Genomic DNA, 144,179 nt, shown 5'->3' with positions numbered 1-144,179 from the left:
AAGTACTCAACCTCTACTGTATTTAACTATGAGTGAACACAACACTCTAACTTACCATGTTTAGATAATAAAGTACTCAACCTCTACTTGTCTACTGATGTTAGCTCAGTAGTGCTCAATCAATCAATCAATCAATCAATCATGTACCTCGGCGCAGCTGAATAACAGTAGGAGTGATCGCCTGCTGCGTCCATCACGTGTGCGTGATTAATATGAACCAAAGCATATGTGATTAATATGAACCAAAGCGTGATTATGAACCACCTCGGCGCAGCTGAATAACAGTAGGAGTGATCGCCTGCTGCGTCCATCACGTGTGCGTGATTAATATGAACCAAAGCATATGTGATTAATATGAACCAAAGCGTGATTATGAACCAAAGCGTGTTAATATGTGTCGAACCAAGCGGGGATCCCATGCGCATGCGCGCGCGAGCGCGGCGCGGGCACCTCGCGAGCACGCCGGTGCACCTGGGCGAAGGAAAAGGAAAGGCGCATTACCGTACTGGCGTGCGGTGACGAATGCGGAAGCATTTTTGCACTCTTCCGCTGTCAATAAGCAACACGCCGCCCTGACGCCCCCCGGGGGATTCAGCCCGGCCAACGTGTAGCAGAGGGCAATGCCCTCGCACAACCAATGGGACAGGCGTTGTTCGATAGTGCCTTACCGGCCTGAGAACCACCGTAACAGACAAAAAGCTGATCGGTGACCCCGAGGTCCTGAGTACGGCTGAGGTAATTCCCAAGCACGGACCGGACATGACAGGTGAAGGCCCGCATCTAACTCACTAGCGTGAGGAGGCGGATGAAAACGCCTGAACCACAATATCCCTGGAGCGGAAAAGAACTCCGGATATTTACAGGCACGAAAGCAGGATTAGGCCGCAGAGTGGCACCGCAATCGGAACGAAAGACAGGCACTCTGGTCGTACCGAGAGAGCACAAAGCACACCCACGCGTTCAGCGGAGGTGACGGCCAGCAAGAACGCAGTCTTGAACGACAGCTGTTCCAACGGCGCTTGCTCAAGAGGCTCAAACGGGGCCAAGGACAACCGACCGAGGACCAATTGAAGATCCCAACTCGGAGCCAAAAAGCGTTGCACCAGCTTAACGCGTCGAGCGCCAAGCTGGAAACGCTCCACAAGAGGGTGGCTGAACAAGACATTCCCCTCAAATCCCTCATGATAGGAGGATATAGCTGCTGCATATACCCTCACCGTCGAAGCCGACAGTCTATCAAGGAGAGACTGGGAACCACACAGCTGCGCCCCGGTCCGGCGCCATCAGGATCAAGAACCTGCGCTCCTCAGCGTACCCGTCCCAACAACTGACCTAACAGATGTATGGGGAAGAATCCCAGGCGGCACGGCATCGGTCCCAGACCTGCCTGGCTATGTCCGGACGTAATCCCCACCCGTCAGGATGAGGACCGCCCCGCGACAGTACACCTGTACCCACATTCACCCTGCCGGGGATGTGGGGAGCCCTCAGGCCGCGCAGATGGAGGACGCCCATAGCCAGCCGCCCGCCGCCTGGTGCAGACGGGGGGAGCGTACTCCTCCCTGTCTGTCGATATACGACACTGATGTCGTATTGTCCGTCCTGATCAACACTGTTTGAGGACCAGAAGGACCGCTTTCAATACCAACACATTGAACGTAGCGCAGACCGGGCAGCATGGTTTGCCAGCTGCCCCCTACTGCGTTGGCCCGACGCGTCACCAGCGAGGGAGGCGTCGGTGAAAAACGTGACGTGAGACAGCGCCGTAACCGTCAGGTCGGTTGGGTGACGCCGGTACGGCGGAAACAGGAAGTATCGGGGGAAGCGTGAGCCTCCCACGCGTTACTCCTCGCCACTGAGAGTTCGAGCTGCTGCGGTGAAAAGATGCGACAGGCTGCCTCCTCGTGTACCGGAGGGGACACATGATGCAAGGCTTCTATCCTCACTACAGCCGACCAGTGGGAGGCATAGTCTAGCAACGTTCAAGACAGGAGAGGGAAAAATTGGAAAATACGAAATTGGGATTGGAGAAAAATAGAAAATGGGGAGAAAAAGTAGATACATTTTTTTTTGATGAGACTTAAAAGTGGCTGGAGGTGGTAGATCTCTCTAGCCTTGGAAAAGGGAAAAGTAGACCTCATGCCTGAAAAAGTTGTCCACCCCTGGTCTATAATGAGACCGAACACTGTGCTAGTTTAACCAGAGACAGTCTATGTAATGAGACAGAACACTGTGCTAGTTTAACCAGAGACAGTCTATGTCAGTGGTTCTCAAACTTTTTACACCAAGTACTGAGAACGTAGCTGGCTCTCCAAGTACCACCATATGACCGGCGTTAAAATACAGTCTATTCAGCTATGCACAGTTCACACAGGAGGCAAATGTATTCCTAATACCATTATTTATTGTTAACTTTTGTCAGACACAGCCACAATGTACAAAGGGATAGCACTAGCACTAGCAAACGCTTCCACACAACTCATAGAATGCAAGGGGCATTGAGAACATAATAACTAACATTCTCACATAGCAAGTGAGAAAATTTAAGAACAACTGTATTTCAGCAAATGTACTTAATTCTCTCTCTCTCTCTCTGTTCTCTCTCTCTCTCTCTCTCTCTCTCTCACACAGCAAGCAATTGTCCGTCATTCTCTCTCACACACACACACACACACACACACACACACACACACACACACACACACACACACACACACACACACACACACACACACACACACACACACACACACACACACACACACACACACACACACACACACACACACACACACACACACACACACACACACACACACACACACACACACACACACACACACACACACACACACACACACACACACACACTCTGTCACAGTGATCTCCTGGTTGTTCCCCACTTAGGTTATCTAACTATCGCGCCACCGCAACCAGAAACACTGGCCTGGCCTGCTTCTAAATTCAGTGGCCTGACTGCAATTTTTTTTTTTTTTTTTTTTTGCTTTTTTGTACATGTTTTCAAGTACCACCAGCAGTACCACCAAGTACCACTAGTGGTACGCGTACCACAGTTTGAGAACCACTGGTCTATGTAATGAGACAGATCACTGTGTTAGTTTAACCAGAGACAGTCTATATAATGAGACAGAACACTGTTAGTTTAACCAGAGACAGTCTATATAATGAGACAGAACACTGTTAGTTTAACCAGAGACAGTCTATATAATGAGACAGAACACTGTTAGTTTAACCAGAGACAGTCTATGTAATGAGACAGATCACTGTGTTAGTTTAACCAGAGACAGTCTATGTAATGAGACAGATCACTGTGTTAGTTTAACCAGAGACAGTCTATATAATGAGACAGATCACTGTGTTAGTTTAACCAGAGACAGTCTATATAATGAGCAGTGGTGCGTTATTGAAATCAACTGGGATTGCACGCACCTAATGGCGCCGCGTGCGCGCGCTCCCGAGAATGCGCATTTAATGTCCCCTCGCTTGAGCACAGACTACAGAGAGTGCCAAATTGCCTCTACGAATGGAATGTAACACATGTCATTCACAACAAGTTAGGTGTGAATGTATCTGAGAACGTATTTAACACACCTGACGACCGGCGCTATTGATATGCAAATAGCGAGTACTTATCTGGGCTTGCACGTAGTGCACCCCCGTCCCATGAAGAACGCATGCCTGATAATGAGACAGATCACTGTGTTAGTTTAACCAGAGACAGTCTATATAATGAGACAGATCACTGTGTTAGTTTAACCAGAGACAGTCTATATAATGAGACAGATCACTGTGTTAGTTTAACCAGAGACAGTCTATGTAATGAGACAGAACAATGTGTTAGTTTAACCAGAGACAGTCTATATAATGAGACAGAACATTGTGTTAGTTTAACCAGAGACAGTCTATATAATGAGACAGAACACTGTGAGTTTAACCAGAGACAGTCTATATAATGAGACAGAACACTGTGTTAGTTTAACCAGAGATAGTCTATATAATGAGACAGAACACTGTTAGTTTAACCAGAGACAGTCTATATAATGAGACAGATCACTATTGGTTTAACCAGAGACAGTCTATATAATGAGATGGACCACTGTGGTAGTTTAACCAGAGAGTCTATATAATGAGACAGATCACTATTGGTTTAACCAGAGACAGTCTATATAATTAGACAGATCACTGTGTTAGTTTAACCAGAGACAGTCTATATAATGAGACAGAACACTGTGTTAGTTTAACCAGAGACAGTCTATATAATGAGACAGAACACTGTGTTAGTTTAACCAGAGACAGTCTATGTAATGAGACAGAGCATGGTGAGAGTTTAACTGTTAGGGAGACAAGAAAAGCACAACAGATATTGTAACTGTGGCCATTATATGGTTTTCATAATTTATATGTTCTTTAAGTTTTGTAAAGTCTAGTGTAATATTTGAGAATGTATTTATGTTGCATTTCTTATTTCTTTGTTATTTAATTTGCTACAATTTATAGTACATTCATTTTGATGTCTTGTTATATATAGTGTCCCTTTGGGATGCTCTTGCGTGTATTTTTTGGACTAATTGCGACACCTGCGAGCAAGCAGCAGGGATGGTCAGAATTATGCTCCGGTACAAGTTAATCCTTTTAACTAATAGACTGTTAACAAGAACAGAATAATGAAGATTTTCCCCATTTTGTAGCATGCAGCCAACGAGGTATTTAGTGTTTGTTTGTATTTTGCTTTGTTAACGTGTTGTTTTTCATGCTGTGCATATTATTATTTTGTGTCGAACTAACGTGGCTTATGTTTCTCTTTAAGTTTTCACAGTGGATTGGAGGAACAAGGTTTCAATAAACCTGTAGCAAGAAACCCACTTGTGTCTGCCTGTGCTTGGAGGGAATTACAGATATAGACAGACTAATTAACAACATGGGACACAGGAGGACTAATTACCAAACAAGGCACACATGGGGGGAGAAACAACCTGACAGAATACTAACACAAGACAAGGCCAAACACACTGGGGACAAAACGGTAGGTTATGTAGATAACCTAGTTATATTAGTATTGGCTGAGCGTTCCGCTCTGCGCCGTATGAGATATACTATCTCCTATGATACCTAATGTATCTCCCTACGAACAAGAAATACATGCACCCCACCTGTATGGGGCTCCGCCCCCATGGTGGCACCGCCCATATAGCAGTGACGCTAGTCACCACACACCCTTCCTCGCCAAAAACCCGTCCCAGGAAAAGATTCCTCAAGAGGGAACTCAGGGCCGCGCAGAGCGGAACGCTCAGCCAATACTAATATAACTAGGTTATCTACATAACCTACCGTTATATGCCGTATTTGCTATCGCGTTCCGCTCTGAGCCGTATGAGATATGGGGAAGAGCGGACGCGAAGCCCGACAAATGTACCCCCTGAGGACCCGTAAGCCCACATCAAGGGGTGCGGGGAGCCCTGTCACCCCATCCTCCCTAACGAAGGGGGGGCGCAGTCAACTCCACCTGAATGCGAACAAGAGGGAAACTAGAACCCCTTGAACACACCGTACAGGCGGAACCACGTGTGACTCAACACACTGTGGCCCATACCCATACACTCCTGCTACCCGACCAAAGGACGGGAAGCAGGAAAGGCCACAGACCCCAGAACCGCCTGGGAGACAGAACCCCCGGTCATGTCCATGAGGAAAAACCTTACAAAGGAGCCCGGGGAGGACCATGAAGCTGCAGCACAGATGGCCTCCACCGAGGCCCCACCCAGGAGAGCGGCAGAGGCAGCCACCCCACGAGTGGAGTGCGCCCTGACGCCCCCAGGGGGATCCTGCCCAGCCAACGTGTAGCAGAGGGTAACACCCTCGCACAACCAATGGGACAGGCGCTGCTCCGACAGTGCCTTACCAGCACGAGCCCCACCGTAACAGACAAAAAGCTGGTCGGTAACCCTGAAATCCTGAGTATGGCTGAGGTAAATCCCCAAGCACGGACTGGACATGACAGGTGAAGGCCCGCATCTAACTCACTAGTGTGAGGAGGAGGACGAAACGCCTGAACCACAATATCCCGGAAGCGGAAGGAACTCCGGATATTCTTAGGCACGAAAGCAGGATTAGGTCGCAGAGTGACACCGCAATCGGTCCGAAAAGACAGGCACTCTGGACGTACCGAGAGAGCACAGAGCTCACCTACGCGTTTAGCGGAAGTGACAGCCAGAAGGAACGCGGTCTTGAAGGACAGCTGTCCCAACGGCGCCTGCTCGAGCGGCTCAAACGGGGCCAAGGACAACCGACCGAGGACCAATTGAAGATCCCAAGTCGGAGCCAAGGAGCGTTGCACCGGCTTAACGCGTCGATCGCCAAGCAGGAAACGCTTCACAAGAGGGTGGCTGAACAAGACATCCCCTCAAACCCCTCATGATAGGAGGATATAGCTGCTGCATATACCCTCACCGTCGAAGCCGACAGTCTATCAAGGCGAGACTGGAGGTAACTAAGGACAGCATCCAGGGGGCAGGAGACTGAGTCCCGGCCCCCCGCCTTACACCACACTTGGAACATACGTCATCTGCCCGCGTAAGCGGAGCGCCAAGCAGGAAACGCTTCACAAGAGGGTGGCTGAACAAGACATCCCCTCAAACCCCTCATGATAGGAGGATATAGCTGCTGCATATACCCTCACCGTCGAAGCCGACAGTCTATCAAGGAGAGACTGGAGGTAACTAAGGACAGCATCCAGGGGGCAGGAGACTGAGTCCCGGCCCCCCGCCTTACACCACACTTGGAACATACGTCATCTGCCCGCGTAAGCGCGACAGTGGAGGGAGCATGCGCATTCCAGATGGTAACACCATCAGGATCAAGAACCTGCGCCCCTCAACGTACCCGTCCCAACAACTGACCTAACAGATGTATGGGGAAGAATCCCTGGCGGCACGGCATCGGTCCCAGACCTGCCTGGCCATGTCCAGACGCAATCCTCACCCGTCAGGATGAGGGCCGCCCCGCAACAGTACACCTGCACCCACATTCTCCCTGCCAGGGATGTGGGGAGCCCTCAGGCCGCGCAGATGGAGGACACCCATAGCCAGCCGCCCGCCGCCTGGTGCAGACAGGGGGAGCGTACTCCTCCCTGTCTGTCGATACACGACACTGACGTCGTATCGTCCGTCCTGATCAACACCATTTGTGAACCAGAAGGACCGCTTTCAACACCAACACATCGAACGTAGCGCAGACCGGGCAGCATGGTTTGCCAGCTGCCCCCTACTGCGTTGGCCCGACGCATCACCAGCGAGGGAGGCGTCGGTGAAAACGCGACGTGAGACAGCGCCGTAACCGTCCTAGGACGGAACCTCCCGAGCGTGTTGACAACACGCTCTGAGATGGATGCCCATAGCCCTCCAACCGTTGACTGGGAAGAGGAATACTCTACATCCAGTCTACAGCAACCCCAGGCTGGTAGAGACTTGCCTGGTACGAGACCTGACGATCCACCTTGACCGCGAAGGACCAGAACGTCATCAGGGCAGAACACTCCGTAACCCCGGACGACGCAGAGGCCCCAGTGCGGCCTCCACGCACTTGGTGAAGATGCGGGGAGCCAGAGAAAACCGAATGGCAGCCTCTGGTACTCATACGCTAACCCTGCAAAGGAAGCGTAGGTAAGCCCTAGGATGGAAGATCGGGGATGCGCATACGCATCCTACAGGTCTATGGAGGAGAACCAGACCCCCACCTGACAGTGTTCAACAGGTAGGAGACGATCCAAAAAATGCTGAACCTTCCCATGGGACAGGTCCAGCCTGGGTCTTACACCCCTCCCTCCCGACTTCTCGGGCAGAGAACACCGGGAGGAGAACGCCACGACGATGGCTTGCTTCGTCCACAGAGATTGGATCTCGTTGACCAGAGCTGTCACAGCTGGAGACCCCGACAATAGGGTCTGTACCAAACCTGAAAACGGGTGGGGTTGTGTAAACACAAGTCCCCGCCTCAGCGTTCTCTCCATCCACCTCGACATATGATACTGCCGTAGTCATATGTGACGACACTCCCAACGCACCCGCCGTCACGTGGCGCAGGTCCGCTAGGAACCGTAGATAGTTGGCCCGGTCCCCCCGCTGTGCGTAGCCAAACCTGGAACCGTGCGAGGAGCGCGTTCCGTGTCGGAACACCTGACCCTGACACCACCCACAAGGCAATCGCACCCAAGGGGGAACCCCGACAGAAAGGGCCGGTCTGATACGGGGGGCTTCCGATGAAAAAAGCCCCCCCACTGAACACCCCTCCAGAACATGCTGAAGGAGTTGTTCTGCAGCCGGACATGCAAGGTGTAAGGCCCCCATGGGTTCCTACACACCGTAGCCCTGCAGTGATATTACTACCACCCCAAATCATGTGAGCTGCGACCACCTGCCAATATTTCAGGAGTGGGAGGCACCAACATGATACCAGGCCTGGCGAAGGCGAGGCCGGGGAAGCCCGCACTGTGTGCCTCAAAAGGTTTCGAGCCCCCCTGCTGACAACACTTAAGTTGACAGACGTAACACCAGGCTCAACCAACACAGATCAAGGTGTGGGAGCCGCTTGACAGCACAACATTCTCACGGACAGACCCAGGCTCAGCCATAAACTGGGTGTCAGCCCCTGTCCCCATGAGAAGCAAAAAGGGGGGCCGCCCGCGCATCAACGAAGGCACGTGGCCCGCAGCCAAAGGAAACAATCAGAGCCCACTTCTTCCGCTGGTGTTGGGGAAGGGAGCGATCGGAGAGCGGGCTGCTCGCGGCAAGACGGTGACGGCTTGTTTGTTCAAGCCGAACCCATCCTACATGGCCGATCCCTCGGCCGCCAAGGCTGTCGGCCTTGTGGACACCTGTCGAATCGACGCCCAGGATACCTCTGGCGGGGGAAAAACATGGCCGCCTGTCGAGGGCCCCGTCATCGCCGCTGACGAGGCCGTGCTCTCTCTTCTCCTGGCTGTGCGGTGTGAGGCGGTGTAGGGCCTAGGACAATACCGCCCGCGCTCCAGCAGAAGACCAAAATCCCCTGCGGAGAGGGAAACCCTGAGCGGTTATAGCTTGCGGCTGGGTCAAAGCTAATAACGTCAACAACCTCGCGCGATGTGTCGACGTCGGCTGGCCCTCAAGGCCCCTCCACCAGACACCATTTTTCGAATAGAAAAAAACAGCAATTCGAACACAGTTCTAATCGTTGCCAATTCCATACCGTGGCGGTACAAGCCTTAACAGCCCACCAGCCACTCGCCAGGCCGACCCACCCATGGTGTCGGCCGGGCGGGGCATTGTTTCAATATATCAAAAACAAAGGACTGATGTTAACACGGAGCCACAGTGGTGATTGCAAACAGCACCCTCCACTGTGGTGTGCACCATGAAAGGGTTAAATGAATAAAAGAGCTAAACCACAAAATACTGTAGAATGAGCAAACCCATATACACAAAGTTAAGGGGAGACGGACCAGTCCCGCCTTCATTCAAAATATTCACAACAGGACACCAGCCCTAGTTTAGCCCATTTACCAAAAAAGGTAAACAAAGCCCCCCCCCCGCACTACTCCCCCAGTATACCGATTGACCGTCAGTATGAATGGTTGAGAAGAGAGAAAACTGTAGCAAGACAGACCTTCTCATAGCAGAGTGACAAAACGAAACAATAGCCCCCTACACAGGGCCGCCCCAGGAGGTGGGGGGCCTCGCGTCTAAAAACGCACAGGGCCTCACATTTCTCCCAGGCGGCCCTGCCCTTATACTACTGCAGCCTAGCGCCAGGCGATGTGGGACCCAAGACAACAATTGCCTGTGCACAGACACGCAACATGTTTACCATGTCGGCTGGACCCATAGCCCCACTACCCGACGCCAACCCAGATGGGAACACCGTTCAACAAACCCCGCCGGAACACAAGGTAAAATACCTGGCTAAGCAACCTAGCCACGGCCTACCCTGTTGTCAACCCATTTACCCGAAAAAGGTAAATAGAACTCAGCAAAAAAAAACCACAACAGCTACCGACTGACCTTCATTGATGAACCGGGCAAGAGGAGGGAGAGTGACAACATCTCACGGCGGAGACATTAAAACAGCATAGCAATTAGCAGTAGTAATAGCATGCGGCATTAGCGATAGCATGTAGCATAGCATTAGATGTTTTAGCAGCACGCCCAAGACAGCTTGGAAACCGTTCCCTGCAGAGAACGTTCACCAAACCATCCTGCCCCCGGCGCCAACACACAACATGGTTGTGTTAACAAAACAAACCAGCATTACTAACACTAATACCCATGCCTGAAGACACAGGGCCTACCTGAGTACAAGCTGGCCCGACAGCCAGTCTTGTACAGCTGAACCTCGATGTGCTGTCATCAAACGAGGAACATCAACACAGGCCCGTCGTGTCGCCGAAAACATGCGTCGAAGATGCCAGGGGCCAGCAACCTCCGGTAAGCTTCCAACATTATGATTCTGATCTTTTCATCCTACTAGTTATCGTACGGTGCACGCATCCGAGTACGCTGGGACGAAAATAGAGGAAGGGTGTGTGGTGACTAGCGTCACTGCTATATGGGCGGTGCCACCATGGGGGCGGAGCCCCATACAGGTGGGGTGCATGTATTTCTTGTTCGTAGGGAGATACATTAGGTATCATAGGAGATAGTATATCTCATACGGCGCAGAGCGGAACGCGATAGCAAATACGGCATATAACACTAAAGACAAGAATAACACCTAACACAAGCAAGGGAGCACAAAGGGTAACAGACACACAGGGAGAGATAACAATAGGGAACTGACACAGAGGGACAAAGAATATCTAACCAGGGATAGGTGTACAAGGAAGCCAAGGAGTAGTGATGGTAACTGTCCAGCAGAGGGAGGTAGAAGTCTGTGCAAAGGTGGGGGCGAGTGAGGAACAGGGGGATGAATATGGGCAGGAAACGGTGGACCGTAACATTAACCAGAGACAGTCTATATAATGAGACAGAGCATGGTGAGAGTTTGACCAGAGACAGTCTATATAATGAGACAGATCACTGTGGTAGTTTAACCAGAGACAGTCTATATAATGAGATGGATCACTGTGGTAGTTTAACCAGAGACAGTCTATATAATGAGACAGAGCACTGTTGTAGTTTAACCAGAGACAGTATATATAATGAGACAGCACTGTGTTAGTTTAACTGTGTTAGACAGTCTACATATATAATGAGATGGATCACTGTGGTAATTTACCCAGAGACAGTCCATATAATGAGATGGATCACTGTGGTAGTTTAACCAGAGACAGTCTATATAATGAGACAGATCACTGTGTTAGTTTAACCAGAGACAGTCTACATAATGAGATGGATCACTGTGGTAGTTTAACCAGAGACAGTCTATATAATGAGATGGATCATTGGTAGTTTAACCAGAGACAGTCTATATAATGAGATGGACCACTGTGGTCATTTAACCAAAGACAGTCTTTATGATGAGGAGACAGAGCACTGTGGTAGTTTAACCAGAGACAGTCTATATAATGAGACAGATCACTGTGTTAGTTTAACCAGAGACAGTCTATATAATGAGATGGATCACTGTGGTAGTTTAACCAAAGAGTCTATATAATGAGAAAGATCACTGTGTTAGTTTAACAAGAGACAGTCTACATAATGAGACAGAGCACTGTGGTAGTTTAACCAGAGACAGTCTATATAATGAGGAGACAGAGCACTGTGGGCGTTTAACCAGAGACAGTCTATATAATGAGATGGATCACTGTAGTAGTTTAACCAGAGACAGTCTATATAATGAGATGGATCACTGTGGTAGTTTAACCAGAGACGGTCTATATAATGAGGTGGATCACTGTGGTAGTTTAACCAGAGACAGTCTATATAATGAGATGGGTCACTGTGGTAATTTAACCAGAGACCGTCTATATATGGAGGAGACAGAACACTGTGGCAGGTTTGAAAGGAGAAATCCATAACACCAAAGGTGGCAGCAACAAAGAAAATACTCACTACAAAACAAACATATTCAGAGAAAATATTTAAATGTGATGTTATGTTGAGCAAAACTATAATCTACATAATCTTGAGGTTAAATGTGACTTTTAAAGATGTTTAAAATGAATTATGATCGCTGCCAAATGACTGGGAATTATGAAATTAGTGGCTTCCATGGTACTTAAAGGAACACGCCAACTTTTTGGGAAATTCGCTTATTTGCCATCTACCCTGGAGCTAGACAAGCAGATACATACCCTTTTCTTCTCTGTGCATGCATTACTTAGGGAACAGCCGCACCGTTAGCCTAGCTTAGCGTCATTCGCTGGAAGTAGGTGCCAGTGTAGCCTAGTTCCCAACAGTCACGAAATACACTCCAAATACAACTTTGTGTATTTACCACAAAAAAAAGAATTAGACATCTTCATTTTCTAAGCAGATATATACTGGGCGCAGTGATTTCATCACCTCAAAAACCCTGTTGTTTAAAAAAAAATTGCTAACGGTGCGGCTGTTCCCTAAGCCTAATGCATGCACAGAGAAGAAAAGTATGTATCTGCTTGTCTAACTCCAGGGTAGATGGCAAATAAGCAAATTTCCCAAAAAGTAAAAAAGTAAAAAAAAAACCTGTATACTAAATGTAAGCAAAAACCAATCCATTGCATTATTAAAGGGTTAAAGGCTAGACATGCACCTAAGAAAATTATTCACAACTTTCATCCCTGATGTTTCCCGTGTCACAGACCTCGTACCACACTGGGATCATATGAAATTCTGACGCATACAGCGAGTGAATCCAATTTAGCATGTGGGACAATAGCCTGCAAGCTTGACATCTTAACTTGTGTGCTCAGATCAACTGTCAGCCTGTTAGCACCTCTGTGGACAGCACTGAAGCGGCGTGCAGAATCGCTCTCAGGTTTCTCCGAGACCGGGCTAAAGACAGGTGGCTCGCCCCAACACTCAGGTTACAGAGGGGCTTAAATATTTAATACATACTCAGGATACACGGTAATCATTTGAAACACTGGAAGGGAGAGGAGGAGAAGGCAGATAGGAGACCAGATCATATGAAAGGCGACGCGTGTCTCTCTGCATGAGTTATTATCAGGGATCAACCTTCAGCCAGAAAATGGTTAAAGGGGCACACATTCATTTAGGTTGACAGTTATTGAGTACATGAGTTTGAATAATGACCACCAGGTAAATTTGAAGTCGGTTCGATTCCCGGGTTCGATTCCCACTACTCCTGGGCAGCGTGTCGAAGTGTCCTTGAGCAAGACATTGTTCCGGATGAGCAGGTTGGCACCTTGCATGGTTGCCTCCGCCGTCGGTGTGTGAATGTGTGAGTGAATGGGTGAATGTGAGGAACAAAATGGATAAAAGCGCTATATAAATGCACCATTTACCATTTATATTTACTTGTTTTCACCTACTATTTCCAAGGACAATGAGTCTCAGGTTAAAAACAAATATATTGTATCATTTCTCTTTTAGTAAATATTGAAAACAGGTCCCACAGACCGGAACACCACACAAGGGTTAAAGGTGGGGTAGGCAATTTTCAGAGAAATGAGGAAGAGTGATCTTCCCCGTCCAGCAGGAACAGAGCGGTGAAAGTGTTTAACAGTGTTTCTAGCCTTTAATCCTTTCTCTCACTCGTCACCTGTGGCTCTGTGACTGGCCTCCGCGTTGTGTCATTTTACTTGGATATCTCATTAGCTGTCTCACACTGTATCAACCCCTGCTAGTACATCCGTAGTCAGAAGAAACAACACTGCAACGTGATCTCTTTCCTGATGTTTATTTTCATAAGCATAGCTTCGTACGAGATGTAACCCATTCTGTAATGTCCTTGAACCGTCTTTGAAGGAAAACTAAATTCATTATTCCCCACCGTCGCTTCTCTCATTAGTCCAATGGTTCTGAGGCCTCGTCGTAGCCAACAACCATTCCCTGTTAGCCGAAGCTAGCGATGACGTGGCACTCCATTCTTGCCCCCCCCCCCTCGTGGGAGGAGGGATCCTCTCAAAGTCTCTGTGGTGTCTCAATCTAACTTACCCCGGAAGGAAGCCACCTCTCCTAACGTTCTCCCCCTAGCAACGGGCCCCGCATTTTCCAGTCAACATTGTCGTAGCAGATTGTTTTTTTATCGCTTCATTTTCGTTTTCTAGCATTTTGAAAATCATTCGATTTCACGGAAAAAATAAGACATTCCATGATAATCGCCCTTTACTGGAATATTCTAGAACGTTGTCATTTTTCGGCCTATTTATGAATCGTTTTAAAATAAACGCTAGATTATCGATAGTATATGTGTGCGCATGCACGCTCGTGCCGCGAGCTGAAAATCGATTCTCCTAGTTACTGACCGCTCGCACAGCCAAACAGCCATATCACGTAATCACATAAAAGCTTATATCTCTGTGAAAACGGATCTGATTATCCTAAGCCTGGTAACATAGATTCCTTACCTGAGATCAGATGGTATCCAAATGGATTATTCTAATTCCTGATCGCCATTCGAAAAAATCGATAATTTTATTGATCCACCGAGTATAGTGTAAAAACACATAATCCCCGCTGCTCTGAAGCTCCAGAGTGAAACTGGTCGACGGCGGTTGCATGTGTGAGAAGTAAAACGTCGATTCCGTTTTTTTTTTCTCATTCATTTTCATTGAGTTCAATCCAAAAGGGTGAATTACCATTTGGGAGACGATAGGGGGCGCTTTTTTCCACATCTGAGCGCCTGGAGTGGTTGATTTTCCAACGGTAGACTTGGTTGATGAAATATGATTTCAGATCGCTAATAAAAAAAAAACACAGCGGGGGGTAAACCCGAGGAAACTCGTGATGGGCAGTCAAAGTGTTAAAAGGTTTCTTTACCTACCCTACCTTTAACCCTTTCAGGTTTATGATCTCAGAGACAAACAGACATTTAAACTAACATAGCTCCAATCCCACTTCCTGCTGTGGCAGTACCATTTCCTGCTGTGGCAGTACCACGTCCTGCTGTGGCAGTACCACTTCCTGCTGTGGCAGTACCATTTCCTGCTGTGGCAGTACCACTTCCTGCTGTGGCTGTACCACTTCCTGCTGTGGCAGTACCCCTTCCTGCTGTGGCTGTACCACTTCCTGGTGGCTGTACCACCTCCTGCTGTGGCTGTACCACTTCCTGCTGTGGCTCTACCACTTCCTGCTGTGGCTCTACCATTTCCTGTCAACAACAGAGCAGTTTCCAGGGGGTCAATCCCTAAATCCACTGACTTGTTGGTTGGAAATGGACAGTTCTCTCCGGGGTCGAGGTCAGTTAAAGGGGCACTTCACTAAAAAACAATGCTGATCTATTTTGCACATAGTCACACACATCCAAAAACTCTAAACAGTTTTGCACACATATCACTTCATTTGACAATTATTGGGAGTTTGAATATGACCACCAGTGATTGATTTGATTAATTGTGTTGTGTTAATTACAGCACACTGAAATGACAAGGTAGCAGTCCCTATAAGACAAGCTGTTGCTATTATTTCATCTACATCATATCATGGTGTTGATGCATGCCGTATCTCTTGACTCTTAATAATAAACACTGCACAGCAGTGTAGTGGTTAACACTGCTGCCACACAGCCTGGGTTCGATTTCCGCTTGGGGACTAGGTTGCCAGGGACATTTACATTTTACATTTTGTCAACTAGCTGATGCTTTTATCCAAAGCGAGTTCTCTATGACAAGTCAGCAGGAAGGGTACAATCTTTCAGCTGAGTAACAATGTTCATCAAAGTGTTGCGTGCTGCAGTGTTGAGTCCATAGTAGTACTCATGTACCCAGGTGGGGTATCTTCCGGGCCTTTCTGTGTGGAGTTTGCATGTTCTCCCCATGTTCGCAAGGGTTTCCCCCCCAAAAAGAGATAAACCCAATGGAAAAACATGCAGAACAGATTGCTAATGCTGTCGCGTCCCTGACGAAGATAGGAGAACTTGGTTTGCCCATCTTACATGTGTGTGTTGCTGGATGACAAATAAAGACTTCTTCTCTCAATGATCACTGATTCTTAAAGCAGAGATTCTATCACACTTATTTGAAAAGATGAAATCGAGTAAGGTGGACCTACAGCTATTTTCTTTTTTAGGTCTAGTGGGTTCAGTAATCAGCTGAGACTGGTTTAGACGCATTACTTAACCAAGAGAGATTAAAGTCACCTAATACAATAATTTCAACATCAGGATACTGAGAGAATAACCCTGATCTGTTGTCTATAGAACTAGTGTCAGCAGAATCAGGGTCTATGAATCCCAGTCACATGGAATGGGTTTTTAGGTCTCAAATCAATCTTTACTAGTGTAAGGAACTCAAAGCATTTGGGAAACGTGATAACATTCAAAACAGTCACAGAAGCAGACTTCTTATATTCAAGTGGATCAGACCCAGACCCTTCTTTCTTTAAAGGTTTATGGATTATTTAGGTGGATTGGGGTGGGTTTTAAGATGGCATAGCGGTAGAATGAGTAGGAGGTTGTAAGGTGATATGAACAAGACTATTCCCATTAGGCCTAGACCTATGATGAGGCAGGTGGGCTGAGCATGGACTGATGACAGCAGTGTTGTATGGAGTACGATGAATACTACATTCATTTCAATTCATAATCAATTGCCCGCCCCGGGCCTGAGCTGGGGGAGATTTGAGTGGCAGAGGGGCATCAACAAGAAGGCTTGGACTTAGGTGACATCGATTTGTGTCTCCCACATGAGTATATCTGTATATCTCTAATCGGATGAATCCCATCCCCATTGAACAAGTGATATCTGTCACAAAATAGAGTAAAGTTATCTCTGTATGGAATGCAGTGGCATCAGCCCCCCCCCCCCCGCTATGATACCTGAACTTCCCCAAGGAAATTAATAAAGGATTTGACGTGTCACAGCAAGGTAAAAACCTATAGAAGAAAAACTAGAAAAGGGAGCTTCCACTACCCAAAATGAATTCATTAGAGCTATGTCAAACTGGAACAAACTGCCATTACATCTTAAGACCATATTACCAGTAAGACAAGTTTAAAAAAGAAATTGAGAACAGCGATTTTACAGAAAGAAATCATTTTATGATATACTTTTTTTTATTATCCAAATTAGGGCATTTGTGTGGTGGTAGGGGAGAGTTGGGACCTCTGTCACCTGTCCACTTCTGTGGAGCTTCATTCATGTAGACAGACAAATTACTATCTTTACTGTCATTATTCTTTGTTTTGGTGTTGTACAATGTGCATGTGTAGACACGTGAATATGTCCAACCGTAATTCAATGTGTCTAACTCTAACTCCTTGTATTCTACTGTGTTCACGATAACGTTGTGTAACTGAACTGTCGCCAGGGGGAGCTGGTGCGACGTTGGGCTGGTGGTGACAACAGGTGAGGAAGAGGTTGGTAGGAAGGAGGAGCTGGCTACACTGGACTTTCTCTTCGTCATTTTCCATTGAAGCAAGCAGACGTGTGGACCAAGAGCTCCCGATACTAAAGACACGCGGAATACGACTCCTGCCACGGTGTGGGATAGTAATGTCGTATGCGAAAGTTTAGCTTCCCAGTATAGTGCTTAGGGTACGTTTGAACCAAGAAGAAGACGTTTGACTGCCGGACTGTACTGTCGATATGCCACGCGCTGCGTTTAGGAATGTATAGGCGAAAGACTAGGGGGTCTGGTTAGCTCCACGCGTCGCCACGCCGTTTCCAGCCCTCGAAGCAGACGCCTCCGCCCGACGACACAGGGCTCTACTCACCTGCAGCCTGAACCTGTTTACCATCAGCCCAGCCAGCTCTCCTGTGTATCACGCGGGGCCGTTTGACGGCCAACCCACGCCCCAAACAATCGTTGTGGGGACGGAACAGCACTCGGTTGGTACACTCACACCAGGTACTGTTAGCGCTCCCAGCGCTCTGGAACATTATTGGCGAACATTCTCCTTTTCGAGAGCATGCCCTCTAAGGGCGAAGAGAATAAATACTTTGAGCTGGCACGTACACCAGTGACTAGGGGCGCCCCAACGTTTGTTGTTTTAAGTAATGCCAGCTTAGATAGGCTTTTTGTTTCAACTGTGGGCCCACTTAATTTTCTGTTTACATGTGTTGTGTGATTAAGTTGTGCAGACAGCACTAAGGTATATTGAAAAATGTTCCCATTGAATAGCTCACGGAGCTGGCCATTACCCTCTCTCTCCCTACGGGTGAATGAAAATAATATTAACCCTTGCGGGGACCTGTTTCATTACCGTGGAGTGTAAGATCCAAGTGCCATGCATTGTGCCGTGTATTGAATGCATGCCCGCTTTAAGTAAAAGGAGAGGCGTTTAAATGGGACCACTGTGTGTGTGTGAATTACTGTGCCTTATTGTTTAAACCTTTTCTTCCCATTAATGTGCATTATCGTTTATCCCCTCCTTCCCTACGGTCTATGTGCAATTGGGGCAGGTGCTCTGTACAGGTCTGCACCAGTCAACAAGGAAAGGTACTGCTTTGGGGAGAAATTGTATTATCTACCATCACTGCCACCGGGTGTGAGACCTATTAAGGGTAGTGTGGGTGTTGGAGGAAATACTACGGTCGCCCTGGAGGGCAAGAAGGACCAGCGTAGAACCCCTAGGTTAGTAAACCCTAGGCCCCATCTGCCCCGCTGCTAAATCCCAATTCTAATACTCTTACACTACAGTCAGGGGCTCAGCCGGACCCAGATCTGCTGTGTTCCCACTACCTGGTGACAGTTCATATCCACTCTCATAAAGTAGGGATAATCCACCCTTCTACACATGGAAGTATTGTTTTATTCCGTTTGTACAATGATTTTATGTTTGAATGTGTTATGTTATTTTGAGAGGACCCCAGTAAGAGTAGTTGTTACTGAGGTAAAGACTAAGGGGGATCCTAAATAAACTAAACAGGCTGCTCTTCTCTCTCCTCTCCTAGTGTCTGTCCATCTAACTCACTGCTGGCTCCATTTCATGAAGTCTGCTCCAGTGAGTATCTCAGGTTGCAGCTAACAGCATCCTCTTACTCTGTACAATGCATGCACGCACACGCACACACACACACACACACACACAGTAGAGGGTTCTAGATTTGAGATACCCTACCTACCTGTTGTTGGTACTGTAGATCTGTAGAGAGAGAGCATGTGTCTGGGTAGCAAGTAATGATTAATATATCAGAATAACAATACTTAACAACTAAAGAATAGTTTATATACTTGTTCTTCATACTGCTACAGAGAGACAGACACAGACTGCTAAAGAGAGATAGACACGGATACATACAGCTACAGACAGACACATACTGCTACAGACAGAGAAAGACAGACTGCTACAGACAGACACAGGCTGCTACAGACAGACAGACAGACAGACACATACTGCTACAGACAGACAGACAGACAGACAGACAGACAGACAGACACATACTGCTACAGACAGACAGACAGACAGACAGACAGACAGACAGACAGACACATACTGCTACAGACAGACAGACAGACAGACAGACAGACAGACAGACAGACAGACAGATACTGCTACAGACAGAGACAGACATAGACTGCTACAGGCAGACAGACACATACTGCTACAGACAGAGAAAGACAGACTGCTACAGACAGACAGACACATACTGCTACAGACAGACAGACAGACAGACAGACAGACAGACAGACAGACAGACAGACACAGACAGACAGACAGACATATACTGCTACAGAGAGATACAGACATAGACTGCTACAGACAGACAGACATACTGCTACAGAGAGATACAGACATAGACTGCTACAGACAAGACACAGACTGCTTCAGACAGAGAGACTGATACAGAGACATGAGAGCTATGAAAGGAGAGAAAAGCAGTATTTAGTGGCCTCTTGGCAGGTGATGTAGAGGAATTAACAGACTCTCTCTGGCATCTTAGTTCTGCTTTAAAGATAAAGGTTTCTCTGCATTCAGTTTCTGTGAGGAATGACATCACCTTCATATGCATATATCAGAACCTGGAAGACAGTCATTCAAATTAATGAGCCAAAATAGTTGGGACTGGCTCTTGTACACACACATACTGGTATGTGCACATGAACGCGTGCACGCACACACACACCATAACACTTGTGTGGTGTTCGCACTTTTGTTACTCACCCAGTGTTCATCTGGTGGACGGTGGACCCACAACATGATTGGGATTTTAAAACAATAAAGCTATAACTATTCATGTAAAAATACTTAACAGATGTTAAGTATGTGAAGATTACCAGATGTTAAGTTGATCTCAATTACAAGCCATGTAGACAGCACATATATGGTTAATATCTTTCCTTACCTCTGCTCTATCACATTTATCAATACGTTTTATTTTTATTAAATCTATTATAATCAAGACATGAATGGATTAAATCATATTCATCTTCAATAAATATAAATGAAACAAGATGGGGGCAGACGGTGAAGGAACACACAGTGAACCTTTTATGTTTCATATTTACCATGTTTACTTGTTTTCACCTAGTTTCCAGTGGACCAGAACTCCACGTATGTCATTTAAATGTGTAGAACAATGAAAATGTGTTCTTTTACACGTTCTTCACAGAAAATTTGCCAAAGGCCAATGAGTCTCAAAATAAGTGATTGTATCATTTCTCTTTTAGTAAACATTGAAAACAGGTCCCACAAGGGTTAAGATCCTCCACAGCTGCATAACATGTGGGTAGACTCAATTCTTAACTCCATTAGGTGAAGATAAGTCAAACACCAATATATGTTTAATAAAACCCATTGTCATGCGAGTGATTCTAATTAAAAGTTGATTCTACCTACTAGTTTACTATGACATTTATTTTTTTAACACATTCGGGCCAGACCCAAGATATCCCAGGTTAACTCGCCATGCGCTGGGTGCCAAACCCGAGAAAAGTCGGATTTTCATCGTTATTTCTTTTATTCGCTATATCCATTAATAATTTATCCATCCAGCCTGATGTTATCATTGGGAATGGGTCTGAGATCGCAAACGGCCAATACCGCCGACTAACGCCTTGCGGCCACTTTTGCGCACCATTTGAAACTATGTGGTTTGTTTTCTGGGCCGAGCTGCGGCGTGCGTGCGGGGTCTAAATACTCCGGCAAGACAAACGCTTATAGGGATGGCATCGACGAGGGTCCCCGCCCCCCCCGTTCATGTTCAATGCTGGATTACGTTGGACACACAATGGCGATCCGTATTTGGAATGGCGTTCAGATAATTGGATTATTCTTTTTGCAGTACATCATAGACAAGGTAAGGACTATATGTTATACATTTTGCGGTGATCCGATAATTTTTTCCCCACGATCGATTGGCTTTTACACTTAACCTGTTCCACCCGATGGGACCGGTACCGGTCCCGAAATGACATCTGGTCATAAATCTATATATTTTTTGACTGTTGTATAAAAGTGGCGATTTTTATTTAAAACTTATTCAAGTATTAACATCACTAACATGTCACAACAGCATGTAGAATGTATATTATCATCAATACGTTAGTTTAGCAATAGGTTAAAAGTGTCATTAGATAGATTTAACTTTTCGATTTGGACAAGTCTAGTCGCGAGGGCGACCATTTTGGATATTTTTTAACCATGGGAATTGTAGTCTTTTTGCGACCATTTTGTAATAGACATCACTTGCTGTCGATCAGCGTTGGCATTTTTCAGAACTACACTTCCTGGAAGATTCTATAGGGGTTCAAGGTTCAGAGTTCTGTATGAATTATATCAATAACTGTTATTATTCGGGATAATAAGCCACAAAAGGTAACGTTTTTGACAAATTTGAAAACGCAGTTAGTTTCTCTTCCCTATTGTTAGCATTCAGCAACAATTAGATTTGAAAATAGTTTCAAAATGGTGCCACCCTGATACAAATAAAAAAGCTACTGTACATTACAGTAGATTTCATTATCTGTTCTCATGCACGCCTGGTGATACTAAATCCAAATTGAACTCGGGCATTTGAAAGATAATATATGTATATAAATGTGTGAATTGGCTATAATAAGGTAATTTATAAGCCTCCTATTCTATAATAATATTTCAAATTGCATTGGTCCGGATGGGAGAATTCAGTACTGTATCTACAGAACCTTCTGTTTAATCATCTTCCCTTTATTAATTTCCTTAGATTTTTTTAATGTTTGGTCATTATTAGCATGGTGTTATTCACTGTCAAAGATGTAAAGAAAAATCATAATTCATATTCTCCTTTGTTTCATCACAATTTAAGCAAGCCTAGTAATATACACAATATTTCTGACACTGAATACATTCCCTGAGGTCCATAGATGTCCCTAGATACCAAGAATATGCAAATAGCCTTGTAGAAGTGGAGCAATATTCCATTTACCTAGGTATATATTTTAGGCGGATTTTCACCACGGGTGGAAGAGGTTAAGGTTGCTAGAGTTTGTACTGAATTAAGAAAATCAGCTTTTAGCTTCTGTGCCTTTAAATCTCAATTAATTAGTATCTCTTGGTCAGTTAAATCTTAAATAGCAAACCACTTCATCACAGTCTGCAGTTGTTTTGAATTATTTTAAATGTTTAATTCATTGAGTTTCTTTTTTCTAAATAGTTTCTTTTTTTGTATTTATTATGCGTTGTATTTCCCGACATCATTGTAAATGATCCTTCCTTAGAGATTAAAGAAAGATCGACTGTATTGCACACTGTTCATATTTTTTTTGTTTTTTAATAAGTTTAGTAATTTATTATACTGTGAATTTCTCCAGACTCATCACATGAACATACACACAAAAGCAGCTTAAGTGACTTACACACCACACAAGCACACTTATTACTACTATATTGTAGAATCCTCTTTTTTTATCTGCTGTTTTACCTTGTAAAAAACATATACCTTGTTAGACCTTAGTTTGTATAGATTGTTGTTTAGATTGTTTACAAATCAAAGGCGCCGGGAAAAACAAGCATCTCACGTTTTTTTCTGAATGTACCGTATGTACATTTAAAAAATGCTGTGACAATAAAATAATCAGAATCAGAATCAGTAGCAACCGTGCCCCCATATCCCCACTCAACTCCAACCCCACACACCAAGACCAAAACTAAAATAAACCTAAACAAAGTGCAGTACCAAGTGGGGCTCTTTTGCCTAGAGGTCGCAACATCACAGATTCTACCTTTTTAAAAGGAATCAAAAATCGTTCACACTTTTCTTCAGACATCAAAATCAATATTTATTAATATTACTATATTATACACAGTGCAGTCTAAATACATTATATGAGTAGTAGGGTAAAAGTGCACATAATTAATACATACCAACATGTGTCTTTCCTGGTATGACTACGATCTACAAGTTATTTTCCCCTTAAAATAAGCTCTAGTATTGTTGTTATAATGATGTAGTGTTGGTGACAATGGGAAAATAAACTGTATTCATATATAAAAGCGGTACGTTTTGTTTCAAAAAGAGATTGCTTCATTTTCGCCTCGTTAACAGTCAAGAGATCAAGAACGCAAATCACTTCCGAGGGAAAACAAAATGACTTTGACAGAATGCATCAGGGGTTAATCTGGTCACATTTCAGGGTTTAAAATATCACGTCGTCATGCTCCGTGTTATAAATCAGCTTCATCAGTAAGGCACTTAGCAAATACAACATACTATAGATGCTATTGTAACATTAAAGAGTATTCTCTTAAAAACGACACATCAAAGGAACTCACCAACATTGCGGGGGAAACACGCTCGCCGTCTTCTCCAGAGAGAGGCAAGAAGATAAGATACCAATTTCCTCGCGTTTAGTAGAAAGCTATCCAGCTGCAAGCTAGCCTAGCTTAGCACAAATTAATGGAAGTGGATACGGACCACCAACCTAGCTTGCTGCCTGACTCTGGAGAAGACAGTAAGCTCATTTCCCACAATGTTGGCAGGTTCCTTTAAGGTCCTACAACACGCATACCAGTGTTCTCCCTATTCACCTTAGGTCTCATCGCTTGGAATGACGCTTGTATTTCTATTTTTTTTTTTTCAGTAAAATCTGTAGGTAGAGGGCCAGTGGGGTGAAGGACATGGCTAGATTTATAAAGTTATGACTTTGCAGCTTGGTCAAACACTTCCAGATCACAATCAATGTCCTTCCCAGCGATGGGATCTAGATATTACGGAGGAAAAAAATGAATAATGGCACACTTAGCAAGTAACTAGATTTTGTATTCAGACTTTAACCAAGATGATATTTTTTTTTTGATCCACTTTTTCTCCCATTTTCTATATTTTCTCCCATCCCAATTTCGTATCATCCAATTCAACCCTCCCCTGTCACGAACGCTGTTTCTTGCCTCCCACAAGCCGGCTGCAATGTGGACTAAGTTATAGCACAAGTCCCCTCCGGTACTTGAGGTAACAGCAATCGCATATTTTCACCTGCGCAGCTCGATCTCTCAGTGGCGAGGAGTAACGCGTGGGAGGCTCACGCTGCCCCCGACACTTCCTGATTCTACTGCGCAGGCGCACCAACCGACCTGTAGGAGTCGCTGTCCACAACGCCTGATCCCCACCCATCAGTTTCCCACCCCCTAATACGGCCAATGTGTATTAGTATGAACGACCAGCTAAACTGAAAGCAATGTGGAGCGCTGGGCTCGAACAGGCGAGCCCAGCGTCTCCGCATTCGTGGCGAGCGCCTTGCCCACTACGCCACGTAGCCGCCCCAACCAAGATGATATTTTAAAGGAACACTTATTTGTCATTTCCCCAGAGTCAGACAAGAAGATTGATATCAGTTTCATCCCTGTGTCCAGTAGCCCCAGAGAGAGAGGTGCACGCTAGCCTAGCTTAGCACAATGACAGAAAGCAGTAGGGAGCAGCTAGCCTAGCTTAGCACAATGACAGGACGCAGTAGGGAGCAGCTAGCCTAGCTTAGCACAATGACAGGAAACAGTAGGAAGCAGCTAGCCTAGCTTAGCACAATGACAGGACGCAGTAGGGAGCAGCTAGCCTAGCTTAGCACAATGACAGGAAGCAGTAGGGAGCAGCTACTGTAGCCTAGCTCCGTCACAAGTGAAGAAATACAACTTCCAACAACTCCAAAACTGACACCTGAAGTAAATCTTCTTTTTGTTCAGCCATATTTTCAGTTGAATTTAGCTTGTTTCCAGAAACTAAAAGTAGTGTACTAATGTAAAGATAAGGCCCCGTGTTTGCAGGACTAGCATACACGTCTCCAGAACATGACACTCTGCTGGCGCAGTCAGACATCTTGACATCATCTATGAATGAATGAATGAAAACTTTATTTAACAGATTGCAGAATGGGTACAATACAGTACGGCTCAATACATACAATTGTTAAGGGGATGCAGACCTGAGAAAGACGTTTGTCTTGTTTCCATCAGGGTCCCCCATTTTCAATTCATATAGAATCCAATCCATCAAATCATCTGAATCCAAAACAAAGCACTTGCTTCAGATTGTCCTTGTTTGCAGGTTAAACACCATCACAGAGACTGTGTCCTCTGTTTATACGTGTCTATAATGAGTCTGTACCAGAGAGGACCAACAACAGCCCTGGACATCAACACACACAGGTGTCTATAATGAGTCTGTACCAGAGAGGAACAAACAACAGCACTTGACATCAACACACACAGGTGTCTATAATGTGTTTGTCTCAGAGAGGACCAACAACAGCCCTGGACATCAACACACACAGGTGTCAATAATGTGTCTGTCCCAGAGAGGAACCAACAGCCCTGGACATCAACACACACAGGTGTCTATAATGTGTCTGTCCCAGAGAGGAACCAACAGCCCTGGACATCAACACAGGCATCTGATATTGCAGTGGTTCTCAGCCCGTTTCATGTCAAGGACCCCAAAACTGTTACGGACACAGACCCCCCATTTCATGAGACGTTTGTCTCAGGGCCTCCTGTCTGTTAAGATAGTTGTTGTTACATAATATGACTACGTCCAGAGTTTTACAGCTGTGGGGGAACTGAAACATAGCATCGGAATAGTCACTCTTTTAAAGATTCCCTCATAGTTCTAACTTTTGTGAACGAAATAGTGAAATTAAACTAAAATGTCTCCGAGGATCCCCTGGAACCACTGTGCTATTGTGTCTTTGCAGCTCAGTTTGGTTTGGTTGCTGTGTATCCACGGGAGAATGGAGGTGTCTGGTGAGAGCCCATCCCTTATGGAGTTAATGTTAAGAGTTAATGTTAAGAGTTAATGTTGATGCAGGATTTTCATAACCTGACCCGCCAGATGGTTCGTTACACAGATCCATCTGGGAAGTCGTCCTTCTGAAACTGTTTGGAACAGGGTGGCACATGAATGCCTGACAGAGTATCTTATGAGTATCTTTGCTCGTAGATGTCAGTAGTCCCTAAAAATGACGCAGATTGGTCAGAACCACTGCGGCACTTGCCGCCTGACAAGATCTCTATCGCGGCGACAAGGTTCGCACCTTGCATGGCTGCCTCTGCCGTGAATGTGAGTGAATGAGCGCTTATATAAATGCAGTCCCATTTACCATGCCATGCAAGGTTAGGATTTTTGTCCTGGACTTCTATTGTTTCAATGGGATAGTTTGTGACGTCTTGCTTGGTGGTGTGTTCTGGAAAAAAAACATTTATAAACCAAGTCCAATCCCTCATGTACTTGGCAAACGATGGTGATTCTGGTAACAGGGGGACTACTTAGGCTCAAATGTCCATTTAACCACAGCACCAAATAGGACGTCTCACATAAAAACCTTGTCCTGCGATTTAAACCACAGCACCAAATAGGACGTCTCACATAAAACCTTGTCCTGTGATTTAAACCACAGCACCAAATAGGACGTCTCACATAAAACCTTGTCCTGTGATTTAAACCACAGCACCAAATAGGACGTCTCACATAAAACCTTGTCGTGTGATTTAAACCACAGCACCAAATAGGACGTCTCACACAAAACCTTGTTGTGTGACGGAGAAACAACTCTCACGGTTTGTTTGTCTCCTTTGTAGAGACTTTGACGCCTAATTAGTTGGAAGGATTCTGCTGGAGATCCGATAGCGTCTCCAGCCTGGAGGAGACTGAGCCTTGAACCCAGACCACACACACACATTTAGTTTTTCAGGCACTTGAGAGAGAGAAGATAAACTCAACATTGTTCACATCCTGCCTTTCCCCAAGGAAACTATAAAAGAAGGAAGGATTGTCCCATCACGGTTGTAGCGCATGAACGCACATTGGTGCCAAGTGTGGAAACTTTCAGTTCGGGCCAACATTGAGTTGAATGGGATCAGCCATCTCTTTGTTCATGTTATTCGTACAGGTTATTACCTCGGATGTCAGAATCATCAGCAATTTGTTGCATTATTAACTAGCCAACGTTTGATTTCCTCAGATAGCTGGTATATCTGTTGTATTATCTCCCATAGGCTTCAATAGAACTGGCACCAAAGTCTGGCACCAAGCAGAGCATAGAACGCTGGTATTCTGACGTGATGACCCTTCCTTCTTTTATAGTTGTTAAAAAACACCTTGTCTCACAGAAAATACCTACTACAGTAACCAGTTTTGGGAGAGTCAAAGAAATTAACAAATTACTAAGGTAATTTAAGGTAAGGTATATTTTCATTAAATGAAAGTCCCTTGAGCGCGGACACTAGGAAGCTACCTGAAAACCTACCGTTTCACTGCTCTTTACAAAGGCATGGCCTGCAATTCCGCTTACAAACATATTCTAGGCTTACATTTGGTTCACAGTGCCTTAAAATTATTCAATTTTGATTTATAATGACACAACAGAGAATAATTGTATAAGAATTACATGTATAGCAAATATGGTTTGCAAACTACAGTAACTGCAGGGTCTGCAAATATAAACAAACCCAACTCCCCTGAAACTGCGTAGTTTACCTTTAATAAGGAAGAAGATTCTGTCTCTGCCTAGAGGCTCTACCGCCCTCTGATGGCTGATCCGAGATTAGCACCTAAAACACCACTTGTCAGGACAACACAGCAACGGAGTGATGCAAAAAAAAAAAAAAAAAAAAGATTTGCAATCATGTACTAAGCCTCATCAAGCTAATTTAAAAAAAATTCTAGTCCAACTTTCTCACTGCAAGACGATCCGCCAGCACAATAAGAAAACTTTTACCGGACATATCTAGAGACAAGCACAGTGAGGTTTAATACAAGATAAACTCCCTTACTAAGATGGAGCCGGATTATGACTTTGTCAGAAATGAAGAAAAAAATACTGAAATCCTGAAGGAATAAAAACAAAATAAAAACAGAAAAACGTCATCCCTGTTCTCTGTGGCCGAGAGCTCAGTATCACAGATGTGAATGAATGGTTTGTCTCACGACGACATCGTTTCAGTAATCTCTCTCCTGAACACAGAGGAGGAGCGCAGGGAGGATTAGTCCGTTAAAAACAGCTCCAACCAAACCAGGAAAACAGGATGAAATGAGGTGGATGGTGATGTCTTTTTGGAGACAGGAAACAGTCTCACATTCTGTGTATTAGTATGAGTGTGTGCGTGTGCGTGTGTGTGTGTGTGTGTACAGTATATAGATGTGCGTATACTAAGGTATGGCGTCCAGTACCACAGTGACAGACCACCAGACGTGGGATTCAGAGGTCTAGAGGCTCCTCCCACTTCCATCCGGCCCACCAGTGTCAGACAATCCCACCGCAAATAAATTCCTCTTCCGAACCGATAATGTCTGAGCAGCGCTTCTTCTCCAAGTCTGTCTCTGTCTCTGTCCAGTCTCCCAGGCTGCCCGGCACCACAAAGCAGCACCCGTGAGAGAGACACAGATAAAGAGAGTGTACAGTATATGCACATGTGCGTAATAACGTCCGTGGTCTTCATCAAAACCGCCGACAAGAGGAAGAGGCCTGGACTGTGGCTCAGATGAAGCATCTATCCCAGGAGCACCCTCTGCAGGCGGGCGGCTGGCACGCTGCTCTCGTCCTCCGAGTCTGCGTCGCTCTGGGGGTTGGAGCTGCAGGGGGAGCTGCACTCCGGGGAACACAGGTAGTGCATGAGGGGCAGACGGTACTTCCCACAGAAATCTACAAACTTGATGTGGCGCACACAAGAGTCAAAGTACACACCTGGAGAGAGAGAGAGAGGGGGAGAGAGAGAGGGGAGAGGGAGAGAGGGGGGGGGGAGAGAGATGGGAGTGGGAGAGGGAGGGGAGAGCGAGGGGAGGGAGTGGACAAGAGAGCAGGAGAGAGGGATGGGGGAGGAGGAGAGGGAGAATAAATGGAGAGGGAGTGGAGAGAGGGAGGGAGGGGAGAGGGTGAGAAGGAGGGAGGGGAGAGGGACAGGGTTAACATAGTCAGAAGAATTTCTGTAAATTAATTGGTTTGAAGGCAATATTTTAGATATTTTTTAATATTTAATATTGCATGTTTATTTAGGCTGATGTTTGCACTTGCTACGGTACAGTAGAAACATAACTAACATTAGTGAACTTAAAAACGTCTCAACACTTTGGGTGCCAATCACATGTTAACACGTTTCTGGGTCGTTTTTCCTTTTTTCCGATATTTTGATTCATTATCCATCCAGGGAGCCTGGGCCCTCATTTATCAACAATTCTTAGAAAGTGTTCTATCTTTGTTCTTAACACAATCCCGCCCAACAATGTATATCTCAGTGTTTCGATTCCACCCGTTGTGGACAGAAGCACGGATATATCCGTGGCAAGTTGTTTTGGCTTTTATTCCATTTTAATAACCTATTCAAGGTCGCCAAGCTGCACTGCAGATATACCCTACTCTTTGAATTAGAGAAAGTGCAATACCGGCCAGATCCTCTTAGGGGCGCTATCATGATAATGCAGTGTGCCCTGTGGCAGAAATTGTCTTTTTTTTTGGATCTCTAATGTAGTTTTCTACTCATCTGAAGCGATAGCTATTGTCTGTTCCACGGAATACCTTTTGGAGCGCGGATTTCACTATGCAATAAGGGGATTTATCATCAGCCAATGGACATATCGATCTACCAGATGGCGATCGATAACGGGGAAATGCTCTGGGGGATCCAACCGGTTCATGGTAAGATCTTTTTCACGTAAATTACAGCCCGATCGAGCCTTGTTATGATACGATACGATACGATCTGCCTATGTGGCTACTTAGACGAACACGGTTATTGGTAATCAATAATAAGAAACGACGTCTCCCGCCCCCCCCCCCCCCCCCCTTTCATGCATACATGCTTGAGGATCGTGCCGATCATATGCAGTTTGAGTTTTAACTGTAGCATCTGTATAACGGAAATACCATTAGATATAACGTTAGTAACTATTAGCCCTTTATCTCGCCTTCCAGGAAATATACTAGACCAAATCCCGTATAGCGCTTATATTCACTGCGCTATAAAATGAGAACGTATTGATGAAAAAAATATTTCTTTAAGCCATTTTGAAGGGACGGTTTATGGTCTCAATTGACAATGAGAATGGACAGATAGCAATACTATAAAGTATAGATTTAGCTCTACAAACAGCCCCACGTCTGTTTACATTTGCCGGTCCTCTAGAGATTTATTAGACGCATCCCAATGGCCCCGAATGTGTTAAGCACAGAATTTAGAATGTGTGTACGCACAGAAAAATCAGGATTCATCACACATGCGTACATGGGTCGTACGCACACTCCGTCTTGAAAAATACCATTAAGTTCTACGCTCCACGCTCATGCACGATTTTAAGTATTTGCATATAGCACCGCCCGTAATTAACCATATACGGTAATGGAACACCCCCATGAAATGTGGAAAAATGGACTAAGCCGAGCAAAGCGTGTTATGGGAGAAATACGTGACAGGCTGACAGACATGTACACGTACGGTGATGTTGGATATGATATCTATTAACTTAAAGACCATATTAACTAATAAAGACCGTGCTGGAATATGACTGCCTTTTTCCGTTTCGTTCGATTAATACCCAGGGATTAAAGTTCTCCTCAATTTTATTCCAAATCGCAACAGATTTTCCGTAAATGTTCTACCTGCTGCATATGATTTGTAGAGGCATACAATCTATTTTGATGTCGGTATTGGGTAGCCTATATAAACAATAATACGAGAGCATATACAAGAACAATTAATCTCACTGCCATGTATGATGTTGTAGCCTATACGCCATGTGTAGCCTGCCTATTATGTGATCAATACAAACTTGAACTTGAATTCCATCATGTCTGTGTGCGGGTCTGCGGGAGCAATGTAAATAAGAACGTGCACTGAAAAGTTACAGTATGTAGTTGGTTGATTATTTGTATGACAGTAAGTAAACCCTTGCAAAAAGTATCCGTTTTATTTAATGAATTGAAAACATGCAGCATGCCTTTCCTCCCGGCATGCAGCAATGACATGTATCGGGCAAATGCGCATCACTGAGTGGAATCCCTTTCTATTCACATAACTGCATTTGTGATGGAGCTTTGACAGCTACAGTAACAGTCTATTGCTCGATCCATCTCCAATATCACGATGGGCCGTGCCATGTAGCCTATGTATAGCCTGCCTATGTGATCAATAAAAACGCGAACTTGAATCCTATCATCATCATATTTATATGTTGCGTCTGTCCACTATGTTTGTTACCTTGTTATTCCCCCCCCCCCCCCATATCTATGTAAAGCGACCTTGGGTCTCTTGAAAGGCGCTATATAAAATGAAGCTATTATTATTATTATTGTTATTATTATCACGTCTGTGCGCGGAGCTCACAAAAAAAATATTGTTTTTTTAATTGTTTTAGTCTCAGTGAAGTTTCAACGGAGGTAATCTATTCTAACCAACAAATTGAAGTAGAAAGCATTTCGTTGTGGCCAATCTTATTTGGAAACATGACACAAAATAATAGTATTTCGCTTTTTATTTGAAACAATATTTAATCGCGTTTGGAGGTGGGTGTTCTGCGTCTGCCCCCCCCTGTGCCAAACAAGCAGGCCAACCTCTTGTTCGCGCATGAGCCCGTTATAATTACACTACTGTCGCTATTTTACAATGAACTATAATGAATTAAGGGTCATACAGAAGTTGAACACGCCAGTGTTGAAACTAATGCACGGAAGCTTATTTCCGCGTTGCAGACTGCAATATTAAAATTCTACCACCGGGCGCCAGGTACGCATGCCCTGAGCTGTGCGTAGATATATGCACAAAGTCAAGCACACGTTCAAATTGATAAGTCACACACTTTGCTTAGAAACGATCGTACGCACGGGTTACGCACATATCTGTGCGTAAGCAACGTTGATAAATGAGGGCCCTGGTGTTACATAGGGAGTCTGAGGTCGCCAAAGTGCAATACCGGCCGCATCCAGCTAGACAGCGGTATCGAGCACCCTTTGAAACCTTGTATCTTGGCCTGTGCGTCGATCTAATGTCTCCGGGTAATTTTTTTCGTCCGCAAGGGTTGCGGTTATAACGGTTGGATTGAGAAGAATCAAATGCTCCCGATGCATGATGTGTGGTGGATTATGTTGGCGACACGATGGACATCAATACTTGGAATCGCGATCAGATAATTGGAATATTATTTTTGGGGTACATCCTAGTCAAGGTAAGGGCTATATGATATCAATCTTGCGTTGATCCAAGCATGTCTTCACCTCGATCCGAACGTGTGTGTGTGTAACGTTAGTCCACAACGTATGTCGTTGGTGGCGATCAACGCATCAACCCCCCCCCCCTTCATGCATTCATGATGAAACATAATACCTATGATATAGATTTGATTTGAGAATAATAGCGGGTCCAGGCAAGAAACGGCAACGGTTATAGTATAATACAAGCATAAGGCTATTCCTCAGCATTTCAGGAATTACCCCAGACCGATCTAAAAACATACTTATATTCACCACGGTATAACGTGCAAATGTATGCATGGGAAAATTATCTATTTTTTGTATCTTTTAGCACTCAGTGATTTGTCTTTATTGCTTTAGCAACTTCAGAATGTTACCTTTCAAAAGAGACCAGACCCATGCATGTGCTATAAGTATACATCTAAGCTTTGCAAAAAAGGTATGTAGTCATCAAAAACGAAAGGCCCCGTTTTTGCCTGATGCTTAAGAGCATCACAACTAACATCAGTGAATTTAAGTTTAGTCGTTTTCTAGTCTCATTTGTAGTAGTCTCATTTGTAGTAGTCTAATTTGTAGTGGTCTCATTTGTAGTAGTCTCATTTGTAGTAGTCTCATTTGTAGTAGTCTCATTTGTAGTAGTCTCATTTGTAGTGGTCTCATTTGTAGTGGTCTCATTTGTAGTGGTCTCATTTGTAGTAGTCTCATTTGTAGTGGTCTCATTTGTAGTGGTCTAATTTGTAGTGGTCTCATTTGTAGTGGTCTCATTTGTAGTAGTCTCATTTGTAGTGGTCTCATTTGTAGTGGTCTCATTTGTAGTGGTCTAATTTGTAGTGGTCTCATTTGTAGTAGTCTCATTTGTAGTAGTCTCATTTGTAGTGGTCTCATTTGTAGTGGTCTCATTTGTAGTGGTCTCATTTGCTATAATTGCTGTGTTTTTCAGATGCAAAAGAAAATCGTCCATCAGCTGCCCTGCTCTCTAAATGTCGTTGTCGGCTTGGCCATGTAGAAACCATGCCAGTCGACCCCTAATCATATTATTATGACAAACATAATGTTGTCCTGATAATGTTATCCATTTGATACAATGAGAACACATCTTACAGTACTATAAACATGATTCATGTGTATTATCACTGTTCTAACCAGGGATGGGATTATTAGGACATCAACACACAACATAACATGTCCTACCAGCACACTTGGGGTTGGGACACTTGCTGGCCAGGTCCAGGTAGTGTGTGAGGTTGGAGGGCAGGTCACAGGGCGAGTACGGAACGTTCCGGCTCTTGACGGTACGACCCGCCAGTTCCAGCAGCGACGGGGGGTCATAGGTCATGTCCTTGACGAAGCGCACGACCAGCGGGTTGCCACGAAGACTAAGCTCGTCTAGATGTACCAGACTGAGGATCTCTCTGGGCAGATAGGTCAGCAGGTTGTTATGGAGACTGAGAGAACGTATCGAGTGGAGCCTGAAGAGAGAGGGATGTCTGATCAGAACCTTGTACCTTCAAAACGTCCATAGGTTAAGAATAGAACAACACTGGTTATTTTCCTATACTGTTCCCACATTGTGTGTATAAGTCAGCTTTGTATTATTAGCTTGTCTCACTGGAATGCTGTTGCTAGGGCCCCAAGTTCATTTCCTGTCAGCTATTGTATTGGCAAACCCTGCAACAGGAAGTAAAGAAACTAGAACAGCGGTTCTCAAACTACGGGTCGCGACCCAAAGTGGGGTCGTGGGTAGGTCATTTTAGATTTTGTTTATGTTCTGGCAACATATCTGGCCTAAATATGCTTCGTTTTATAAATGTGTATTTAATGATAACATAGTGCTATAATTCTAATAAATATGCATGATCAAGTTCAACAACATGTGCTTTTATTTTGATATTCCTTAATTCCACATTGAAATTACGCGATACATTAAGTGTGGGGTCACCAAAAAATATCCTAAATAAAATGGGGTTGTGGTATAAAAAGGTTTGAGAACCCCTGATCTAGAAGCATTGCAAGCCATCGATACAAAGAGTTCAACTGGAAAGGATCAATTAAAAAATAATTCCTTCTAAAACTGAGCACCATAATTATCACAGCGCAATTAACGCATATATTTAATCTTTCCATCTCAATGGGCAGATTTCCTAATGTTTGAAAATGGCCCATGTGATTCCTTTACATAAAGGAGATGATTTAATAATTACCGGCCAATCTTCAAATTACCATGCTTAGTCCTGGCATCTTTGGTGAACTATCAACGTTTTACCATTACATTAGTTACAAATGCTACAATATCTGCATTAGACAGGAATAAACACAGTGCTGCAGATTTGTGTAGATCTATCTACATCATCATCATCATCATCATCTTCGTTTTATGTCCTTTTTTCCCACTACAGTGAGGTTGGGCAGGGCGATGACTCCACGCCACTGGGCACGGTTTTGCATTTGATACAGTTGATCATCCTCTGCTCGTACAAAGATGATCTAGTATTGGTTTGGATAGAAAGGCATGTGATTGGTTTCAGAATTATTTGTTTGAGAGTGTGTGTGTAAAGTCAAGAAATGCCCAGTATGAATTTTTGTCAATAACAAAAGGTGTGCCACACAAGGTTACATTTTGGGTCCCATCCTCTTCACCATTTATATCAATGAATTGTCCCTTACTTTAATGGTCGTCTAATGTCAAGTGTGTGTGTGTGTGTGTGTGTGTGTGTGAATACAATTTAGGGATGCCACCTATCAATTAGTGAGTTGGGTTCTTAGTGGACCAAGGTTTTGTTAGTTGATTATTAGTCTATATGTTGTATGCTTTTTTCCATGGTGAATGAGTAATTTCCTGAAAAATGATAGGCACATCTTGGATAAGACCTCGATTTAAAAGAGGTCCCTCTGCATGATTGCATAGGGGAAACATCATTTTACAGATTAAAATCAAAGAATCTAAATTGGAGAAGAGAAGGCGCGTTGCGACGGTCGTACCTGGTGAGTTGTGGCGGGACGCTTTGGATGCGGTTGTCACACAGCACCAGGTAGCTGAGGTAGGGAAGGTTTGCCAACTCTGGAGGGATCGCCGTGATGAGGTTCCCTCCCAGGTATAACAGCTCCAGACTGAGAGACAGAGAAACAACATGGTGTCAGTCACCGTGACATCAGACAGCATATTCAACCACCGTAGAGCCATATGAAATCCGTTTAATTTTTTTCCAAATTCCATTAAATTTTTTTCCAAATTCCTTTTTTTTCCCCCGTTTTATAATTTAGGCACCTTTCGTTTAGTTTATTTAGTTGAATGAATGAATGAATGAAAACTTTATTTAACAGATTGCAGAATGGGTACAATACAGTACGGCTCAATACATACAATTGTTAAGGGGATGCAGACCTGAGAAAGACGTTTGTCTTGTTTCCATCAGGGTCCCCCATTTTCAATTCATATAGACATATATAGTCAAGTTAGACCGCGCTCACAAGTACTCACACTGGGTGCTGTAATCCCATAAAGTTCAGTATAACAAAGCAGGATAGCCGGACCAGCACTCACAGGTTCAATGTTTTTTTAATTGGCAGCCTGAATCAAAGCAGACATGTTTCGGACTAATGTCCTTCTTCAGTGGTATGGCTAGCACTGGAAATGAATTCAAGGTGATGATTAAATACACCTGGCAGGTAAATGACACGGCAGGAAATGACATCACAACGCAGGTGTGCCTATGCAATATGACTAAATGAATGACCTATCAAAATAGAGTACAATCATAATTTATACATATGTATAGATATATCTATATCTATCATCAATAAATATTTATAAACAATACAATACAAAACGAAACAAAATTACCAGAAACTTGATAACATATAACATGCCCTTTCATTTATAGGGCTAATTGAGCCACTTTACTTGAATTGAATTAATTAATTTCAAATTATCCATAGGGCATCTAGTTTGGCAACAAACAACATCTTAAATCAGACCAGAAATAACAATGTGGGAGTAAGGAGGTTAAAGGAAACAGGTTAAGACGTTCTCTTCATTCATACCTTTAGGTTCGATACAATTAAACAGGTGGATATAATAACATTCACGTTGCAGCAGCAGCTTGTGTCTGTCTCCACCTCGCGCTGGCCTGAGTACTAGCTCTAGTCCCATATATTTGAGGTCGTTGACGGTATGCTTACACTTAGAGAAATGCCGAGCTACCGATGACTTGACATCTAAATTCCTCACAGCACATTTGTGTTCACTTATTCTTGATTTAAAGGCTCTCGTTGTTTTGCCCACATAGGAAAAATTACAAGGACATTTTAGCAAATACACCAGATTGGACGAATTACACGTTATCCGAGTCAAAGGACGGATAACGTGTAATTCTATATAGGTATGAATGAAGAGAACGTCTTAACCTGTTTCCTTTAACCTCCTTACTCCCACATTGTTATTTCTGGTCTGATTTAAGATGTTGTTTGTTGCCAAACTAGATGCCCTATGGATAATTTGAAATTAATTAATTCAATTCAAGTAAAGTGGCTCAATTAGCCCTATAAATGAAAGGGCATGTTATATGTTATCAAGTTTCTGGTAATTTTGTTTCGTTTTGTATTGTATTGTTTATAAATATTTATTGATGATAGATATAGATATATCTATACATATGTATAAATTATGATTGTACTCTATTTTGATAGGTCATTCATTTAGTCATATTGCATAGGCACACCTGCGTTGTGATGTCATTTCCTGCCGTGTCATTTACCTGCCAGGTGTATTTAATCATCACCTTGAATTCATTTCCAGTGCTAGCCATACCACTGAAGAAGGACATTAGTCCGAAACATGTCTGCTTTGATTCAGGCTGCCAATTAAAAAAACATTGAACCTGTGAGTGCTGGTCCGGCTATCCTGCTTTGTTATATAGACATATATGACATACATGACATACAGATAGTCAGTACTGCTACATCTATACATTTATGACATACCAGATTTGCAAATACAGTACTGTTTGTGATACAGAAGGAGTCAAGAAAAGGGAGTATATACATTTGACGTAGAAACTGTACATTGGAGGAGGTTGGGTGGGGGGGGTTGGGTACATTGGGATATTGACAACCATACTGGGTAATTTACATTGGAGGTGGTTGGGGGGGGGGGGGGGCCGGGGGGCACACTGTATAAACAAGTAACACTGTACATTGAGGGGGGGGGGGGGGGGAGACACTGTACAAACAAACACAATTGTACATTGAACTATTGACAAAACCATACTAGGTAAATGACTGTACATTGGAGGGGGTTGGGTTAGGATATTTACAGGGGCCAGTGTTGAATTGCAGTCTCCCGTAGGTGTCCCTTGAGAGAGGTTTTGAAAGTGGGTAGTGATCCACATTCCTTTACAGCTTTGGGTAGGGCGTTCCACATTGATGTGGCATAATTGCGAAACGTGTTTAGTCCCTTATTTGAGCCGAATCTGGGTTTAACATGATTTGTGGAGCTCCCTCTGGTGTTGTGATCGTGGTATTCACTGACCTTTGGGAAGTATTTTGACATGTACATGGGTACCTTGGTCGTGTAGTGTATCTTGTAGACCAGGCCCATTGCAAGTTGTTGTACTCTGTCGTCTACTCTAAGCCATCCTAGGTTGTCAAAGTGGGCAGGGGTGAGGTGGGTTCTAGGAGTAAGGTCAAGCAGTAGTCTGACCAGTTTGTTTTGAGATGTTTGTAATTTTGTTTTTAGCGCCTTTGAGGTGCTTTGGTACCATGAGGTGCAAGCATAGTCGTAGTACCCCTGAATGAGTGCTCCTGCCAGAGTCTTCAGGGTGTTCTTGTTTACCAGAGAGGAGATCCGGTACAAGAATAGAGTTCGTTGGTTGACTTTTTTTATTACATTGGATGCCATTTTGTCACAGGAGAGATTAGCCTCTAGGATGGAACCCAGGTAGGTAATTTCATCTTTCCTTGTTTATAAAGGACTGTGTGTACCGACAATAATTTGCATTAAACAAACAGATTTAGCAAGAAGCTATCATTTCTAGTCCTATGTACTGCAACGTTACATAGCTATTTCATCACAATAGTGTCAGTGATTAGCCTCGCCCTCTAGCTGTATCTATTGTGATCACCAGGGATCATCGTTAGAGAGCTGGTGTGTTGCGGCACTGCAGATATACCCTACTCGTGTGTTTTGAAGCAGTGTTTTTCCGTGTTCCTGACATGGCTTTTGGAGAGTGATCTTCGCACGTGTTTTGCGGGTCCAGTCCACGGTATGTTGACAGAATTAGCAAAACACCTTATCGCCGGTCATATACAAGTCATTAGGATACTGCGCTGCTCTGAATTTAGGGCTTAGTGTGGAATTTCTTCCGACGTTAACGTTAACACCGAAGCAGCCAGACACTTCGAAATTGCTGCGTGTTGTGTGTAACACGCTGTAGCGTCCCCGACAGGGGAGGAAATTAGGCCACTTTACTCGCCAAATGCGAGTATTTTTTACGTTTGGCGAGTGATTCATGAAGACCACTCGCCAGTCTGGCGAGTATACAAAAAAAATAAAACATTCTGCAATCACTGCACTGGCAAACGGTGCGCGTCTTCTGAGTGCTCGCTTTAGTTGACAGTGCCACGAGAGCACTGCACAAGACCACCCGCGGACATATAATGTTTAATAAACGTTTGCGCAGTACTGGCCAACCCGCGGACATATAATAATAATAAAAGTCCCGCGGTACTACTAGGCTAGCCATCAGGAGCACTCGCAAACAGATAACGTTAAACACAGCAGAATATGGAAAACAGACAGACTGACCAACGGGGAACTGCATCCAACCCTAGTACAACCATCGAGTATAAGTTACTAAGGACACATTTAAATCAAAGGTGTAATGTTGTCTACTGGAACTGTATACAGTGGTTAGCTTCTAGTTAGCGTTTTAGCTATAGCTGCTTGCTAGCTAACGTTAGCCCCGTGTGCTCAAAGCAGCCAGCTAGGTGTATATCTGTTATGACTATAATGTTTCCAAAAAAGCACCGGACTACGACGTAAGGTTAGACATTTTATTTCATGCTCAAAAGCCCCTGGCTTGCACATCGCAGTCACGAAAGGGGCTAGCTCAACCAGTGCACTGCACAACGTCAACAGCACACCAACCCAACTGACGTTACCACAACACTTCACAGCACTGTCGTAAGACCACCGTGCTGTCTTAAAGGCACAGTGTGCCTACCCAGATGCATACACAACATTGACGCGGCTTGACATACAAAGAAGTAATTATCACAATTAGCGATTTTTTTTGTCTGGTAAAAAATCTGTTTGGCTGGGGAAAAAAAAATCAGATACTCGCCAGTTGGCTGGTAAGCCAAAAAGTTAGTTTCCTCCCCTGGTCCCCGGTCGCGTTTGCTTTGCACCAAACGTTCCATGTTCTCCCGAACACGGGATTTCAGTGCAAATTAGGGCAAATTCTGCAATATTACATGTTTACAGTTGATTCCATTTTTATTGGTCAATTCCGCGATTCCGTGAACGCGGATTTCATATGGCTCTACCACTGTGACATCAGACAGCATATTCAACCACCGTGACATCAGACAGCATATTCAACCACCGTGATATCAGACGGCATATTCAACCACCGTGACATCAGACAGCAGCATGAGAGGTTGTATTCAACCACTGTGACATCAGACAGCAGCATGTATGAGAGGTCGTATTCAACCACTGTGACATCAGACAGCAGCATGTATGAGAGGTCGTATTCAACCACTGTGACATCAGACAGCAGCATGTATGAGAGGTCGTATTCAACCACTGTGACATCAGACAGCAGCATGTATGAGAGGTCGTATTCAAGCACTGTGACATCAGACAGCAGCATGTATGAGAGGTCGTATTCAACCACTGTGACATCAGACAGCAGCATGTATGAGAGGTCGTATATATTCAACCACTGTGACATCAGACAGCAGCATGTATGAGAGGTCGTATTCAAGCACTGTGACATCAGACAGCAGCATGTATGAGAGGTCGTATTCAAGCACTGTGACATCAGACGGCAGCATGTATGAGAGGTCGTATATATTCAACCACTGTGACATCAGACAGCAGCATGTATGAGAGGTCGTATATATTCATCCACTGTGACATCAGACAGCAGCATGTATGAGAGGTCGTATTCAAGCACTGTGACATCAGACAGCATATTCAAGCACCGTAACATCAGACAGCAGCATGTACGAGACGTCGTATTCAAGCACCATTCCAAACAATCAGCTGAATATTGCAACTTCGTGCCATCGGGTCTAATAACAAAGCCAACAAAGTACCTTGTTACATGACGTTGAGCCTAATTGGCGATCGTTTGTATCCCTGGCCTGAGGACTTTTCACCCAGCGAGGTGAAAGGGGAACCTTGTCCTGGGGCCACGATGACACATGTTTCAACCACAGATGTATAAATGACATGTATAAAATAAGTGTTACTATATAGCAGGTACAGTAGCTAATGCTTCAACACATGGGTACCATTCGCCTTCCATGGACTATATTTATACACTGGCATTCATGTATTAACCATCTGAGCAAGGCACCAAAGACACGGTAGCCATGTTGATGCAGTGTGTAGTGTGGGCGGAGGCTGTAACAGGTAACTGTAGTAGAGCTGATTGATCATCTATAGACATATCGGTATCACTGTGTATGTTGGTCGATATGAAAACTCAGTGGACAGTAATCAGTAGACGTAGTCAGTGGACAGTAGCCACTAGTCAGTAGTCAGTGGACAGTAATCAGTGGACAGTAGTCAGTACAGTAGTCACTAGACAGTAGTGAGTGGTCAGTAGTCATTAGACAGCAGACAGCCAGACAGTAGAGACAGTAGTCAGTAGTTAGTGGACAGACAGTAGACAGTCTACAACTGTCTTACACTGTACTCGTACCTACTTTCATTATACCACTATATCCAACCTATAGTGTATCCATATAACACTGTACAATAACACTGTACATACTGTATGTGTATATATATATATATATATATATATATATATATATATATATATATATATATATATATATATATATATATATATATATTAAACTAAATAAGACTCGTGCACATCTGGTTGGACCCCGACTGGAGGTGCAGGTCAGCGCAAGAGAGATATATAAACTAAAAGGAGAATACCTTCAAGGGAAAGAAGGGACCGCACACTCCACAGGACTGGTTTTTGCTTTTTTATTGTTGCACAACGCATTTCGCTATCGCTATGGCATAGCACCTGAGGAAGCGATAGCGAAACGCGTTGTGCAACAATAAAAAAGCAAAAACCAGTCCTGTGGAGTGTGCGGTCCCTTCTTTCCCTTGAAGGTATTCTCCTTTTAGTTTATATATATATATATATATATATATATATATATATATATATATATATATATATATATATATATATACACAGCATATACTCATATTAGTTAAACCACTGGCTAGTATGGTTTATTATCAGTGTATGAATCATACTTGTACCACTGACTGTATACATAATACTGTTGTACATACATTCGCTTAGCATATTTACTCCATATAGTTTTGTCATATATACTCCACATATCTACATGTTATACTGTATATACTGCAATGTACTTTTTGCACAGTTGTACTTGACAATAAAGATAAGACAATAAATTGAATCTGATCTAATATGAATCCCTGAATCTCTGCAGGGACCAGGAAAACAGGATGTAATGAACAGGCATGTTTAGTCAGCCGTGTCCCCGAAAACACACCTCTGACAAGAACTGAACACTAAATACACAGTGGAATGGAGAGGATATCTGACAAACAACTCAGATCACTACGGTTACAGATTATTACAGAGAAAACCGTTTAGAAGGACAGAACGATGACATGTCAGTAGGTTAGTATCAGTGCGGTTTAGAAGGCACAGTGGTTTGCACCGTTGCCTCACAGCAAGAAGGTCCTGGGTTCAACACCCTGTGTGCATGTTGTCCCCTGAGTTTGCGTGGGTTTCCTCCGGGTACTCCAGTTTATGCCAAATCAAAAGACATGCATGCTAGGTACATACTGGCAGTGCCCTTGAGCAAGGTACTGGCATTACTACTGGGGTTGGTCCCAGAGCGCCGCACTGAACCACTGCTCCTAAATATAGTTAGGATGGGTCCAATACAGAGGACACATGTCCACAGGAGGATTAATAAAGGTACATACATACCTACAGTAGGGACACAGAGACAGCAGGGACGGAGAGAGACACAGCAGGGACAGAGAGAGACAGCAGGGACGGAGAGAGACAGCAGGGATGGAGAGAGACACAGCAGGGACAGAGAGAGACAGCAGGGACGGAGAGAGACACAGCAGGGACAGAGAGAGACACAGCAGGGACAGAGAGACACAGCAGGGACAGAGAGAGACACAGCAGGGACGGAGAGAGACAGCAGGGACAGAGAGAGAGAGAGAGAGAGAGAGAGAGAGAGAGAGAGAGAGAGAGAGAGAGAGAGAGAGAGAGACAGACAGCAGGGACAGATAGAGACAGCAGAGAGAGAGAGACAGCAGAGAGAGAGAGAGAGAGAGAGAGAGAGAGAGAGAGAGAGAGAGAGAGACAGCAGGGACAGATAGAGACAGCAGGGACAGATAGAGACAGCAGGGACAGAGAGAGACAGCAGGGACAGAGAGAGAGACAGCAGGGACAGAGAGAGAGACAGCAGGAACAGAGAGAGAGAGACAGCAGGGACAGATAGAGAGAGAGACAGCAGGAACAGAGAGAGAGACAGCAGGGACAGATAGAGAGACAGCAGGGACAGAGAGAGAGAGACAGCAGGAACAGATAGAGAGAGACAGCAGGGACAGAGGGAGAGAGACAGCAGGGACAGATAGAGAGAGAGACAGCAGGAACAGAGAGAGAGACAGCAGGAACAGATAGAGAGAGAGAGCAGGGACAGATAGAGAGACAGCAGGGACAGATAGAGAGACAGCAGGAACAGAGAGAGAGAGCAGGGACAGATAGAGAGAGACAGCAGGAACAGAGAGAGAGAGAGCAGGGACAGATAGAGAGAGACAGCAGGAACAGATAGAGAGAGACAGAGGGAGCAGAGAGAGAGAGAGCAGGGACAGATAGAGAGACAGAGAGACATTTCGGGAAGTGAAATGCCTGCTCTTTGCAGATGACCTGGTTGTGTTGTCCCCCACAGCAGACGGCCTACAGCAGAGCCTGGACCTGCTAGCAGCTAGTAGAGCATTACTGTCAGACCTGGGCCCTGGCAGTAAACCCCAAAAAGACCAAAATAATGGTATTCCAAAAAAGATCCAGATCTCAGGACGTCCTACCAAAATTCTCAATTGGTACAAAACATGTAGAGTACTGCACACATTACACATATTTAGGCCTAAAACTAAGGCCTAAACAATGATCTCCTGATGTCTGCTGACTCTGGTGAATGCTCTGTTCTGGTCCTGTTAGACCTGAGCGCAGCGTTTGACACGGTCAACCACAACATCCTTTTGGACAGGCTCAGGGAGTGGGTGGGCATCTCTGGGAGCGCTCTAAACTGGTTCGCCTCTTATCTGAGGGAGAGAACGTTCTCGGTGGCTGTGGGTCCTTTTAAATCTGACCCCACCCCTCTCTCATGTGGGGTACTACAGGGATCGGTGCTAGGACCACTCCTCTTTGCCATTTATATGCTTCCCCTAGGCCTCCTCATCAATAAAATCACCGGCATTAAATATCACTGCTACGCAGACGACATACAACTACTCTGCTCTTTTAAACAAGACAACCTGGAGAAACTCAGCCTTCTCCAGGAGTGCCTGCTAGGCATTGAGAGCTGGATGGGGAGTAACTTCCTCCAGTTAAATGCAAATAAAACGGAGGTGCTGATCGTAGCAGCTGAAAAGACTGCAGCTAGAGTGGCCACTCACTTGGGGTCCCTTAAAGACAACATACGTCCCCACCTGAGAAACCTGGGTGTTGTCTTTGACCAGGCCATGAACCTAGACAAACATGTCAAAACACTCACACGCACCTGCTTCTTTCACCTCAGAAACATTGCAAAACTGCGCACCATCATATCTCACTCTGAACTAGAACTATCCGTGCATGCTTTTATTTCCTCTAGGCTTGACTACTGCAACTCACTTTTCACCTGTCTCACCAAATCATCCACAGATAAACTACAAATGGTCCAAAATGCTGCAGCCAGGCTACTCACAAGGTCAAAAAAATCATGTCACATCACTCCCATTTTGGTATCCCTGCACTGGCTCCCGGTACACTATAGAATTCACTTCAAAGTCCTCACTTTCACTTTCAGAGCACTCCACCGTCAGGCCCCCATCTACATCACGGAACTCATCCATCCCTACACCAACACCCGCTCACTCAGATCTGCCGATCAGCACCTCCTAGTGATCCCCAGGACCAGGCTAAAAACAAGGGGTGATCGAGCCTTCGAGGTGACAGCACCAAGGCTCTGGAACGCTCTCCCCCTGGACCTGCGAACTGCCCCCTCTGAGAACTCTTTTAAAAAACAACTAAAAACACATTTGTTCAGGCAGGCTTTTGATCACACATAGGCGCCTTTTTCTTGTCCTCACTGTTCTATAGTGTTGTTTTAATTACTGACTCATGATTTTATCCAAATTCTTTTATTCTACTTTTTCTATCTGGTTTCACTGTTTTTAACTGCTGTTTGTCTATTGTCATTTATTTCTGATTTTGTTTTTATTGTGTTTTTTATATTAACCTGTAGTGTAAAGCACCCTGTGCATTCGTGCTGTGAAGGGTGCTATATAAATAAAGGTCATTCATTCATTCATTCAAGTTCAACTGGACATTTTAAGGAAGCAGTCAATGAGCTGAGAGGGAAAGCACGCCGGGCTTTCTATGCCATAAAAAGAAATATCCAAACAGAAATACCAATTTGAATCTGGTTAAAATTAATTTAATGTGTTATTGAACCAATTGCACTCTATGGCAGTGAGGTGTGGGGTCCAATTACAAAACAAGACTTTACCCAATGGGACAAAGACCCCATTGAGACCCTGCATGCAGAGTTCTGTAAGATTCTCCTACATGTCCAGAGGAAAACTACAAACAATGCATGCAGGGCAGAATTAGGCCGTTACCCACTAATACTAAAAATACAAAAAAGAGCAATTAACTTTTGGACACACCTAAAACGAAGTGACCCCCTCTCGTACCATTATCAAGCCCTGCAGTGCCAAGAGCTGAGGAGCATCAGGAACCCCCTTACCCAGCTGGTCCTGAGGCTGAGTCCACAAACTTGCTCTCTTAACACACCTCAGGAACAGAACACATCACCAATCAGAATAAATCAAATTACTACACAGCTAAAACAAAACTACATCACCTATTGGAAAACACAAACAAAAGCACAGAGCAAAATGCAGTGCTATCTGGCTCTAAATCACACACATCAGTACACCATAGCAGATTACTTGAGCATGGTGACTGATCAACAACTAAAAAGAACCTTGACAAAATACAGACTGAGTGAGCACAGCCTCGCTGTTGAAAAGGGGAGGCACAGGAAAACCTGGCTCCCTGCAGAGCAAAGGCTATGCTGTCATTGCATCCTCAGTGAGCCTGAAACTGAGTGGCACTTCCTCACCAAATGTGAAAAATATAAAGATATTAGAGAAACGCATTTTAAAAAATTTGAACTAATAACAAAAGGTTTTCTTGCACTACCAGATACAGACAAACTACCAGTCCTACTAGGGGAGGACTCAACAAGCTGTGAGCTAGCAGCAGCCTATGTTGCTGCCTGCCATAGACTGAGGGACAGTGAGTGACAGTCACCTGACATGTTTATGCCGTAATATTTTATGTTCTATTTTATGATGAAAATGTTTGTATATACTATGACATTAATATGTGTTTTGTAATCCATGCTTATGTTATCAACCATTTGCTTTGGCAACATGTACAAGCTGCGTCATGCCAATAAAGCCACTTGAATTGAATTGACAGCAGGAACAGAGAGAGAGACAGCAAGAACAGATAGAGAGACAGCAGGAACAGAGAGAGAGAGAGAGCAGGAACAGAGAGAGAGACAGCAGGGACAGAGAGAGAGACAGCAAGAACAGAGAGAGAGACAGCAAGAACAGAGAGAGAGACAGCAGGAACAGAGAGAGAGACAGCAGGAACAGATAGAGAGACAGCAGGAACAGAGAGAGAGAGAGAGCAGGAACAGAGAGAGAGACAGCAGGGACAGAGAGAGAGAGACAGCAGGAACAGAGAGAGAGACAGCAAGAACAGATAGAGAGACAGCAGGAACAGAGAGAGAGAGACAGCAGGAACAGAGAGAGAGACAGCAGGAACAGAGAGAGAGACAGCAAGAACAGAGAGAGAGACAGCAGGAACAGAGAGAGAGACAGCAGGAACAGAGAGAGAGACAGCAGGAACAGATAGAGAGACAGCAGGAACAGAGAGAGAGACAGCAGGAACAGAGAGAGAGACAGCAAGAACAGATAGAGAGACAGCAGGAACAGAGAGAGAGAGAGACAGCAGGAACAGAGAGAGAGACAGCAGGAACAGAGAGAGAGACAGCAGGAACAGATAGAGAGAGACAGCAGGAACAGAGAGAGAGAGACAGCAGGAACAGAGAGAGAGACAGCAGGGACAGAGAGAGAGACAGCAGGAACAGAGAGAGAGACAGCAGGAACAGATAGAGAGACAGCAGGGACAGAGAGAGAGACAGCAGGGACAGAGAGAGAGACAGCAGGAACAGAGAGAGAGAGAGAGCAGGAACAGAGAGAGAGACAGCAGGGACAGAGAGAGAGAGACAGCAGGAACAGAGAGAGAGACAGCAAGAACAGATAGAGAGACAGCAGGAACAGAGAGAGAGACAGCAGGAACAGAGAGAGAGACAGCAGGAACAGAGAGAGAGACAGCAAGAACAGAGAGAGAGACAGCAGGAACAGAGAGAGAGACAGCAGGAACAGAGAGAGAGACAGCAGGAACAGATAGAGAGACAGCAGGAACAGAGAGAGAGACAGCAGGAACAGAGAGAGAGACAGCAAGAACAGATAGAGAGACAGCAGGAACAGAGAGAGAGAGAGACAGCAGGAACAGAGAGAGAGAGAGACAGCAGGAACAGAGAGAGAGACAGCAGGAACAGATAGAGAGAGACAGCAGGAACAGAGAGAGAGAGACAGCAGGAACAGAGAGAGAGACAGCAGGGACAGAGAGAGAGACAGCAGGAACAGAGAGAGAGACAGCAGGAACAGATAGAGAGACAGCAGGGACAGAGAGAGAGACAGCAGGGACAGAGAGAGAGACAGCAGGAACAGAGAGAGAGACAGCAGGGACAGAGAGAGAGACAGCAGGAACAGAGAGAGAGACAGCAGGAACAGAGAGAGAGACAGCAGGGACAGAGAGAGAGACAGCAGGAACAGAGAGAGAGACAGCAGGAACAGAGAGAGAGACAGCAGGAACAGATAGAGAGACAGCAGGAACAGAGAGAGAGACAGCAGGAACAGAGAGAGAGACAGCAGGAACAGAGAGAGAGACAGCAGGGACAGATAGAGAGACAGCAGGGACAGATAGAGAGACAGCAGGAACAGAGAGAGAGACAGCAGGAACAGAGAGAGAGACAGCAGGGACAGATAGAGAGACAGCAGGAACAGAGAGAGAGACAGCAGGAACAGATAGAGAGACAGCAGGAACAGAGAGAGAGACAGCAGGAACAGAGAGAGAGAGACAGCAGGAACAGAGAGAGAGACAGCAGGAACAGAGAGAGAGACAGCAGGAACAGAGAGAGAGACAGCAGGAACAGAGAGAGAGAGACAGCAGGGACAGATAGAGAGACAGCAGGGACAGATAGAGAGACAGCAGGAACAGAGAGAGAGACAGCAGGGACAGATAGAGAGACAGCAGGAACAGAGAGAGAGACAGCAGGAACAGATAGAGAGACAGCAGGAACAGAGAGAGAGACAGCAGGAACAGAGAGAGAGAGACAGCAGGAACAGAGAGAGAGACAGCAGGAACAGAGAGAGAGACAGCAGGAACAGAGAGAGAGACAGCAGGAACAGAGAGAGAGAGACAGCAGGGACAGATAGAGAGACAGCAGGAACAGATAGAGAGACAGCAGGAACAGAGAGAGAGACAGCAGGAACAGATAGAGAGACAGCAGGAACAGAGAGAGAGACAGCAGGAACAGAGAGAGAGACAGCAGGAACAGAGAGAGAGACAGCAGGAACAGAGAGAGAGACAGCAAGAACAGAGAGAGAGAGACAGCAAGAACAGAGAGAGAGAGACAGCAGGAACAGAGAGAGAGACAGCAGGAACAGAGAGAGAGAGAGCAGGAACAGATAGAGAGACAGCAGGAACAGAGAGAGAGAGACAGCAGGAACAGAGAGAGAGACAGCAGGAACAGAGAGAGAGACAGCAGGAACAGAGAGAGAGACAGCAGGGACAGAGGGAGAGAGACAGCAGGGACAGATAGAGAGACAGCAGGAACAGATAAGAGAGACAGCCGGGACAGAGAGAGAGAGAGCAGGAACAGATAAGAGAGACAGCCGGGACAGAGAGAGAGACAGCAGGGACAGATAGAGAGAGACAGCAGGGACAGAGAGAGAGAGACAGCAGGGACAGATAGAGAGACAGCAGGGACAGATAGAGAGACAGCAGGGACAGAGAGAGAGACAGCAGGGACAGATAGAGAGACAGCAGGGACAGAGAGAGAGACAGCAGGAACAGAGAGAGAGACAGCAGGGACAGATAGAGAGACAGCAGGGACAGATAGAGAGACAGCAGGGACAGATAGAGAGACAGCAGGGACAGATAGAGAGACAGCAGGGACAGATAGAGAGAGACAGCAGGGACAGATAGAGAGAGACAGCAGGAACAGAGAGAGAGAGAGACAGCAGGGACAGATAGAGAGACAGCAGGAACAGAGAGAGAGAGAGACAGCAGGGACAGATAGAGAGACAGCAGGAACAGAGAGATAGAGAGACAGCAGGGACAGAGAGAGACAGCAGGGACAGATAGAGAGACAGCAGGGACAGAGAGAGAGAGCAGGGACAGATAGAGAGACAGCAGGGACAGAGAGAGAGAGCAGGGACAGAGAGAGAGACAGCAGGGACAGAGAGAGAGAGAGAGAGAGAGAGAGAGAGAGAGAGAGAGAGAGAGAGAGAGAGAGAGAGAGAGAGAGAGACAGCAGGACAGAGAGAGAGACAGCAGGAACAGAGAGAGACAGCAGGGACAGAGAGAGAGAGAGAGACAGCAGGGACAGAGAGAGAGACAGCAGGGACAGAGAGAGAGACAGCAGGGACAGAGAGAGAGAGAGACAGCAGGGACAGAGAGAGAGAGAGCAGGGACAGATGGAGAGACAGCAGGGACAGAGAGAGAGAGAGACAGCAGGGACAGAGAGAGAGACAGCAGGGACAGAGAGAGCAGGGACAGATGGAGAGACAGCAGGGACAGAGAGAGAGACAGCAGGGACAGATAGAGAGACACATCAGGGACAGAGAGAGAGGCACAGCAGGGATGGAGAGAGAGAGACAGCAGGGACAGAGAGAGAGACAGCAGGGACAGAGGGAGAGACAGCAGGGACAGAGAGAGAGAGAGAGAGAGAGAGAGAGAGAAAGAGACAGCAGGGACAGAGAGAGAGAGAGACAGCAGGGATGGAGAGAGAGAGAGAGAGAGAGAGAGAGAGAGAGAGAGAGAGAGAGAGAGAGAGAGAGAGAGAGAGAGAGAGAGAGAGAGGGCAGGGACAGAGAGAGAGAGAGACAGCAGGGACAAAGAGAGACAGCAGGGACAGAGAAAGACAGCAGGGATGGAGAGAGAGAGAGAGAGAGAGAGAGAGAGAGAGAGAGAGCAGGGACAGAGAGAGAGAGAGACAGCAGGGACAAAGAGAGACAGCAGGGACAGCGAGAGACAGCAGGGATGGAGAGAGACAGCAGGGACAGAGAGAGAGACAGCAGGGATGGAGAGAGAGAGAGAGAGACAGCAGGGACAGAGAGAGAGACAGCAGGGACAGAGAGAGAGAGAGACAGCAGGGACAGAGAGAGACATCGATGGAGGGACAAAGAGAGACAGCAGGGACAGAGAGAAAGACAGCAGGGACAGAGAGAGAGAGAGAGAGAGAGAGAGAGAGAGAGAGAGAGACAGCAGGGACAGAGAGAGACAGCATGGACAGAGAGAGACAGCAGGGACAGAGAGAGAGACAGCGATGGAGGGACAGTTATCAGAGACAAAGAGAGAGACAGCTAGGGAGGGACAAAGAGAGAGACAGCTAGGGAGGGACGAAGAGAGAGACAGCTAGGGAGGGACAAAGAGAGAGACATCTAGGGAGGGACACAGAGAGAGACAGCAGGGACAGAGAGACAGCAGGAACAGAGAGAGAGCAGGGACAGAGAGAGAGAGACAGCAGGGACAGAGAGAGAGAGAGAGAGAGAGAGAGAGAGAGAGAGAGAGAGAGAGAGAGAGAGAGAGAGAGAGAGAGAGAGAGAGAGAGAGAGAGAGAGACAGCAGGGACAGAGAGAGAGACAGCAGGAACAGAGAGAGACAGCAGGGACAGAGAGAGAGAGAGACAGCAGGGACAGAGAGAGAGACAGCAGGGACAGAGAGAGAGAGAGACAGCAGGGACAGAGAGAGAGAGAGAGACAGCAGGGACAGAGATAGAGAGAGACAGCAGGGACAGAGATAGAGACAGCAGGGACAGAGAGAGCAGGGACAGATGGAGAGACAGCAGGGACAGAGAGAGACAGCAGGGACAGATAGAGAGACACATCAGGGACAGAGAGAGAGGCACAGCAGGGATGGAGAGAGAGAGACAGCAGGGACAGAGAGAGACAGCAGGGACAGAGGGAGAGACAGCAGGGACAGAGAGAGAGAGAGAGAGAGAGAGAGAGAGAGAGAGAGAGAGAGAGAGAGAGAAAGAGACAGCAGGGACAGAGAGAGAGAGAGACAGCAGGGATGGAGAGAGAGAGAGAGAGAGAGAGAGAGGGCAGGGACAGAGAGAGAGAGAGACAGCAGGGACAAAGAGAGACAGCAGGGACAGAGAAAGACAGCAGGGATGGAGAGAGAGAGAGAGAGAGAGAGCAGGGACAGAGAGAGAGAGAGACAGCAGGGACAAAGAGAGACAGCAGGGACAGAGAGAGACAGCAGGGATGGAGAGAGACAGCAGGGACAGAGAGAGAGACAGCAGGGATGGAGAGAGAGAGAGAGAGACAGCAGGGACAGAGAGAGAGACAGCAGGGACAGAGAGAGAGAGAGACAGCAGGGACAGAGAGAGACATCGATGGAGGGACAAAGAGAGACAGCAGGGACAGAGAGAAAGACAGCAGGGACAGAGAGAGAGAGAGAGAGAGAGAGAGAGAGAGAGAGAGAGAGAGACAGCAGGGACAGAGAGAGACAGCATGGACAGAGAGAGACAGCAGGGACAGAGAGAGAGACAGCGATGGAGGGACAGTTATCAGAGACAAAGAGAGAGACAGCTAGGGAGGGACAAAGAGAGACAGCTAGGGAGGGACGAAGAGAGAGACAGCTAGGGAGGGACAAAGAGAGACAGCTAGGGAGGGACAAAGAGAGAGACAGCTAGGGAGGGACAAAGAGAGAGACAGCTAGGGAGGGACAAAGAGAGAGACAGCTAGGGACGGATAAAGAGAGAGACAGCTAGGGAGGGACAGAGAGAGAGACATCTAGGGAGGAACAAAGAGAGACAGATAGGGAGGGACAAAGAGAGAGACAGCTAGGGAGGGACGAAGAGAGAGACAGCTAGGGAGGGACAAAGAGAGAGACAGATAGGGAGGGACAAAGAGAGAGACAGCTAGGGAGGAACAAAGAGAGAGACAGATAGGGAGGGACAAAGAGAGAGACAGCTAGGGAGGGACAAAGAGAGAGACAGCTAGGGAGGGACAAAGAGAGAGACAGCTAGGGAGGGACAAAGAGAAAGACATCTAGGGAGGGACAAAGAGAGAGACAGCTAGGGAGGGACAAAGAGAGAGACAGCTAGGGAGGGACAAAGAGAAAGACATCTAGGGAGGGAGAAAGAGAGAGACAGCTAGGGAGGGACAAAGAGAGAGACAGCTAGGGAGGGACAAAGAGAGAGACAGCTAGGGAGGGACGAAGAGAGAGACATCTAGGGAGGGAGAAAGAGAGAGACAGCTAGGGAGGGACAAAGAGAGAGGCAGCTAGGGAAAGACAAAGAGAGAGACAGCTAGGGAGGGACAAAGAGACATCTAGGGAGGGACAAAGAGAGAGACATCTAGGGAGGGAGAAAGAGACAGCTAGGGAGGGACAAAGAGAGAGACAGCTAGTGAGGGACAAAGAGAGAGACAGCTAGGGAGGGACAAAGAGAAAGACATCTAGGGAGGGACGAAGAGAGAGACATCTAGGGAGGAACAGAGAGAGAGACAGCTAGGGAGGGACAAAGAGAGAGACAGATAGGGAGGGACGAAGAGAGAGACATCTAGGGAGGGAGAAAGAGAGAGACAGCTAGGTAGGGACAAAGAGAGAGACAGCTAGGGAGGGAGAAAGAGAGAGACAGCTAGGGAGGGACAAAGAGAGAGACAGCTAGGGAGGGACAAAGAGAGACAGCTAGGGAGGGAGAAAGAGAGAGACAGCTAGGTAGGGACAAAGAGAGAGACAGCTAGGGAGGGAGAAAGAGAGAGACAGCTAGGGAGGGACAAAGAGAGACAGCTAGGGAGGGACAAAGAGAGACAGCTAGGGAGGGACAAAGAGAGAGACATCTAGGGAGGGACAAAGAGAGAGACAGCTAGGGAGGGACAAAGAGAGAGACAGCTAGGGAGGAGCAAAGAGACATCTAGGGAGGGACAAAGAGAGAGACATATAGGGAAGGACGAAGAGAGAGACATCTAGGGAGGGACAAAGAGAGACAGCAGGGACAGAGAAAGACAGCAGGGATGGAGAGAGAGAGAGCAGGGACAGAGAGAGAGAGAGACAGCAGGGACAAAGAGAGACAGCAGGGACAGAGAGAGACAGCAGGGATGGAGAGAGACAGCAGGGACAGAGAGAGAGACAGCAGGGATGGAGAGAGAGAGAGAGAGACAGCAGGGACAGAGAGAGAGACAGCAGGGACAGAGAGAGAGAGAGACAGCAGGGACAGAGAGAGACATCGATGGAGGGACAAAGAGAGACAGCAGGGACAGAGAGAAAGACAGCAGGGACAGAGAGAGAGAGAGAGAGAGAGAGAGAGATAGAGAGACAGCAGGGACAGAGAGAGACAGCATGGACAGAGAGAGACAGCAGGGACAGAGAGAGAGACAGCGATGGAGGGACAGTTATCAGAGACAAAGAGAGAGACAGCTAGGGAGGGACAAAGAGAGACAGCTAGGGAGGGACAAAGAGAGAGACAGCTAGGGAGGGACAAAGAGAGAGACAGCAGGGACAGAGAGAGAGACAGCTAGGGAGGGACAAAGAGAGAGACAGCTAGGGAGGGACAAAGAGAGAGACAGCTAGGGAGGGACAAAGAGAGAGACAGCTAGGGACGGATAAAGAGAGAGACAGCTAGGGAGGGACAAAGAGAGAGACAGCTAGGGAGGAACAAAGAGAGACAGATAGGGAGGGACGAAGAGAGAGACAGCTAGGGAGGGACAAAGAGAGAGACAGATAGGGAGGAACAAAGAGAGAGACAGATAGGGAGGGACAAAGAGAGACAGATAGGGAGGAACAAAGAGAGAGACAGATAGGGAGGGACAAAGAGAGACAGATAGGGAGGGACAAAGAGAGACAGATAGGGAGGGACAAAGAGAGAGACAGCTAGGGAGGAACAAAGAGAGAGACAGATAGGGAGGAACAAAGAGAGACAGATAGGGAGGGACAAAGAGAGACAGATAGGGAGGGACAAAGAGAGAGACAGCTAGGGAGGGACAAAGAGAAAGACATCTAGGGAGGGACAAAGAGAGAGACAGCTAGGGAGGGACAAAGAGAGAGACAGCTAGGGAGGGACAGAGAGAGAGACAGCTAGGGAGGAGCAAAGAGACATCTAGGGAGGGACAAAGAGAGAGACATATAGGGAAGGACGAAGAGAGAGACATCTAGGGAGGGAGAAAGAGAGACAGCTAGGGAGGGACAAAGAGAGACAGCTAGGGAGGGACAAAGAGAGAGACAGCTAGGGAGGGACGAAGAGAGAGACATCTAGGGAGGGAGAAAGAGAGAGACAGCTAGGGAGGGACAAAGAGAGAGACAGCTAGGGAGGGACAAAGATAGAGACATCTAGGGAGGGACGAAGAGAGAGACATCTAGGGAGGGAGAAAGAGAGAGACAGCTAGGGAGGGACAAAGAGAGAGACAGCTAGGGAGGGACAAAGAGAGAGACAGCTAGGGAGGGAGAAAGAGAGAGACAGCTAGGGAGGGACAAAGAGAGAGACAGCTAGGGAGGGACAAAGAGAGAGACAGCTAGGGAGGGAGAAAGAGAGAGACATCTAGGGAGGGACAGAGAGAGAGACAGCTAGGGAGGGACAAAGAGAGACATCTAGGGAGGGACAAAGAGAGAGACAGCTAGGGAGGGACAAAGAGAGACATCTAGGGAGGGACAAAGAGAGAGACATCTAGGGAGGGACAAAGAGAGACATCTAGGGAGGGACAAAGAGAGAGACAGCTAGGGAGGGACAGAGAGAGAGACAGCTAGGGAGGGACAAAGAGAGACATCTAGGGAGGGACAAAGAGAGAGACAGCTAGGGAGGGACAAAGAGAGAGACAGCTAGGGAGGGACAAAGAGAGAGACATCTAGGGAGGGACAAAGAGAGAGACAGCTAGGGAGGGACAAAGAGAGAGACAGCTAGGGAGGAACAGAGAGAGACAGCTAGGGAGGGACAAAGAGAGAGACAGCTAGGGAGGGATAAAGAGAGAGACAGCTAGGGAGGGACAAAGAGAGAGACAGCTAGGGAGGGATAAAGAGAGAGACAGCTAGGGAGGGACAGAGAGAGAGACAGCTAGGGAGGGACAAAGAGAGAGACAGCTAGGGAGGGACAAAGAGAGAGACAGCTAGGGAAGGACAAAGAGAGAGACATCTAGGGAGGGACAAAGAGAGAGACATCTAGGGAGGGACAGAGAGAGAGACAGCTAGGGAGGAACAAAGAGAGAGACATCTAGGGAGGGACAAAGAGAGAGACATCTAGGGAGGGACAAAGAGAGAGACAGCTAGGGAGGGACAAAGAGAGAGACATCTAGGGAGGGACAAAGAGAGAGACAGCTAGGGAGGGACAAAGAGAGAGACAGCTAGGGAGGGACAAAGAGAGAGACATCTAGGGAGGGACAAAGAGAGAGACATCTAGGGAGGGACAAAGAGAGAGACATCTAGGGAGGGACAAAGAGAGAGACATCTAGGGAGGGACAAAGAGAGACAGCTAGGGAGGAACAAAGAGAGAGACATCTAGGGAGGGACAAAGAGAGAGACATCTAGGGAGGGACAAAGAGAGACAGCTAGGGAGGAACAAAGAGAGAGACATCTAGGGAGGGACAAAGAGAGAGACATCTAGGGAGGGACAAAGAGAGACAGCTAGGGAGGAACAAAGAGAGAGACAGCTAGGGAGGGACAAAGAGAGACAGCTAGGGAGGGACAAAGAGAGAGACAGCTAGGGAGGAACAAAGAGAGAGACATCTAGGGAGGGACAAAGAGAGACAGCTAGGGAGGGACAGAGAGAGAGACAGCTAGGGAGGGAGAAAGAGAGAGACAGCTAGGGAGGGACAAAGAGAGAGACCGCTAGGGAGGGACAAAGAGAGAGACAGCTAGGGAGGGACAAAGAGAGACAGCTAGGGAGGGACAAAGAGAGAGACAGCTAGGGAGGGACAAAGAGAGAGACAGCTAGGGAGGGACAAAGAGAGAGACAGCTAGGGACGGATAAAGAGAGAGACAGCTAGGGAGGGAGAAAGAGAGACAGCTAGGGAGGGACAAAGAGAGAGACAGATAGGAGGGACAGAGAGAGAGACAGCTAGGGACGGATAAAGAGAGAGACAGCTAGGGAGGGACAAAGAGAGAGACAGCTAGGGAGGGACAAAGAGAGAGACAGCTAGGGAGGGACAAAGAGAGAGACATCTAGGGAGGGACAAAGAGAGAGACAGCTAGGGAGGGACAGAGTTATCCGAGGGAGGGACAGACTGACGCCAGGATGGTAAAAAGCCAGCGGTCAGCTCGTCTGCCCAGAGAACTGATGACACAGCAGAGAGGAGGAGAGGAGTCCTGTCACAGAACTAGAATGGATAGAAAAGAACCCTTTCCTAATAGAGAGGAGTCCTGTCACAGAACTAGAACGGACAGAAAATGCACCGAAATTTCGGCTACCGAAAGTCTTCGGCCGAAAATGGCAAAAAATTGCCTTTCGGCCGAAAGAGTTTTTTCACCGAAAATATAATACCGAAACAGAAACAACCTGTAACCTAACGCGTGTTGTTGTGATGATGTCGCGCTGTCTGGAGTCGCGCTGTTTCCATGTAAACTCTGCATGCAACGCGTCCAATAAATGCGTCTTTAACATCCTTATTTACTATATGCCCGTCGCGGTTAATCACTGAGTGATCTAATATGCATATTCTTCAGAGCGAGAGGGGGGGGGGGATAGTGTTTCTCACATTGACGCTGTCTGTCGTTGATAATATAATCTTTCTCGAGCATACACGTCGCGCGTCTACTGTACCGAATCAAGAGAGCACATTCAACTGGGGACTATAAAGGTGCGCTCAGTAGAGCACAGATGTCCACCGCGGCAGCCAGAGAAAAGATGGAATTAATGTGCTGTATGCATTCAGAAGTGCTGAATAAATGTTTTATGGACCCATAATAGTGATTATTTATTATTTAAGTTATTTAGCCATAATCATATATTTTTCCATAATCATAATGTTCCACAACATTGGTAAAAAAATATATATTCTATGAATCATTTTCGGCCTTTCGGCATTCGGTTTTCGGCCAACTGTTTTCTATTTTCGGTATCGGTTTCGCCCAAGAATTTCCCATTCGGTGCATCCCTAGAAAATAACCCTTTCCTAATTCCTGTACAGGTGAACTAGCACAGGTGTACCAGCACAGGTAAACCAGTCAGCACAGGTAGACCAGCACAGGTGTACCAGTCAGCACAGGTAAACCAGTACAGGTGAACCAGCCAAAATTACAAAATGTAGATTTTAATGGAAATGGCTGATCCCATTGTGCTGAACCACCTCTGAGGGGCTTGAAGGAACCACAATAACATGACTAACAGAGAGGGGGTGTCTCGGGGTCTTGGCCAAGATTGCAGTGACTGCTCTACGTGCACCACCGAGGCCATGGATCAGCTCCTTACAGTCTTCTGTCCGTGGTCTGTCAACATGGTTTGTGGTCCGTCAACGTGGTTTCATTGCTGGGTTAAGTACTTCTATTCTATTCACATAATATGCTTACTTCATATATCTATTCTATTCACATATATGCTTACCACTTGTATCTACTGCTATGTCCGGCCACTACAATCACGCGAGCTGTCTAACGCCTGTCCCGTCTCCTTGTGAGTTGCTGTCCCGGAGTGTTGACCGGAGTGTCGGACGTCCCGTGATGAAGACCGAGAGGATGCGACCCTCTCTGCGTGCCCTCCTGTCTCCGGCTATCTCGTAGTGATGACCGGAGTGCTGGACGTCCCGCAATGATGTCGGGGAGGTTGCGACCCTCTCTGTGCCGCCCCCTATCTCCCAGTCTCCGGCTGTCTCGGAGCGATGACCGGAGTGTTGAACGTCCCGTGATTAAGACGGGGAGGACGAGACCCTCTTTGCGCCGCCCCTGTGCCTCAAATAGATTCGCTATCAGCTCTATCTTTAATCTCTCAAAATGTTCAGTTGCTATCTCTATCAGCTCTATCTTTAATTTTTCAAAATGTTCAGTTGCTATTGCATGCACTCATCTGTGTTTCACTACACACATGAGTGCATGCTTACCAACTGTCCGTCTGCAACACTACTATCACCGACATCTAAGAAGGGAGATCCCCCCTTGAATGGCCCTTCTAAGGTTTCTCGCCTCCACACTGCCTGTGGTGCATTTTTTTCCTATTGTTAGGTTTTAGTGAGTTTTTCCTTACCTTTGCGTGGGGTCTGGGAGTGTTTGCATTCATTCATTTATTTTGCTTTTATTTTAAAAATGTTGGACCTTATGGTGTTCTTGTTTTGTTCTTGACTTATTGTTATGTTTCTTCTTGACTCGTTTAAAGAAGACGTGTCCGGCCCATGGGGACATTAACGTGTGTTGTCGGCCTTACAAATAAATTTGATTTGATTTGATACAGTAGGAAAGTGCAATCAATATCTGTGAACACGAGCTACTCTCTCATAAAGCCAGAAACCAGATAAGTAACTCAAATGTGTGACGTCATCAGGTACAAAGTCTGGAGCTGCTCCATTGACAATGAGTGAGAGACTGATTTAGAGTTTGTACACCTAAATTAGCTTTATTCTAATAATAATAAGTCTTTATTTGGCATGCAGTGACACACATGCAATGGGCGGCACACACCCACAGGAACACACACACACACATGTAATTGTTGGGTCGCCGATGCGATTGAGTCTCTATCTGCACTTGACCAATCACGTCGTCCTTCCCCCCAAGGGCAGCCGGGAGCAGATAGAGGGGCGTCGGCAAGGGGCCGCGCCCCGGCAGGGACCAATCCAAGTGCTCCTGCCCGTCTTCGTCAGGGACGCAACAGCGTTAGCGATCTGTTGTGAATGTTTTTCCATTGGGTTTCTCTTATGGGGGGGGGGGGGGGGGGGGGGAACCCTTGCGAGCACGGGGAGAACATGCAAACTCCACACAGAAAGGCCTGGGCGATACCCCATCTGGGTAGCTGGCAACGCGGAAGCCTGGTCCCCAAGTGGGAATCGAACCCTGGACCTTCTCACTGTGAGGCGACAGTGTTAATCTCTCTCTCTCTCTCTCTCTCTCTCTCTCTCTCTCTCTCTCTCTCTCTCTCTCTCTCTAAAACTGTCGTCATTAGAGAAACTGACTTGTACAATAGCAATCAACTGCTTAAATGTCAGGAAAGTCAATTTCAATATGGTAAATAAAATTGTTGGAAAAGTACAATTCCTTTTCTTTGTCATGTTGGTTGTGATCCTTCATATAGACCTTTTATAACTTGACATTCTAAATAGGCCCCTTTGTATTTCCTGTTGTAATGTTTGTTAATACGGTTGCTGACAGGAAATAAATGGGGCCAAGGCTGTTCCCCTGGCAATGGAATAGTAACAGAATACTTGTGAAAAGGTTTCCTGTCAGCAACCAAGGAAACTATAAAAGATGGAAGGGTCATCAGGTCAGCATACCAGCGTTCTATGCTCTGCTTGGTGCCAGACTTTGGTGCCCGTTCTATTGAAGCCTGTATTCAAATTCTAAATATACAAGCCATCTGAGGAAATATACATCAACCAATATATCAAACGCTAGCTAATTAACAAGAGATTGCCAACAGATTGCAGATGATTCTGACATCTTTTTTTACATTGTAGCTATAGTGTGTATATAGATACTGGACTGTATAGGACTGTGAAGCTCTGTATACCCCCCCCCCCCCCCGCTGCTTTGACACCTGAATTTCCCCAAGGGGATTAATAAAGGATCATCTTATCTTATCTTACATCCGAGGTAATAACCTGTTAAAATGACGAGTCATAAACGAGGAGACGGCTGGTCCCATTCAACTTGAAATTGGCCGATCTAAATGTTTTTTCCACACTTTGTACCAACTACACAGTGAGGTGATGACCCTTCCTTCTTTTATAGTTTCCTTATCAGCTACCGTGTGTAGATGGTTTTACTGGAATTATGTTTCTAGGGAACAGTTTGGACCCAAGTGTATTACCTGTCAGTTATTGTTGCGCTAGCAAACATTGCAACAGGAAATAATCTTGGGTCCATTTCGGATGTCCAGAATTTTTTTGGCTAAAAGTGAATTAAAAAAGATAATTAGCTTAATACATGTCCGAGAGAGACACCAATCACAGACTTAATGATTTTAGAATATTTCTAATATAGCTAATGAACTAAAATATGTATTATCAACTATATCCAGTTTGTTTTTATAGTGTAACGTGTGGCTACTTAAAATGGGTGTGTGTGTGTGTGTGTGTGTGTGTGTGTGTGTGTGTGTGTGTGTGTGTGTGTGTTCCTCCAGTGGTCAGGGCTGGAGGTGAAGCAAGTCAAGTGCGCCGTACTCCATGAGCGCCGCAGTGGAGGCAACCGCTGGTATAAGGCCAAGAACGACAAGCCCCCCTCCTTTCTTGTAATGGGCCAACCCATCAAGGTGTATTCCCGTAATGAGACCTACCCATACCTTGGCCACAGGTTTAACATCGCTGGAGAGTGGGGGTAGCAGGTCGAGGAGCTCACTACAGAGTTTCTCCATCGTCTACACCTGATTGACCCGTCCCCCCTCCCCATCATCATGAAGTTCCAGGCTGTGAGAGAGGTGGCTCTGGCTCAAATCCAACACCTTTTTGCCAATGTACACATCCCTCTCAAGGCACTGAGAGAAATGACAAACAAAACAGTTCAGCTGGTCAGAAAGTGGGTAGGCCTCAACACACTCCACACAGGGCATGATCTTTCTCCCATGTGGAGAGGGAGGGCTGGGAGTCCCCAATGTCGAGTGGACCTACATAGCCACCAGGCTAGCCCACCTGCTCCACATGCTTAACAATGATGATGTCACCGTCAGAGAAATGGCCAGGGCCTCTCTCCTGCTGGATCTACGCAGAAGAAAGATCCCCCTGGCCACCGCAGACCAGAATAACTTCCTCGGCTTCAGGAAGAAAGACTCTGGGAAACTGGACTCTTGGCCCAAGGGCTTCGGGGTCTGGTCTGACTGGCCAGATCTCAATGACCTCTGCAACCAGACTGGAGTTCAGCTGAAATGGACAAGACCCACCAACACACAGATTGAAGTCCCTGTCTCTGATGAACTTATCACAGACCCCTGTGTGGTTGTGAAGGCCAACATCACAACACCGCAGGAAGAGACTGTCGAACTGCACAGAGACTCTGCAAGGAGGGTTCTGCTTAGCATGAAGCAGTCTGAGATCAGGCAGCACTGGTGTGTGGACTCAGACTACAGGGAAAGCTAGCTTGTTTGGAGTTTGCTGACCACTCAGTCTCACACTCAGTGTATAAGAACGCCGCTGTTGGTGAGGATGTTTTTTTTTTTTTTTAAACTTTGACCAGTCAGCTGGTTCTTTTAGCGTTTATCGCTTTTTCTGGTCAAGTATGACCGACAGAAACAGGTTGAATGGGGTATAGATCGGGGGAAAGACACTCTGAGAAAATATGGCGAGTCCGGGAGTCGAACTCGTGTACCCCAGATCCGTGACGCGCACGGTTGTCCCCGACGCCGAAATAGCGTTTGAGGTACGTGGTGAGCTACTGGAGCTCCCCTGGTGAGGATGTTTTAAAAGTTACCATCAAAGCAAGACTGCAGGTATTACCCACTCAATACAATCTGTCCACTTGGTATCCTCAAACTCACAGTCCATTCTGTTTAAACCATCAGGATTCACAACACCTAGAATCCATTGCACATATAACAAACGGATGTAATGCATACAAACACCTGTACATCGCTCGTCATGACCGTAGTGTGGACATTGTGTCTGATGTGGTACGGAACATATCACCATCTAGTGCAGCATTGTACAAACATGCCAGAGTGAAACCAGAGTGGTTTGGCCTTACCAACGATGTTTTTGCTAACATACCAAATACACCGGACGTTGTTTTTGTTGACACAAGCCACAGGGAGGTGCTGGTCATAGAAGTAGGCTGTACCTTTGATCTGTACATGGACCAGGCCTTCCGGGACAAGTATATCAAATACCAACCACTGCTCAGTGTGATGGCTGACCTTGGGTATAGGTGTAGATATAGTGTACTTGTGTTCGGAAGTCTTGGCCATGTACACAAATGTACCATGACCGGTCTGAGAATTGCTGCAATGTCTAAAAGAAAAGCCAAACAAATGGCCAAATATTGCTCTGTCTCAGCTATTATTGGCAGCTTAGCCACGTGGAGAAGGAGGTGCTATGTGTCCCTTAAGTGTTCAGTGCTGCTTGGCCCCGATACATTTGATTCCCTGTTTATGTAATATCATTTGTGGAACCAAATAAAGTATTAAAATGTGTGTGTGTGTGTGTGTGTGTGTGTGTGTGTGTGTGTGTGTGTGTGTGTGTGTGTGTGTGTGTGTGTGTGTGTGTGTGCGTGCGTGTGTGTGTGTGACTGTCAAGCCCTCCCACTCCAGTCATCTGGAAAATGAAAGTAAACATGCTAGGACTTCACCACTCGCTATGAACTAAGAGTTTAACAGAGTGAGATGTGCCACAGAACAAGTGACACTTTTTGACAATGACATCCTGGGTCGTTCCTATATGACCAGTATAAATCTTGGAACTGAACTCTCTCTTATAAAAAATGGAACTGAGCCTTTAGATGTCTCCATAGAAAATGTCTGTGAAAAGCTGTGAAAAGGGAGTGAACCAACAGAATGTTGGGCCTCTGGAGAGGAGAGAGACAGGGACGGAGGAGAAAGAGCTGTGTAATGTTAAACCCTTTCAGACGGGGAGGGTTGCTGGTTGAAGTCTTGAATCAGAAGAGGAGAGCAGAGTATAATGACTATAATGTAATGTAAACTAATGTAATATAGTACACCGAGTACTGTATTGTACCTGTATATCTCTGTATATGTATGTGGTGGGCTATGTAAGATATATTACGGAAGTCTGCCTAGCCCTCGTCTCAGAACGAAAGAGGCCCCATGCAGTAGAGAAGTGACCGGCTGGAATGCAAGGCCAAGAAGGGGGGGGCGCTAGTCAGAGGGGCATTGTATTCTTATAAATTACTTGATTTGATATGTAACTGCAAAGTAACAAATAACTGAAGGAGGGATATGACACGTAATGTACGGTGATTGGAGCTATGTACTGACGATGGCGTGACGTGACGGACCTTATAAAAAGGGCCAACTGGCGAGAGCAGGGAGGGATTTTTACACTGAGCTGGAGAGAGAAGAAGAATGTTACTTAGAGACTTTTTCGAGAGATTTTGAGGAGAAGACTGAAACCTGATATATAGTAAGCTGAAAAACCTGTGTACTTTTATAAATGAAACTGAACCCTTAAAATGTAATTTTCTACTGTTAAAAAATAAAAACAATCTTCTTTTGGAAACCACGTTTTGCCTTCTATTTTTCCCAAAAAGACGGGTAAGGATGGAGATGTATTTTTGCATTGTAACTTTACCAGTAATAATAATAATAATAATAATAATGATAATGTGCTGCAATGTGCCTGTATTGTGCCTAATATATGATATAAAAAAGAACTTTTTCCCCAGACGGAGGAGGAGGAGAAAGGCTTTATCCCTACGGAGTAAAAGAAGACCTATGCTTATGCATTAAGGCAAATAGAAGTATGGCTTTAATACGTTAGAGTAAAAGAAGACCTATGCTTATGCATTAAGGCAAATAGAAGTATGGCTTTAATACGTTAGAGTAAAAGAAGACCTATGCTTATGCATTAAGGCAAATAGAAGTATGGCTTTAATACGTTAGAGTAAAAGAAGACCTATGCTTATGCATTAAGGCAAATAGAAGTATGGCTTTAATACGTTAGAGTAAAAGAAGACCTATGCTTATGCATTAAGGCAAATAGAAGTATGGCTTTAATACGTTAGAGTAAAAGAAGACCTATGCTTATGCATTAAGGCAAATAGAAGTATGGCTTTAATACGTTAGAGTAAAAGAAGACCTATGCTTATGCATTAAGGCAAATAGAAGTATGGCTTTAATACGTTAGAGTAAAAGAAGACCTATGCTTATGCATTAAGGCAAATAGAAGTATGGCTTTAATACGTTAGAGTAAAAGAAGACCTATGCTTATGCATTAAGGCAAATAGAAGTATGGCTTTAATACCTTAGACGGATTAGGGAAATGGACCTCCTCTGAATATAGAGAGTCCTTCCCAGTGCAAATATAAATTAAAAGATTCCGCAACTGCAATCACTCGACCTAAGGTCGATGACTGACGGGGGTCGGAACGGTGCATTCGCTGTCTCTTGTCGGTCAGTGGTAACAACAACATTTTGTAGACTCGGTTGGTCCTGCGTGTCAACCACTTCACAGGACGCTGTTTGAGGTGTAGATAGGCAGACCAATGAGTTATGAAGTTATCGATCTGACCTTAAGAGCGAGCGTGGGCATTCAACATGGCGTCCCTGGCGAGTGGGCATTTATACTAACCAAAATAGGTGCTAAAACGGCCGAAGAAGACAGGACTACTGTCAAAATCCTCTGGAGTAAAAATTAAATTACAGATTTGGCTAAATCAAAAAAGTAGGAGGTTCTACTTAAACAAAGGATCACGCTTAAAGTATATTTTTGTGATTGCGGTAAAAAGGTTTACTCATGACTAAAAAGTTACGTAATGTTTTCTTACAGTCAAAAAAGAAAAAAGTAGGAGGTTCTACTTAAACAAAGGATCACGCTTAAAGTATATTTTTGTGATTGCGGTAAAAAGGTTTACTCATGACTAAAAAGTTACGTAATGTTTTCTTACAGTCAAAAAAGAAAAAAGTAGGAGGTTCTACTTAAACAAAGGATCACGCTTAAAGTATATTTTTGTGATTGCGGTAAAAAGGTTTACTCATGACTAAAAAGTTACGTAATGTTTTCTTACAGTCAAAAAAGAAAAAAGTAGGAGGTTCTACTTAAACAAAGGATCACGCTTAAAGTATATTTTTGTGATTGCGGTAAAAAGGTTTACTCATGACTAAAAAGTTACGTAATGTTTTCTTACAGTCAAAAAAGAAAAAAGTAGGAGGTTCTACTTAAACAAAGGATCACGCTTAAAGTATATTTTTGTGATTGCGGTAAAAAGGTTTACTCATGACTAAAAAGTTACGTAATGTTTTCTTACAGTCAAAAAAGAAAAAAGTAGGAGGTTCTACTTAAACAAAGGATCACGCTTAAAGTATATTTTTGTGATTGCGGTAAAAAGGTTTACTCATGACTAAAAAGTTACGTAATGTTTTCTTACAGTCAAAAAAGAAAAAAGTAGGAGGTTCTACTTAAACAAAGGATCACGCTTAAAGTATATTTTTGTGATTGCGGTAAAAAGGTTTACTCATGACTAAAAAGTTACGTAATGTTTTCTTACAGTCAAAAAAGAAAAAAGTAGGAGGTTCTACTTAAACAAAGGATCACGCTTAAAGTATATTTTTGTGATTACTGTGAAAATTCTGCTGGGTGAAGTTGCAATGCAAAAATCACTTTCATGCTTTGTTCACAGAAAAGCGAGGGCTCCCTAGCCCAAGGACACTGTTTGTAAGGGGAGACTGGATGTGAAGCGAAGCCAAAACGGCCGTTCACAGAAAAGCGAGGGCTCCCTAGCCCAAGGACACTGTTTGTAAGGGGAGACTGGATGTGAAGCGAAGCCAAAACGGCCGTTCACAGAAAGGCGAGGGCTCCCTAGCCCAAAGACACTGTTTGTAGGGGGAGACTGGATGTGAAGCGAAGCCAAAACGGCCGTTCACAGAAAGGCGAGGGCTCCCTAGCCCAAAGACACTGTGTGTAAGGGGAGACTGGATGTGAAGCGAAGCCAAAACGGCCGTTCACAGAAAGGCGAGGGCTCCCTAGCCCAAAGACACTGTGTGTAAGGGGAGACTGGATGTGAAGCGAAGCCAAAACGGCCGTTCACAGAAAGGCGAGGGCTCCCTAGCCCAAAGACACTGTTTGTAAGGGGAGACTGGATGTGAAGCGAAGCCAAAACGGCCGTTCACAGAAAGGCGAGGGCTCCCTAGCCCAAAGACACTGTGTGTAAGGGGAGACTGGATGTGAAGCGAAGCCAAAACGGCCGTTCACAGAAAGGCGAGGGCTCCCTAGCCCAAAGACACTGTGTGTAAGGGGAGACTGGATGTGAAGCGAAGCCAAAACGGCCGTTCACAGAAAGGCGAGGGCTCCCTAGCCCAAAGACACTGTTTGTAAGAGGAGACTGGATGTGAAGCGAAGCCAAAACGGCCGTTCACAGAAAGGCGAGGGCTCCCTAGCCCAAAGACACTGTGTGTAAGGGGAGACTGGATGTGAAGCGAAGCCAAAACGGCCGTTCACAGAAAGGCGAGGGCTCCCTAGCCCAAAGACACTGTTTGTAAGAGGAGACTGGATGTGAAGCGAAGCCAAAACGGCCGTTCACAGAAAGGCGAGGGCTCCCTAGCCCAAAGACACTGTTTGTAAGGGGAGACTGGAAGTGGAGCGAAGCCAAAACGGCCGTTCACAGAACTGGAAGCTAACTAGTTCGCCATCCGCCAACAAGCCAGGAGTGTACTGAATGCTAACTGGATGGCTACCTAGCCCGAGGCTACGTGACACGAAGCCAGGCGGAAGCTAACTAGCTCACCATCGGCTAACAGACCAGTGCTAACACGATGTCTCACAATCATTCCCACACCATAGAGGAGGAATTACCCTCGGAGGAGAGATTGGGGGTGTTTATACCCGACCTGGGTCTGGACTACCCAGGAGAACGGGAGGACCGCCCTGAGTCCCCTGATACGTTTGCGGGAAGTGAGGAATTCACAGAACCAAGCGAACCCCTATATCCAGAGCTGCCAGCTGTACAGCAGGCCGTAATTGGAACACGAACGGTTCCGAAGGCTACGGCCCCTGCATACTGGCCCGAAGGCCTGGGACTTCAGGGACAGTGGAGCCCCCTGCCCCAAGTCCCTACAACACACTCTACGCCAGAGGAGCAGACCATGCCCCCTGGCATGTCAAGGTTGAATGAAATCTCATGTACTATCAAACCCAGATCTCAACCAGGAAACCCTAAGCATATACAGCACCTATGGGTCTGCTCCATATGGTTACAAAATTTTGTACCAAAAGGAAACCACACCTTTGTGGTTAACCCAGCCAACAGAGGCCTACGTAATGGGGGGGGAATGGCAAAAGCCATACAAGACATGGCAGGACCCGGCTACGCCGACTGGTGTGCAAGAGAAGTGGCCAGACAACCTCATAACCTCCTTAAGGATGGCACAGTGCTGGTAGGAGTCCCCTACCTACTTAAAAATAAGGGTTACGAGGGGATACTGACAATTGCCATGCAAGACATACTGCCCGGAACAGACCTTGAAAGCCAAACCCGAGTACTCCTGGCATATTACAGGAGCATTTTCAGACAAGCCCAGAGAATAGGCATAACAAGCCTAGTCATGACACTGTTCGGAACAGGGATCTGGCACTATGACGTCAACACGAGCATATGGTGCTTCTTGGAAGCCTACCAAGAAATACCGGCTGCATCCATGGCAGTGGTCTTGCTAGTCCCGGACAAATACCAAGCAAACACGGTGCGCAGAGCTCAAATGGAGGCATGGCCATCACATTACCGAAATGGCTGGGGTAATCTGTTCGAAGAAATTGAGCCCACTATGGTCGGAGACCTCACACAGGTCATGAACGAGGTGGCATACAGAAACCAGACATGGTCTGGTCCTCAGGGAACACCACGGGAAGCGAGTCACTCAGAACAGAGGGCCCAAATCACGTGGCCCCCGTCTGGACCCGGGAGGATGTATGAGGAAATACCAGACACTCGGCCTCCCAGCACTGAGAGAGAAGGCTCAGGGGGTTTCACTAACCCTGGAAGCCCTGCACTCCAGTTTTCCGGTGCGAGGCACACCCAGGAGGGGGTGACGCAGGAACGTAGTCAGGACTCAGGAGCAGACGCGGACCAAGCACGGCCTGTACCCCCTCACAAGTACATCAGCCAGAGGGATCCCCGCTCCATTAGTGACCCCTCTGGATGTGAAATGAGGGAAGTTACTAGCGGGGGACAACTACAGACGCTGGGGGGATCAGCTACACCAATGGCTACATCGACCCCAGGGCGAGATTACTCCCTGGGGTACTTAAGCCCAGGACCACGTGTTCACGAGGAAGTGAAACAAGCGAGAGCAGCCTCCACCTCTCGCCGTGGTGAACACTCCGGGGCGAGAGGAATATCTACCGACTCTCACAAAGAAACACCAGACATAACAGTCACTAACTACCCAGTCTGGACCGACAACTCTGACGCACCATGGTCGATTCTCACCTTCACTGGACCATCTTTGACGAGCTATGGTAGATGGGAAACGAGCATGGTAGCGGCAGGAGGCGCTTATTACCGGAACCTGAGGAAACAGGTGATGGAAATAAGGACCAAAGAACCCCTAAAACCGGGCAAGGCAGTAATCACTGAGTGTGATTATAATGTGTTTCACGCGGAGAAAGTTGTCCATGTGACACTGAGCCAAAACAGGTACAATAAAATACAGTCCTCACAAAAGAACTGGGACAATCTGGTGTCCCGGATGAAGGATCTACTGCAGAGAAGAGAAATCTATGCTGGCCATGGTACCAAGGACATGCCCTACCGACTAGCTATAAACCTGATGTGGGGCAGGTCTCGAGTATATGGCCAAAGAGGCATATGGTTGGGGGAGGCAGTAGTCCACGCAATCTCAACCATAAGAAGTGCAAAACACACGGAAATCTGCCTCATGGTAGAACCCAAGGACCATGAGGGAATAACCCAGGCCTTGACTGAAGCAGGAGAGAGTGAGGAGGATGAGGACAGTGAACCGGCATCGATACCCCTCAATCCCCCTCCAGACACTGAGGGGTCGGGAATTGGACCCAGGAAGGAAAAGTCCAATTCCCAGAGCTTCTCCCGAACAACAGAAAGAGGGAGATCATCCACTCCCCGGAAACCAACAGTACAGTTTGAACCAGAAAGGGATGGACTTGTCAAATCCCGGGCTAAGAGTATTCTTAGACGACTAGGCTGTCCCCAGGAGTCAGGGGACGACCCGACAGATAGCGGACCGGAGTATACTGATTCAGATCAGGACTCAGGAGAAGAGAGAGACCTGGATCGGTCGAGCTCCAGAGCCTCCTCAATGTCCTCATCTAGGTCAAGATCTAGGGAGAGAGTTCGGTACCCAAGGGGCGAACCTCCTAGGCCTCGGAACAAGAGAGCCAAACCGGTCAAACTGAGACCTATAGGCCCCGGGCCCCCCCTGAAGGGCACCGCCTTCCAGTCACCTTCAGGCTTGACCTGGAGCTCAGGATTGGAGGACGTCTCCGACGAAAGTGAAGGAGAATTGGCAGGAGAAGAAACAGGGGATATTATGCCAGCATATCCCGTGACATGGAGGAAGGCTCGGGCCTTAGCACGGTCACCTGAGGCAGAGAAAGTGTTGTCTCACGCGGGAATAACGGAACCATACAAGCATGCATATTTACATGCTGGCTATGACGTACTGCGCGAACAAGTGTACAAACGGGACAGGGCCATGGCCGAAATAGCCAGGAGAGAAAGACACTGGTTGAACAAAGCCCCGTCCATAAGCCCAATCCGAGCCCTGGGACACGGCGCAGGGGAACACCGCCCGGAGGTAAGCCCTCACTCCATACTGGCCCAATCTCCCGGAGACATATACCGACCAAGAGGAAAGAGTTTACATACCGATAGGAGTCTGTATGACAGTGCCCAATATGGAGAAAGCAACAAAGCACAAGAATTATTGAGCAAAACCCAAGTGCTCAAGAAACTGGCCCCAGAAATGAATCATGGGGAGACCCAGGCTGCTTATATCCATAGGATTGCTCAGATTTTTCATGGGTCCCCTCTCTACGATGACCCGGATGCCGCTCGCATTTTGCGACACCTCAAAGGACTGGAGATCCCCGAAGGGGCATCTATGGCCCAAATGATGGAAATAGAAGTGAGAACCCCCGGTCAAGATCCAGGGGAAAATATGGTGGAGAAACTAATCCCACAGGTGAGAGACGGGAGTGTGTCTCTCACTGTTGCAGCGGAATCAGTCATACGTGGAGGACCTGTGCAAGGATCAGGCTTACTACTTGAAAAATTGTTCATAGGAGTACCAGGGGGTAACCGTCTTGCAGCCAAATGCGCAGCATGGTCCCGAGATCAGTTACGGACGGAATGCATGCTGTATGACCAAGTCAAAATGCTTTCTCAAACCAAATACAATAAAAGTGAAAGGAAAGGGGAGAACCCACGAGAGGAGAAGGCTCAAATTCGGCCTCCCAGAGCCCAGCAACAGCCAGCGGCTAACGTTAAACCTATCTACTCAAAAAACGACAAAAGGGGGGGCTCCAAGGAGTTCCCCCCGAGGATAACCAAGGACAAGGAAGAGAAGAAGAATTACATGTACCTACCTCCCGACGAGTGGGCCGCATTAACCCCAGAAAAGCAAGCAGAAAGGAGGGTAACAAGGGAGGAATTCAGATCCCGGAAGGAGAGAGAATAGAATCCTGGCCTCCTGGTGATGTGACACATGACACTCGAACATGGGAAGAAGACAGAGTGACAGAGAGTCTATTAACCCTCAATATAGATCCCCAGGAGAGGCCCCTACTGAATGCTATTGCACTCAAGACACAGGAGACGGATGGGAAGTTAACGTGTCAAGTGGGAAACGACCAATACCTAGTAGACACCGGAGCGGAAATTTCCCTGCATGTAAATACACGCATTACCGGATCCATAGAAGTGGAATTAGGTAATGGGACCAGAGCCCTCATGGGAACAGGGGAGAAGCATGGGATATCAGGAGTGGTAGGACCACCTAATTCGGAACCCCTGTTATCCCCAAAAGACTTGATACTACTGTACGAAAAGGAAAAATTCATACCCAAGGGTGACCCGCAAAGGACACAGCACGGAGTCCGTGTCAAATATATGAAGCCAGTGGACATACGGGGCGAAATGGAAAAGGTAGTGGAAGAGTCCGAAAGCCACGAGAAAATCCTCATACGAGAAATACTCAAGAGAGGCTTATATGCTGCCCACAAGAACGACGTGGGAAGGGTGGACCCCAAGTATACACACACTATAAAGGGGACCATACCACCGAGACAAGCACAGCACAGGGTGGACCCGAGGTGCAAAAAGGAGCTGACAGAAACCATCGCAGAATTGGAAGAAATGGGCGTGTTGACTATGTTGGACTCTGCTCTAACAAATACCCCTGTAATGGGAGTCCCCAAACCTGATGGGTCATGGAGATTAGTGCACAACTTAATTGCCTTGAATGCTAGAACATGCTCAGATACCAGGACAATGATAAACATAGCACAGACAACCAGGAATCTGCCCAACAAACGTTGGAAGTCTAGCATTGACCTGGCTAATGGATTCTGGTCAGTACCTATCGACCCCCTATCCACCCAGAAGACGGCGTTCACCTGGAACGGGCTGTCCTATGGATGGACAGTTTTACCACAGGGGTATAAAAACTCCCCGAATGTGTTCCAAGGAGTCATAGAGGACATCCTGAGAGGCCTGGATGTCACCATATACATCGACGATGTGTATTGGACCAATGACTCGGAACAAGAACACTTGGAACTACTGGACCAGGTAGTGACCCGCCTCTCCAGGGCCGGGTTAAAGATAGGCCTCAAGAAGTGCGAGATCGCGAAACATACCCTGAGGTATCTGGGTTTCAACATAACGGACACCGGAAAGTCAGTCAGCAGGGAATACCTGGATCAGGTAGCGGCCATTGAGAAGCCTGTGTCCCTGAGTCAGCTGGACTCTGCCATGGGAAAATGCGGCCACATTATGACCCATGTGCCTGGCTATGCGACAAAGGCATCCCCGCTCCACAAACTGAAAGGCAAAGCCCTCGAGGGAAAAAACCCTAGGAATAGGAACATCCCCATAGAGGAAGTGGAGCCAGGCTGGACGGTGTTCAAAACCCATGTGCTGGAAAACTGCAAAGATCTGGAAAAAAGAGACCCCACCAAACATCTAGAAGTATTCCCACAAGTGGAGGGTACGCAAGGGATAACTCTGAAATGTCAGAATAGAAAGGGGAAGACCCCTTGTCTACTTTTATCCATGCAGTTCACCAATACGGAGGAGCGGTATACAGAAGAAGAACGAATCCTATGTGGAGTATTTCGATTCTGGAATGCCCTGAAGGACTTGGCTCAAGACAAAGATATAATAGTAACCACCGAATTTCCTGCCCTGCAGAGTGCCTCGAAGGGAACTATTACAGGCTCGAGGGCCATGACCTCACGATGGGGACATTGGTCAATGATGTTAACAGATCCTAAAATGAGATTTATCACAACAGGAACCAAGTGTCCCCTAGAAACGAAAACCAAGCTCACCGAGCCTGAGGCCGAACCCAACTGGGTACTCTACACAGACGGAAGTCAGCACAAACAGGACGGAACAAAGGCCAAGTGGGCCTATGTTCTAAAACACAACAATGAGAACATCAAAACAGCGAGTGGCTGGACCGAGGGATCAGCCCAAACGGCAGAGGTAACAGCTATACTGGAGGGCATAATAATGGCCAAAGGGAAGCACATACCGAAACTACTTATTGTAACCGATAGCCAATACTGTTACAACGGAGGAACAGAGAACCTGGAGTACTGGAAAGCGAAAGGATATGAAACCAGCACAGGCAGACCAATGGCCCATGGTGACCTCTGGGCCCTCATAGTGGAACAATTCCGAGGCATGAAAATAGCTTGGAAATGGCTAAAAAGCCATACGGAGGAAACCGGGGTCCACTACCAGGGAAACAAAGAAGTCGACACCCTGGCCCAAAACCGCCCTGAGGTCAGCGGGCTAAAACTCAAAAGACTGGCCTTAGTCACGCCCACTGCCTGGGAAGACAACGGCACAGTGAGAGTACCGGAGGACGAGGCTACTCACATGATCCGACTGGTACATGATAACCTTGGACATGTTGGAAGTAAGAGGATGTTGGTATACCTAAGAACCAACCACATTCACATACCTAAAGCGAAACAAAGAGCGATAACAATCCGGAAGGCCTGTGAACAATGTGCGCTGGTGAGAGGGACGAAACCTGAGCCTGTGCCACTGGGACAAATAGCAGTATCGGATGCAGGGCTGCATTTTTCCGCCGACGTGTTTGGACCCATGTCGGAGGGGACGAAAAAAAAACACAGGCAGGGACTGGTGATAGTGGACAATGGGCCAGGTAGACTCAGAATGTACCCTATCCCCACTCCAACGGCTGCAGTAATATGCAACTGCATATCACAGTTCCTAAGGGAAGAGCCAAGGGCTACATCGCTCAGGATGGATAATGCCACCTACTTCACTCACGGAACAGTGAAGACACTACTGGAGGAAGCGGGTGTAATGGCCCAATACTCGGTGCCCTACCAGCCCAATACGAACGGAGTGGCCGAGAGGGCTGTGCGCTCTATAAAAGAGCAGATAATCAAGGAGGATATGTTGCGATCCTGGGATGAACCAATCTCTCTCCTTAGGATACACCAAGCTGTGAACTTGGGAAGAGAGGATAAGAGATGTGTTTCAGAAGATAACACGGCTGTCTCTTCTCCCTTCTCCTTAGGTGAAGCCGTGTGGGTGCTCCGAAAACCCCTGGCAGGAAATCCCAGCAAGAAGTGTGAAAGCAAAGATACCATCGTTGAAATACTTAGTCCCAGGCGATTTAGATTACAGAACCTAGGTATAGTGCACGTAAATCAAGTCCGCAAGACCGGGTGAAGAAAGGGAAAGATGGCTGGAATCTCAAGCTCTACGCCACAGAAAACGGGAAGTAAGATGGCCCAAAGGGGTGTACCGGGACTTAGAGAATCCATGCCCTTCGCCTTGGAGTGCGCCAGGCACAAAATATTGATCTGTATGGCGCCAGGATTGTCCCCTTTGAACGGGGACACTGGAAACATACGAGGCGCCAGCGTTTTTATGGGTGTGGCTGATGGAGCAGTTAAGGCGGCGAAAAAGGGGTATCTGTCGGATAACAGATCACTAATACGTCACCCCGACACCCCGGACGCAGAACCTGTGGAGGGACCAGGAGGAAGTATAATCAGATGGACGAAATGGGGACACAACCTGGATAAATGCACCTTGTGCCTCGTCCAGGTGACTAACCTACTATGGCAAGGACCCTCACGGAATCGTCCAGAACAGGTCCCCACGGATCACAAACCTCTATATCGCCCAGGCGATGATACCTACACCTTTGGGCCAAAAGAAGGCCCGAGGGGATGCAGAATAATTGTCTGCCAAGCATGTTATATGGAATATGGACCCCGTATAGTACTGGCAGCGTACCCTCCTATGACCCCACAGTTAGCATCCAAGTGCGGGTGCTCATGGCTGGGTTATGCTCTAGCCAAATGCCAAGACCATACGGAAGTGAAACTAGGGTCAGGAATATACCTGACAAAGGGCAGTGGATACCTGCAAGATGGGGATGCTCCAGTCCGCAAAGGGGCCGCGGGTCGAGGAGGTATAGCCTTCAAGGGCAGCACGGAAAACCTGGCCAGCCTGATGGAAACCTATCTTGAGAAAACCATAAACACCTGTTTCCCCAGGGCAATGCCTTCAAGGGGGGATAAGATGTTCCTGGTGAAAGGACCAGACACATTCTGGGTGAAGGATACGGAGGAGAGGTCAAGACTGTTCACCAAGGGACAGGAGGTCATGACCAATGATAGACTAAAAGGAAATGACCTTCTACTAGATGTAGCCAGCCTGGTGCGCATGATGTTGGCTAAAAGGGCTGTGCTACTAACCTCGGGACTGATCTCCTTGCCCTTCCCCAGCGCTGGACACAGACACGGTGGTGAATTCGATTGGTTGACGACTATAAGTGGAGAGCTCAGAGAAGGGTTTCGTGAAACCCTATCACTAGAACTACTGGTGAGGGACGGGCCTGGAGTAACTAAAACGGGCACGAAAGGGAAGTCTATATCCCCAGGAGATACAGAGAGACCCGTGAATGGAAAAGAATACCAATGGGTGATACTCTCTGTCACGCTGAGTGTGGGGCATATGCCTCATCCTATCAGAGGCCTCTCTGTGGAGATTGCCCCGGGGAAAGACACTCCTGTGATCGGAAGCATTAGGAAGGGGTCCATGATCAAACCAAAGAGGGTACACTACCCCGACGGAATGGGACCAGGCTCAAGGGCGCCCAGTATATGGGATCGCATCAGGCGAAGATCAGAAGCCTTGACCAAGTAGTACATGCTCGATGCGCACGGGCGATAACCGTCTCACCTTTTCTTCTCAGGCAGCGAAGGAAAGGCGAGAGGGAGGAATATGGCCTACCGGAAGAACCCCACAAACACCTATAACCTGGTAGCCCCGGAGTACGGGGAACAACCCATACCCATGCGCAGTGGGCCTAGTCCCGAAGACACACTGGGGCCCAGTACCCAGACATCAGAATATTGGGCACCACCCAACCCAAAATACCATGACCTGCCAGTCATAAGCAGACAACCAACGCATATGGGCAGGGACTATATATATGAGCACATGACCTGTCTAAACAAAGGGGCATATGCGGTGCCCAGCCCAAATGATGAATCTGCTCGAAGAGAGATCATGACCTGCTTGACAATGGATATAGATCGGGAATGGGAGCAGTCAGATTCTGACAATGAATCCGAGAACAGGGCCGCTCCCAACATAGAAGAGATATCGCCAAGCCTGGCGACTCAACCCAAGAAATCCACCAAGGCTGTGGCAAGTAAATGGATAATCAGAGTGACTCTGGTAGTACTTGTCATCACACTGACCCTGGGATTAATAAGGGCAATTGATTATCCCAGGACTCGTACTGAATGGGAGTTTGAAGAACCAACGATTAAGGACCATAGAGGAATACCAGTGACCCACTATAGGATGGTCACTCAGGTCCCGTGTGAACCAAGAAACGCATCAGAGAGATGGGAGGCCTGGTCGGACTATATATCTACCTCTTTTAGTGACACAGGTCAGGCCAAGGAACAATTCCCTGACTGCTCACTGCCTGATCCGGAACCACAATGCTGGTTACTAAACCCAGAGGAGGGATGTAATCCATACATGACATGGAAAGATTTGGCCGCTCAGAGGGACGAGATATGCCTGGGTGCGGCAGGAGCGGAGGTGACAGCAGTATACCCTTCTAGCCCCAGAGGCCAAATCTCAACCAAATTGAAACTAGCCAAGGGAGAGGCACGGATATACCCCTGCATCAGGGTCAGAGCACACTCCAGGTATCAGGGTGACCCGGAGTGGGGGCCTTGGGAGGAATTATCTAACTGTTCTACTACCAGACTGAATGGGACCCGAGCAGTAGAAGTGACCCCGGGCAGGAAACCCAGTGATGACACAGGAGAATCTACCTTGACCAAGGTGACCCTGTATACAAAATGGCCCCCGGCATGGGAACGAGAGGTTGAGGCCTTTTTTGGGTTCTTGACCCCCAGACAGGACACTCTGCCGGAGGCTCAGGTCCAGGAACGGCCTGAACAGGATATACCTCTCACAGCTACTGACCAAGCAGGAGGATGTCCTTTTCAGACTACCGCTACATGGTTCAAATGGACTGTGGCGGTAACCAACCCAGGACGGGTAAAAATCAAACCATACCCACCTACACTTCCATGGGTGCGCGGTCTCCCCCTGGCGGGGGGGAGGACCTTATGGTACACAGACGTCCCAACCTTGACCCCGAGCCAGGTGGAGAAACTCGAGGGAAAGTGGGGCACGCAAATACTAGACTCTCTCCTCGATTGCCTATCTGATAACCTGGCAAAAACTGACGAGGTCTGGAGGGGTCTTACCACCATTGAAGTGGGAAAAAGAATGATGAGAGAAGCAGGTGAATTAGTCCCTATATGCCGAGAAGCACGGAATATGGGGGTCCCACGCCCATACTCGAATGGACCTCTGGGCCAGGAAGCCACCTGTCGTGTGAATTTCAGGAATTATTTGAGGAGGTATAGAGTATACCCAGAACCCTCAAAATTCGACAGATACCACAGCAGGTGGGCAAAACGGCCCCTCAATGAATGGAGGGCCTATGCAGGAATAGGCCTCACGGATGAGGAGGTCAACCTGGTGGCGGCATGCTGGCAGAAGGAGCCAGATACGGAAGAGACCAAGTTGACCCTGTTCATCCACCAACAGTTAGCTGCTCAGCTTTTGGGGTTCCAACTAAATGTGGGTAGGCATATAGACCCAAATTCCAGCACCCCATACCCCGGAGCATTGGTAGTGGCGGTGGGGAGCAATAACAAAGATCCCCCAAAAGAAAGCAAACCTAATCCAAACCTTAATCCCGATGGATCGGAAAAAGAGGATATATTGGAGTGGGTACAGGATTGGAAGGAAAAGGATCCACAGCTACCATTCACTATGGTAAACATTAAAGAGAGACAATTAGGCGAAATCCTAATACCCCCACCTCTTATTCTCACTAGAAAGACCTCTAGTGGCTACATAATGAGGTGGGGTCTAGAACCAAGCTTCAGAGCGACGGGGGCCCAGCTCGGGGCCTACCCCGGAACAACTTATGGTAAATGGGGGAAACAGTATTGTACGCAGAATGATCAGAGTCTGTGTACAGAGAAGGATACTTATCCGCACCTACATGTGGAGGAAGCTACCTCAGCTATGGTGGACCTAGCTTCTACTAGGACCCTGACTAGGGGGAGATCCCGGGATGGGATTAACAGTACGTGGATCCATTGGGGCACTCTCCCTCTGGCTAAGGCTCAGGAGATAGGATGCGACCCTCGAAGAATGGTAGAAAGGTACTACATTGTGCGTAACCCTCCGCCGCAGGAACATGCATGGAGTAATATGCACTGGTTTGACTCTCCAACCTCACGGGACACCAGTGACCTAATGAGATGGAGGGCAGTTTCGGGGGAGGGTGGAACACTGTATTATGACTCAAAATTCCCCCGGCAGGTGAGCATCCCCTTGATAGTGGCTAACTGCTACCGCTCTTCTCCCACTGCGAAATGGGGAGATAGACAGAATGAAGCCACATGGCAGGCAAAAACTTCAAAATGCGGACCCCTAGCAACGCTGTTTGAACACACCCTGGATAGAGGATTCCCCTACTATTGGCCACCGGAGGCATACCTGTTGAACCGATGGAATTTCATCAATACCCAGTACTGCAATAACAGACGGGGAAACAATCACCATCTGTTTAACACCTGTACGGGATGCAACAAGGCCCTGTTTGACTTTGTATCCCCATGGAAACCCATATCTGATTATTTGGAAACGGGAGGAGGGCTGGGTCCGGGGTTTGGCTGGACAACAAGAGGATTCTACCTGGATGGTGTTTTTCCCATTTCGCATGCTAACAACATGACAAACGGGTCCTGTTCACAGGATAGGGCACCGCATGTGGACGAATGGAGCAGGAGGAGAGACATAACTCAATTTGCGATAGTACTCGGTACCATTATCGGGCGTGCAGCTGAAGATATAGGGGGGGCCGTGGCAGATGGAGTAGGTGATGTTTGGAATTTTGCCACTTCCATGGTACAGACAGCCAGGGCGGTGGTGGAGGGGATAGTGAGATGGGCTCTCCCCTGCATTGTGATAATAGGGGTCATTATTACAATAAATCTGCTACGTCGTATGGGCCTCCTCTCCCGGTCAGGGAGGGCCGTAAATTATGCAAAAAAGAGAATTTGGCCTTCAACTATGACGGAGCCTCTTCTGAAATGAAGATAAAAGAGGACCAGTGTTGTCTCTCTCACACACTAGACAGGAACGCTGGAACGAACAGACACCACCGGAGAATGGCGGTTAAGGGATATACCATCTCAGACGAACTTACGTTACATGGTGATAGCGTATTGAGTATTTTGGATCAAGACCCCCTTGATAGATTGAGAGCGGCCCTCGTGTCATCATCACCAAGTCTGGCTTCACCAAAAATGCCTGACCAGGGACAGACAGCCACTGCGATGACAACACCGGAGGATAAAATGTCTCTGGGCCTAGGAGTAACCTGGATGAAGAAAATAACGCTCCAGAGAGGAAAATGGGACGTTGTAGATGACGGCCAACGATCTCAGTTATATACAGGAACTGGCAGAATGATGACAAATGAAGAACTTAAGTCCCCTGCCAGTTGGCCCGACATAGTGGGAATAAAACCCGGGAGAAGACCTTATTCTGACCCTTTCACCAGGATGCAGTACGAGGACTTCTACTACTTGGACGCTGCGTCAGAAGAGAGATCCAGTGTCGCCCATGTCTTGGTGGGAGGTAACTGGGCCGGTATCCTCCCGGCCTGGGTAAAGATCTACATGGTTACCCGAGAGAGTGACACAAATTTCGGCAAGACATGGGCGACCGTCAAGAGTTGGGGAAACAGCTGCGAATATTATAGAATGGATTTGATCTTTTATCCTAAGATGAGCACGTCCAACATCAAAGTTCAATCTGGAATCCGTTATGCGCGGAGGGACCCGAAGATTTATCCTGTCCTGCCCTCCACCGAGCACAGTAGTGTGGTCGGTCAAGAAGTCAGGGGAGGTGAAAAAGGTCAAGGCCTGCCAGACCCAAGATCTCTGGCCTCTCGATCCGGGGGGTCAAGACAAGAAGTCCCCGGTACAAGTGCATCGCCACCATCTTCCAGAGGCTGGGCGGACTACGAGAGGCCGAAGAAAGCACGAAAGTCATCAAAATCACCTTACCAATGACATAAAAATGTTGGTAGGAATATAATCAAAAAAAGAAGCAAGAGCCCTGTTCTCTGAGAAAGAACAGTGATTACAATTTTTAAAAAGCAAAAGCCCTGTTCTCTAAAGAAGAACAGTGATTTCTATTTTGAATTTTTTGTTGTTGTTTATGTAACAATATAGCCGTATATACCTTTTTTCACATGTAATTATATGCTTCATTATTCAGTTGATGATGGACAATGACCGCCCAGAATGACAGAGTGGGTGAGACGTGCCACAGAACAAGTGACACTTTTGACAATGACATCCTGGGTCATTCCTATATGACCGTATATACCTTTTTTCACATGTAATTATATGCTTCATTATTCAGTTGATGATGGACAATGACCGCCCAGAATGACAGAGTGGGTGAGATGTGCCACAGAACAAGTGACACTTTTTGACAATGACATCCTGGGTCGTTCCTATATGACCAGTATAAATCTTGGAACTGAACTCTCTCTTATAAAAAATGGAACTGAGCCTTTAGATGTCTCCATAGAAAATGTCTGTGAAAAGCTGTGAAAAGGGAGTGAACCAACAGAATGTTGGGCCTCTGGAGAGGAGAGAGACAGGGACGGAGGAGAAAGAGCTGTGTAATGTTAAACCCTTTCAGACGGGGAGGGTTGCTGGTTGAAGTCTTGAATCAGAAGAGGAGAGCAGAGTATAATGACTATAATGTAATGTAAACTAATGTAATATAGTACACCGAGTACTGTATTGTACCTGTATATCTCTGTATATGTATGTGGTGGGCTATGTAAGATATATTACGGAAGTCTGCCTAGCCCTCGTCTCAGAACGAAAGAGGCCCCATGCAGTAGAGAAGTGACCGGCTGGAATGCAAGGCCAAGAAGGGGGGGGCGCTAGTCAGAGGGGCATTGTATTCTTATAAATTACTTGATTTGATATGTAACTGCAAAGTAACAAATAACTGAAGGAGGGATATGACACGTAATGTACGGTGATTGGAGCTATGTACTGACGATGGCGTGACGTGACGGACCTTATAAAAAGGGCCAACTGGCGAGAGCAGGGAGGGATTTTTACACTGAGCTGGAGAGAGAAGAAGAATGTTACTTAGAGACTTTTTCGAGAGATTTTGAGGAGAAGACTGAAACCTGATATATAGTAAGCTGAAAAACCTGTGTACTTTTATAAATGAAACTGAACCCTTAAAATGTAATTTTCTACTGTTAAAAAATAAAAACAATCTTCTTTTGGAAACCACGTTTTGCCTTCTATTTTTCCCAAAAAGACGGGTAAGGATGGAGATGTATTTTTGCATTGTAACTTTACCAGTAATAATAATAATAATAATAATAATGATAATGTGCTGCAATGTGCCTGTATTGTGCCTAATATATGATATAAAAAAGAACTTTTTCCCCAGACGGAGGAGGAGGAGAAAGGCTTTATCCCTACGGAGTAAAAGAAGACCTATGCTTATGCATTAAGGCAAATAGAAGTATGGCTTTAATACGTTAGAGTAAAAGAAGACCTATGCTTATGCATTAAGGCAAATAGAAGTATGGCTTTAATACGTTAGAGTAAAAGAAGACCTATGCTTATGCATTAAGGCAAATAGAAGTATGGCTTTAATACGTTAGAGTAAAAGAAGACCTATGCTTATGCATTAAGGCAAATAGAAGTATGGCTTTAATACGTTAGAGTAAAAGAAGACCTATGCTTATGCATTAAGGCAAATAGAAGTATGGCTTTAATACGTTAGAGTAAAAGAAGACCTATGCTTATGCATTAAGGCAAATAGAAGTATGGCTTTAATACGTTAGAGTAAAAGAAGACCTATGCTTATGCATTAAGGCAAATAGAAGTATGGCTTTAATACGTTAGAGTAAAAGAAGACCTATGCTTATGCATTAAGGCAAATAGAAGTATGGCTTTAATACGTTAGAGTAAAAGAAGACCTATGCTTATGCATTAAGGCAAATAGAAGTATGGCTTTAATACCTTAGACGGATTAGGGAAATGGACCTCCTCTGAATATAGAGAGTCCTTCCCAGTGCAAATATAAATTAAAAGATTCCGCAACTGCAATCACTCGACCTAAGGTCGATGACTGACGGGGGTCGGAACGGTGCATTCGCTGTCTCTTGTCGGTCAGTGGTAACAACAACATTTTGTAGACTCGGTTGGTCCTGCGTGTCAACCACTTCACAGGACGCTGTTTGAGGTGTAGATAGGCAGACCAATGAGTTATGAAGTTATCGATCTGACCTTAAGAGCGAGCGTGGGCATTCAACACAGAGTTTAGCAGTTTTACACTTGACTCACAGCGCACATTAGGACATTTCGTTTTTTATATTTTTTGGTGGATATATGTCTCAACTAAGGCTTCAGGTAGGTGACAATACACACATACATAAACCACCATTAGACCATTACACCAACTATAATAATATATAGTACACTATTATGCCATTAGACCAACTATAATAATATATAGTACACTACATTAGTATACCATTAGACCAACTACAGTATAATAATATATAGTACAATACACTACACTATTATTAAACCAACTACAGTATAATAATACACAGTACACTACACTGTTATACCATTAGACCAACTACAGTATAATACTATATAGTACACTACACTATTACACCATTAGACCAACTATAATAATATATAGTACACTACTATACCATTACACCAACTACAGTATACTAATATATAGTACACTACACTAGTATACCATTAGACCAACTATAATAATATATAGTACACCATTATACCATTAGACCAACTACAGTATACTAATATATAGTACACTAGTATACCATTAGACCAACTACAGTATAATAATATACAGTGCACTAGGGCTGGGTGATATGACGATATTGTATAAATATCGGGTACAGTTCATTAACGATACACTTTTTAAGCGTATCGTGGATATCGTGATGTTTTGCCCTCGCGTTAGAGGCCGCCGCGGCTGAGATGAGACTTACAAGCGCAGTGCTAAATGCTTTCCTCTCCCTCTCGCAGAAAAGAAAAAGTCAGTCACACACACACTTGCCCAAATTACGTCATCTACACGCACATACACGCATGGAAGCGCACACACCCCCGAAACCCAGGAGTATTGATAAGCTCCGAAGTTAACAGTACTGCTATCGGTAAATTAGTCTATGAGTGGATTAGCTACGGAGCTAACATAGTGTACCATCCATCTGCGGTGCAAGAGTGGATACGGAGTAATGTTAATGTTATGTCGAGTTCATACTACACTACACATATGAACTCGACATAACGTTAACGTTACTCCGTTTCCATGAAGTGTTTAATTAGCAGCAATCTGTTCTGTTGTTGAACATTTAACATTAAGTTAACTTAGGTATCCGACGCACTTCCGGCGAGGACAGGAAGCCGTCATGAAACCGTTGTAGTCATATTGTAGTCTTTTAGTCTTATTAACTAAAAGATTTTAACAAAATAAAAAGCAGCAACACTATTGGATAACTGAGTCATGTTTGCTATGTATTTCTTTCTTTAGGAGAGTAGGTAGGGCTGTCTTAAATACTTCGAAGCTTCGTTCGGTGGCACAAGCTTCGAACATAAAAAAAAAAACGAAGTTAAAAAAATATATATATATATATATTCATAAAAAAATCAAATTTTTTTTTTTACTTCGATTTGTGTGTGTGTGTGTGTACTACCCATCCCAGTTAGGACAGCCGAAAAGAAAATATCTAACCGTGACTAACCTTACTGTCATGCACTTGTCCTAATAAACTAACCTACACTGTAACACGCAACACTTTGATGAACATTGTTACTCAGCTGATAGAGTTGTACCCTTCTTGCTGTCTTGTCGTACAGAACTTGTAAGTCGCTTTGGATAAAAGAGTCAGCTAAATGACTAAATGTAAATGTAATTGTAAATGTAAATGTAAATGTAAGTGTGTGTGTGTGTGTGTGTGTGTGTGTGTGCGCGCGCGCGCGCATATATGGGGCCATTGGGTGGGGCCGGGGGACAAATACACTAGAGGAAAGTAACCCAGCTCAGCACTGCCCAAATTATATCATCACTATTGCCTGTTTGAAGGATATCATCCTCAAACACATATACACCTACATGCCTTGTAGAATTCCACACATAAGAAAGAAAGATACTGGGATGAATAAACAAAATAAGAAATAAAATGTAGAAATGCATGCAATTAGGGCTGCAACGATTAGTCGACATAATCGACGATGTCGATTATAAAAAATCGTCGACGAGAAATTGTTGCGTCGATTAGTCATTAAAAAAAAAAAAAAAAATGTATTTACATTTTTTTTTTTTTTTTTTTTTTTTTGTGCACTACCTATCTTTGTGAGAGTGGCTTCTCAGGGTTCCAGACAACATCATAACATGATGATCCCATAGCAAATTTTGGACATTGAAAACATTGTTCCCCTGCAGGAGATGATGATCAGACTAGACACACAATACATTACACAGTACACACGCACTCCTCTCACTCACACACAGCGATCAGAGTAAGACACACACATACACACTCCTCTCACTCACACACAGCGATCAGAGTAAGACACACACACATACACACTCCTCTCACTCACACACAGCGATCAGAGTAAGACACACACACATTCACACTCCTCTCTCTCACACACAGCGATCAGAGTAAGACACACACACATTCACACTCCTCTCACTCACACACAGCGATCAGAGTAAGACACACACACAAATTACACAGTACACACCTCTCACTCACACAGCGATCAGAGTAAGACACACACACAAATTACACAGTACACACACTCCTCTCACTCACACAGCGATCAGAGTAAGACACACACACATACACACACACACGGACTCCTCTCACACACAGCAAACAAAAGTTATTTAAAGTACACTTCCACTTTAATTTGTATTATTTAATTTATTTATCTTGTTATGAGTGATTGCTGTATTGTTCTTCAAATACATTTTCATTTAAAGTGGCTTAAAGATCCAAATTCAAATGTTTCATGAGTCATTATTTTAATTTGCTATGGGATCATCATGTTATGATGTTGTTGTTTGGTCCTGACAAGAGTCTCAAAGTCTGGGGTGATGGTAGACAAGCAACTCTGAGGTCATGCTCAATGTCCAATCTGTTCCTCTGCTCTGTCTTCAGCTGGACCAGAGCTGAGAAGCCACTTTCACAAAGATAGGTAATTAAAAAAAAAAAAAAAAAAAAAAAAAAATTGTTTACATTGGTTTTCGATTAGTCGACTAATCGAAAAAATAATCGGCAGATTAGTCGACTACCAAATTAGTCATTAGTTGCAGCCCTACATGCAATACATAAATAAATATGAATCTCCATATATGAAATAGAACATTTAGATAAGGTGCTACTGAGATGTTTTGGTGAGTTCTTTGTTTTTTTGTGGAAGTTGCCCTTCTTAAAAATGCATGAACATTCACTGATAATTGGTCTGTAGTGGAGTCTACAAGGTCTACATTGCCGGACCATGTAGAATCCGGACCTTGTAGACTGACATAATTCTGTGCATAGTTTAGTCTACACAGGCCATATTTCAAATAATCAAAATCTTACTTCATTCATCTTAACACTTTGAGTGCCGGGACACGTCTTTTCACGTCTTTGCTGGCCATGCTAAAGTTGCCGGGGGACGCTGTACAGCGTCCTTATATCAATATTTCAAAAATCTGCGATCGGATTCATAATGTCCCTCCGCTGGCCTGAGATCCACCAGCAGGACCCACTGAGCTCTCTGGCGGTTCAGGAGCGCCATCTGGTGGCCGATCGGCGCAATCGCCAAAACAGGATGTTGAATAGAGGTTGTCATGACGACCGTAGTACTTCCGGGCGCTCGCTATAGTTCATGTGACTCTGGCTCGTCACGCTACACGGTGATCGATTGCCAATAACTCGATAAACAACATGATTTGGACGTATATACCATTATACAAGCTGGAGATGGACCGGGTAAAAATATATCCCATAATGATAAAATGTCTACTCGACGCCCAACGGCGCGCGGAGACTGGGGTGAGTTTCAGCGTGTAACGTTACCGTCTTCGATAATAACTGATATTATCAACATTTGACCCACATTAGATGATTGGTATAACGCTGCCCACGGAATTATAAACGCCCCCTCGCCCATCCGGTCAACATCAGATGACGTGTAGTAACTTCTAGAAGTACGTCGTCTAGTTGGAATTTTTTATTGCCATCAAACTGTATTTCATCATCAATATAATGCATTTGGGGCTATATATCACGTTCTGGAGAAAGCTGCAGAAAGAGATGAAAACACACTTATACATTAGACCATACTTTACTATGAATATGTGAATGAAAAAGTTTAACGTTGCTACACAATGAACAATACATATAGGACTTTGAATGGGCCCTAATAATGGCAATGTAGCAATAGAATTTAAAAAGTTATAGCCCTGCAAAGAAGGGGACTTTCTCCATAGACAAATAGCGCTGGCAATCTATGGTATATCATTAATTTAACCTTAGGCAACCAAAGTGTTAAACATTCTTGATTTGGGGGATTGGTAGTTCCCATGAAATCTGAAGTTGTTCAAACGACAACAGCGATCCACCTTGAATTAAATCACACAGCCGAGTGAAACCTTGTTGGCTGCGTCACAGTCACGAAAGGGGCTACTTAATTAATTAATCCAACCCACTTTATTTATAGAGCACATTTAAAAACAACAAAGTTTACGAAAGTGCTGTACAAGTCCCACAACATAAGATTTATAAAAAAAAAAAAAAAAAAGCTTCGAATTAAAATCGAAGCTCGGCCCCGAAGCTTCGATTGCCAAAAAAAGCTTCGAAGGTCAGCCCTAGGAGTAGGACATTTGTTTCACAGTTTTAGCATGATGTTTTATAGATGGCTAGGTTAAACACAAGTTTTTGTTTTTAAGAGGGGGGGTTTGATTTGATTTGATTGAAGTTTATTTCAAGTATGCAACACAACAAACAAACATCAAGTACAGATATAGCCTTAAGCCGTTCAGATAATAAATGTATACATAAATAAATAGTTACAATATATAATCTAATAATCTAAATCTAATCTAATATATAATCTAAAAAAACGAAAGGCTAAAATGCTAAATATATAATCTAAGAATCCAATAATCTAAATCTAATATATAATATAAAAATGCTTTTGTCTTTAATGTTAGCTTGCAAACTCAAATACTGTCTTGGTAAGCCTCATAATGAATTGTTTGGGGAAAAAAGGAAAAACATTGTGATGTGTATCGTGTATCGCCAAAAGGTCAGAAAATATCGTGATATCATATTTAGGCCATATCGCCCAGCCCTACAGTGCACTACACTATTATACCATTAGACCAACTACAGTATAATATATAGTACACTACACTATACCAACTACAGTATAATAATATATAGTACACTACACTATTATACCATTAGACTAAGTACAGTATAATCATATACAGTGCATTACACTATTATACCAACTACAGTATAATAATACATGTGTAGTCTTCAGAATGTGAGAGAGGACAGTTCAGTCAGTATGTTCTTCCTGTGCCCCAGGACGCGTGTATTCTTTCTACAACGCAGTTGTGCAATTTGCTAATCTGATTGGCCACTGACGTTTCTGGTCATGTGACATGTGCGCCCAATAGCGTGACGAGCTGTGTCTTTGCCCATTTCCGCGTCGAACAGCCTGCAAAGCACCTGGCATTCTATCGCCATGCTCTAAGACAAACTCTAACCTTAACCAACTTCGAAAGAGTGCCTAAGCTTAACCGTCGAAGAAGGGCAGGCGTTCTATCGCCATGCTCTAAGACAAACTCTAACCTTAACCAACTTCGAAAGAGCGCCTAAGCTTAACCAGTGTAGACACTTGCGGTCCCACGATTGGGCGTACATGTCACATGACCAGAAATTACCTGGCCAATCAGATTCGCAAATCGCACAACTGCGTTGTGGAAGGCCACATAGCCCCCAGGACAGTTCAGTCAGTATGTTCTTCCTGTGCCCCAGGACAGTTCAGTCAGTATGTTCTTCCTGTGCCCCAGGACAGTTCAGTCAGTATGTTCTTCCTGTGCCCCAGGACAGTTCAGTCAGTATGTTCTTCCTGTGCCCCAGGACAGTTCAGTCAGTATGTTCTTCCTGTGCCCCAGGACAGTTCAGTCAGTATGTTCTTCCTGTGCCCCAGGACAGTTCAGTCAGTATGTTCTTCCTGTGCCCCAGGACAGTTCAGTCAGTATGGTCTTCCTGTGCCCCAGAACAGTTCAGTCAGTATGTTATTCCTGTGCCCCCGGACCCTAAGAGAATTATTGCTCTAGATAACATAACTATTTCTCTAGATCAGCTATTCGCAGTACCCCCAGGGGTACGCACGCGCAATGACATCGGGCATACGCCAAAGAAATCTGATAAAAATCGGATTTAAGGCCGTTTCACACGGGGAGCGATAATCTGCATGCGTTCTCACTCTGATCAGCTGGAACGCACCGTGTCTCATGTGAATATAGCCGACACAAAAACACAATCGCTCCGCGACAAAACGCAGGGCGATATGCGCGCAGCGGGAGAAAGCTGACCACAATCCAGTTGTCGTCGCGGGCAGGCATGTGCACGGAAAAAGTTTTTGTCGCCCTCAGATTGTCCTCGCCTCCAAAATATTCACTGGCCCAGACTGGATGTGGAAAATTATTTAAGACTGAAACTCTCTCCTATACAACCCAACATTGCGGAGTGATGCACGTCATGTCAAGCACACACTTCTCATTGATCTGGTGAGTCAATCACAAATTGTGTGAGCTGATGTGCAAATAACATGTTTGATATGCGAGAGGACTTTTACAAGGCTAAATAAAGAGCACATTTATTTATAACTGGTCTGACTCTGTTATATAATATATGCATCTCGATTCATATATATATATATATATATATATATATATATATATAGTGTAGCAGGCTTAGGAACATGGCACAAAAAAATTGTGTACGCAGTCCCTGGTGGTGGGGGGTACTCAGCAGGAGGGTGAATGTCTGAGTGGGGGTACGGGTTAGAGATGGATTAAACATTACAGATTTAATTTAGTCTACGATAGAGATGGATTAAACATTACAGATTTAATTTAGTCTACGATAAAGATGGATTAAACATTACAGATTTAATTTAGTCTACAATAGAGATGGATTAAACATTACAGATTTAATTTAGTCTACGATAGAGATGGATTAAACATTACAGATTGAATTTAGTCTACGATAGAGATAGATTAAACATTACAGATTTAGTTTACGATAGAGATGGATTAAACATTACAGATTTAATTTAGTCTACGATAGAGATGGATTAAACATTACAGATTTAATTTAGTCTACGATAGAGATGGATTAAACATTACAGATTTAATTTAGTCTACGATAGAGATGGATTAAACATTACAGATTTAATTTAGTCTACGATAGAGATGGATTAAACATTACAGATTTAGTTTAGTCTACGATAGAGATGGATTAAACATTACAGATTTAATTTAGTCTACGATAGAGATGGATTAAACATTACAGATTTAGTTTAGTCTACGATAGAGATGGATTAAACATTACAGATTTAATTTAGTCTACGATAGAGATGGATTAAACATTACAGATTTAGTTTAGTCTATGATAGAGATGGATTAAACATTACAGATTTAATTTAGTCTACGATAGAGATGGATTAAACATTACAGATTTAGTTTAGTCTACAATAGAGATGGATTAAACATTACAGATTGAGTTTAGTCTACGATAGAGATGGATTAAACATTACAGATTTTGTTTAGTCTATGTTGAGCCACAATGTTAATATTTCCTCTCGTAGTCACTTCAGCAACAGGTAAACGTGTGTTTTCCTTATGCTTTCAGCTAATGCATTGAAGGCAAAACTGTATTATAAATTTACCAAATACTATTTGAACTATTAGTACATTATCAAGGTCAATGTGTGATAACTTTACTCTCAAAGATGGAGGACAGAGAGGACAGGAGAGGAAGGTGATGTATTATATTTAAGGGTAAGGAGGCAGGACTGCTCAGCAAATGACTAAACTGGAAGAAGTTTAAGTAATGTGGGGCGACAGAGGCTCAGGAGGTTGAGCAGTCATCTGGTAATCCAGAGGTTCCCGGTTTGATTCCCAGTCAGCGTGTCGAAGTGTCCTTAAGCAAGACACTTAACCCCTAATTGCTCCTGATGAGCAGGTTGGCACCTTGCATGGTTGCCTCCGCCATCAGTGTGTGAATGTGTGAGTGAATGGGTAAAAATGTGAGGAACAAATTGTAAAGCGCTTTGGATAAAAGCGCTATATAAATGCATTTACCATTTAATGTCATTGAATGAATGAATGAAGTTTATTTTTCGGTCTTGTTTACAGACAAATCAAAACACACCCATGTGGACTTACAAAAGGAAAAGAAAAAAATCACAAATGTACATGCTTATTTTTGCCTATCCTTTACAAATTCTTAAAAACTAAATATATTTTAATATAAGAAAGAAAAACTTTAAATATGCTGCAAGATATAATTTTTTGAAAGAAAAAACAAATGTTTGAGATTTTAGATGTTTTTAATCAGGCAGTGGACATGATGATGTGGTGTTGAGGTTATCTGATTAATTCATATTGGAAAATGTCTTTGACAATAAATTAAACGATTGGGTAATTTGGGTCATTCGCAGTATTCTGGTGAAGTTTACAGTAATGGACTAATGTGGCCTGGTGCGGGGCAGGCGGTGGTATCCATGGTTTGATTGATTGATTGAAAACTTTATTAACAATTGCAGAATGGGTACAATACAGTACAGCTCAATACACACAATTGTTACGGGGATGCAGACCAGAGAAAGACTTTCGTCTTGTTTACACCAGGGTCCCCCATTTTCAATTAATCTCCGTTAGGTCAGCTCAAGGGTAGCGGTCGTCAATGTGAGTTTAAGCTGATGATGCTCTTTAGCATCACTTATTCACTTGCCAAATTCCACTTTCATACTACGGCTATGCTAGTGGTTGCAAAGCAGCCGTGATAGTATATGTGGCATCTGTTAATATATTGTAGAGAGAGGCAGCACAGCCCAGAGCCACAGCAGCACAGAATAGCCTGTCCATAAAGAGTCCACCCGAGCTCACACAGTACAAGTCAACACTGGCATTTAGGGTTCCTCCACCTGCTAAATCCCACTTTAACCCCTGAGCTTTGGCAATACTGTCCATGTAACATTCAAATAAAACACAGACATGGTAGGCAGGGGAGAGCGGGGGAGAGAGTGCGAGGTGTCTTTGCTCTTTGCTCTGATCTGTGGGTACAGCTGATGTCATGATAAAAAGAGATATATAGTCTACTCTTATCCATATCTGGCTGCATGCTTTACAGGGTTAAAGACATACTAAGTAGTTTGTTTAGAGTAGGTCTTTAACACTTTCTGCGCCAAAAACGTCGTACAACGGGTTTCAAGTTCATGCGAATTCTGCCAGATCACGGCGTACTACGTTATTTTGATCATATTTCATATTTTCGCCATGGTATTCATATTTCATTCACGGAGCCTTGTCTGATGCTGTGGGACTCAGCACAACTCTGCAACGCTTCAATACTGCCACCTGGTGGATGATCGGCGAGTTGCCAAACCGGATACCCAAGGGGATTAATAAAGGAATATCTTATCTTATCTTATCTTATATCGGTGCGTCTCCTAATTACATCCGGCCACTCGCATATCATCCCAGGACTCTAGCCACACACCATGGATATGGATCGCTGCCATAACTCAATAATCGACATGATTTGGGCGTGTATTAGTATTATACAAACCGGAAATGGATCGCCTCGATCCCCATCAAATAACTGGGATCTGTTTGCTCCAGTATCATCATCGCCCAACGGTAAGAGGAGGCTGCCGTGAGTTTCAGCGTTTGTTTATTATTATCGATGCAAACTGCTCTGATCTATATATCACCCATACTACATAAATCATTTAACGACGATCACGGAATTATAAACGAACACCAGTGATGTCATCGGGGACATTGTATCCTTGTGTTGTGTTCATTCCAGCTCCATGAAACAATGTAGATGGGTAGCACTAGCAATACCTCGTCTCATAGGGACTGCAACCGTATAATTTTATTGAGCTGTAATTAACACAACACAAGGATTCAATGTCCTGATGACATCACCGGTGGCCATATTCAAACTCATTCACTCTCAATAACATGTCAAACCAAATTAACGTGTGCAACACTGTTTAGAGTTTTTGGATGTGTGTGAGATTATGTGCAAAATAAACAGTTTTTTGGTGAAGTGCCCCTTTAAGACAGATATGAACATGTGCTGTGAAAATAATGTTGCTGGGTAGTACCTTTTTTAACTGCATTTTCCATTCATAAGATAATTCTGTACGACAGCAGATCACACATTTGTATTTGTTTGGGTGTGTGTGTGTGTGTGTGTGTGTGTGTGTGTGTGTGCATGTACGTGCGTAACATCATACACGCCTGTGAGCTGTGTGTTTTGGATAAATGATTCAGAGAAAGAGTGTCTGTGTGTGTGTTTTGGGTGAGTGATTTAGAGAGAGTGCGTGTGTGTGTGTGTGTGTGTGTGTGTGTGTGCGTGTGTGCGTGTGTGTGCATGTACGTGCGTAACATCATACACGCCTGTGAGCTTGCAACCACATGTGCGATAGCATCCTAGTCAGTGCGGGCATAGTGCATGTTAGTGCATGTTAGTGCATGCGAGTGTGTGTGTGTGTGTGTGGTCATCGTGGTGGTAATACTGCAGCAAGGGGTTATAGTGCCACTAGTGACGCAACGGTTAACATCAACATAGATGATCTGGTAAACAATCTGAGATCATTAGTCATCTTCAGTCTGCAACAGTTGGCAACAGGAAGGTATAGTTGATTCCTATCACTGTGGAATGTGGACACGGTGGACATATCAATGACTGGAACTATACAGGCGTAGCTCCAGCTCCTGGTCTTCCACAAACCCAAATAAACAGTGCTGGTCCCTAAGCTTTGTTTGCATGGTATTTATTAAAATAATTTCAGAAATAAAGTAGAAAAGTATCGTTTGGGCACCGCTTAGGAACCCAATTGCTGAGCATTTGGCAAATGTATCTAATATTTGTATTTTAACGGGTACCTTTGTTTGAGTTTGGAAATCGGCCCATGTGACCCCTCTTCATTGGGATTGGTGATGGAGGTGATTTAAATGATTTCCACCCAATTTCCAAACTACCACGGTTAGCCAGAATCCTGGAGTCCTTGGTAAACAATCAACTCAAGTCTTTTCTTTCAACTCACTCAGTTTTAAGTTCATACCAATGTGGTTTTAGAGCTAATCACAGCACTAGTTCAGCTGTTACATTAGTTACAAATTACACTGTGTCTGCATTAGATGATAAGAAGCACCGTGCTGCTCTCTCTTTTTGTGGATCTGTAGAAAGCATTTGACACAGTTTACAAACATTATGTAATATTGGTATCTAGGTAGAAAGGTTTGTGACTGGTTTCAGGATTACGTGAGTGTCAAGGTCAAGGTCAAGTTTATTAGCATGTCCCAAACTGGGCAATTACAGCAGATAATAAGAACTCAAAAAAAAAACACAGTAAACATACATAAACAAAAAGAACATAGACAGACATGTACATGGTCACAAGTAGGGCTGCACGATTCTTGCTAAAATGTGAACACGATTTTTCTCTCTAAGAATTAAGATTACGATTCTCTCACACGATTCTTATTTTTTCAATAAAATCATTTATTGCACTCTTTCTTAAACAGACAACATAACATATACCAAAGTGCTTGACTTAAACTTAAAGGGGACATGCATTGCTATTCCTTTCACTATGGGCAACTTTACACAATTCCTGTGAGTCTATGGAACACATCTGTAAAGTTTTTTTCAAAAATAATTCATTGTTAGGGCGGCTATGTGGTGCAGTGGGCAAGGCGCTCACCTCGAATGCTGGAGACGCTGGGTTCGATCCCAGCGCTCCACATTGCTCTCAGTTTAGCTGGTCGTCCGTACTAATACACATTGGCAGTATTAGGGGTGGGAAACTGATGGGTGGGGATCGGACGTTGTGGACAGCGACTCCTACAGGTCGGTTGGTGCGCCTGCGCAGTAGAATCAGGAAGCGATGGGGGCGGGGCCCCTCCAAAGCGCAGACCCCCGACGCTGAAAGATCGCGCTGTGCAGGTGAAAAGAGGCGACTGCTGCTACCTCGGGTATCGGAGGGGACTCGTGCTATGTATGGCTTAGTCCACATTGCAGCCGGCTTGTGGGAGGCAAGAAACAGCGTTCGAGACAGGGGAGGGTTGAATTGGACGATACGAAATTGGGATGGGAGAAAAATAGAAAAATGGGAGAAAAAGTGGATCAAAAAAATAATTCATTGTTTCATATTTTTTATCAAGTACTCTAAGGGCTTGTGTCCATAGCGGACGTTTTATGAGTTGTCAGCTCCTTCCTGTCATTAATTTCTATGCTACAGGCGCGACAGGCGCGCTCCTCTTCCCAGCGCCGCGCCTCGCGTTTATGAGCTCTCGGCGGCAGCGTTTTTGGGCGGAGCGCTCCCAGCGCATAAAGTTGAAACTAGTTAAACTTTTGGAAAGGAGCGCGCTCATCAAGGTAATCAACATCGAGGAAGGGGCGGAGCCGCGGCAGTCGCGAGACCCAGGAAAACGCTCTGAGCTTTTTTTTCCTTTTTTTCAAAGCGGTCCGCCTTGAAAAAAACTTCCGCTATGGACACAAGCCCTAAAGCAGCATTTTTCCACTTCAATATTTCAAGCTGTTTTGGGCTGGGCTCCGCCCATAAGCGATTTGAGTGACAGTCACCCACAGTATGCACTGGCACAGAGAGAGATAGAGGAAAGGGATACTAATAAATTTCGCCGCAGGGGGGGGGGCATAATCCCACGGGACAATGCATTGGTAACTTGTTTCAAATGACAATATATACCCCTGTGAATATTATTGCACGGATCGGAATACGCGCGTGGGAAACGATATGTTGATGGTGATATGAGAGTGGAGAAGCTCCATCCGCGCGCGCACACACACACACACACCCACCACCGCAGTTGGGAGGTTCTCTCTCCCTCCCTCTCCCTCTCCCTCTCCCTCTCCCTCTCGCTCGTTCTCTGCTGTCTCTGTCGGCACCCGCGCATGTCAACCCGTTTGAGGAAGTAATTCCACTCGCTCTGTTGTTGAGCGAATTGTTGATTGGGGGCGGTGACTACAACCAGTGCCTTACTCACGTCAGCAAAACAGTCAAATCAGAATGGCTTAGTTGAGTGAGGGAGGATCTCGTGAACTCGAGACTAGACTGATGAGCCAAAATGAGAATTAGAGACACAGACCCCATTGATATAAACCCCCATTGCTAGGAAACAATGCTAAACACTGGAAAAGGCCATTTATAAGACACGGGACCTTTAAACATAACATATATGAAAGTGCTGGACTTAAACTTAAAAGTATCTTGTAACATACAAAATAACTCAAGTCAGAATCGTCATCATTTAAAAAAGTTAAGTAAAACAAAAAAAGATTACAATCTTTTTTTTATTGTTAAGGGTGGACCGGTGTTCCAGAGCAGCATAGATTAATGCCTACGCCACTCGCGCTTCACTCTCGTGCCTGCGGGCGCATCACAGCCGTGGCAATATTCATGACATACCACTGCCTTCGAGTGTATTATTGCTTTTATACAGCAGGTTGTGTTGGGAAAAATATAGGATGAATACAGACAATTCTAGGGTCTTTTTTATATCGATTTCAGTGAACTTTGCGTAGATTTTCTTTTCCTAAAGATGTCTTGTTGCTATGGAATTTCAAATGGCCGAAATTGGCCCGCCAGCAATAATATCTGGCCCCTCAGATTATTTTCAAAAAATTCAAAATAAATAAATAAAATTGGACCAACTAGGCTAGGCTATATGTTAGCTATAACGTCCAAATAGAGAAACTACCACCACCTAAAGAATGCTTATTATACTTTGTTTTATCCATGTTGAGAGTGAATAACAGGTAGGCAGCGAGGTACAATGTAGCGCTTGCTCAACATGAAAAAAGTCGGTGGACAGCGCCTGGTGCTGAAATAACAAACAAGCAGTGTGGTGTGAAATTAAAACACCAGGGCCCTATTCCCCGTACCTGGTTCAACTAAGTCGATCAAGAGTCCCATTATCCAGATTCAGTTAACCCGATGTTTGAAGCCGGGATTTTCCTGTTCCTCGAAGGTGGATTCAGTCTCGTTAACTCGAACCAGACTTGAGACCCAGGATAAGTGCGCGCGGCCGCTTCAGTTGAAAAGCCAGCACTTATCGATAGCAGAGATCCTGATTTTCTAACGGCATTGATTGATTTAAAACTTTATTAACAGATTGCAGTACGGCTCAATCGCCTCGCCGACAAGTTAAATGCGTTATCTATAGGCTAATTTTAAGTCCCTCATTACCTCAATCAATCAGATTATATTTCTTTAAACTTGCCTGCTGGCAGTAGGTTTATGGATTGAATAATCAAATGAGATCTTGCTAGCGAAAATAATGAGTTAAACTGTTATACAGAATAAGGATACGGCTCTCTTACCCATTGATTGATGTATGGTGGATCTTTTACTTATCTCCACTGTGGTGTAACGGTTTCTGCTTTTGACTTTCACACAGGCGGCCCAGGTTCGAATCCCACTTCTCCTAGTCTTTTCCTTCTTTTTGCAATGTAGGAATAATTCAATTTGGTGCACGTTGAGAGCTATATAAAGAATGACATCCTCAATGCATGTAGATTTATAATATTTTAACTTAAAACTAGGCTACTTTTGCGTATAATCATTAATATTATATTCCAAAAGAACTATATTGGAAACGCGGGGTTTCGAACACCGGTCGCCCGGTTGCGAGGATTCAGCACTAGGCGCTGCGCCACTGTGCCAGACGGGATATACTCATTGTTTATGCATTAATGGACGAGAGACCAGTGTTTAGAATATTTTTCTTACCAAAAAATGAAGTTTTATCTCTTTATTCTTAAATGCATTAATGTGACGTCAACGGCTCATTCAATTTCTCAAATCCGTCAAACAGCGCATCTCATCAGACATTTTAATCCCAGTTACAATATCACACAAAAACCACAATCCACGCAGAGACACTTAAATTTTATGCTTGAATGAAACACAATCCGGGCGCTCCGTTAAGCAAATCTACAGCGGAGAATATACGAAACTAATCAGAGCCAAACGGCCGATAGGTTTCATTCATTAAAAATATCCCTGCGGGATTCACATTTGCAATGCGCCATTATTAAAATAACCACATGCAGCGTGTATCGCGACTCCGAGCGCCGTATATGACGTGCATTATTTTATTTAGGACAAAGTAAATCTATAGGCTCAATATGATTTATTATCAGCATTTAGTTCTATTATTATACATTTCAAAAGCCCCCTCTAGGAAAACGAAGCACAGAAACGTAATTCAGAATGGTATAATGCAGATCCTAGACTGTGAAAATCATTTCAGGAAGCGAGCTGTCATTTCTTTGCGGGGGCGTGGCCATGGTTCATCCGGCTAACTGAAGTTAACCCTGCTCCCGACCAGGCTCAAACTTTTTGATCTGTTGTCATGGTGATTTAGACAATCGAGCTTCGGGGAATGGGAAGGTCCGGCTTAAGTCAGGCTTGACCGAAAATTATCCGGCTAACTCAGTTATCCAGGTACGGGGAACGGGGCCCAGTTCAGTAAGTCATTCAAACGTTATCTTTACTTATATGACTGATGGCACCACACATGTGAACAGTAACAATGCAATTAAACTGAAGTCAAATCAGAGCAAAAAAAGCTGAATCTGCTTCAAGAAGATGCGCTACATTAGGTATATAAGGAATTACAACAAGACATTTATTAACTAAATAAAAAATACAATTAGGCTTTTAACCCTCTAAAGCCGGGCGCAACACTAGACATGTTTTGTAAAACATTAAATATCTTTGGATTTGTTTGTGATAAAGACTTGCTTTATTGTATCGATTGTCATCTAAAGATTGTGTGCATCTCTCAGAGAATGCGCAGATGTAAAGCATAGAATCTTGAAATATCTAGATTGGTTGTTTTATCTGGACTGCATCTAATCCGCTGTATCTATCCATTTATCATATATCTATGTCTGTCACTAATCACCAATTATATAGCCAATGTAAATGTAAATGTAAATGCTAGAAATGGTCACGTGGACTGGGAGAACCAATGGAAGATTCCTATTGTTTCTCAATAGTCCAGTGCGCTCCACAGAAAGGGCTGTCAGATAGACGGGCTGGTTGTGCGTAATGTAAGATAGACCGATAAGAGAGAGGCGCTTGTCTCTGGTTTTATAATAAAATGGCAAAAAGACAAAGGTATAATGTTCAGTGCAAATGTGTATGTCGTTTACAGTTTATTATGCCACCTATGCAGCTAGTTTATTTTGTCCATTCTCTGCCTCTGCCACAAATGTATGTCTTAGTTATAAGGTGGTTAGTCACAGAGTTAAAATCTTTTCACTATCAATATATTAAATTAGCCATTGTTTTTGTTTCCGGCCCCCCATACAATGGCTTGGAAAAAATGTGGCCCTCGGCCAAACTTAATTGAAGACCCCTGAAGTAGGCTATCAACAAGTTTGGCAACACAAACTAATGACGCATTAGTCTAATGCAAGCGAAAGTCGGACAAAGTAATCAGCACCTTCGGGGTTCAGCACCTTGGACAGTTCCGGGAGTTGGGCCAGTTCAATGCCAGGCCGTCGACTTGGTGCTGTTGATTTCATTGCGTCTTTTCTCCAGCGCGTCCAGCTCGTCTTTCGTTGGATTGGCATGTCTAATAATGCTGTTTTTCTGAATACCGGTAGATGTAGGCTCGTCCTCTTTATCTATGGTTAACGGGTACGTTAAATCAAACGTAATGTTGTTTGCGGAGTAGGTCATGTTGACACCGTTTCCGTTTGATGAATGGCAGTGAAACTTTCTACAACATTCTAAAGCCAGCGGAACTGTCGAGATGATCCGAAAGTAACTGTATTACAGTAGATTTCATTCACAGTCTACCGGGCGCCTGGTGGGACTACATCCAGATTTAACTCCGACATTGGTAAGAGGAGATCTGTGCCGATTCATAGACATATCACTTGGCCATAATAAGGTCATTTATAGGCCTGATATTCTATATTGATATTGCATGTGTCTGGATGGCAAAATTCAGTACTGTATCTACAAAAAAACCTGTAAATCATCTGCCCTTTGTTAATTTTGACCATACTTGTTCTCAAGAATTAGCTGGCTGAGCTTAGTGGCATCTTTTAGCTTTTTGTTAGCATGGTGTTATTCACCATCAAAGATGGCACCTTTATTTTTTTATTCTCCTTTGGTTCATTACAATTTACTCAAGCATAGTAACAGACACAATATTTCTGACACTGGGGATACATTCCCTGAGGTCCATAGATGTCCCTAGAGACCAAGAACATGCAAATTGACCTGGTAGAAGTGGAGAAATCTTCCATTTACTTGGGTATACATGTACTTTTAGGAGAATTCTCTGAAAATATGGCTAGGGCTTAACAGGTTAAATGTGAATTTGTCATTGAGCCAGATTCCAAGATATTTGTATTCTGTGACCCTTTTCAATATTTGAACCATTTACATTAGAGATATGCAGATTGCAATCGTTTTGGGATTTTGAAGACCATGAATTATGTATTATTTGCATTTAGAACCAGTTTGAGATCAATAAGAGCTTTTTGGAGGTCGAACGAAAGCTGCAGGTTATCCATGGCTAGTTGAACAGAGTCAGCTGACAACCTTTCAATGAGGAGACAATACAATTTATATAAATGGTAAGGAGGACTGGACCTAAAATCGAACCCTGCGGAACACCATTTGTTATCTGCACAAACTCCAATTTAGCATTTCTAGATCTCACACAAATTAGTTAACAACTTTGGCTTAGACTCGGGTATTATTGGTTGGGTTCTTGATTTCCTCACAAATAGAACCCAGAGGGTACGGGTGAATGGGGAATTGTCTGGTGAACTAACATCATCCACTGGCTCACCCCAAGGTTGTTATTTCCCCACTCTTGTATATCCTGTATACTAATGATTGTAGAAGTCAACATGCCAATAGACACATTGTAAAATGTTCAGATGATTCTGTAATTGTTAGTCTCTTGAGTGACAATGAGGCCAGCCATGGCCCAGTTGTAGATTACTTTGTTTCCTGGTGTGAAGAGGCATTCCTACAACTAAATGTCACAAATACTAAAGACATGTGTATTGATTTTAGATGATCTCCACTAGCTCCTCTGAGTAGTGTCATTATAAGTGGATTTGGTGACTGACCACTTATAAATATCTCGGTTCCATTATTGACAATCGTCTGAATTTGATTCTAATACTGAAATGGTGTGTAAGAAAGGTCAGCAGCGCCTCTTCTGTTTAAGAAAGCTAGCCAAATTTCAGGTGGATAAGTCATTGATGATTTTGTTCTACAAGGCTTTCATAGTCTGTGGTTTCCTTTGCTGCCATTTGTTGGTATGGAAACCTTGGTGTTAGACCAAAGAATGCCCTTAACAGGGTTGTGAGGGGGGCTAGCAAGATTGTGGGTACAATTTAGCTGTCTGGGTCATATATGACGAGCAGGGGCTCAAGAAGGCGTCATCTATTAGAGGAGACAGCTCTCACCCCCTAAATCTGGAATATCAATTGTTGCCTTCTGGCCAACGTTTAGGGACCCCTGGAGCTCAAATCAATAGGTTCTCTTTATACCTACCTCCATTCGTGCCATCAATAAAGGAAGCAGGAGGAGGTAGCTTTGAGGTGGGTGGGTAGGGGATAGTTGTAGTTGCTTATTTAACTGTTATCATTATCTGATCTAGTGACTAGGGCTGCACGATTAATAATAAAAAAAAACGATCTCGATTCATAGACCTATGCAATCGAATTTCTAAATTATGACGATTTCTTTAACAAGCTCCAGTGACTCTTCAGGTACCTCTTGTTAGAACTAATCCTGTGCTAACACTATGAATTAAAATACAATGAATGAATGAAATGAATGAATGAATGAATGAAAACTTTATTTAACAGATTGCAGAATGGGTACAATACAGTACGGCTCAATACATACAATTGTTAAGGGGATGCAGACCTGAGAAAGACGTTTGTCTTGTTTCCATCAGGGTCCCCCATTTTCAATTCATATAGACATTTATGACATACATAACATACATGACATTTATGGCATAGGGACATATAGGTATTTAGTACTGATACATTTGTGACATAGGCGGTATTCAAATATACAGTACCGTTACCCCTAGATCCTGACAGAGTATATACATATGATGGGGAGGGGACTGTACATTAGGAGGGGGTGGGTGGGTGGGAGGGGAATATACATACGGCGGGGAGGGAATATATACATGCGGTGGGGAGGAGACTGTCTATTAGGAGGTGGTGGGGGTTTTGGGCATTTACGGTGGCCAGTTTCGAATTGCAGCCTCCCGTAGGTGCTCTTTAAGGGCGGTTTTGAATGTGGGCAGGGATTCACATTCCTTTACAGCTTTGGGTAGGGCGTTCCACATTGTTGTGGCATAATTGCGAAACGTGTTTAGTCCCTTGTTTGAGCCGAATCTGGGTTTAACATGATTTGTTGAGCTTCCTCTGGTGTAGTGGTTGTGGTATTCACTGACCTTTGGGAAGTATTTTGACATGTACATGGGCACCCCGGTCGTATAGTGTATCTTGTAGACCAGGCCCATTGCAAGTTGCTGTACTCTGTCGTCTACTCTAAGCCATCCTAGGTTGGCAAAGTGGGCAGGGGTGAGGTGGGTTCTGGGGTTCAGGTCAAGTAGTAGTCTGACCAGTTTGTTTTGTGATGTTTGTAATTTTGTTTTAAGCGCCTTTGAGGTGCTTTGGTACCATGAGGTGCACGCATAGTCATAGTACCCTTGAATGAGTGCTCCTGCCAGAGTCCTCAGGGTATTCTTGTTTACCAGAGAGGAGATCCGGTACAAGAATCTAGTTCGTTGGTTGACTTTTTTTTATTACATTGGATGCCATTTTGTCACAGGAAAGATTTGCCTCTAGGATGGAACCCAGGTAGGTAATTTCGTCTTTCCTTGTGACAATATTGTCACCCACTGTAACTGAGAAGCCGTCGGTCTTGCTGAGTTTGTTATTTGAACCGAAGAGAATGGACTCTGTTTTGCCCATGTGTAATGATAGTTTGTTATCAGCGAGCCATATGCAGATTTTGCCTAGTTCCGTGCTGAGGGTTTTTTCAACCTGCAATTTGTTCTTGTCAGAGACCAGCAGGGCTGAGTCGTCCGCAAACAGGAACAAGTTGCAGTCACAGGCTGACGACATGTCATTTGCATAAATTAGGAAGAGTAGCGGTCCTAGTATGCTTCCTTGTGGAACACCACAGCTCACTGTGAGGGGGGGGGATAGAGTACCGTTTACCTCTACCATCTGTTCTCTCCCCTCCAGGTAGGATTGCATCCCGCTCACTGATAGGCTATCAAAACCAATTGCTTTTAGCTTGTCCATTAGAATGGAGTGATTGACAGTGTCGAAGGCCTTTTGTAGGTCCAGCATGACCATGCCGCAGTATTTGCCAGCGTCCACCTCTTGTTTGATGTGGTCGTTCAAATAGAGGAGGCATGTGTCAGTGGAGTGGGACGTTCTGAAGCCAGATTGGAATTCGTAGATTAGGTTTTTTTCCGCCAGGTACTTTTCGACCTGTTCGTAGACTATTTTCTCCATGACTTTCGAGATGGAGGTAAGAATAGAAACAGGGCGGTAGTTGCCTGGGTCTAATTTGCTGCCCTTTTTGTGTAGAGGGGTCACTCTCGCAATTTTGAAGTCCTTGGGGACGTGCCCCTGTTTTATAGAGAGGTTTATTATGTGTGTGATGACTGGGGTGATGGCGGCTGCTGCGTCTCTGAGGAATTTGGAGGGGATGTTGTCATGGCCAGTGGCCTTGTTAGGTTGGAGGGCGCTCAATTTTTTGAGTACCTCATCGGTTGTTACCATTTCAAGTTTGAAGTCGTCTTTGTGGACCCCTAGGTTTTTGTAGTATGCTACTATGTGTTCTACCCCATAATGCCCTGAGTGGGAGGGTAGTTTGTTTACCAGTGTTGTGGCTATGTTTGTGAAGAAGATGTTTAAGTAATTGGCTACATCCAGCTTGTCTGTGATGAGCGTGTTGTCCGTCTTTATGTTTATGTTTGAGAATCTGGTTTTAAGTTTTTTACTGCAGCCTAGTTGATTATTGAGTAATTTCCAAAGTTCGCTGGGTTTGTTTTTGTTTTCCTCAGTTTTGTCGTTGATGAAATTTCTTTTTGCGGTTCTGATCATGGTGTTTACGTCATTTCTTAGTCTGTTTCTTTGGATTTTTACTATAAAAACTATTATTATTGCATCAACTAGAAGTTAGCAACACAATGAGATCATTTACAAGAATGAATAATCATAGGTTTGTCTCTTTACCGTTTGTTACCACCCCACCTAGGCACAATGCTGATTTATTTTGCACATAATCTCACACACATCCAAAAACTCTAAACCGTTTTGCACACATTCATTCAGTTTGACAGTTATTGAGAGTAAATTAGTTTGAATATGGCCACCAGTGATGCCATCATCTGGGACATTGAATCATTGAGTTGTGTTAATTACAGCTCAATAATGATGAAAACATAGCAACAATTGTCTTTAGAGGGAACTGCTACCTTATCATTTCATGGAGCTGTAATCAACACAACACAAGGATTCAATGTCCCCGATGACATCACTGGTGATCCCCTGGAACACATCTCACAAATCCTAATCCATCGCCAGATGCATATTCGCTGTTATATGAGGGTCCTTGACATGAGGAGGTTCGGGACTATAGAGATTAATGCAACATAACACTAACATAGATAGATTGCTATATCATGCAGTTGCAACATTTACTCTGTAAAAGCCAGGCCTGACCACTTACTTATGTTGGAACAATGTTGGAACTATGATTGTTGTGTATGAGAGAGAGAGAGAGAGAGAGAGAGAGAGAGAGAGAGAGAGAGAGAGAGAGAGAGAGAGAGAGAGAGGAGAGAGAGAGTGTGTGGGGTTGTTTACAAACCTAAGTCTTACCTTAGAGACCTCAGCCCATAACAACCCCTTTAAAAAGTTACTATACGTCCTGCAACACCATGGAAAGGGGAAGCCCTCCTCGTTCTAAAAGTAGCATACCTGGTTAAGTTCTCTATCTCTGCCGGGATGCTCTTCAGTCTGTTCCCCCCCAGAGAGAGGGACTGCAGCCGCCGCAGCTTGGTGAACTGCAGGGGGATCTCCACGAAGCGGTTCCCGCTGAGGTTCAGCACCTCCAGCTGCAAGGAGCCGAACTCCTTGGGCACGGAGAGCTCGTCCAGGCGGTTGTTCTTGGCGATCAGCACCTTCAACTGGGTCAGCCGCGTTATGTCCTCGCAGATCGCCGACAGCGCGTTGTTGCTGATGTCCAGGACGCGCAGGTCGGCGAAGTGGAGGCAGACGGACGGCGGCAGGGAGAGCAGGCGGTTGGAGCTCAGGTTGAGATGTTTGGTGTCTCTCCTCCTCTCCTCGCTGATGATGATGGTGTCGAGGCTCAGGGTGTTGAGGTTCAGCCGCGACAGATCCAGAACCACACCATCCCCGGCCCCACCTGGTCCGGCGGCAGCGCCTTCTTCGTGAACCTCCATTTGTCCAGATGTTGGTAGTTTAATAATAATTATTCCACTGTGTGTTGCTAAATGGCTCCAGCAGCAAACCACGCGTCCTCCTCTGCCCGGGCCTGTAGAGTCCTGCTTCACAGCAGCATTCCTCTTCTGTGTAAAGACCGAGAAGCGAACATCTCCATACATCCGATCGCTACGTTTGAAGGCATCTCGTTAAAAAAAACATCTAGGTCAATAACTGTAGACTTGTGTTGTCAGATGACTGTAGTGGCAGAGAGAGAGATCTGCCTCTTGCCAGAACCTGACTAACAGTAGAATTAACAAAGCAGCCGTTCTTCGCCAAAGTTATTTGTATTCCATGTTTCGGGGTTGGCTGGAAACGTTTAACTCCGCCCTACTGTAACCAGCTCATTGGTTCGCCTCCCCTGTCTGTCAAAAAAAAAATTGCAACAAAGTAGCTTATTAATCACAAGTCATTAAACGTTTTATTATTGGGGATGATGAGGTCTTGTTGCATCATCCGCCCACTTGTGACTCACTTGCACATTAGTTCTTGATTTCTTTTTAGACAATAATCTGTGTCTCTTGGATCAGCCACATTGGCCACCGGGTGTCTCTCTATTCCCTGGGCTATTATGCAATCTGCCTCGGTTGTTACATTATGCAAGCCTCTCTCTCCACGGGCTGATATGTGTGTAGAATGACAACTAGAGAGACACAGCATGGCTGCACTCGCCCAGGATTCACATTCATTAATAAAATGGTTAAAATGGTCATCTCCTCCCTATTAGATTAGAGTAAAAATGTATACATTTAGAGTACAAAGTAAATAACTTTGGCATCCATTCCAACCAGAGTGCAAATATAACAGTGAAGTGCAATACTAATATACAATGTACAGGCGATTAAACTGGATATGAAATATATAAATTAGTACTACTGAGTAATAGTGCTAATCAGATGTATTGAATTGATTGATTGAAAACTTTATTAACAGATTGCAGAATGGGTACAATACAGTACAGCTCAATACACACAATTGTTAAGGGGATGCAGCAGACCAGAGAAAGACTTTTGTCTTGTTTACATCAGGGTCCCCCATTTTCAATTCATCAGGACATATATGACATACATGACATACAGATAGTCAGTACTGCTACATCTTTTTTTTGTATTTTATTTTTTTATTATTTTTTAAACAAACATATAAACAAACATGACAACACACGATAAGATATACAAGCATTAATTGTCAGGGCACATCCAATGAGATCACCTTTTGGTTAGTTGTTTTATATAAGATATACCCATAATACCTGTTATCTAAAAAAAAAAAACCCTACACACATATGCTCAGCTCGAACCCCCCCCTCCCGGACCCCACCTTGAGAAGTACCTCCACTATCCCTCGCACCTAACCAGACACTACCATTATAAGCTAGCTTTTATTCTCTCCACCACTTCTAACCACATTGACATTTTGGATTCATTGAGACCCAGAATTCTTGCTGTAGATATTTCATGGTAAATTACATCGAGATATGTAAGAAACCAAACTTTACGGCACATTTTTTCCGGTTGAAACCAGCGTGATGCGATCAGCTTTTTGGCTACTGTGATACCCGATAAAACCAATCTCTTTAGCTGTGGATTCACTGCAAACTCAAAAACATCATTCAACAGCAATACCGAGGGGTGTACAGGTATATTCCAAGATACGAGTTTTGATATTTGTTGGGTCACATCTTTCCAGAATGCCTTAACTGGTGAGCAGTCCCAATACATGTGCATAAATGTCCCTTCGTCCCCATTTGTACATTGGGTGCATTTGGAATCTTGTTTGAGCCCCATTCGGCACAGTCTTATAGGAGTCAAGTATGTCCTGTGAATATAGTTAAGATTGATTTGTTGATGATCCGGGTTCCTTGATGTAAGTCGGACATTTGCCCAGGCTCCTTGCCAATCAAAGTCATTTTCCAGGTCTGGTATATCCCTCCTCCAGACAGAGTCAAGTTGGAGGGTTTCATACGAGGACGTTAGTAATTGATGATAAAATTCTGAAACAAAACCTCTCGATGTCTCTCTTGAGTAGAAGAATTTGTGGTATCTGTGGTGTTCAATTGGTCTGTCTAATGGAACACCGTGAGACTTCAAACATAGCTCTAACTGTTTGTGAAAAAGCCATGTGGACTTGGTGAGATAAATTTTTTTGCGTATTTCTTTATCACTACAAAAACCCTGTTTGTTAAAAACATCCCCTAATGAGTGTATGCCTTGCTCTTCCCATATAGGGAATCTTATAGGTCGTTTTCCAATTAAGAGAGCATTGTTATTGAATAAGGGAGTATGATTGTGCCATTCTTGTGGGTTAGGATTTTTTTTTTGTGATTCACGCCATATCCGGATCGCATGAGTAATTATGGGGCCAAATTTTCGTTCACAGTGCTTGATTGGTAGTTTAGTGTATGCTATGTCCTTCAGTCTATGTGGGGCTACTATGTTTTCTTCTATTTTTCTCCAAGATGCTAATGCTTGGGAGTCAAACCATGTTGTCAAGTTCAAGTTCAAGTTCTTTAATAGTTGTCATACAGAAGTACAGAATACTTTCATACAAAATGCTTCTTACTGTTACGCTCCAGAGACTGTGCTAGACAAGATAGTATCAAATAACATAATAACATAATATAGCATGAATTTAGAAGAAGAAAATGAGGTCACAGTGTTCGGTATAGACATATGTACAATGTTCTGAGTTACCATATAATATACAATACACAATACTATGCAGTGTACTAATGTACAGTACTATCTAGTGCAAAGCAGAAATGGGATGAGGTACAATTTTAGGTACAATTTACAGTAAGGTGTACGAGTTGTAGTGCAATCCTTCATCCATAAATATAAAGTGTGGGGAGTGGGTGCTACAGTGTGTTTGTTTAAAGTGGGTGTGTGCTATAAAGTGTGTGGAGTGGGTGCTACAGTGTGTTTGTTTAAAGTGAGTGTGTGCGTGTGGATGTGTGTGCTATGTGTGTTTGGTGGTTGTTGTTGTGTAGTGTTCATTCATTGTTCGTTTAGCAGCCTGATGGCCTGGGGATAGAAGCTACTTCTGAGTCTTTCTGTGCTCGCCTTGAGACTCCTGTATCGCTTGCCTGACGGCAGCAGTTCAAAGAGGCAGTTGTTCGGGTGGCTCGAGTCCTTAATAATTCTCTTAGCCTTCCCCTTGCAACGCTTGTAGTAAATGTTCTGGAGGGTGGGGAGCCCCCCTCCAATTGTGCGTTCGGCTGAACGTGTCACTCTTTGTAGTCTGCTTTGGTCTTTTGCAGTGCTGTTCCCAAACCAGGAGGTGATGTTGCCGGTCAAGATGCTCTCTATTGTACATGAGTAGAAGTTCTTAAGGATCTTCTGGCTGACTTGGAACTTCCTTAGGCGCCTGAGGAAGTAGAGGCGTTGTCGTGCCTTCTTCACCACACTGTTAATGTGTGTGGTCCATGTCAAGTCCTCGGATATGTAGGCTCCGAGGTACTTGAAGCTGTTGACTCTCTCAACCGGTGCCCCGTCGATGCTGAGGGGGCTGTAGTCCTTGACCCCCGACCTCCTGAAGTCCACAATCATCTCCTTTGTTTTGCTGACGTTCAGGGACTTAATGAGTACGCCTTAAAATATAGGAAAAAATCTGGAAATGCCATGCCACCATCTGCTTTATTTCTCTGTGCGGTGGATCTTTTTATACGTGGTGGTTTGTTATTCCAAATAAATTTGTATGTGGAGGAAATCTTTTCCAGTAACCCTCTGGAGGGGGTAACGGTATAGTACTGCTACATCTATACATTTATGACATACCAGATTTGCAAATCCAGTACTGTTTGTGATACAGAAGGAGTCAGGAAAAGGGAGTATATACATTTGACGTAGAAACTGTACATTGGAGGAGGTTGGGTGGGGGGGGGTTGGGTACACTGGGATATTGACAACCATACTGGGTAATCTACATTGGAGGTGGTTGGGGGGGGGGGGGGGGGCACACTGTATATACAAGCAAAACTGTACATTGAGGGGGGGGGGGGGACACACTGTACAAACAAACAAAATTGTACATTGGACTATTGACAAAACCATACTAGGTAAATTACTGTACATTGGAGGGGGTTGGGTTAGGATATTTACAGGGGCCAGTGTTGAATTGCAGTCTCCCGTAGGTGTCCCTTGAGAGAGGTTTTGAAAGTGGGTAGTGATCCACATTCCTTTACAGCTTTGGGTAGGGCGTTCCACATTGATGTGGCATAATTGCGAAACGTGTTTAGTCCCTAAACACGTATGTACAGAGTTGTAGTATTAATATGCACAGTGATACAGGTATAAAGACAATATGGTAGTAAGTCATACTGGCCAGTGGTATAACGAGTAAGAGTAGGTATAAGGGATATACAGTCTAGATAGTATCTACATATATGTCAAAAGGATTATATGCAGGTATATACAGACACATGTGTATATATATGGTAATATATATATATATATATATATATATATATATATATATATATATATATATATATATATATATATATATATATATATATATATATATATGTATATATATATATATATATATATATATATATATATGTATATATATATATATATATATATATATATATATATACAGCATTTATACAGCATTATTGTACATATCATACAGAGTTATATGGGTTATATGCAGGTGTATAGGTACGTATATAGAAATGATTAAATGCAGGTATATATTTGTGGTAAATATAAATATACAAATGTATATATATGGTATACAGCACTATTGTACATGCTATCATACAGTTATGTGAGTAGACTATAGTTTGATGTAGGTTATGATTATTATGATTACTATATTGCAGTGTACAGTCCTTCCAATTAGCTGCTCCCAGCAGTTGGAACAAGATGCAAAATACTTGTAAATGGACAAATTGACCCCCCCCTCACTATACTGTTAACCCTTTCACTGCCACACTACAGAAGGTTAACCCTTTACTATCACACTAAAGGGTTAACTGTATGTAGTGTGGTAGTAAGTAAGTAAGTAAGTAAGTAAGTAAGTAAGTAAGTAAGTAAGTAAGTAAGTAAGTAAGTAAGTAAGTAAGTAAGTAAGTAAGTAAGTAAGTAAGTAAGTAAGTAAGTAAGTAAGTAAGTAAGTAAGTAAGTAAGTAAGTAAGTAAGTAAGTAAGTAAGTAAGTAAGTAAGTAAGTAAGTAAGTAAGTAAGTAAGTAAGTAAGTAAGTAAGTAAGTAAGTAAGTAAGTAAGTAAGTAAGTAAGTAAGTAAGTAAGTAAGTGTGGTAATATTGAGTTGAATTTCATAAATAACCTTGTATACTGGCTAGCAGAGTGGGTTTTCAGTGCTAAATATAGATGAAACAGGGGTGACAGAGAGCTATTCTCCACCCCCACTAGGTGATCAGATTAGTACTGTATGGTAAATAGCCCAAAGGGTCAAAGCGTATTCACACCCCCCCACCAGAGGACATCATGTCACACCCCCCCTCGTGAGACAAGACCCAACACCGCGACCACACGGACGTGGGCCACCGATGGGCCCCTTCTGTCTCTGTCCCATCACGTCGCCACACCCCAGGGGGGGGGGGGGGGGGCTGCCAGCGCCCACAGGAGACCCCCCACAGGAGACGCCTGATTGGATCAACTGTAATAGTGAACTGTATTCTATTTTGGCTAGAAATTGTAGTATAAAGGAGGGGACATTTTGGTAATTCGGGAGCTCTCAGGCCGGACACAACCCCAGGGGGTCTGTTGGGCTCCACCGCTCCTTCCACCATCGAGAGACTGCTGTGCTGTTTGCATTTTATGTGAGTAAATACATGGGAAACACCATTTGTTGTTTAAGCTTAATGTCTGAAACCAGATTTACTCATGTATAATGTGTGCAGTATGGTTAATGTATGTTCAGATTATGTTAACCAAGTGACTGTTTTATGTACATTATTGAGGTTTGAGATGCAAACCTGATTGTGATATTTCTGTACACAGACAGCCCTGTTAATGTTCTCTGATAATCTTTTGTATGTGAAAGGCAACCTTCTATTCACTCTTGGCCCTGGCTCAAATAAATCAGTTGAGTTGAACTACAGTTCTGGTTTGTCTGGCGTACACGTTTATTTCTCATCTGCTTAAGTCAGATGAGGAGATCAACAATTCTATCAAGTATGATCCCTTCCTCCTCCTTCCAGATAATCAATCTCATTGTATTGTACTACAATAACCTCAAATTATTGTAGAAGTTCTGTGGGAATTTACCACAGAAATGGTGCCGTTCTTCCCACCCTTTGTGTCTCCCCCTGAAAAGGTGCGGTAGGGTCTTGTCATATCAAATCTGGACCTTGCTGTGTGTTGGGGACACGGGGCAAAGAGCTGGGGTGTTGCTGCGTTTGGAGTTATAGACGATGGGCTTGTTGTCTGAATGGAGGAGAGGGAGGGACAGGATGAAGGTTGGTTGTGTACGCCACTGGTTGGGACCCACGGTGAATATGGCTTTTGCATGCAGGGTTGGGGGAGCGGTGTCTTAGGTTAGGATGTCCGGAGGTATGGAGATCGCGCTTGTTGTGCAGTGAACATGCAAACGTGGGCTTTTTGTGTTTGTATGTTTGTTCGGACACAGGAGGCCGGTCTCGGCCTATGCGGGCCACGGGGGTTGGGTTGGTTAACTCGTATGGAATATACTTTATGAACTGTACGGGGGAGTTGCACCAAGAAGATACGGCATGTAATGGGGTGACGTATTGGTGGGGCACAGACTATCTAATCATGGTTATTGGAATTAGCGTCGCATGGCGGCAGATAAAAGGCTTTTCTGGCTAGGAAGCACGGTTGTCTGGTGTATACGACAGGAGCGCGTTCTGAGTATATAGTTGCCCTAAAATTATTCTCAGGAAGGGGGCGCGGGTGAGTTGGATTGATTTAATTGTTCTGAATGGGGGGACAGCTATGTGTAATAGGGTACGGGGAATAGTTCTATGGGACGAACTGAAGTACAGAGAATATGGGAAGAGTGCAGAGCTCTGCTACTATTCAGAACAATGCAAGTCGGGTATGGTAAAGAGGAGTGAGATAACATGATCAGCGCAGGGGTCTGTGCGATTACAGGATTAAAACGTAGTAATTAATAGAAGATAAGGGTGCCGGCGTGTTCAAGAAGGCTCGATAATGGATGGTACGTGTCGGCAGGGACCAATCAGCCTAATTTAAGTGAAGATATATTTGCCGTCCTTAGGCATAGTATCGAGCGGGAGAGATGTGTCCTTTTTAATCTTGAGCGAAACCGGCCTGTTGATTCGATTACGTTCGCTGTGATACAAAAACAATTCGGTCGAGATGACTGATAAGTACTTAATGGTTGTATGGGGGACTATGGCTATGGTTAGGAATTGTATGGGGGACTATGGCTGTGGTTAGGGAGGATTGGCGAAACGTGGGAGCTTATTGTTGTTTTGGTATGATATTTTAATGACCAACGGACATATGTTTGAGGGGGGTCCTACTGGTGGTTGGGGCTAGCTAGCTTAGCTCTGTGGAAGAGTCCGCGGTGAAACTGGGGACGTTACGGTGGCGTTATGAGGGAATTGATTAGACACTGTGGCGACGATTGCAGGTAAGAGGCGAATCTAGACGTAGACTGGAGAGATTGTGGCCGTTTTGAGGGTTATTATTGATGCGGTAGCGATGGTATATGATATTAAGGAGTCGCTGCTTGATGACGTCATGGTGTTGTGGAGAGTGTGTAACGTTCGCGGTGCTATGGAGTGAGGCGGAGAAGGTAGGAGGAAGGATTCGTGTTGGACTATATGTGCGGCGTTGGTTTGTGTGAATGTTTTAGAAATTATTTTCGGTTAGAGTGGTTGGTTATTTTGAAGCTTGTGTGAATTGTTTATGCTTTGATTGGTACTGAGCGAATTGCGTGGATGAACGGATCTTGAAAGGCACGGCTCCCGTGAGGGCCTTGAACGTCGCATTAGAGCTGGCTAAGCTAGTTAGCTTGCGTGCCGGTGTTTTGTGGCGTTTGCGGGCGGCATATGTTACGTTTCGAGTTTTGAGAGTGATGTTGGGGAAGGGGTAGAGAACGTGATGAATGTCGTGGCAGGTTATGAATGTCGGGGCATGTTATGAATGTCGTGGCAGACTTTGGTTGTCTTGGCACCGTTATAACGGTCGCATCGGTTGCTACTGCGCATGCGCGGTACAGCGTGGATTGGGTCTAGTGCATTCGTGATAGTTCGCTCAGGGGACAGAAATAACGGGTAAGAGAATATTCTGCATTATGTGATATGGTTGTATTTGTATATTGTACATTGTATTTTTGTGTAAACAGGGGAAGAGATGTAACATGTATGGTGGTTAGGTTAGGGGAGGTTGTCAATAAGGGTTTACTTAGGCTGCAAACAATACAGTGAGCCTATTGAGGAGAAATGAAGTAATGGATACATTGCCTATGATAAATCTGGAGTTCACAAACCGGCTATACGGGGTAGGTTGTATTATTGTCTTTGATACACAGGGGTATATTTTTAACCAGGGGGGAATGAGTAGTGATTGATTAAAAATATTGTTTAGTTAAAAACATACAGTTGTTAAAAACATACAGTTGTTAAGGGGAGGCAGACCAGAGACGGAGTCACCCGTTTTAAATACATCATAACTTTTATTGAAAATTGGTAAAATGTTCTACAAAGTAGAATGCAGTAGAATCAATTTATCACTCGTGTATGGAGAAAGGAGCATTTGGACCTAACCACTAATAATGTTTTTCTAAATGAAAGATGCTGGTGTTTGTAATATGCATAAATATTGTTTTGTGAAGATGTGAGTTTTAAAATCTGTTTAGAGTGCAATTGTTCAGAGATGAATGAGGTTGTGTTTATACTTGTTTTAGATTGTTAAATCTTTAATACACTGTTAATATGGTTAGGACATGTGTTTATGCTTGTTTTAGATTGGTATGTTGAAATACTGTTAGAATGTTATATCTTTAATGCCATTGATTTACATAAGCTGATGGTTTATATTAGGAATTGATTGCAAAATCCTTGGGTCACAGTGGGATAATTTAGTGACAAGGGGTTTGGTTTATATGCTGTTTTGGTTTATATGCTGTTTTGATGACTGTATGATTGTGTTTTTGCAGTAATTGTAATGATTTGCTGTTTAGTCTGTAATTTTGCTGTGTTTGGCTGTTAGGGACGGGAAAATGTATTACTTTTAGACTCTGGGGGACAGCTGCCTCTGGGGGATGAAATGTGTGAGTTTAACCCTTTTTTGGTGTTTACAGGAGGGCCCAAGGGGGGTCGTGTATACAGCTGCTTACAATGGCTGTTCGTTTTATGACAGGATGGCGTGAGATTAGATGCAACAGGAGAGAGGTCAGAGGTGAAGATGCAGAAGACAGTTGTAGAGTGAGAAAACAGTTGGCAGTTATTTTTATGACGGGGGAAATGTTGAGCCAGGAAGTGACAGGAAGGTGAGACAGGGGAAGGTTTGTCAGGGAACAGCTGGGTGAGTGAGTGAGACAATCAAGGAAGTAGGCATTCATTTGGGGTTATGACTTATGAATGTTAACTGTTTTGATAAGGGAATATTTGGATCTGTCTGTGCACTGGAAGGCATGGATAGGTCTGAATTAAAGATGGATTCCAGTCCGTCTTTGAAGTGAGAGTAGAGGAGCTGATGTGAGGAGAGGCTGTAGAGCCTGAGATCAGAGTAGCCTGAGATTGAGAGCAGAAGAGTTGAGCGCAGAAGAACTAACCTTTTGTTTGTCAAAGATGTGAAGTGATTAACGAGTGTGGTATATGTTTATAATATGAATGATGGGTGGATGATGTTGGATTGTGATGTTTGATTGGGTTTTGCTTTTATTTCTTTTTTAGAAAACTCTCAGGATTGAATGTGTTGTGACACTGTGAAATTGGATGTTTGGTTGAGTTGGTACAGATATTATTTTTTATTTAAATTGAATTTTTGTATGTATGTGTGAGATTGAGATGTCCTTTTGATTTCAGTGAATGATTGAGCGGGGGATGGGGGCCAGGAAGCCTTAATTACCCATTCACACACAGGCACACACACACACACCCGCACGCAGACACACACACACACACCCACAGACACACACAGACACACACACACACACACACACAGACACGCACACACACAGACACACACAGGCACACGTTCACGCAATCTGATCGACACATACATACACACACACAACTTAGCTTTCACTTAGGGTGAAACTAGTCTTAAAAATATCAAAATGTGTTTAAGTATGATATGTCTGGGTTGATGTAATCAATTGGATGAGGGTATTGAATTTAGATTTCTATTCTATTTTTGATCTATGGTTGTGTGGCCTGATTGGGTGTGAATGGGGCCTGTGGAGGGTGGATGTGCTGGCTTAGGAGGTGTCAAAGTCACTGACATGTGTGAATGGAACGGTTGGGTGATGAGATGTTGAATGGGTGGTTTTGGAAAACCTGGTTTTTATTTTGTTTCATTGATTTACTGTTTTAGGTATGAATGGTTTAGATGTAGGGTTTTGGGTTTCTTTTCTTTTCTTTTCTTTCTAAATAACCATTAAGGTTGTCTGCGGTTGGAGCTGGTTAATTTCATGGATTTGCTTTCACATCTGTGGGAATGTTTTTTTGATTATTTGCCTTTTGTTGTTTCTCTGTCATGATCTGGTGAGAGGACTGTTGAAGGCTGGGATGCATTGGGACAGATCGAGGCTGGGATGCATTGGAACAGATCGATGGCAGTTAAGTGGTCCCATCACGTTTGCATAATGATTGAACATTTGGCTTCTCTTGAGAATATTTGACATATTGTGTGAAGAAAATTTGTTTTGTGTTTTGTTCCCTTGCAGTTCAGTCGGAGGGGGAGGATGGACCATCACAAGTGGAGGGATCATGGGAAAGATGTGTAGGAATACATTTCATTAGATTATGACACAATGGTGTGAACCCGTTCAGTCAGTTCCTGTGGGAGATTGTTGGATTGTGGAGAGAGGTCGCTTGTAGACGCTGCCCCTCCTTCAATATGGCCCCGGATACAGAGGCCGGAGGTTTGGGACAAGCCTCCGGACTGACAGAGTCGTCTGTAGATCCATGGAGATACAGTCATGGGACAAAATATGACGAGGTCACAGGCCGACAACCATTGGCTTCAGCTGAGGCTGGCCGACATGGGGTGGAGGGGGGGGGGGCGAAAACGGTCAGAGACTGTGCAACCAAAGCGTTAAACAAGGGCCTCTGTGTGATTGATTGGTATGTTGAACGGGAAGTGACTGAACGGTAACGACTGATATAGATTATGACACAACGCAGGAGTACTAGACACATACACGTAGGTAGGATATTAGGTGTAGATTATGGCCGATAATTTCTGGTGACATTTTTTTTTTTCCCTTGAGTGATGCTCCGCCCTCCCTGTCGACTGTGCGCTGAGGTGGTAGGTGTTATGTCCATGGGATGTTCATAAAAGGGGGGAGAGGTGGTGAGAAGACCAACTGAATTGATTATGCAAAATGTGATTGGGCTGACTTGGAAAAGGAATTAACAAGAGAGGAGAAGCAAAATGTATGAAAGAATGAATAATAATTTCTGTGTCCTCCCCAGATCATGTAAACAAATACTGTAATTTTAAAAATTGTGATGGATTACTTTAAATGTGTAATGTTTAGATTAAATTGTTTTATGAGATGTACGAAAGAAGAATGGAAAAAATTGAGAAGAAAAATTGAGAAAAATTCAAAATTTATGATTTTTGTTATTTTGTTAAATTGTATGGTTTGTAGGTATAGAAAATCAAGTCAATATATCATATGTGACGATAAGAATCGTCAAAACGGGGAAATGTGGTAATATTGAGTTGAATTTCATAAATAACCTTGTATACTGGCTAGCAGAGTGGGTTTTCAGTGCTAAATATAGATGAAACAGGGGTGACAGAGAGCTATTCTCCACCCCCACTAGGTGATCAGATTAGTACTGTATGGTAAATAGCCCAAAGGGTCAAAGCGTATTCACACCCCCCCACCAGAGGACATCATGTCACACCCCCCCTCGTGAGACAAGACCCAACACCGCGACCACACGGACGTGGGCCACCGATGGGCCCCTTCTGTCTCTGTCCCATCACGTCGCCACACCCCAGGGGGGGGGGGCTGCCAGCGCCCACAGGAGACCCCCCACAGGAGACGCCTGATTGGATCAACTGTAATAGTGAACTGTATTCTATTTTGGCTAGAAATTGTAGTATAAAGGAGGGGACATTTTGGTAATTCGGGAGCTCTCAGACCGGACACAACCCCAGGGGGTCTGTTGGGCTCCACCGCTCCTTCCACCATCGAGAGACTGCTGTGCTGTTTGCATTTTATGTGAGTAAATACATGGGAAACACCATTTGTTGTTTAAGCTTAATGTCTGAAACCAGATTTACTCATGTATAATGTGTGCAGTATGGTTAATGTATGTTCAGATTATGTTAACCAAGTGACTGTTTTATGTACATTATTGAGGTTTGAGATGCAAACCTGATTGTGATATTTCTGTACACAGACAGCCCTGTTAATGTTCTCTGATAATCTTTTGTATGTGAAAGGCAACCTTCTATTCACTCTTGGCCCTGGCTCAAATAAATCAGTTGAGTTGAACTACAGTTCTGGTTTGTCTGGCGTACACGTTTATTTCTCATCTGCTTAAGTCAGATGAGGAGATCAACAATTCTATCAAGTATGATCCCTTCCTCCTCCTTCCAGATAATCAATCTCATTGTATTGTACTACAATAACCTCAAATTATTGTAGAAGTTCTGTGGGAATTTACCACATAAGTAAGTAAGTAAGTAAGTAAGTAAGTAAGTAAGTAAGTAAGTAAGTATTTATAAAGCACCTTTCATACATGTCATGTAGCTCAAAGTGCTGTACACAAACATAGGCATATATAACGATAAAAGCAATAAAGTCACAGTGATCAGTTAAGATCAATGTTTAAAAAAATAATAATAATAATAACGTAAAAATGAAAACAGTAATTTGCTGACCAGTTTGGGAGAACAGGTCCGCACAAACATGTCCGTTCAGTAGCAACCGGAAGTAGGAAATGCACTAAACTAATGCACTTGTACAGTAGGTAGCAAATAGCAATGTTAGCTCTCATAACGTTAGTGTAGTTACGTTTTTATTAGTGGTCGCGTATTGTGTGCGTATGTGAAAGTGTTAACCTGCTGTCCTGTGACAATGAAAGGGTTAACCTTCTGTATTGTTGCAGTGAAAGGGTACACCTGCAACTGTCACCCAGCCTTTTAACTGTAAATGTGCCTGTTCTGCTTCATGTTTTGCATGACTTGTAATCTTATTTGGTTGTTTGTTTGGTTTGTGTTTTAATTATTTCCCTTGTTTGTTTGGTGTGTGTTTTAATGACTTCCCTTGTTTGTTTGGTGTGTGTATACTGAACACTGGGACCTCTATTTTTACTTCTTTTTACATGCTACTTTATTTTATTTCATACTTATCTTGTCTAGCACAGTCTCTGGAGCATAACAGTAAGAAGCATTTTGTATAAAAGTATTCTGTACTTCTGTATGACAACTATTAAAGAAACTTGAGAAAACTTGTGTTTTAATGATTTCCCTTATTTGTTTGGTGTGTGTTTTAATGATTTCCCTTGTTTGTTTGGTGTGTGTTTTAATGGTTTCCCTTGTTTGTTTGGTGTGTGTTTTAATGATTTCCCTTGTTTGTTTGGTGTGTGTTTTAATGATTTCCCTTGTTTGTTTGGTGTGTGTATTAATGATTTCCCTTGTTTGTTTGGTGTGTGTTTTAATGATTTCCCTTGTTTGTTTGGTGTGTGTTTTAATGATTTCCCTTGTTTGTTTGGTGTGTGTTTGAATGATTTCCCTTGTTTGTTTGGTGTGTGTTTGAATGATTTCCCTTGTTTGTTTGGTGTGTGTTTTAATGATTTCCCTTGTTTGTTTGGTGTGTGTTTTAATGATTTCCCTTGTTTGTTTGATGTGTTTTAATTATGTATCTTACCTCTGTGAAATATGGATAATCTGTGACCAATAGTCTTATCTGGACCTGTTACAATTCGAGAGGTCCTTTTGTGCTCTCGCCAGGCCTTCATTGGTAAATAATAAGTAAATAAACATGTTCTTAATTGACCTGCCTGGTTAAATAAATACAAACACTTTACTGCCAATATACAATAATAAAGTCTAAAGTACATGAAAGATAAAAAATAGCTGAATGTGTAATTGAACCCAATGACACTGAGACGTTGACTTTACAGCACCATGAAATTATGTAGATGAAGAAATAGCAACATCTTGTCTCATAGGGACTGCTGCCTTATAATTTAATTGAGCTGTAACACAACACATTGATTCAATATTGGCCATATTCAAACAAATTTACTCTCAATAACTGTCAAACTAAATTAATGTGTGCAAAACTGTAGTTGTTGGATGTGTGCGAGATTATGGGCAAAATAAATCAACATTGTTTTTCGGTGAAGTGCCCCTTTAAAAAGTATTTGAAAATGTGAAAAAAGGCTTTGCTCCATGATGTCATAATAATAATGCATTTTATTTAAAGGCGCCTTTCAAAGCACCCAAGGTCGCTGCAGGGTTAAATACAAATACAATTACACACAGTAAAAACACAATATTACAGAGTTACACATAGGGGAGCAGTTATAATAAACGTAGAATTTAAGTGAATATGCCAGAATAAACAGATGTGTTTTGAGACAGGAAACAAAGGTGGGGAGGTTGTCTATTGCATGATGTATGGCCTCTATGGCACATGTTTTGTTTTACTGTGACAGGAGTGAGGAGTATTTCATAGCACCACCACCATTTTGTGGCACAGGATTTAAAATGTAATTCAGTCAGACTAGTAGGCCTGTTTAATATCTCCACCAGGCGGAACGCGATTGGTTGCATCTGTCAGTCAGCTCTCTGGTCCCTGTTTAAAACATGGAAATGCCATGTCTATCCTTCCTAACATCCTTCCTGCTTCCTAACATGTGTCCTATGCTTCATAACATCCTTCCTATGCTTCCTATCACCCTTCCTACACTTCATATTACTGTCTGGCATTAGCATGCTAATACTAAGGTTTCAAGAGTTTTTTTATTTGTCACATATGTAGCAGGGTGGATTATCCCTGCTTAGTGGGAACGGTTGCTGGCAGTCACAAGGTAGCTGGACGCAGTAGAGCTCCGTCTGACTGCACCCTCGTCTTTGGGCCTGGAGCGTCAAACTGGGACCCGGTAGTGGGAGTGAATGGGGCCCAGGGTTTACCAACCTGGTTTGGTACTCTGGTCTTCCTCGCCTCTCCGGGGCGGTCAGCAGTACTCCCCAACTCGCTCTCACTTCCCTGTTTACCTCCGTGGACCCTCCCACACCTAGTGACTGATATGGATAAATAGATTCGCTCCCCCCGCAAGCAGTACCCTCCCTCGACAACCACTAGAGACCTTAATGACTGGGAGGAGAAAGGGTCAAATAATAATAATATCACCCGCATCCAAAGGGTTAGGGTTAGACTCAATAACGGACACGCACACACAACAATTCCCGTCTTAGTTTGTTTAGTATTACTTATACAGGGCAGTGACAAGTACTACTGGCAATGAGTCAAATGGCATACACTATCATTACTCCTAATTACTAATAATTAGAGTAATAACATATATAGCACTTATACAATAATACCTTCGACCCCAAGAAGAAACAGTTTGAACGAGACGGGCAATTAAGAGGCATGGCCATACATGTTATTACGCTCAAAATAAATGAAAAATGTGGGCCCACTGTACCAGAACAAAAGTCCTATGCTAATGCCGGCATGTAATGTTTGGGGTACCCCTTATGAACTGTAGTTAGCAACCATTAGCTTCGCCCGCAGGCTGCACCACACTGTGTACTGTGTAATAGATCCGGAGCATTGATGCTCAATTGTACTCAACCCAAAATGGTGGCCGCGCCGCACCACCACCGTCCGGGTGGCAAGATGGCGTCGAACGCTCTCGTCGCGGTGCTAGCAGGCGGGGCTGGAGCAGGGGCAGTAGTGAGCTGAGAGCGTGTGCTGGGTGTTGGCGACCTCTGCCGGTCGGGACGGCCTCCCGTGTCGGCCTGAAGACAGCCGGTGTAGACCGGTTGTAGACAGCCGGTGCAGAGTCGACGGTGCGCATCCATAAACTCGCCCTCACTCACACTGAAGCTACACTCTGGGTCCCAAACAGCCCACCTGCTACACGATTATACTGTGGCGCAACGTGGTTGACTATACCACCGGTCGTCTTCAGCGCCTCGCGCTAGGGTTGCACTGGAGTCGATATAGCCGTTAGCCGCATGCTAATTATACCGTCACACTGCTACTATAACCCGATAACTATGGACGTCAGTCCTGGGGCTCAGTCTCTCTTACTCACGCACTATCACGGATACTCTTATGATAACCCGTTGCTCGCTCCGGCGGGGCTCTCCGGTGGTTCTTTAACGGGGCTATTCCAAAGCACCTCCCGTTGTAGCTGCGACTGTTCACGGCGACATCCCAAGCCGAAGAGATCTTCCGGTTCTTCCTTCCTCCAGGTGACTCCCTCTTCCTCGCTGCCTGCCTCTCTCCCGTACACTCTCTGCCTGCCACCGCCCCCTGCTGGTACCGCCTACTAGTCACACAGGAAAAAGGACTGGGTGGATCGAATATGAATCAATTTCTGCTTATAATCCATATCCCAGCGAGTAGAACAAGGAGGAGCCTGCGTCATTGTTCGTGAGAATATCAATGGAAACTAGTCAACATGTCTTTGTGCACAAAGGGGAGATAAAAAGGCAAGTCAGCACATCTGAATAATAGCCATATTTTCAGGTTGCTACACATACATCACAAGACATGTAGTGAAATGTAGGTAGCCATGCCCGCCTAGATTGTGCAAAAATACAAATAATAAAATACGTCCTGTAGGGGTGGTAGTGCAATACCCGTAGTATGCTCTGCTCTCTGCAGAGCGTTCCTGTCCTGGGCAGTGCAGTTGCCAAACCAGGCAGTGATATTTCCAGTCAGGATGCTCTGCACAGCCCCAGAGTAGAAGAGTATCTTCCCTGATACTCTGAACTTCCTTAATTGTCTTAGGTGGTAGAGGCGCTGCTTCGCCTTTTTTAACAGTAACTATGTGTGTTGTCCATGTCAGGTCCTCTGTGATGTGGACTCCCAGGTACTTAAAACTGCTCACCCTGTCTACGATAGTCCCATTAATCGACAGTGGTGTGTGTATCCCCCATAGGCGGCGGGTATGTAAGGCCAGGCGAGGCTATGCCGACCCAAACCAGCAGCCCCAGTCTGCGCATTATTATAGGCAGCCTAGGCTACGATATTGTGTGTGTGTGGGCTGCTGCAGCCCGGTGGTGACAATACGCAAGGGTCGGCCAACCAAGGTGTCAATGGCAGTAGGTGTGGTGGCCGTTTAACATCCCAGACTGCAGGCAGTAACCAATCACGCCGCATCATCAAACTAACCGATGCCAGTCTGGTCTTCAAAATCCTCCATGGTCTAGCCCCACCCCCACTTTCCGATTTTTCACCTCCAGGTTCACCAGAACTGTTGTACCGGGTGACTTGGCTGTTCCATTAAGGACAAGTACATTTAGCAAATCAGCCCTCTCCGTGAGAGCTGCCAAGACCTGGAACTCCATTCCAAGTTACATGCCGCCTGGGCATAACACGGATCACCTGAGGCCAAGGGCTTGCTCTACGAGGGCATGATGAGACTGAGTCAGAGTTAATCAAATTGTGGAAACTTTTTAGAGCTACTATGTACATTGTTTTCAAAGCAGCTTCACATTGAAAGTGATCTCACAGACAAACTTAAAGCAGAAAAGCTCATTGATGCACGAAACGTCGCATTATTCTTTTTTTGTCTACTTTTTCTCCCATTTTTTCTATTTTTCTCCCATCCCAATTTCGTATCGTCCAATTCTACCCTCCCCTGTCTCGAACGCTGTTAGGCCATGCCTCCCACAAGCCGGCTGCAATGTGGACTAAGCCTTACATCACGTGTCCCCTCCGGTACTCGAGGAAGCAGCAGTCGCATCTTTTCACCTGCACAGCGCGATCTCTCAGCGTCGGGGGTCTGCGTTTGGAGGGCACGCCGCCCCCGTCGCTTCCTGATTCTGCTGCGCAGGCGCTCCAACCGACCTGTAGGAGTCGCTGTCCGACCAGCCAAGCTGATAGCAATGCGGAGAGCTGGGCTCGAACCCAGCGTCTCCTGCATTGGTGGTGAGCGCCTTGCCCACTGCACCACCTAGCCGCCCCACGTCGCATTTTTTGTTGTTGCATTAAGGTAAGACAATGGTTAATCATATTGGATGTCTTCATTTGAACAATTCATTTGCACTATATGAAATGAGTGGGGCTCGCTGTAGTAGCCTAGTGGGTGTGTGTATTGTATGAAATCAGAACCTGGACAGCACCGTTTGCGTGCACCGTTTGCGTGCAAGCAAAAAAGAAAAAGGAAAAATTTTGCGTGATACGCGCGAGTCCCATCCCATCGATAGCCTACCCTAATGTCCAGCTCACCCGCCGCCTATGGTGTCCCCTGCTGTATTCTCCTAAAATCCATGATCAGCTCCTTGGTATTATTAATGTTCATGAGTAGACTGTTATCCCGGCATCAGAGTGCCAGGAGATCAACCTCCTCCCGGTAGGCCTTCTTGTCATTGTTGGAGATCAGGCCCACCACCACTGTGTCGTCAGCAAACTTCACTATGGAGTTAGAGCTGAACCACATGTGTGTACAGGGAATACAGCAGGGGGCTGAGGACACAGCCCTGGGGGGATCTGATGCTCAGGGTGATGGAGTTGGAGGTGTGTCCTTCAACCCTGACCACCTGGGGCCTGTCGTTCAGAAAGTCCAGGATCCAGGCACTCAGGGTGGAGTTCAGTCCCAGTTCAATCAGCTTCTCAGCCAGTCTGGTGGGGACTATGGTGTTGAAAGCTGAACTGTCAATGAACAGCAATCTCACATAGCCCACCTTCTGACTGTCAAGGTGAGAAAGGGTGTTGTGCAGTACCTGGGAGACTGACATATTTGGTGTTTATATAATTGCGACTGACTCCGGTCGCACCATCTTCGGTTGGTAATGCTAATGCTGCTCAGGAGGTAGAGCAGTCGTCTGGTAATCTGGAGGTTCCCGGTTCGATTCCCGCTCAAGACACTTAACCCCTAACTGCTCCCGATGAGCATGTTGGCACCTTGCATTGCCTCCACCGTCGTTGTGTGAATGTGTAAGTGAATGGTGTGACAACCCTCCCCCACATTGTGTTTGCTTGCTCTGCTCTGTGTCCTTGATTCACAGGATTGGTGGGGTGAGCTGGCAGAGCAGAGCTGGGGAAGGCTCGTCACGCCTAATTGGGGCACACCTGAGTTGTTGTGTCCCAGCCAGGATATGAGAGAGAGGCTGCCTCTGGTTCTCTGGCGAACTCCCCATTTGTTTTTGGTTGCTGTTTTTGGTTCTTTGGTCGTTTGGTTGCTGTTTTTGGTTCATTTGTTTTGGTTGCTTTATTTTCTTTTACACCTACAACATTCATGCTGCACATCCACTCATCCACACACTGCTTACACACTGATACTCATATATATTGGCTACTCATTTAGGTAATTATAATAAATTCTTTATTTCTTAAATTGTGTCTGTCTCCCTATTCTTGTTGCAAGCTTGAGCCAGTTCGTAACAATGGGTAAAATGTGAGGAACAAATTGTAAAGCGCTTTGGATAAAAGCGCTACATAAATGCACCATTTACCATTTTTTCATGCCAATTATTACAATTGGAGAGCGGCCAGTGTGTTTGTTAATAGCTATAAGGAGAGCAGTGGGTGCTTTTGTGTGTTTGTCTGCCTGTGTGTCTGGCCTGGTGGAGATTTGCTCTGAGCACGCCTTTCTAGTTTAATTTGCGCGCACACACAAACAATGAGCCAAAAAAAGAAAGAAAATATTATGGTAGTTTATGGGATTTTATTGGCATACATACATACATACATATTTCCTTACAGTCTCTGCACTTCTAGTGGGATATAAAAGGGCTGGTTTGAACCTAGTAGCAACATTCACACAGACACTTAGTAAGAGGGTAGGCGTCACAAAGCTCTGGTCTAAGTTCACTTCCAAATGTCTGCTGAGCACACTGTGTACTACTGCTGTATCACATGTGGTATAACGCTGCAGGCAGTTAGGGAGAGAGAGAGAAAGAGGTATATAGAGAGGTATAGAGAAAGAAAGAGGTATATATATATAGAGAGAGAGGTATAGAGAGAGAGAGGTATAGAGAGAGAGCCATGTGTCTGCAAGGTCCTAAGGCACTGAATAATGATGATGCTCCAGATTCATACATGGGATTTTGATGGTTAAGACAAACAGAAACAATCTACACTCATCGTCGCGCACGAGTAGCCTCCATTCAGGCACATGCACGCACACAGACTGAACTCGTATGCGCTCAGTTAACGCTATAGCATCTAAGCTACTCTAGCTGACGTCGAGGCTAGTCCTACTCTTTTAGACTGATTCTGAAAACACAGGTATCGTTTTGTTGCTGGGTCCAGAGTAATGCTTCACCTGGAGGGTTTTTATACACATATCACTCAAACATTCTCATCAACAGCCTTTGGTTTCAGGTCCCATCCCCCGTCCCATACTCAGATCAGTGGCTCATCGGCCGTGGTGCGTCGGTGCTGTACCAGAATCGGTAACCGGACACTATAGCCACCGGCAAGCGCATCGCGCCCAGAACTCGAACGGCATCTTTTAGCTCGAAAGCGCAATCGTTACGCTAGCCGACAGCACCGTGAAGGTTGAATACACAGTTTTATCAACACAGAAGTGTGTTTATATTCTGAGGTTATCAACCGCGTTGGACCACCTCCACATTATTAATACACTGAACCGCGACCGTCTCTCTGAGTGCCAGGACGCTGAATACTTAATAACAGACCAGTAGATAAACATTAAAAGCACCAGAGAGAGTTTAACTTTTTCTTTTTAAGTTAACAGCACCAGAGGGATGATGATCAGGGGTATAGAATGGGAGTTGTGTAATTTCCAACTCAAGCTAAAATAACATACATAACAAAACACACGTAGGCTACTGTACATACAAGCAAGCCTTTTTCTTTTTTTTTGCAGCAAAAATAAAGATTGTATCAGGTGTTGGATACATACTAACTTTGGGGGCAGTGATCAACTAAAGCCTAAAATTAAACTAGACTAATCAGAGAGCCAGAGACATACAAGTGCATTGGTCAAGTAGCAGCCAATCATGGAAAGCTAATCAAATCAAAATAAAGAATACTGTATTACGTCTCATCCTGTCAACCTGAACACCTGTTTGACCAACTTCCCAACCCTGCGTTCAGATCACTAGCAACCGTGTCGCTGTGTTTACTGTCAGTTGGTGGATTTGAGCTAAATGTTAGCTAGCTATAGCTCCAGCGACCCAGGCTACAGTATGCTAACTATAGCTCCAGCGACCCAGGCTACAGTATGCTAACTATAGCTCCAGCGACCCAGGCTACAGTATGCTAACTATAGCTCCAGCGACCCAGGCTACAGTATGCTAACTATAGCTCCAGCGACCCAGGCTACAGTATGCTAACTATAGCTCCAGCGACCCAGGCTACAGTATGCTAACTATAGCTCCAGCGACCCAGGCTACAGTATGCTAACTATAGCTCCAGCGACCCAGGCTACAGTATGCTAACTATAGCTCCAGCGACCCAGGCTACAGTATGCTAACTATAGCTCCAGCGACCCAGGCTACAGTATGCTAACTATAGCTCCAGCGACCCAGGCTACAGTATGCTAACTATAGCTCCAGCGACCCAGGCTACAGTATGCTAACTATAGCTCCAGCGACCCAGGCTACAGTATGCTAACTATAGCTCCAGCGACCCAGGCTACAGTATGCTAACTATAGCTCCAGCGACCCAGGCTACAGTATGCTAACTATAGCTCCAGCGACCCAGGCTAATGTATGCTAACTATAGCTCCAGCGACCCAGGCTACAGTATTCATCGTATTCTCATGTTTCACGCCTTTCCTACCTATAGGCAACGGCCACAGCTGTCATTTAATCATGTCCGCCTGTGGTGTGTTTACAATCACCTGTCATCTGCCTATCACAATGTCTGTGATGATGTAACGGAAAACACTTTGCATATGATGGCTGCCGATGGGAATCGTAGTCCAAGGGTTCAGCCGCAGCCAACGTTTCCTCACGGAGAAACGGACGAATGACATTAGGCTGACGCTAATGTTGGAATCGACTGAAGTCACAGAATAACAAAGGACTTCTTACGGTGTGAACACACAGGTGTGAACCGTCTGTCGTCTTGGTTACTGAAACACCTCTTCATGCCAGGAGGCTCCAGGAGGCCATTTTTGGTCTTGTCTCTTGGCGGCTTCGCTCAACGTTTATCTTCTGTCTACAAACTCCCGCAGTCACTTTCATTGTTCCTATTCCTGTAACCGCTCTGTATTCTTCCTCATATTGATCATAAAAACAAAAAACATAAGGATTGATATTGTATACATTAAAAAGAGACATCTATAAAACAGTAAAAAATAGTCCCATTCCTAGTGCGGGGGTTTGTAGTAACACAATGGAAGAACACAACGTAACACAAGGGAACCCTACGATAGTACTATGATAGCCCTGGTCTAACAGACATCAACACAAAACGCACACAGTGTACAAAAAAAAAAAGAAAAAAAGCAGTTATAATAATTAACGTAGGAGAGAAACATGACATGGGGCATCAGTAACGAGGTCGAGGTGAGTCAAGTATGGAGGAAGGGTGATGGCGTGGTCCTCTCCTCTGTCGCCTCCTTCTCCTCTGTCGCCTCCTTCTCTAAGCCTCCTTTGTGCTGATCTTCATCTTCTCCACGGTCTCCTGGATGGGAAAAAGTTAGGATAATAAAATATATATATATTATATAATTATATAATACATCTTTTACCAAAAGCACTTAACAACTCCTGCCTCACATTTACCCATTTACACACACGACAGCAGAGGGTTTAAGTGTCTTGCTCAAGGACACTTCGACACGCTGGCCGGGAGGAGCCGGAATCGAACTGGGAACCTTTCTGATTACTAGAGCAGCGGTTCTCAAACTACGGGTTGCGACCCAAAGTGGGGTCGTGGGTAGGTGACAGTGGGGGGCATTGGCAAGAAAAAAAAAAACTACATATTTTTGCTAAATATGCCTAGTTTTATGAATGTGTATTGATAACATAGTGCTGTAATGCATTTTATTTATAAATATACATGATCAAGTTCAACAACGTGTGCTTTTATTTTGATATTCCTTAATTTCACGTTCAAATTATGCCATACATTAACACTTTGAGTGCCAGCGACGCTAGTTAGTTCATGCCGTTAGTTCAAATTAGTTCATGCCGACCGTTGAATGCCAGCAACGCTATATAGCGTTTGTTTGTAATTTTTTATTTATTAGAGATTTTAGTTCATATTTCATCAATCTAGCCTCACGCTAGTGCAGCAACCTCTCTCTGAGCTCCATTGGGAAAATACCGCCCCCTATCGTCTCTCCCTGTGTAACTGCACCCCATTGGATTATACTGATGGGGGGGGGGGGGGGGGAATCCAGTTTCCTCATTTTGCTTTTCCGGCAAGCCATCCGAAGAGATCGAAGTGATTGCCGAGCCGGAAAACAGTGTGGAATACATATTTACAGTACCCAGCGCTGAATCAATAAACGCGATCGATATTTGGAATGGCGATCAGGAATTGGAATAATCTTTTTGGAGAACATCTGATGTGAGGTAAGGAATCTATTTTACCAGTCTTAGGATAATCGGATCTGTTTTCACAAAGATATCAGCGTTTGCCCTATGTGTGTGTGTGTGTGTGTGTGTGTGTGTGTGCGCGCGCTGATCAGGAAATGAGAGAATAGATTTTTCAGCTTGCTTCTCTAGCGTGCATAAGTACACATATACTATCGATAATCTAGCGTTTATTTGAAAACGATTCATAAAAAGGCAGACATTTTTTTTGACAGTTTTTTGTGTATTCCAGAATATTCCAGTAAATGCCGTTTATCACGGAATCTTTATATTTTCCTGAAAGTTTCACGAAAACGAGGGCTTTTCAAAATGCTATAAAACGGAAATGAACCGATTAAAAAACAATCCGTTTCGACAATGTTTTTTTTTATTTTCTCTTTCTCCGATTTTTTTCTCCGTTTTCTCCCCATCCCAATTTAGTCGTTGTGCAAATTCCCCCCCTCCCCTACCTGGTTGTTGTGCGCATGTTCTCCTACTGGTCGGTACAAGGGAACCCTGAAGTATCCGCACACTTCCTCCGACACGTGCGGCGACAGCCAGTGGCTCTCTTCTCACGTGGCAGCAAGGGCTCTCATTGGTGAAGCGTAACGTGTGGGAGGTCACGCTGCCTTCGTCAAGTCCTGCCTCCGCTGAGCAAGCACCCAGACCTGACCTGTAGGCGTCGCTGTCCACAACGCCAGTTTCCCACCCACGGCTTCCCTCCCCCTAACCCAGCCAAACGAGTTAGTATAGCGATCAGCCCAAGCCAAGGCAATGCTGACTCCGGGAGTCGAGACCGCAGCCTCTTGCATTGGTGACGAGCGCAATCTCCGCTACGCCACCTGACCGCCCCCATTTCGACAATGTTGACTGCAAACAAGTCATTGATAAGCGACAGGCAGATTAGACACATAATCACATAATTTAAGACATAGATTATGCGTTCACAACGCTATCATTGAAGTGGGTGCTGGCATTCAACCATGTTTTACCATGTTAACCAGTGGCATCCAAAGTGTTAAGTGTGGGGTCACCAAAAATAATCCTAAATAAAATGGGGTCGTGGTATAAAAAAGTTTGAGAACCCCTGTACTAGAGCATGGCCGGTTGCCAGGCAACTGCTCGACCTCCTGATCCACGGTTGCCCCCAATCGGAACCTGCTTTGATTGACCCAACTGCCCTATCGCACCATGATGTTAACAGGAAGAACATACTGACTGAACTGTTCTGGGGCACAGGAAGAACATACTGACTGAACTGTCCTGGGGCACAGGAAGAACATACTGACTGAACTGTCCTGGGGCACAGGGAGAACATACTGACTGAACTGTCCTGGGGCACAGGAAGAACATACTGACTGAACTGTCCTGGGGCACAGGGAGAACATACTGACTGAACTGTCCTGGGGCACAGGAAGAACATACTGACTGAACTGTCCTGGGGCACAGGAAGAACATACTGACTGAACTGTCCTGGGGCACAGGGAGAACATACTGACTGAACCAGGCCCGGACTGGCCATCGGGAGCACCGGGAAAAAATTATATAAAAAAAGAAAAAAATATATATATTTTTTTATTATTATAATATTTTTTATTTTATTTTGCCAGGCCATTGTTTCTAGTTGTGGCCTGGCGGCGGCGCGGCGTGATAGTTCGATAACCTTAGTGGGTGGGGAACAACCAGGATTTCACTGTCTGCGACAGAGTTGGAGAACTCTCTGACTCTCTCTCCCTCACATGGATCTCACACACACACAATGGAGCCGTGCTGCCGCTTTTTATTGGTGGAGGCGGGACCAGGCGATACAACTGATTGACAGCGGAGGCGGCGAATGGAATGGCAGATGGCACTCAGATGCAGAATAACAGCCAGGCAATGAGCCAGGTAGTGAGGGACTCGGGAGAGATACAGTAGAGCGAAAGTCAATTAACGTTGATGTCAAGATGGACAGTGGAAGAAAGATAAAGAGTGGAGGAGAGAGGGATAAAACAAAGAAAAAGAAAGGAGATGCTGCTAAATCCGGCAAAATGTATCAAATGTTTTCTTGCACCAAGGTCAAGGAACCAGCAGGTTAGTCAGTGATAAAAATAAACATGTGGATGTTAGCTAGCTAACATTACCATGCAATGCATCATCTCCCCTGTCAAAAGCCCAATGTTAAATCTGCCAAGAAACAAATAAATAATTGAACCCTTGTATCTGAAAACTAAAGTGTTATACTCTTACCATATTAGGGGACTAAATTGAAAAACGCCATAAAAAGATTATATGTTGAAATAATTTCACACTTTCTTTCCCATAAATATTTTATTCAACTTCAGATTAAAAATGAAATACTCCCACTTTTCTGAAAGGAGTTGTTAAATCTGACATTACAAAAAACAATATGTGGTGGTTATGATTGGGGCTGAAGTTGAATAAACAATTTATGAAAGAGAAAGTCAAAATAATTCCAAGATAATTCAAAGATTACACACCTTTGCCACATATATTGGCTACAAACATAATCACTGCAAAGTTATCAAAAAAATAAGAATCTGATCAGACACAAGGGTTAAGTTGTTGTTCCCTTTCTAATTTCCTCAAAAACATAGTCTAGTTAATGTGATCAATATTATTTGACAATTGATGCTTTTTGTTGGAAATTTCAGTCAGTGAGCTCATACTTTGAGCTCATTTTATAGTTAAAATGATTGAGACAACGCAATCTTCTGTCTTCGTTGTGCATGCATGCGTGTGCTCACCACACGCGATACATGTGTCACTATTCTGGCAGTGGCTACTGTTATTATAGTATTGTAATGAAAGGTCTGTTATTTAATGTTTGTGTAAAGGGCTATTTTAACTGTTGATGGGTAGTGCATTAGTAAAGTGAATATGGTATTGTGCTCTTGCTCTGTTTGAATAGGTGGAGAGAGTGGTTAACTGTATTATAATAGTACCGTAAATAGAAAAATATGTTGTGCTCTTGCTTTTTTCTTTTTGAAGGTGGAGAGAGTAGCATTGCAAGTGCAACAACAGTTTTATTTGAGGTTCATAACAGTACATTGTACTAAGCAATTGTTGGCTCATTAGTTTGTGATTCACATGCACTAAAATTCACCAGAATGCAGAAAATTAAGTCTTTGTAACAAAAAATTTCCTGGTGGGGGACCCCCAGACCCCCCGCTTAAAAAGTGGCCTGATTGGGGATATATTTCGCGCTATATCTCCCGGTATGAATTATTTCCCCAGTCCGGCCCTGGACTGAACTGTCCTGGAGCACAGGAAGAACATACTGACTGAACTGTCCTGGGGCACAGGAAGAACATACTGACTGAACTGTCCTGGAGCACAGGAAGAACATACTGACTGAACTGTCCTGGGGCACAGGAAGAACATACTGACCGAACTGTTCTGGGGCACAGGAAGAACATACTGACTGAACTGTCCTGGGGCACAGGAAGAACATACTGACTGAACTGTCCTGGGGCACAGGAAGAACATACTGACTGAACTGTCCTGGGACACAGGAAGAACATACTAACTGAACTGTCCTGGGGCACAGGAAGAACATACTGAACATACTGAACTGTAATTTGGAAAAGCGCTATATAAATCTGATGTATTATTATCATTCTGCTCTTAGATTCATTACTGGTGATAGTTACGGCACTCATCATTGCATCTTGTATGATGTGGATTGGTCTTATCTATCAGAGAGGCCAAATAGGAATTGGTATCTATTTATTATGGACCTTATCTGACCCGATCAAATGATTGGCCCACACTTAAGGTCCCACGAGTTCAGTCTGAACTTGGTACGTCTGCCTTTTGTTTTGATGCACCAGCTTCCTGGAATGATCTACAACTCACACAAAAAATCAATACTATCCTAATCCTATGGACACTTTTTTTTTTAATCCACTTTTTCTCCTTATTTTCTATTTTTCTCCCCTCCCAATTTCGCCTCGCCAATTATCCCTTCAATTCTCCCCTCCCCTGTCTAGAACGTTGCTAGACCATGCCTCCCACTGGTCGGCTGCAGTGAGGACCAAGCCTCGCATCACGTGTCCCCTCCGGTACACAAGGAGGCAGCTGTCGCATCTTTTCACCTGAACAGCGCGATCTCTCAGTGGCGAGGAGTAACGCGTGGGAGGCTCACGCTGCCCCGATACTTCCTGATTCTGCTGTACAGGCGCACCAACCGACCTGTAGGAGTCGCTGTCCACAACGTCCAATCCCCACCCACCGGCTTTCCCACCCTCTAACACTGCCAATTGTGTTAGTATGACGACCGGCCAAGCCGGTAGCAACGCAGAGAGCTGGGCTCGATACCAGCATATCCTGCGTTAGTGGCAAGCGCCTTGCCCACTGCGCCACTCAGATCCTATGGACAATTTAAAAACATGACCACAAACCTCCCTACCTCAGTATGTAACTGTTTTTAATTTAAAACATGACCACAAACCTCCCTACCTCAGTATGTAACTGTTTTTAATTTAAAACATGACCACAAACCTCCCTACCTCAGTATGTAACTGTTTTTAATTTAAAACATGATCACAAACCTCCCTACCTCAGTATGTAACTGTTTTTAATTTAAGAACATGATCACAAACCTCCCTACCTCAGTATGTAACTGTTTTTTATTTAAAACATGATCACAAACCTCCCTACCTCAGTATATAACTGTTTTTAACTGAACTTTTCTTTTCTCTTTGTGTTTTTGTCCTATTTATGCAAATACATTTCTGTTTGTTGTTATATTTCAGGTACCTTTATTACACATATCTTCCACGTAATTTCCTTGTGATAGTGGTCATAAAACAGAATGCTGGCTTTACTGAAATGTGTTTGGTTGACAGACACAACACAGCTCAAATACAAGTTTACATGGACCTCATTCACCAACATTGTCTTAAGTTTTCTCTTACGACAACATTCTTGGAAGATCGTAAGAGAAAGCCGATGGCAATTACCCTCGGATTCACCAACGCGTGGAGAGGTTGTCTTAACTTGCCAAATGATCGCAGTTGCGGACCACTGAAGTGCACGTCACTCATTCACAAACTGGGGAGCGCGTTCTCGTATACTTAATTTGCATACAGACACGCCCCTCCAGCTCATTATAATGCGAGGGCCATGTGCAAACAAGGGTCAGCATTGCCCTGTATTCAACAGGTAGCGCAGAAGCGATTTGCGATGGATAAAAATTGTATTAGATTCAGCCTTGCAGTGCTCGTATAACTCGGTATGACGCCGTGATACCTCACTCACTGAGGCTGAAGTACGCGCAATCGCGCACGGAAATGTTCCCGCGTGTACGCGCAGTCACTCACACAAAAATCCGCTGTTCCCATTCGTTGTAACTAAGTGCCGGCTCGGCGCGGCCACCGTTTTTACATAACAAAAGCACAGGTAGAGTCAGTGTCTCCAACCACGTCCGCGAGTAGTCGTTATAAACGGATCATTTTGACAACAACAGTATCATTCATGTTGAACTTGTTAATCTACCTGCAACGCAACATGCCACCGCCGTCCAAGAGAAGAAAAATGACGCAGCAGCTCGTCCAAAGCAAACTCAGTTTCGCTTTACCTCCAAAGCCTCCGAGTCCACTGAGTCCAGCAGTCCTCTTGCCACTCCAGTACAAGTTCAACAAGGCAAGTAGTAACGCATTTAAAAGAGCTTTTCTTTTTTTCTTTATTTATCCAGATTGACTAAGCTATATGCTATTTGCCTGTTTGTTTATTATCTTGAAATAAATAATCGTGGCACAGTCACTGGTTCTGTGGTTCATGAATCATGAGATTGAGACATGACAAATGCGTGTTTTGTTTACAGAGTCAAGAAATAATCATGTTTTAATTCAATGTGATCACTGATTAATATTGTATTGACAAAATGCAGATATATTCTTACAAAGAAATGTATTTGCCACGCAATCACATTGGAAGAATAATCATTCAGTAATGATTTGCCTTGCTATTGATTGAAAAATGTATTAACAGATTGCAGAATGGGTACATACAACAAGATACAAAGCATTCAGTTGACTAATTGTATATGTTCTAATGTTCTCTGTTGTGAAACAAATAATGTAAGTGATTGATTGAAACGTTTATTAACAGATTGCAGAATGGTACAGTAGCCTACAGTACAGCTCAATACACACAATTGTTAAGGGGATGCAGACCAGAGAAAGACTTTCGTCTTGTTTACATCAGTAACATAACATCATAACATACACCAGATACAGTCTTGCTCTCTTAATATGCTGGTTAAATCGGCTGTCTTTAACCTGAATTAGCAAACAAGATACAAAGCATTCAGTTGACTAATTGTATATGTTCTAATGTTCTCTGTTTTGTTTCATTCATCAACAGGACCATGAAACGGTGCCCACCACTTGTACAAAAAGTACCCTGCCACCATCACTGAATGAAACGAATAATGTAAGTGATTGATTGAAACGTTTATTAACAAGATTGCAGAATGGTACAGTAGCCTACAGTACAGCGCAATACATGCATACAATTGTTAAGGGGATGCAGACCAGAGAAAGACTTTCATCTTGTTTACATCAGGGTCCCCCATTTTCAATTCATCATATGACATACACAACATACAGATAGACAGTACTGCTACACCTACATCTATACATTTATGACATACCAGATTTGCAAATACAGTACTGTTTGATACAAAAAGTGTCCAGAAAAAGTGTATATACATTTGACGTAGAAACTGTACATTGGAGGTTGGGTGGGTGGGTGGATGGATGGGGGGCTGTACATTGGAGGTGGGGGGGACACACACACTGTACATTGGAATACTGACAAAGCCATACTTGGTAATTTACTGTTTTTTGAGTGTTTTTGAAAGTGGGTAGTGGTTCACATTCCTTTACAGCTTTGGGTAGAGCGTTCCACATTGAATCCCTGATTCCCTGCCCCCCCTTATCAAGTTTGGTGTGAACGATGAGCTGTGTCTGTGATTGCCATGGAATGCCATTCTATCCATAGAGGCCATTAGTGACAGTGTCATTGTCTTTCATATGCTGGGAATGATGTTCTCATGTTTTTTTCTGTCTTTGTTGTTTTTTCAGCAGGGAGATGGAATTGTTCAACCTGATTCCAGTACATCCTCACCGATACCTGACCTATGGTCAGACAAGATGTGGGAAGAACGACAGGCCAACTACCCGTGGCTGGATTGTAAAGATGGGAAGTTCGGCTGTAAAGTGTGCTCAGCCGCAGACGCTCAGAAAAGCAGAGGTCAACGATTTGCAGCAGAATGGACTAACTACGAGATCACACACAGTGGAACAGTCAAATCTGCTATGCTGATGAGTCTCAGGAGAAAGGTGTGGATCCACAACAACTCAAATGCGCATCTCCAAGCAGTACGTATTCTCAATGACGCAAAAAAACAGAGAATTGAGAAATCCACTGACACCATGCTCGTATCAGAACTGACGGCTACAAATAATGTTTTCCATTCTGTGTACTATTTAGCAGAGGGGGACAAGCCGTTTTCAGATAGTGTTGATCTGCTGGCTTTAATAGAGAGAACTGGGTCTGACACTGGCTACAGCTTGCACTCAAGAGAGAGTGCAGCAAACATCACCACGCATATAGGTACAGAAATGCGCAATTTTTTTTGCAAACAAATCCAATCCATAGAAGGTAAAATTTCAGTTCTGATTGATGAGTCAACTACCCATGCAGCTAAAACTACACTGATTGTGTACCTCAAAACTGAAGTTTTCAAGCACCTGGACCCACAGTTCTTATTTTTAGATCTGATTGAACTTCCCAACCAAAAAGCAGAAACGATTATGCACCATCTGTTGAAATGCCTCAGTGAACATGGCTTTGATGATGCATATTTGAAGAAGCACTTGGTTGCATTTGCAAGTGATGGAGCCAGTGTCATGTTGGGACGCAAAGCTGGTATAGCTGCAAAACTGACTGAACTGTATCCTAACATATTGACCTGGCATTGCTTAAATCACCGGCTGGAACTTGCTGTAGGTGACACAGTTAATGATATCACAGCTATGAACCATTTCCAGATCTTTATGGATAAATTGTATACTGTGTACAGTAGATCACCACTAAACCGAGAGCAACTGAACGAGTGTGCAGCCGGCCTGGAAAAACAAGTGAGAAAAATTGGCCGTTTGCTAGACACAAGATGGGTATCCAGTTCTTTCCGCACAGTGTCTGCAGTGTGGGATGGTTATGATGCACTTTGTGCTCACTTCAGCATGGCAATGACAGACAGGGGACGACAGAACGCTGATAGGAAAACATATGAAGGTCTATTCAGGAAAATGACTTCATATCAGTTTTTGCTAGATTTAGCACTGCTGTACGACACCCTAAGTGAGTTAAGCATTCTTTCAGAAGCTCTGCAAAACCGCCAAATGACACTAACCTCTGCAGACAAACGTATGAGGCGTTGCATTAAATTCATTGATGTAATGGGAGAAAAACAAGGCAACAAAGTCCTTGAAGCTGAAACTGCAATAAAAGCAGGTAAATTTGGCACAGTTGATCTGACAGACAGACCGAAAATTGTTTCCATCAACCGGAAACAGTTTATCAGAAGTCTGAGTGATAATCTAACTAATCGGTTGTTCACCACTGCATCTTTTAAGGGGTCATCATTAGTGGCACAGAAAGAGTCTGAAGCACAGTATGTTCAATTGCTTGCACAACTCCAAGTTGTTGAGTGTAAAAGCTGGCCAAAAGAAATGCCACTAGGATTTGGCGAGGTGGAAATAAGGCATCTGTGCAAAAGATTCAAGCTGCCCCTTAACAGTACTATTGATGGATTCAGGGACTTTGTTGAGAGCAATGGAGAAATGATACCCGATGAGCTTATTCCTTTATTGAATTGCACAAAAGTAATTCCATGTAGCACTGCAGAATGTGAAAGGGGATTCAGTGCCATGAATCAAATTATCACCCCAACACGCACAAGGTTAATGATTTCACGGGTAGCATCTTTGATGTTCATTAAGATCAACGGGCCACCTCCAGAGATCTGGGATTCAACAACATATGTTGCAACTTGGCTGAGAGACCATCGCTCAGCTGAGGACAAGAGAACGAGGATAGCAAAACCAAATCATAGGCCCAGCACCCTATGGTGGGGGCTTGCTTGACTGATTGTATGGTAACTCAGTTACTTCTAGTCTGCATCGAACATTGTACATATGTCTATACTGAACACTGGGACCTCTATTTTTACTTCTTTTTACATGCTACTTTATTTTATTTCATACTTATCTTCTCTAGCACAGTCTCTGGAGCGTAACAGTAAGAAGCATTTTGTATAAAAGTATTCTGTACTTCTGTATGACAACTATTAAAGAAACTTGAAACTGTTTTGAAACCACTGTTGTGAAACAAATTACATTGAACAAATTTAAGTGATGTGTACTTTTTCCCCTTCTCAAAATAAAGAACCAAGTAAACACAAGTTGTCTGATTATTTTAAGTTTGCTTTTGTGTTTGTGTGTAAAACAATTTCTTTAATTGAATTAACTTAAACTAAAAGTAAATACAAACTAAATTAACAATGTAACTTACATTGTTAATTTAGTTTGTATTTACTTTTCTAGTTTAAGTTGATTCAATTAAAGAAATTGTATCAATACATTTAAAACATTGTTTGTTTTTCAACCATATCTGTTGACAATATAGGCAACATCCTGCTACCTTTTTCAGCTTCTCTATTTCAAGGCAAAAAAAAATAAATAAAATGTGCCAAAAAAAACTGTGCGTGCACGCGCGTGGAGCGTTTGACCTACTGTCAATTTGCCACTGCACCACTGATTAGATTCAAATGTATTGTCATCATACAGCACACTACAGCGAGCATACTGTATAGTCTATGTGTGTAATTTGTTGCACGTATAGTAAACGTGTGCGCGTGTGTGTGCTGAGGCAGGTGGCCAGGAGCGCGAAACAAGACGGTATAAATATGGAATATTAATACAGTATATTCCACTATAGGTATAGTGTGCTGTATGATGACAATGCGCTGCGTACAGTACACCAGCGGTGCCATGCTTATTCTCTGACACCCTTGTTTGAGTATTACTGAAGTGATGTGTTTAGTTCTTGAGAGAAATTGTAAACTGTATCTAATAGTGACAAAATCAAGTAAGTCAAATTCATGCTTATTCATCCTACATCCCTGCAATTAATCGCTGTCGGACTTGGACAGCACATCTGTTGTCCGAGCAAGATGAGTAGTGGAATGTTTATCCACTGGCTTTTACAATGTATACAATAATCAATCTCCAAAAATATAAATAAAACCAATAAATAATAACAATATTTATCTGATTTATTTAGTTATTTATCCAGTTATTTGACATTTGCAGTGTTGGTGTAGTGCTTTTATTTATTTCCGGACATCACGATGCCTCTTGAGGCATGACTGTAAATGCTAAACGTAATTTTTTATCATACAAATATTGTCGTATTTATTATTATTATTATTATTATTATTATTATTATTATTATTATTATTATTATTATTATTTAATTCCAAGGATGTCTATAGGGTTGACATGAACGCAATCACCATGATTCCTCCCAAATAAAGCCCTTAAGAACACAGCGCACACCAGTCTGTCCAACTTATGACTGCTCTTCAGTGCTCCTCAACCTGCTCTTATTTAAAGGCCAACCTTCATGTTGTATTTTTGTTCAATAAACAATGTGGACTAGGCCAACGGTGACTTTCATGAAGAAGGAAAAAAAAGTATTGAAATTGACCCAGTTTTAGCATTTTTATCAAACATTTTGTCTGCCCAACACAATCACCACGCACGTGGATATTTTAATCAATGGTTCATAACGTGCGTGTGTAATCGAAATTATGTCGTCACAACAGGTGCAGGGCACCAGGGGGCTCACCAGGGGGCGCTGAGAGTCACACACAGCTAGTGGCAGGCACTGAGAGCCTTGCTACTACTAGCCGAATGAAAATGTATCTGTTTCACCTAACAACACTATTGCTCCGTGATCATAGCCATCCATCTCTAAAGCTAACCACTATTTGTAAAAGCCACAACCACGTTACCATATTTGTAATAATGTAAATCATTGTGTCGTTGTACATATTGTGTACACCGTTATAAGCTAACATAGCTTAGCTTGGTAGCTATTGTGCTAACAACATATCCCGACGTCCGGCTCGCTGGCCGGCATGAACGCCCGACACAAAATGGTTCTCTCCTCTCTGTACACCCCCATGGACGCGACAACGGCGGCAGCCGTAGGGTGCTCGAGCCCGCCGTAACGCTAGTGGTACACGATAGCTATGAGCTAACTAACGCTACGGCCGCCGCTGTTGTCGCGTCCACGAGCTCCCCGGCAGGACACACGCGAGAACGGGGGCACACAAAGAGGAGAGAACCACTATAGCTCCGCAGGGGCGGCGGAGCTATAGGCTAACGTCAGTGTAGTGGTCCCGACTGTAGCCGGGAGGACGGCGTAGCTAATAGGCTAACATTAGTGTACTGGTCCCGACTGTAGCCGGGAGGACGGCGTAGCTAATAGGCTAACATTAGTGTACTGGTCCCGACTGTAGCCGGGAGGACGGCGTAGCTAATAGGCTAACATTAGTGTACTGGTCCCGACTGTAGCCGGGAGGACGGCGTAGCTAATAGGCTAACATTAGTGTACTGGTCCCGACTGTAGCCGGGAGGACGGCGGAGCTAATAGGCTAACATTAGTGTACTGGTCCCGACTGTAGAAGGGACGGCGGAGCTATAGGCTAACTGTGATGCACCGAGTGGGCCACCATTGATCAACATGCAGCGACGTGTAGCTTGCATGATGCGTGTGCAGTGCTTTGCCACACAGGTCTGAGAAGAGGACCTGCACATGATTTTACTCGTTCCCCAAACTCCTCTACATGCCCCGATCTCAAATGGTTCACGACAGTAGACATAATGCTAACGTTAGCCAGCGCCATATATCGAGTAGTACTATGACCCGGACGGGCAAGGCATACGTTTCCTGAAGTGACGTCACGGCCGTGCTAGCGTCTGATAAGCTTTTAGATTCGGCTCATTAATATGCACCTGTAGTGACGTCGGCGTTTGATACGCTTTTTTGATTCGCGCGTGCATGTTATTTGTGCGTGGACCTTTTTAACTCTTTCGGAGTGGCATTTCCGGTGTCAAATGGAAAAAAATAAATAATGAAATTATATACCAATGATGTAAACTACCCATAATTGATCAGTAGGGTTTAACCTGGATGTTGGGCTTTAAGAGTGAATCCCAGAGAAGGGACCGTTCGTGAATCCCAAAATCTGATATTTTGTCTTAAGTCCGTTGGTAAATGAGACCCATTGTTCCTGCCACATGACATTGTTCCTGCCACATGACATTGTTCCTGCCACATGACATTGTTCCTGTCACATGACATTGTTCCTGCCACATTCAATTGTTTCTGTCACATGACGTTGTTCCTGTCACATGACATTGTTCCTGTCGCATGACATTGCTCTCCCCCTTCAGCTCTCTCTCAGCTCTTTCCTTTAACTCTCTTTCAGCTCTCTCTCCTTCTACTCTCTCTCCTTCTACTCTCTCTCCTTCTACTCTCTCTCCTTCTACTCTCTCTCCTTCAGCTCTCTCTCCTTCTACTCTCTCTCCTTCAGCTCTCTCTCCTTCTACTATCTCTCTCCTTCAGCTCTCTCTCTCTCCTTCTACTCTCTCTCCTTCAGCTCTCTCTCCTTCAGCTCTCTCTCTCCTTCAACTCTCTCTCTCCTTCAACTTTCTCTCTCCTTCAGCTCTATCTCTCTCCTTCAGCTCTATCTCTCCTTCAGCTCTCTCTCTCCTTCAGCTCTCTCTCTCTCCTTCAACTCTCTCTCTCCTTCAGCTCTCTCTCTCCTTCAGCTCTCTCTCTCCTTCAACTCTCTCTCTCCTTCAGCTCTCTCTCTCCTTCAGCACTCTCTCCTTCAGCTCTCTCTCTCCTTCAGCTCTCTCTCTCTCCTTCAACTCTCTCTCTCTCTCCTTCAACTCTCTCTCTCCTTCAGCTCTATCTCTTCTTCAGCTATCTCTCCTTCAGCTCTCTCTCTCTCCTTCAACTCACTCTCTCCTTCAACTCTCTCTCTCCTTCAACTCTCTCTCCTTCAGCTCTCTCTCTCCTTCAGCTCTCTCTCTCTCTCTCCTTCAGTTCTCTCTCTCCTTCAGCTCTCTCTCCTTCAGTTCTCTCTCTCTCATTCAGTTCTCTCTCTCCTTCAGCTCTCTCTCCTTCAGTTATCTCTCTCCTTCAACTCTCGCTCTCCTTCAACTCTCTCTCTCCTTCAGCTCTCTCTCTCCTTCAGCTCTCTCTCTCCTTCAGCTCTCTCTCTCCTTCAGCTCTCTCTCTCTCCTTCAACTCTCTCTCTCTCCTTCAACTCTCTCTCTCTCCTTCAACTCTCTCTCCTTCAACTCTCTCTCTCCTTCAGCTCTATCTCTTCTTCAGCTCTCTCTCCTTCAGCTCTCTCTCTCCTTCAACTCTCTCTCTCATTCAACTCTCTCTCCTTCAGCTCTCTCTCTCCTTCAGCTCTCTCTCCTTCAGTTCTCTCTCTCTCCTTCAGTTCTCTCTCCTTCAGTTCTCTCTCTCCTTCAACTCTCGCTCTCCTTCAACTCTCTGTCTCCTTCAGCTCTCTCTCTCCTTCAACTCACTCTCTCCTTCAGCTCTCTCTCCTTCAACTCACTCTCTCCTTCAACTCTCTCTCTCTCTCTCTCATTCAGCTCTCTCTCTCCTTCAACTCTCTCTCTCTCTCCTTCAACTCTCTCTCTCCTTCAGCTCTCTCTCAATTCAATTCAATTCAATTCAATTCAAGTGGCTTTATTGGCATGACGCAGCTTGTACATGTTGCCAAAGCAAATGGTTGATAACATAAGCATGGATTACAAAACACATATTAATGTCATAGTATATACAAAAATGTTCATCATAAAATAGAACATAACATATTATGGCATAAACATGTCAGGTGACTGTCACTCACTGTCCCTCAGTTTGTGGCAGGCAGCAACATAGGCTGCTGCTAGCTCACAGCTTGTTGAGTCCTCCCCTAGTAGGACTGGTAGTTTGTCTGTATCTGGTAGTGCAAGAAAACCTTTTGTTATTAGTTAAAAAAATTTAAAATGCGTTTCTCTAATATCTTTATATTTTTCACATTTGGTGAGGAAGTGCAACTCAGTTTCAGGCTCACTGAGGATGCAATGACTGCATAGCCTTTGCTCTGCAGGGAGCTAGGTTTTCCTGTGCCTCCCCTTTTCAACAGCGAGGCTGTGCTCACTCAGTCTGTATTTTGTCAAGGTTCTTTTTAGTTGTTGATCAGTCACCATGCTCAAGTAATCTGCTATGGTGTACTGTCGATTTAGAGCCAGATAGCACTGCATTTTGCTCTGTGCTTTTGTTTGTGTTTTCCAATAGGTGATGTAGTTTTGTTTTAGCTGTGTAGTAATTTGATTTATTCTGATTGGTGATGTGTTCTGTTCCTGAGGTGTGTTAAGAGAGCAGGTTTGTGGACTCAGCCTCAGGACCAGCTGGGTAAGGGGGTTCCTGATGCTCCTCAGCTCTTGGCACTGCAGGGCTTGATAATGGTACGAGAGGGGGTCACTTCGTTTTAGGTGTGTCCAAAAGTTAATTGCTCTTTTTTGTATTTTTAGTATTAGTGGGTAACGGCCTAATTCTGCCCTGCATGCATTGTTCGTAGTTTTCCTCTGGACATGTAGGATAATCTTACAGAACTCTGCATGCAGGGTCTCAATGGGGTGTTTGTCCCATTGGGTAAAGTCTTGTTTTGTAAGTGGACCCTCTCTCTCCTTCAGCTCTCTCTCTCCTTCAGCTCTCTCTCTCCTTCAGCTCTCTCTCTCCTTCCGCTCTCTCTCTCCAACTCTCTCTCCTTCAGCTCTCTCTCTCCTTCAGCTCTCTCTCTCTCCTTCAGCTCTCTCTCTCTCCTTCAGTTCTCTCTCTCCTTCAACTCTCTTTCTCTCTCCTTCAGCTCTCTCTCTCCTTCAACTCTCTCCCTCCTTCAGCTCTCTCTCTCTCCTTCAGCTCTCTCTCTCTCCTTCAGCTCTCTCTCTCCTTCAGCTCTCTCTCTCCTTCAGCTCTCTCTCTCTCCTTCAACTCACTCTCTCCTTCAACTCTCTCTCTCCTTCAGCTCTCTCTCTCCTTCAGCTCTCTCTCTCCTTCAGCTCTCTCTCTCTCCTTC

General features: G+C 44.6%; 2 protein-coding genes across 2 annotated transcripts in view; both read right to left on the bottom strand.

Moving 5' to 3' along the window:
• Positions 1 to 27,684: 27,684 nt before the first annotated feature.
• On the bottom strand, positions 27,685 to 105,345 carry lrrc58b (leucine rich repeat containing 58b). The gene is made up of 4 exons (XM_084314779.1): positions 104,595 to 105,345; positions 35,658 to 35,786; positions 33,870 to 34,147; positions 27,685 to 29,183 (listed from the first exon to the last, which is right to left on the bottom strand). Exons 1-4 carry the CDS (start codon positions 105,239 to 105,241, stop codon positions 28,990 to 28,992), a joined length of 1,248 nt encoding a protein of 415 aa, XP_084170905.1. The 5' UTR covers positions 105,242 to 105,345; the 3' UTR covers positions 27,685 to 28,989.
• A 19,756-nt stretch (positions 105,346 to 125,101) lies between these two features.
• The window catches only part of fstl1b (follistatin-like 1b), a 97,211-nt gene continuing 78,133 nt past the window's right edge, over positions 125,102 to 144,179 (bottom strand). Inside the window, exon 12 of the mRNA XM_084315162.1 lies at positions 125,102 to 128,054. Within this exon, the coding sequence (XP_084171288.1) occupies positions 128,013 to 128,054 (42 nt within the window). The 3' untranslated portion in view covers positions 125,102 to 128,012. The remainder of the gene's footprint in view (positions 128,055 to 144,179) is intronic.

The sequence above is a fragment of the Notolepis coatsorum genome (genome assembly GCF_963971535.1).
Source record: "Notolepis coatsorum genome assembly, chromosome: 5".
NCBI lineage: Eukaryota > Metazoa > Chordata > Actinopteri > Aulopiformes > Paralepididae > Notolepis > Notolepis coatsorum.
The sequence above is the reverse complement of the archived record's forward strand: the minus strand, read 5'-3'. Positions and strand labels throughout refer to the sequence as shown.

Coding starts and splice junctions, on each gene's coding strand:
- lrrc58b (XM_084314779.1), bottom strand. CDS start 105,241: ATGTATGGAGATGTTCGCTTCTCGGTCTTTACACAGAAGAGGAATGCT. Junction 34,148..35,657: donor GTCCCGCCACAACTCACCAG/GTACGACCGTCG, acceptor CTCTCTCTTCAG/GCTCCACTCGATACGTTCTC. Junction 29,184..33,869: donor TCCCAACCCCAAGTGTGCTG/GTAGGACATGTT, acceptor CTCTCTCTCCAG/GTGTGTACTTTGACTCTTGT.